The sequence below is a fragment of the Seriola dumerili genome, unplaced genomic scaffold (genome assembly GCF_002260705.1).
Source record: "Seriola dumerili isolate Sdu_G_001 unplaced genomic scaffold, Sdu_1.0 BDQW01000425.1, whole genome shotgun sequence".
NCBI lineage: Eukaryota > Metazoa > Chordata > Actinopteri > Carangiformes > Carangidae > Seriola > Seriola dumerili.
The window spans coordinates 632778-776956 of record NW_019174680.1 but is presented as its reverse complement, the minus strand read 5'-3'; the positions used below and the strand labels follow the sequence as shown (position 1 = coordinate 776956).

Genomic DNA, 144179 nt, shown 5'->3' with positions numbered 1-144179 from the left:
AAATGAAGCACATGGGCATTTGGGAGAGGTGTAACAAAGAGACACCACAGAGTTATGTTACAGGAAGTGCAGGAAATATTGACGAAGATGCCATTACTTTGTGAATAAAGTTGAACACAGAGGGAGACTGTCTGGAGCCAAAATCTGCTTGTCAGATTAATCTTCAAGCTTTTGATCAATAGTTGCAACCACTGACATTACTCATCCCAAACTGACAGGAATCGGAACTGTTATCTTCAAATCACTGAAGGATGAACAGAGTCGCTTCATGAAAGACCTGGCCTTGTCTCAGGAACTTCTACTCTATAGGTGAATGAATATGTGAATAAAAACATGTGGATGTGGTGGGCGAGAACAGCTGAAATCAAGCAGCCGTGTGCAGCAGTTGTGTGGGGTGGGGGTGTGGGGTGGGGGGGGTGCATTTTTGTCTGCAGCAAGCGTGGATTACAGTGCACACACACCCAAGAGTTCGCACACTGACAGACTGCTTGGCATACACTCTCTCTCACAACACAGACACACACTTTCCTGTGACCACCCACCCTCTGCACTGGCTCGCGTGGTTGTGAAAGCCTCAGACGTCGGCTCTTATACACAGTCATTAGTGTTGTGAATGCAGCAGAGGTCAATGAGTGGATGGACAGTTGACACATCAGTCAATAGAGTCTTAAATGAAAATTCTGGCTCGTTATTCTCATTGTTTTGGCCGCCGTTTGATGATTAGGGTGAAGGTTCTCCTGAAAGAAGGAGAACATCAATTGCAGGAATGTGATGCGAAGCAAACACACGCAAAAGTTGGATGCCTTTCAAACCCATTCACCACCGTGACGTCCACACCCTTTACTGCTCACTTCACCAACACAGAAGACACACGAGTGTCGGTGTTCAACAGCGCTTCATCAAATCTGAATACAGTATCAAATCCATTTATCATATCTGAATCCTTTCAAATTCCTTATTAAATCTCATTATGGTTTGGATTTCATCATTCGCAGGGAGCTGACATTCTAAATAACTACAGGAGGAGATTAAATGTTCGAAAATCTACGTGTTTGTCGGAGCTTCACAAATCAAACACCATGCTACTTCCTGCTTCAGCACTGAATGTTTTTACTGGACACAAACCCTGAGGTGTGGAAACCCCTGAGGATTGATCCAACATGAGATCTTTGTGAAGATTCTCAGTCAGGAGCCCACACACCACCTATTTCCAGTACAACATAGGGTTTACAGCATGGCTGTGCTATGGGCTCACCAGTATCTCCCACTGGCAACTACACGGAAGAAGTAAAAGCAGGGTCCTAAAGTCTTTCAGAGGAACAGCACCGAGACACTGTTTTAGATATGTGGACGACACATGGGTTAAAATTTTTTGGACTGTGCATTCTGCCTGAATTATCTAAACAGCGTTTGTATAGGGACGATTCTTTCCAAAGCTTTTTGATCCACATAATTGGTCGGCCACTGTAACCATGATCACTATAAGCGGTTCCATTGTATATGAGAATTTACATTATTCAACTTTTTCTACACACAAAACCATACCAACATCTATCACCTAATGTATCAGGGGCAGAAAATGAAGCAGCACATTCCCTTATGTTGACTAATGCAATGGTAACTGTCTCCCTCTGCTAATGAAGTGTTAGTGACTGGAAGTGAGAGAGCAGGCTGGTGGTGATCAGGGGAGAAGACCCATTGATTAACAATCAACAACTGTAAAGGAATCCATTGGAACGTCAGCGTGTTGGATGCCTAATCAATATGACACGATTTTCATTTGTGTCCCTAAGCCACTGTTATCAATGGATCTGTGCCACAGCAGTGTGTTGGCTCCTAGGCAACCATACGGTAGACATTACCCTCCTCCCAATGTCTATGACAAATTACCATTTATTTGACATTTAGTCATCCAAGATCATTGATCAGTGCTGAGAGGATTGTGGATCCATGAAGACGTTATCATGGGTGAACAGCAGTGAATGTCTTCAGCCAGACTCATCGATCAAGAAAACAAACCAGTGAAGTGTTTAAAGTGAAAAAGATTATTGAGTCGTCCAAAGACGTAGAGAAAACTGACCATTTAAAGAAGAATCAATTTAAGGCAGAGCGAAAAAACCGTGACAATCTATGAAACGTTAAAGTGTCACTGGTGATTCACAAAAATATAGTTTATTCTGTTACAAGCTGAAAATCTTTGTGTCTAAAAAGACACAAAGCTAAATGTTGATCCCCTTGCGATGAAAATCAATCATTTGGTGGTGGGTTTTTTTTCACTTTTTATGTGGGAAAACCATGTTAAACCAAATATGAATCATATAAATGTATTTTTTTACATAGTTTAAAACATGTCTGGAGAGGAACTTTAAGGTTTGTGGCATGGATGATACAGTCATTTGGTCCACCATTTTTAGTTCAAACTGATTGTCATGAAACTTTGTACAAGCGATCGTGTTCCTCAGAAGATGAATTCTACTGTTTTTGTGATCCCCCTGACTTTTCCTCTAGCACTACCAGCAGCAGACTTTTGATGTAGCATTACCAGTAAGTTCCCCTTCTTCATCAGTTTTTTATTTTTGACAATTGTTGGATGGATTGCCATGAAAATTTGATGTACTTTAGTAATTTTGGTTATCCTCCGACTTTTCCTCTAGCACCATCATCAAACAATAATGCAATAATCCAGCCTAGAAGTTAAAAAAGCATGGACTAGTTTTTCTGCATATTTTAGAAACAGCATGTGCCTGAGTTTTGCAATGTTACATAGGTGAGAAAAAGGCAGTTCTTGTAGTTTGTTTTATGTGGGAGACATATCCAATCATAACTCTGAGATTCCTGGAGGCCAGGGCAGCGCCATGTAGAGTAAATATATCATTAAATAAAGTGTTTGAGGGATTGGGTGCCAAGTACAATAATCGCAGGTCATCCAGGTCTTTATTAAAGAATGCTTGAACTTAACTGATCTGGCTTCATTGATAGATATATACTAGATATTGGGTATCATCTGCATGAAACAATGAACAATGAAAGTTTATGGAGTTGTTATTTCAACACACCAATATAGAATAACCGGTGCAGTTGCATTAATCTCATCCACACCTGACGCCACTTTTTGTGGCTATTTTTCTGGTCCTCTTTTCATGGAATGTTGCTAGGTAGTGAGCTAGCTAGCTATGTAGGAAGATGATGTTCACATTCTTAATCTACCACACAAAGGTCTGGTTTGTCAATTGTCTCTTAAACTGGGGTCTGTAGCAATCAATGAGCACAACATCTGATTTGGCAGAACCAGGCTCACCTGGAAGTGGAGGAAAATCACGGCTCATCAATGTGATGTATCATTTATTTATTGTAAAAACAGTTAGCATAAACTGCAGCTGATCATGTTACTGCTAATCTAAAACTCCTATCGTCAACAGCACACTTATGAAACCAAACAACGAAATTCATGGAAGTATCAAGGAAACAGCATTCGACAAAATGGAACCGCCCACAGGCAGCTGACTGTAGGAGGCATTGGCAGCACCTGGTGGCCTCGCTTCGTTCAGTCTGACTGTACAGTCAGGACTGTGTAGGCGTGTACAGACGGTGCTGGACTGGCATCTCTCTCACTGGCCTGTTAGTTTTGGTGCACCTGTTAGAGTGAAACTGATTACACCTTTCTGATTTTTAACGGGCACAGATCAAAACCCATTGGAAACAGTGGTTGTTTGTTCTGTATGGGAGGAGCATGTACAGCAAAGGTAGATGCATTCAAATTCAAAAGTTAATGCAGTGTCTTTGCTAACACTCGAAAGCTATTCAGCATGCAGGTTGGCGACATCCAAATTGGCTAAGGTAACAGCTGCAGTTGTTCTATCTTGGAGACTATGGAAACTTAAAGTATTTTGGGAACTTTAGATTCATGCCAAAATAAAATGAGTGAACGTCCATGAAAACTACCTTTTTTGTTTTTCCACTCAGAATATTTTTGAGAACAAAGACTTGTAATGCCCCGTCAACATGGTTCAACATGCCTTGAACACTAACACATGGAGCTTGTAATATTCTGATTATAAACGGATTAAAAGCCTGAACAGAATAAGAGTGTTCAGAGTAAAATAGGACCAAACCAACTGTAACTGCAGCCAAACCTACTGAGCTCATCACCTCTCATTAAACTCTGAAGAGACTAAAGAGCTTCTGTCTAAACCATTGGCTGCTCTTCATGATTATGAGGCTAAAAAACCTGTGAGCTGTGAAATAAGGTCCTATCACATAATTCACCCAATTCTTCATATAAATACACGTCTCGTGAATATGAATAATGAATATCACACCATTGGCACTTCACTTTCAGGTTTCCCTGTAGGTGGTTATGTTTGCCTTGTTTTCCTTTTCTTGTTTAACTGATACTATGTGATTTTAAATTCTTGTTGTTTTCATTATTGCTGTTCTTGTGTGGACCCCAGGGCGACTAGTGACCACTGCACTGAAGCTAATAGGGATCAAAATAAAGAATAAAGAATAAAAGTTTCTTCAGGCATCTAACTAACCCTTGGTCAGTGCTGTGCATGAACGCGCTCATTTTTTGGCGAATAGTGAACGGGCCAGAAGGTGGTGGTAATGCACCAAAAAGTTCCAATCCCCAAAGAACATGAGAAGAAGAAGAACTGTGTTTTATGGTGGCACCTGAGGATTTTCAGCATCGGGCATGTGTCAGCTACATCAGCAACAAATTTGAAATGACATGATGAGTTGCAACATCTGATCAGTCTTTTGAAATATCTGCAAATTAACGATGATCACAAGAAATTATTATGAAAGGTTCAGATCATGAGGAAACCACTGCATTGCTCCTCCACCTCAGTCAAACTCACAGCATAAACACACTGGTTATCCTTGGCTTTTACAAATAATCTCTGTCTGTGACTCTGTAGTAGTAAACAGTAATTAATGAGATTGTCAAATGGCAGTGGGCTGAGGAAGGATGGGTAGGAGGAGTACTGAAAAAGATTTTTTTTAACTTTGAGCCAGCTCTTGTAAAGTGTGAACTTATGCAACATTGCCCTTAGTAATGTGACAACATAAGATTTCCACATTGCCAGAGACATCAAAAGTACTCTATGTGTCTTAATCATAGTTAAATTGTGCAGGGCTAAAACATTATGGATTTAAACCAACAAAAAACAAAACTACCTGCTGTCGTTGGTAAACTGAAAGTAGAACTTAATTTCTCAAAACTACCACAGATAATTGATTCTCTTTTTAGGAATTAACTTGAATAATATTTCAAAGTATTTGAAACACATGAAGCACCAATTTCATATGTCGATAAAAGCGTTAAACCATCTGCAAAGAGCAATGACGCTAACTGTGCAGAACAGCTGTGTGGTTGAACTGTTGTAGCCGAGTGTCTGGAGGCTGCAGTGATCGTGATGAGAGCAGTGCTGTGACTCTCTCTGACCATCCATCCTCTCTAAGTGCTGTTAGTCAGTGGGAGATGACACCGCAGCAGACAAACTGGTCAGGGAAGAGGCAGCCTGCTGGGCCGTGAGTCACGTCAATCTGGACTGCAGCGAGACTCCATCACTCTGCGGCAAAGCAGAATGAGCATCCAGACAGCAGGATGATAAAATAGCCCATCACGCAGAGAGAGACACAGCCGGTACGCCAGGCATGTCTGACTGAATCACACGTCGTCACCGCGCACGCAGACGCACACTCCTAACGAGCTTGGAGCAGTAATGATTGGACTGGAGCTGGTGATGGATGTTACTTTCTTCTCAAAGAGATTCGACAAAATGACAACAGCGTTCCACCCGAAGTGTTCCTGACAGAAACAAGTCTACAAACTGTGATCTGTACATCACCATCCCATTGTTTATTAACAAGTCAATAACCCCGTGTTGACACACATTTGATCCAAAAACACTGAAGTGTGGAAAGAGCTGATGGGAAGATACCCCAGAGAAGAGTGAGGAGAGTATACCCTGTCACCACCTGGATGTGTGGCATTTTGAATGGACAGAGAGGGAATGCCGATGAGAGACCGGTAGTGACAGAGTGGAAAGGGTTTTGAAGGAACATCTACTGGCGTGACATGACAGCAGCTTATATAGAAAATTCTCTGTATACTAAGTACATATGAAATAAGCACATCACCTTAAAAGATTGTGATACATGTCGTCACCATGGCGCATCATTGTCTAACTTTATTTTTCTATGTTGAACTTTTCTTTGACGTTGTAATATTTAATGTGAACTTTTGCACACATTGCTCAAGTCAACATTCAATCCCACACATACACACAGCGCCCTGCTGCTGAAAATGGTCACTAGAGCACAAATGTGGATAAATCCGCCGCTGAAAATAGGCCACAATAAAGGCACTCTGACTAGGCAGAGTAAGTTATTTTACATCATTGCTCTGGTTACATGCCGCTACAGTTATAGTAAATTATTGAGCCTTTTCTACTTTATCTATTTGTGAGCCATTTAGCATTTAGGGGTCTTTCAATCAAAACAACAACAAAAGATGGCATTTGGTGACGTTGTGAAGTAGCATGGGATCATAGGATTATTGTCTCCACCACCATTGCTGTCGAGTGTCAGTTGTTCAGGGAGGTTTTTACCTGGAGCTGAATTATCCACAGAGGTCTCCTCCTCTCCATAACAAACTGACCAGGGGATTAAAACCGGTAGAAACATGCAAAAAGCAGTTTCATGTTAAAAAACAGCGATTCTCTGACGCAGTTGAGCAGCCACGTCTCGGAGCGGCTGGGAGCTGAGCTGTCTAACATTTGCTTGGCTTTTAAGATCCAGACGTCTGATAACTTCATCTGGTTAAAATACATAGTTGAAAAAACCCAAGGTGTCTCAACCAAGAAGTCTTAGAAAAGTGGCTTAAAACTGGATAAAAAGTCAATTTTTATGCTTCTGGCAAACAACAGCAATGCTGAAACATGTGCATAGGGAATTTGACGTCCCTGACCAAATGAAATGGACCATTACCATGATTAAATTCACATAATTGTCCAGGTTTGAAAAGTGCTACAAACATCTGGGATAATCTAGGTCTAGTTGTTTTTAGACATTTTAATGTGGAAAAGTTACAGATTATAACTTTAACTTTCCAAAATTAAATTAAAATATAAATCACCTGAAAACAATACATACAGTACTGATGTAATTATTGATTTAAACAGTATTTTGAAGGCCACCCTTTATACCTATATACAGCAAAACATTATTATTTGTATTGTTGCTGTGGTTACATGCAGTCTAATATATGCTGATTAATGTCTTAACTGGAATATGCATGAGGTATCCTGGTATGCAATTTTATATGACACCTGCCAGCCAATTAGAAAGAAGTATTCTCCACTCTGACTTTGTACTGCTGGGAGATTTATTATGCTGCTGCAAAGCCAAAATAAATCTGAGTCGACTCTGACACAGAAACAGAGTCAGTGTGGTAGACAGCCGTGCTGACCGAACCCCAGCACACAGACAATGAAAGGGCAGGTGGTGATTGGCCCGTCCCAGGTTCTCAACATAATAATGAGGCATTGTGAACGTCGTTGGCATGGCTGCCGCTGCTTTCCTCTGCCTTCTGTCTTCCTCTGAGGGCAGCGCGATGATGAGTTATTTTTCTGCAGCTTGGCACAGCATGACACATTCAGCTCCCCAGATGGTCCTCACCGTGATTCAGTTAGCCGCCTTGTCTGTTGCTGGGCAGCATGTGCGGGCCAATGAAACATCACACACACTTCGGAGCTTAGCTTCACGTGGCGAAAACCAGCAGCCACCAACACAGGACATGATTTTTTTTTTTTCTCCCCAAGGATTCTCATGAATTAGTTTTCAGGCCTGTAACGTCTGCCATTCAAAGCAGTGGCGCCGGGGAGTTCAGGGTAGGGGCATTGGACTAATGATCAATGGAAATTTTGCCTCCTATTCCTGTCATTACAGCTTTAAATTTAATAGATTATTAATGTCTGTGAACAGAGTTTCTGGGGCCAAAAATGAAGTTTAAATTCTACAAAAGTCAACAGACCACTGGGCTCAACATGACTGAATGAAAAATACACACAAATGAGAAGTGGCAGTGTATCCTGCATAAGGTTTGCCTGAGTGTTCAAACGTTGGATTTGAGCCTCAGACAACTTAGACAGTGTTTCCGCAGTAAAATAACGGTCACACATAAAGATGCCATTACCAAACCAGTGGGAGATAGTTTATATAAATCTATGTCAAACAAGTGTGACATGATGAAAACATGACCTACACAAAGGGGTAATACATCATGTCACAGATCAAATATTTAGGGGGAGCTGCAGTCATACCCAGGTTGACAGATATCGAGTCTGAACTAGAATTGATGGTCAAACAGAAGGACAAAATTGCATCCAAATTATAGAAAATGACGAATAAAACATCGGGAGAAAATATGAATGCAGTTCAAAGAAATTGGGAAACCTACTTAGGGATGTCCTAAGATAAACTGAAGAAGGGGGTCATGTCCGGAAAACACTTCTAAATTGGTGAAGAATAAAATGATCAATCATAATTTTGCACAGAGAATATATTTCACTCCTGTTCGATGACATAAGATGGGTGTGTCCGATTCTGATCTTCGTTGGCACTGCAAACAAGATAACCCTTTTCATCATATGGTATGGGCTTGCACTAAAGTTCAAAACTTCTAGGAAAATGTTACACAATCCTTGGGAAACATAAGTGGCTATACTGTCCATTGTGATCCAGCAATGAGCCTTTTGAGCTACACTGTCAAAGGAACCTGGTTCAAACTCAACAAACACAATTTAACAACCGGATGCATGGCAGCTAAAAGACAATCACTGCAACACATCGGAAGGATGCAGATCAGCTGAAAGAAGGACTGTGACTTCAGACATGCGTTGAGACGATCTCCACGGAAGGAGCTGCATCTAATCTTTCTGAAGTTTAGAATGAGGAACAACAATTGTGGACGGTCATATTGGACATTGTTAGTAAAATACCTTCAGTATCGTCCCCTGAATCTTGAGTCATACTCCTAAAATAACATAAACAACACATTCTTCTTTTTGTATCTTTATGTATTACTGTATTGTATAGAGAGCTTGAACTATACTTTACGTTTAGCTTATTGTCTAGACCCTCATCTCACTACGAAACATACAATCCCTCTAGTTTTTTTTTTTCACCATGTGTAAGTATTTCCATTGTATATTCCATTGTATGTAGCTAAAATGTTTTGCCTCATTTTTTCTATCTGTTAGAAAAACAGATAAAAGTTCAAGTAAAAAAAAAAGAAAATCATAGATGGCCCAGATTTCTTCCTCATTCACTACGTGGAGTGCTGAGGAGCCCTCAGTGCTGCCAGTGGTGGCTGGAATCAATGTCATGCTTCCATTTCAGTCACTGGGAGTTAGTTTGGTAATATACTGTATAAAGGCTGAGTAGGTAGGAGGCTCAGGCCAGTCAGACGGCTCTTGGCACTGTCATACACTTCCATGGCTTCGAGTAACACGACTATGGTTACGACCGCCAATTATTCTTTGCATCTCCCCATGGTGGAGGTTGGCGGCATGGTGGAGGCATGCGTCACTGCCTGCCTGGTAGATATCTCAGAGTGGAAGTTATGGCACCACATACTGCTGAACCTGGACACTTTCCTTCATGTGGCAGGGATGCACTACCAGTTATTGATGATATCTAGCTCTTGTTCTTCCATCTGTCAGACGAATGTGAAGTAATTTCATGCTAGGTAAACCATATAAGGATTGTTGAGTCATTGTCTGCCATCACTGTAGGAGGAGCTTGTTGTCTGAAAGGAGTTATTAATGCCTACCTCACACCCAGTGACTTTTCAAGCGATTTCACTGTCACGGACAGAGAGTTTTTCTAGAGACGTGGTGCACTCTCGTCATCTGGTTCTCTTGACAACAAGCCAATGGGCTTTTGGATTATTGCAGAAAATAAACTGCGACAGTTTGTGATACTAATGATTCATGTTTTGTTAAGCAGGATCATCTTCACTAATGAACACCACTTTATAATTTTTGAAGCCTAAAAACAAACGAGAGGGTGACAGACTTTAGTCTTTTAAAAGTCCTCTAGTGTGTGGCTGGCATTAAGACAGCAGCCCCACCGACAGAAACTTAAATTCATTAAAAGAAAAACACATCATGAACCTGTTTTAACTGTAGTGATGTCAGATGGGAGGAGCAGTGAAGAAACATCACCAAAGAGAGAGGTTAAATAAAGGCCAAAATAATAACACCAGCTTCATGGTATCCTGTTCAGGGGCAAACAAAAGACTGCAGGATGTGAGCAAACTGGACTACACCACTGGATAATAACCCTCTCCGACTGAGCTGATGGAGTCTCTAAACATCTCTAACAGATCACCTCAGGCCTTCGCAGGCTGCCGCTCCTGCATGTTTTTGTGATTAGCACATGTGCCGTCACCATGGAGAAGCTGTAAACTGTAGCTGGCCTGGATAATATTCCACCTGGTCGTGTTAACCTGACTCCATACGCCACACATTACTCTTCCTGGAATAGTTTCAATTAGAGCTCCAGACTTGTGACTCAGTACATTAGTCACACTGTGTACAGTGCTACCTCTCTGCACATGAAAATAAGACCAAAAATGACAGCACCTGTTTATTCAGCTAAAGAAAAAAGCTGCGTGCTGTATAAATGAATAATGAATACATGAGGGAACACGGCCCTGGATTGCTCGTGACTTTACGGCCTTGTTTTAATCAAAACCAATACCAAATGTTCCCAAGTAATCCTACACGCCAGACTGCTCTTACTTCTCACAACAAGAACATTTCCTTCTCTGAGAAGCTGAGTAAGAACGCTGGAGTTCTTCACCTCTTCTGCCAGGGTTCAAAGGTCATTTAATCATCTTTTAGATTGTCCTAACCCTTACACTTAAACCTGCAGTGTGGAACTTTTCTCTCGCCCCTCTCCCCCGCCAATCCCGGCTGACAGTGAGCGAAGGTTGGGTACACCCTGGACAGGTCGCCAATCTATCACAATTCACTATTAGCCTGACAAGTGCGCTATGGCTGAAACATACCAGCGGGTGATGGGAGACTTTTTACTTTAACAAGCATAACTGTTGTCATTAGCTGCATTTCCATTAACCTGCTTAATGCGCAATTTGAAATTGCAAACTTAAAACAAGTAATGGAAACATTTTGAAAAAACTCATTACCCAAATTGCGTTGGTTAATTTTACTATTTACTTCCTAACTGTGTGTTGTTTCAGTTGTAATTAAGCAATTTCCCTGCAGGGATCAATAACCTAAGTTGCCTAAATTTGGATTTTCTGGACAATGGGTGAAGAGTAATCTGTCCTATTAGTAGGTTCTCAACAGTTCATTAGTATCTGAAGGTGAGAGAGCATGAGAGTGGTGGATGGATCATTATTACCGAGTGTCTTCAGCAGGTTTAGGTACTGAACTGCTCTGTCTTTTTCAGCTTTGTCTACAGCAGTCTTCCTCGAGAATGAGCTCCTCAGTCTTTAAGGGAGAGATGGCTTTCTTCGCCTCCTCCCAGAAGATTTCTGATTCATTGTTTTCAGTGATCAGTCCTACCACTGTGTCGTCACAACTTAGCACACATCGCCCACACATCTGAGGTGTGCATGGCCATTCATTCATAAGAAAAGAGGCAGTGGATCAGCAGAGGACTGGGCACGCTGCCCTGTGGGGGCCTGTGTTCTCGATGTGAGTGGAACAAGTGTGACTTCCAGTTCTCGCTGCCCGGTGCCTGTCCATCACAAGGCTTATGATCCGATTGCAGGTGCTCATTGCCAGAGAGCTCATAAGGAATAGTATTAGGTATTGAGAGAAAGTCAACAAACAACATTCCTTGGATAGATTGAGCTTTTTTTTCCCCCCCTGCATCCTCTGAGGCACAGGCAGTTTGATATGGGTCGCACCACTTCAGACTGACAGGTGTGAGAGCTACAATACGAGGCAGTTAGAGGGATAATGGTGGTGATCTTCAGACAGGTGGGGATTACAGCCTGAGCCAGGGCGAGCTGAACATGTCAGAGCAGACATCTGCCAGTTGACTGGAACAAGCTCGGAGAACCAGGCCGGGGTTGGCATCTGGGCCGACAGCCTTTTGCACATTCACTTGCAATAGAGACTTTGTTGGGCCAGCTGTCAGCATCTCTGTCAGGTAGTGAGGGACTCCCTCCTATCTGCCAAAACAAGGGTAAAACCTATTTTACTCATCAAGAAGGGCTTTGTCAGTCACTGGCCTGGTCTTGTGAGGCTGAAGACTTCTATTTCACTTGTAATGAAAATGCGGTATCGAGCAAGGTGTGGACCTTCCCATCTCTCCAGTTTTGGGCACGATTTCTATCAGTTCTTGTATAATTACATTTTAGTTAGAAATTAACCAGATTATCTACACCACTTCTGTTCCAACTGAAAATGAAATGTCCAAGACTCAAAATGACAGTAATAATCCCTCATTGCTGAGAAAAACTGCTACACACACAGCTATGGTAAAATGGTCTGTACGTTCTCTTTCAAATTTCTTTTTTGTTGGGCTATGTTGGGGTGTTTGCTTGGTGTGGTTGCTAAGCCACTGATAGTGTGGTAGCCAATCCCGTCAGGAGGAGACAGGGTCTGATGACTGACTAACTGCACAGCAAATGAAGCAAAGGGGATGTGGAGGGGGAGTAGTTGACCCTCCCCTCACAGCTGTGACACCATTCCCGCCTTGTAGCCCCTGCCTCCAGCCCTCCTCCTCCCTGCACGACATGCCCAGCTCATGCCCACCCTCCCCTTGGCTCTGTGAGCGGCTGTCTAGGACAGATTACGCTGGCAGGCGCCCAGGCCGATGCCAGGCCCTTGTCAACAGAGCGGCCTTTGTGCTGAGATGACAAACCACAAAGTCAAGCCAACATCTGCAGGATAAAGAGGCGGAGGGGTGGGAAGGTCAGCTGAGGGGAGGAAAGGCCAGAGTGGAACAGAAGGGCAGGAGACAAGAGGGGGAAAACTCTGTGGAAGTCATCCTGCAGGGGCTTTGATGAACTGCCCCTGAACTGGACATATTGACCTTGTGGATAACAACAGTTCAACTTTTTAAAATAAAAAAGAGCAAAAGTGATAACTCGATTTACTTGATGTCTTTGATTTTGCACAGTAAGAGGTCACCACAGCAACTTCACCACCGTCTGACATCATTTCCACTGATTATCCTGCTTGCTCCATAATTTACTTACTCGAACTTGCAATGTTATTCATACAGTGACACCTCTGTGATCAGGCTCTCTTTGTAACCAAATGTAAGTCCTGTTAAAGGCAAGATCTTGATGTCACTGATTCAAACTCATCATACTAATCATCTTCTAAGTTGCACTTATCAATATTTTTTAGACCAGAAATGGATCAAATATGTAAAATATGAAGAGAGTTTACTGTGGTGGCCAACCCACAGAAAACTATCTCCCACCCTGCAGTTCGCCTCAGCTCTACTGAACCTCTGTTAGATTGATGTTTTGGTTTTCCTGTGTCCTATGCCTCCACGCCAGCAAGAGCCAGAGGCAGTATGTTTTCGGGTTGTCCGAACATCCGTTCAACATTCGCTTGGACTCAAGGATGAACTGATTAGATATTAGTGATCAAAGGTCAAAGGTCACTGTGAATTCACAAAACACATTGTGGGCGATAAGTCACAAATTCATTCGATAATTATGACACAATTCAACACAAAAATATCTAATAGGATAAAATGATGAAGTGCTGACATTTTATATCCAAGTGGTCAAAGATCAACTTCATCATGACATCATAATGTTCTGCAAAAACACTTTGAGGCAGTAATTTTAGTTCACCCTGTTGTCAGCAACAATTATCTTAAAAAAGGCAACTGTCCACTGTACAACTGCACTAGCTGGTGAACATAGTGGAGCATTTAGCAGCTAAGAGCCAGAATATTTCTCAGGAGTTAATGAGAAGTTTGGACTCATCAGACAGACAGAAACACAACTGAGTGAATGCAAATGTTGCTCTGTGTCAGCTGGATGTGTAAAAAGGCAACATGTTCACCATAACAACTTAATAACTCTGCATGTCAGATGTTGTGTTTTCAGCTGGTTCCTCTGCCCCTAAGTGGCAAAAAAAAAAAAACAGCTTTAAGTGAGAAATGAGCACAGGGCTAATTTGGGAAAAACTGATCGAGTCTGGTGCAGGGGGACGTGGAGATGTGTAGCCATCATTGGTAAGTTCAACCTTCCCTCGACAGCTGCTTCTTTAATTTGTTTGCATAGATGGTTTCTCACCAGTTTTTAGACTGCCACCGAACCTGTGTTTCATATCTGCTGCACATTGACTGGCTGTGCTGATTAGTGCAGACGATGCTCTGTCACTGTCACTCTGTTTAACTTCTACAGCCTCGGGAGGGTTTTTCTGAAAGAAATGAACTCCTCCTTCTTCTTCTTCTGTCACCACTGTGTCTCCTGTCAGATATTCGAACCAGAGAGCTTCTGCTCCAGTAACGAGCCGGTTCGTCTTGCTGTGCCTCACAGAGCCCAGTGTGAATCTGCCTGAAGAGTGTCCACTCAAAGCACCGGCACCACAGCTCAGAAGCCTCCGTCTTCGCTGTCAAGTCATCAAAATGTGGTTGGCCAAGGGTTTACTCTCGACATCAATCTATTTCTGTTCATTGGCTGACTGTCAGATAAGCACGAAAGCAAACACATTATACTGCATTATTCAATACTGTAAGCCGCTGCTTCACATTCTTCGTTTAGTGGCATCAGATATCTTCCCATAAAATAACACAGTACAACTGCAGTGCAATCAGTATCTGTAGTGTTTGTTCTGCTTCAGAATTTTACCAATGATATCAATCACAGTCAAATCACAAAATCTCACACCAGATTTCATTTGTGGTCATTAAGTTTAATAATTATGCAGAATGTAAAAAAATTTGAATACTCATATGGACATTTACCTTTAAATATGGGGGAAGCTTGAAAAACACTTTCTGCTAAAATGCATCATTGTGGTTGTGACTTTACAAAAGTGTTAGAAAATGCACATATGGATCATAATTTAGGATTTAAATAATTTCCTCCTTTCTTGCATTCACAGAAACAGGTTCCAGTAAAATGGTAATTCAGTCGACTGCCAGCTCCACTTGTTATGCCCTTGAGCAGGACTCTTAAAAATAGAAAAAATTAAACAAAAACAACTCTTGGGTTGCACTATGGTTTGCTTTGATGAGGATGTAAAAGCAGTTCAAAAATCTTTGGAAAAGGTTTTGGAGACTCTTCAGTGGTCAGTGGTTCTACAAGCGGGGTCTGAAGAGTTTTCTTTTATCAGTGCCTTCATCAAATTAGGAGCAACTCACCGTGTTTTGCAGCTCCTACAAACTGAGATGTAAAGGTAACTGGTGGGGAAGTTTCTCCACACAGGATACAGATAAACAGCGGTGGCAAAACAGATTCATTTCCTTATTTGATCTCCAGTCACCAATGAATGAAGAATAAAATGAAACTTGGGTCATTTGTTTCTGCATGGTAAAACAGATCATTCTGAATGTTCTGCCCCAGCTGGGGCAGGTTTAAAAAACTCTGACATTAACCCTGAATTCTGACTTGACTAACCCTGAAATTGGTTTTTGGTTTCATAACAGCTGATCAGAGTTCAATCATGTGATGAATTAAAAAAAAAGTCATCATCAATGGAGCTAGAAAACTACGATTCACCCTTGCAACTGGTGACAAGGAACTGAAAGTGATTGACAACCAGACAACTGCTCTAATTTCCACAGAGTCACAGTTTTATGAAGGACAAAGTACAATTTTTTTCTGAGCTGATGAGCCCAGGGTGTGTAATATTTGAATGTAAGGATAGAGGTGGCCAGATGGTCTTCTAAGGTTATTCTGGGTGGTTGCTAGGTGCACTTAATGGTTGCTAGGGTGTCTTATGGAGTCATGAAATGGGAGGAGCCATAAATAAAAATGCCGCTCACTGTTTCTGTGTTACGTAGCAATAAAGATATTGCTTAAAGGAAAAGTTTAAGTGAAACTAGCGTTGTAGCACGGTTTATTTAGGATCTATGAGTGGAAAACATTTCTCTGCCCTGACTCAACGAAGAGTGTTCACAGATGAAGCTCGACTCTATGTGGTTGTGACGCATTTGTCTGCTCCACTCATGAGTGGGTGTGGTCCTCTGAGCTCATGGCCTCACGGTGGAAGCCAGCTAGTTGAACCTTGGAAACATATACTGCAGGAACTGATCAGCAGGGGGACGTCAACAGGAGTGACATCCTGCTTCATGATGATTAATAGCATGCCGAAATGATGAAGCCAAGAAAACTGGTGTACGTCACATCGAGAGTTGTTATTCAGAGTGCAGTGCTGGGCTGACTGTGCAGCAGCTATGAAAACTGAAAAGTAAACACACACACATATATCTGTATTGTGTGCTCATAGGCCTCAGATTCTCACCACTATTACAGTGGCCTTGCCCTAGAAGTGACTAAAAACCACTGAGCAGGTCAAACAAGGTCACTTGAAAAAAAAGGTACTGCCAATGTCAACATTTCAGTGTCAGTCAGTTGGAGACATTAAATTCTTGTGGTTCTACAAGCCATTTAACTGATTTTGTACACTTCTAGTACAAACTGCTGTACGTGCTCATGAAATGATGTGATTCAATTCATGATGTACTGAATGTTATGGTGAGTTTACTCTTACAACCAACAATGTAATTCAAGCTGCCTGAGTGACGCAAAACCAACCTTGTTAAATCACAGAAATATAGTGTCTTCTCCAAAGACTGCATGGAATGATCCATACAATAAAATATCTGGTTATTGTACTAGATAGATAACAGTTACTGCCCAGTAAGAGCAGTGAGCAGCGTGTACTTTTGCACACTGAAAAGTGCAAGCTGATTACTGCAGCTAAAATTACCCTCAATTTGCAATTAGATAATATAAAAAAACTGATTCTTCTAATGTTTTATTTGAAGTGCTGAAATCCAAAAGAAGATATATTTGTGATTTTAAGAACCGAAAACCATCTCTATACAGTTTCACATCTCCTCTCTCAGGATTCAACAGGATGTTGACATTTTTGATTCATTGTAAAATGTCTCTGCAACTGTTGGATGGATTGTCATGATTTTGGTTTACGCGGCAATACCTGAAAAATAATGTTAGGATGCTAATGCTAAAATAGCATAGTTAAACTTCACCTTCTAAACATCAGTCAGTCCTAACGATGACATGCACATTCAGTTTGCTGATGTTCACATTTAGCTCAAACTAACGTGCCTAGCAGCAGCCTCACAGGAGCCTGGGCCCGATATTCGAGAATATCAAATATCATGACAATATGAACTACTAAAACTTTTAATATTAAAGGCAAAGGTGGACTTAAACTCAGTCATTGTAGAGAGGGAAACGACATTCCAATATGGAGATACTAGCCGTCGCTAAAAACCAATATGCAGCATTTACTGTCACAAGAACAGCATCCAGTTCTATTAGCAAGACACAGGGATTTAATGGGATGTTCAACCTCTCATAACACATGAAATCTATCAGCCTGCTAAATGAATTCCTGTCAGTGCTATAAATTGCCACAATATACACAGCATATCGCTGGCTATTTCAAAGCACACTCCATCAAAGCCACCGCAGGTTAAAGTCCACTTTAGCCCCATTTGTATTCATTAGTACAGACTCCCACCACCTCATCAGTATGGAAGGACACTCAAAGTGGACTCTAAATGGAGCCCATTGACTGAGTCCACTGATCTTCCAGCTTATGAGTTTCCTGAGACCAGCTGACCACTGTACGTCATTAAGTATTCCAGTAATTAGCAAGAGTTGGTGCAAATCCAAGACCCAACATGTTGCTAGTTATCAGAGCCAGTGAGGACCAGTCTCAACAAACCTGTATTATGCTTTCATTTCTCTGCATTGCACCAGAGACTGAAACAAGAAGCGGCTGTATGTGAAAGGCAAAGCAGGGACAAGATGACACTTCCTGTTTTTCCTTGTAAAGCAGACAGCAGGCCACGCTGGACAACACTGAGCTGATACCACAACAGTATCTGTCAGGGAGGTTTAATAACTGTTCATTTTTTTTCAATTAGCAGGTTCTGTTAGAGAAACATGTGTCAGTGCAGTACCGTCAGCCTCAACCATCTGCTGCGTGACAGAACTACAAAATGTGAGACAACACAGAGAACGTGAGGGGAAAGAAACTGGGGTCACTCTCACTCTCTACACATGCAGGACTGTGCTCAGGTCCTAGGAACTAAAACTAAAGTAAGGATGCTTTTAAAAAATAAAGAATAGTGAAATGATTAGTTTTTTTATTTATCAGCAAACTTCATCCAAACTGCAGTAAAGAGGAAAAAACCTAAAGCAGATCAACATTTACGATGACCAGTTTTTGTCTTTACAACAGCCCCAGTTCTCCTTGTACACCTGCACACAGTTTTTCAGGTACTTGGCAGGTAAGTTGTTGCAAACATCTTGGAGAACCGGCCACAGTTCCTCTGTGGATTTAGTGGCTCTTCATGTGATCCCAGACTGAGTCCATGATGCTGAGATCAGGGCTCTGTGGAGACCGGACCATCTGCTGCATGACTCCTTATTCTTCATGACTTTGGCTGTAAGTTTTAGTTCGTTGTCGTGATGTAGAAGGAATTTGGCAGCGGTCAGATTCATTCCTTCCTGACGCCACCTCGCGATGGATAACAATCTAAACATAAAACTTTTGCACAGCGCTGAATGTGTGTGTTCCTGGGTGTGTCTGAGCACACTCCCTGAGTAAACCTTTGAGCCTGCTTGATGTGAAATGGAAATGCTGGTATTATTAATATTTTGTTTTGTTACTTAGATGGAATATGGTTGCCTTTCCCCCATGTCGTCAGTGTCCACATGGTTGGTCTTCAAATATAAACTGTGACAACTACATGGACCATAATTTAATCATGTGTAGTCTGATTCCATCACAGAGCTCCAGGGTTTCATTTCTGGGAATAGTCGTACCCCATGGTTGGTTGGTTCCACATTTTTAAAGAGCTCAAAGTACTCTATAACCCCACAAGAACACTATGCTCCCTGAATGCAGGCTTACTTGTGGTTCCTAGAGTCTCCTCTAGTAGAATTGGAGGCAGAGCCTTCAGCTATCAGGCTCCTCTCCTGTGGAACCAGCTCCAAGCTTGGGTCCAGGACTCAGACACCCTCTCCACATTTAAGATTAGGCTTTAAACTGTACTCTTTTATAAAGCTTATAGTTAGAGCTGGCTCAGTCTTGACTAAACCATCCTTTAGTTATGCTGCTATAGGCCTAAACTGCCAGGGAACTTCCCATGATGTACTGAGCTCCTCTCTCCCCCTCTACCTCTCTGTCTGTACACGTTCATATCCCATTAATACATGTGACTAAATTGGCTTCTTCTCTCTCCTGTTGTTTTGCATTTTCTCGCCTCTCTCCTTCAGTTGCTCTCTGCAGAGCTTTGAAGTCTGGATCTGTGACTGCAAACCACCTACTGCCCTAGTGATCCTGCTCAACACCCACTGCCACTATTATTGTAAGTCTCATTGTCTCTTATAAGTCTCTTTATTATTATTAGTTTTATTATTAGTCTTATTATTATTACTATTTGTTCTGTATTAGCATTATTAGTGCTCAAACTGGATGACATGTTGTTCCTTGAACACAAGAAATGCACATAAAGGCACACATTTCTTTAAAAAAAAAAAAAAAACATAATAAAATAAATGAAAATTCACTGTACAAGTGCAGTGCAGTGACATGCCACAGGTCAGAGAGCAAGGCAGATCCACTGGCAAAAACAGTTCAAACAGCAGCTGTATGAATTTATTTACTATCGTGTCAGTAGACTGACCATAAGAACACAAACGTTATGCACGTAACGTGCATGGTTAAAGCTAGATTTCATTCACTTGGATAACAACACGAAACGAACCGGACACCTTGTATCAAACAGCACTGCAGAAATACATGTACTGTTACATTCCTAATATATCACGGCCAATGATGGTTTACAGGTGCACAAGGCAAATAAATGAATGATAATATGTGTGCAGCAGGTATCCACGGACATTCAGTATGATTGTATATAAAACTGCAGTCTCCCAAAAATAGGCACCATACAAGTTTACTTGTGCACGTCCAGCTGATATTTCCTGATGGGTCAGTAATGAATGTACAGTGTATTTTCATTTTCACATGCATGACAAATCTGCACAGACAGAGATTGACACACAGAGAAATGATCACAGCTGACATCTCGAGAATATCTCCCATGACACCACAGCCGTCCTGTGCATATGCACACACAAACACACACACACACACACAAATGTACACAAACACACTTCATACATTATGGACACAGCCCATCCTCCTCAGCTGTTTTCTCTGAGCCAGCACCAATCTAGCTGGTGCGTGACTACAGCAGTGGGATATTGTGTTACTATGCGAGTGTTGGTGTGTGAGAATGAGTATGGGATGGCAGGATTTAGCCCCATAAGCTTCACAGGGTTTGGGGTATCTATGGCAAGCGGCTTCCCCGAACCTAAGCCCCTCTTCCTGAGTAGTATACGGATGCCACACCTGTCCCCGCTGACATATGCCATATCACTTTCCCTGGCTCACATACAAACTCAGGAGAGAGTGCAATGGTATGTGAATTGTATGTGTGAGTGTGTGAGTGTGTGAGTGTGTGTGTGTGTGTGCTTAAGCCACGGTGTAACCCCATCCAAGTAAATATTAAACATTTAATTAATTCACTTTTTGCCATGTGGTGTACTGATTATTGACAGTCAGGACAGTCATTGAAAGTAAATGTGTGTGTAATTTAGTGTGGGAAAGAAAAAGAAAAAAAAAGAAGAAAAAGTTGTGTAGCTTGACATCAGGCAAGACTAAGACTAAGGCTGCGGTCAAAAAGTCTAAATCTCCTTTCCCTGCTACCTCTCCTCAACCTCGATGGAAAACATCATGAGGTGAAGGAAAGATGTGAAGGAGAATTCACAAAGACTTGGAAAAAGACAACCGAGGTGCAGAGAGAATCCGACTGCATTTACACTAGGATTTATTTAGAACACATGGAGGATAAATACTCTTTTCCTAATTACAATAAGAAAACAATCAGGACTGAAATGTTGAAATAAGATAATATGACAGAAACATACAAGTAAAAAGTAGAGTTGGGCCATTAAAATAATTATTAAATAAAAAAAGGAAGAAGCCAAAATAAATTATATTCAGACATAAGTATATAGAGTTTCCTGACCTGGGCAGTTTTGACATTTGTTAAAGATGCTATATGTTAGGTTTTGCTATCACTACATAGCTAATGTTAGCATGAACAGCTGTTTACTTACCAGTGTAGAGGAAACTTGGCAAGTTCAAACTTCAACTCAAGAGTTGCTTCCAGCGCAGAAACTAATGCCAATGTTGACTCTTAGTATGATTCTATTTCTATCACTTTTTTTCTTCTACTGAATTGAGCATGCTAACCTGCTAGCCCCTGGCCCGCCAAACTGTCTCATCACTTTCTGAGAGCTAAACCATGTCTGGAGGTAAAACTGAGAGAAATCATGTGCTAAAAGTTTCTAACAATCCCTCACTGTTCCCGGTCTAAAACAAGTACTCAAGATAAAATCTGAACGACGTCTGGGTCCAGACCCGGCCCTTGGCCAGCCTATTGATGACCTCTGCTCTAAACTGATGAATATAAGTTGTATGAAACTACAATTACCCTTAAAGTGATTTGTGTGACAAGTAGTTAACCCCATCACTTCCATCAATGACACATGCATTTGTACCATGAAGTTTGCTGTCATAATGTATGTGTACAAATAACACTGATCAACAGTGCTGACATGGCTTTGTCCACAGCTGTTATATATGTTATAGTAATATTTCACTGAGTTTATCCAAACTCAAATTTCACATTGTCCATCATCTCTTTGTGTGTCTCGTGGCAAAACCCACAACAAAAGACAGGCTACCTGGCTGATCACAAAGCACATTCACATGTAAGCCACTGAATGTTTCCTTTCTTTGCTCTTATTCAATGAACTTACACACCTTGCCTCATTCTTTTGTCACAGAGGGTTGAAGGATTAGGCAAGGTTTTAAATTTTTGTAAAGCTACATACAAACATACAGTATTCCTTACATTAATAATACTCAGTGCGTGAATAATGAATCTAACATTGGCACATGTCAAGGACTGGGATACAGAGTGCCGCAGGAATGAGTCCTAAAACCTGAAAAAAATGTTAGCACTTCTGGTTCCCTCATCCTGAAGTCCGTCTTTTAAATGTGTTTTGGGTTAGACACCTGAAATAAGATTTGTGGTTAACACAAGCTCAAAACATTCTCAGGTTTTATTCTACGACATAAATTACGTCTGGAAATACCGCAGTCATGACTGCTTTAAGCTTTGACGCTGATAGCTAACAAGTGGCTAAATGAGACTACAGAGGTTGTCAGGGGCGTTAAACGTCATTGACATTGAAGTCATGTCACCGTGGTGTAGTTCCTTTCTAGCCTAACATTAGCTTTTTACTTCTGGTGACTGTATTTTGTTTTAAAAATCATAAAGTGGTGTTCATTTTTGAAGATTACCCTGCTGAACAAAACCTGTAAGTATCATAAACTTTTGTTTGTCACGGATCTTATTTTCTGCAGTAATCCAAAAGACAATGTAAAAATCCCATTGGCTTTTTATCAAAGGAACCAGAGTGATGCTAACATCCGGGCTGGACTACAAAAATACGTCATCCCTGCGGCATTGTATAACATTCGGTTCTCATTGTCAGAGGTCTCTAGTAGGGATGGCTCAGTGGGTTGGAGCTGTTTTGGAAGCACATGGACCAACAGCAGGAAGGTGGCAATGATGACTTTCTATTCTAAGACTATTCCAGAGTCTTTACTGATGTCTTCCTTATGGTAGGCCAGTGGTTCTCAACCTTTTGAGCCACGAGCACCCCAAAAATTGAAGTTGTCCCTCTGGACTCAACCTTGAAACACACTGCAGTGACCCGCTTCACCCACTTCACAGGCACCATGCCCTGTTGGCTCTGCTGTTTATACACACACACACACACACACACACACACACACACACACACACACACACACACACACACACACACACACACACACAGAGTTTGACGCGTATTTACACATGGAACACAGACTTGGGGGGATGGTATGTGGGAGGTTTGTTTATAAACCATTCAGCTGACAGTATTAAAAAGTCCTCTTAGTGCTGGAGTGGTGGCGTGGTTGTTGTGTCCCCACCAATGGTGAGACCAAACCTACGCCCTTGGTTGAAATGCAGGCAAACAGAAGAACCAGGGCAGCAACAGTCACTCAAGACTGGAGGCCATCACCCCTCCCCAGTTATAACCTAATGGTATGATCTCTGCCATCAGACGGGATTGATATCATGCACACACACAATGTTCAGTCAGTGCACGTAGCTGAGCAGCGTGGAAAGAAATTTCCAGCACAGGAGAAAGAGAGAAGAAGAGAGAAAGAGAAAAGGTGAAGCTGAGCTCATCAGAAGGAGAAAAGACCTGGAGGAATTTGCAGCTAAATGCTACAAAATGACAAATATGTTCACAAGCCCGGTTAGTTTCAGAAAACATGCTAGCAGTGCCCCCCACAGCACACCATAATATCACAATTACCCTTCATGAGTTGATTCTGCCTAAAAATCTCATAATCAGCACTTAATCGTGCTATGTAGGAAATGGAAATAATATAGAATAAAAAAGAGCAGTGTGATCTTTTTCTTCAGTTTAGTCTCAATATGTACTCAGTCTGCTTTTTATGTTGTGGACAGAGCGTATGGAAAGACAGAGAATGGATTGTTGTTGGACAGTTCTGTCTGTTATTCCAACCCGCTCTGTTGAAATGTCCCCCCTCCCAGGTTCAGCTGGAGCGAAGCATATATCTACAGTATGTGATTACACTGTCTCCTCTACCTTTAACTGTGTGCACTGACTTCATTTTTGTTGGATGTGAGACGTCGCTCTCAGGGGTACCGAGGAATGCCGGATGAAAAGATGGATATTATGCTTAAAGGAAACAGTACCTGGTCTCACGCTCCTGCCCTCCACAGCAATTTCCATTGGGTTTGCCGGTCAAACGAGACCCCATGCTTTGCCTGAAAAGCAAAGAGGTGTGAGAAAATGGGTTTGAGACAGAGCTGGGAGCGGTACTGTGTGTGGAGGGAGGCAGAATCTTTTAGAAAGAATAAGATGTATTAGAGTGTTTTTATACTATCAAATCTAGTGGGACATAAATGTTTGAATATCTGCAGGATTTAAGAGTCAGGATACTTCAAACACTTTGCTTGAAGGTTATTGAACAGCATCTGAAACCCCCTACCCCCCAAACCTTTCTGCGTCAGAAAATTCTCATACACCTTCACACAGCTACGCCGTGAACGCCCAGGGATACTGACTGTAATCTAAAACACAGGTATTGGCAATGGTCAGCAGTAGGTATTGTGTATTTTCATTGTATAACTATCTCCATTATCACCATCTCGCATTGATTTTCTCATGTTCTGTCTCTCTGGCCACTGGACATTCCTCCTGCACCGTCACACCCAGGGTGGAGGTGTCTGCTTTGGCTGACATTGTGGCAGATGTTTCAAGGAAGATATGAGAAGCCCTGATCACAGACTACATGCCAGCTCCCACAACATAGGACCGGGAGGTGAAACTTTCCACAACTGCCCGGGTGCCACTAAACACTGGATTGATGTACACACCTACAGGAGCACAGTCTGTGTTGTGCTGCTGTTACAGCCTGTGTGTTGTTGATATCAGTTCCTAGGGCAGGTCCAGTGATGGTGGGACCTGATCTACTCCGTATCTGGCCAGACATTCATTGATGGAAATCTCGGCCTGTCTCAGCCTCATGACAGGGCCCCTGGGACCTCAGCCCCATGTGTTTGCGGCTGATGAGATCTTTAGTTCATGCATGATGCAGTGAGGACCAGCTGACTGCTGTTCTGTTGCCATTCTGGTAAAAACACAAGATAAAACTTTAACTAAATCACTAGAGGGCAGGAACATACACTCAGGAGTTAGATCATCTGCTGTTTTGTCTGTGACTGTAAAAAATGGACACACACATTTTGTGTGGATTTTCATATCTCATTGATTTCTACTGTATATTTAATACATAAGGTTTGGAGCCAGTAGACTGGCTGAGAGGCTCTCTGTAGAAATCTATGGCAGCACGAAGATCTACTTCAGGTTTTTCCCTTTACTTTTACGGCAGCCAACAGTGTTACTCCTTCACAGACAAAAAGACGGTGAGACACGTGAAGAGTGAGACAGAGCGGGTTAAAGATTGACACATGAAGTTGATCCTGCAGCTACTACAAAGTTCCCATCAAATAAACCAACTCATTAAACCGGCCCTGCACACTCTCATCTTTTAATTGAACTTCCATATTTCATGAAAATCTTTGAACGTGGGTGAATGTGGCCCATCCTCTGTATGTTTCATGTTTTGGGACTAATCAATACAAGCGTGATTAAAACTAATGTGCTATATGGAAATCTAGCTTTCAGGGCATGGCAGTCTCGTTATCTCTTACTCCTTCTATACATTTATGCATATGAATTCAGAGCGGGATCAAAGATCTCAAGTCAACCAGAAGACAGGATTACGATGCTGATGTCTTCAGCAATCTTATCAGTAAACTGTCTCCTAATCCCACTGGGACTGAAAAGAAACACCCATCCCTTTTCACACCACTGCTCCTGCCATCAGATGCATGCGCCTTGTTACGCTAAAAGGAGAGTGAAATGTCTCAACACAGACGCAGCCTAAAAGGCATCAAAAGAAAGTCACAAATGATTTCCAAAGACCACAAAATTATCTCTGAAAAGCATGCTCTTTGAATTTTCAGTCACTGTGGAAACAGCTCTTTTTTAATCCTGTGAAAACTCATCTTTGCTATTATTCTCAACAAACAACACAGATAACAGTCCCCCATCCATCTCAACCAACAGGAAGCGCTGCTCAACTTTGACCATAATGCATTTCACACATGCTTAGTTCTCTCAAGGTGGGGAAAATGAGGTGATTTTTCTACTTTCTTATCCTTGCCTGGGCTTCTTGCAAAACCAGACTTGAAATGTCAGCTTCACTTTTGAGGAAATGCTTCAAGACCAACACCATCATACAAATAAATTATATCTGTGTGCTGGTCGTTTGCAAAGCCGTCATCTTGTCCAGTTTTCTTTGGAGGAAGCAACCTCAGAATGAAGTGTGTGAGGCCTGGAGCCAGGATCCAGCACACAGTTTGGCTCTGGGAGGTGGATTGTCAGGACGGACTGAGGAAAGGCGTGGGATGGCAGTCATTGCCAACAGTGATGTCATCTCATGTTCTAATTTTTCACTCTTAGTACCAAAGAGTTTGCACTATGGGAGATGCACTCCACCAAAACACTGAGTGCTGTTGGGAAACATACTTGAAGAATGTAATCATTTACCCTTTAAATATCACTGATTGAAAAAGCAATCAAAAGAAATTACTTGTTATATTAATCTCCATTACTCAGCACCATCAGAGGATGTGCTCCACCACTGGAACCTCCACACCCTTACTTGCACTGAATGTCGCTTGGACATAAACTGTGAATGCAGTTCCCAGTAGTCCTGGGTTGTTCGGACTGAGCAAACTGGATCAGCAGAATTTAAGATGCAGTTGAAAGCTAGTGAGCCGACTTTGAGTTAAGATTATTTTTTATAGCTTTATCATTTCTTAAATATCTCCTACTTGGAGGATTAAAAAGGTTAAAAAAAAATAAAATAAAAAAAACCTCTCATACACAAAGCTTAATTTGTGCTGTATCCTGCCGGAACAGGATCTGGGACCTCCCACCCATCTGATTACATCTGGCATGTCTGTAAAATAAAATTGTGTGAAATAATTCATGTTATCTGTTCCATCATCCTTTTATTTCCCATTGAAATTACTCCTGAATTGTCACAGTTAGCCCCATAGAAAGGGTGTTCATTGTCCTTCGCAGTGTGTATGATCGGAAAAAGGTATGATAAATCCAAGGTTGTTGCAACTTTCAAGGACATTTTGCATGTTATATCTACACATTTTAAGCTTTTCTTTAAGTCATTTAATGCCATCTAGTCCCATGTGACAAGGTTTAAAGATTTCAGGACCCAAACGCAGAAAAATGAAGTTCAGGCAGGAAAACTACAACTACAGGCAAAACTCTGAACAAAAACATGAACAAGAGCACGTGGAAACACCAGGGGAACTGAACAGGTACAAAATAGACGAACTGACCAAGAGTGAGGGGAAAACACAGACACTAAATACTGTAGTGAGGGGAAGACAACGAGACACAGGTGAAACTAATTAGGGCGGGGCAGACAATCAACCAAAGCGGGAAAACAAACAAGGGCAGGAAGAAAGTCCACCATAAACACGACAGGTATGAAATTACAAAATAAAACAGTGATGATGGATTGACTATTGATTAAATATTTAATTTAAAATGTTGATTAGCTACTGGGCAATATGGATGCACATCTTTCATTAAATAATAAGCAGAATCGATAACGGCATTGGTATCAGTAACATCTTATCATTTCCCATCCCTAGTAAATAATAGGCTACTACTGTGGTAAACAAATCTTGCCAACAGTCTTCTACACTTCTACCATTTTCCCCTTTTTTGTTATGCCTCCGTGCCGGCAACAGCCAGGACAACGTGGCAGCTGCCGTCGCTGAGCTGCTAAGGAGAAGCACTCGTGTGGCAAATGTTGACTTGGACACAATAACGGACTGATCAGATTTTGGTGGTCAAAGGTCACAGTCACTGTGACCTCACAAAACACGGTTTTGGACTTGTTAACATGATATGTCAGTAAAGCTTTGAGGGAATTTTTTCAAATTCTTGGACACTGCTGAAATTCTGGTAGTCAAAGGTCAAGGTCACTGTGACATCATAATGTTCTGCAGAAACACCTCTGGCTATCATTTGATGCTGTAACTCAGGGGGGAGAGATTGTGACTATATTCCTGCAACTTGGATGGCTGGTGGAGGCATAAAACCAGGAGGCAGAAATTCTAGTTTATACTGTTATTCTCACACTGCATTATGTTTAAAAGTGAAACACTGAAGTATACATTTTATTTGTATTTAAATGATAAAATCCTTTTGTTGAACAATTACAAACTAAAATGTTAAAGTCTCATCACACCCAGTCTCCTGTAGAGGAAACAGAAGGGGTTCAGAGCTGGTTTTGGAACCACGGATTACGTGGGTTCCCCCAAGTGCCTAAGAGAGGCCTACTTTTTGAAGGAGAGGTATATGGGATTGGGACACGCGGGGGTGTTTTCTTTAAATGTGTAATTTTATTTTATTTTTTTGCCTTTGAAACCCAGTCTCAGAGGCTTTGTGCGGCTGTCACATAATGGGGTTTCCTGTCACAAGGCTGTCTGATGCCATTAATTTGCTTCTCCCACAACGTTCTCTGGGGCTACTGCCTATACGCCAAACGGAAAGCTTTTCAATGCCACCACGTCTTGTCTCTCTCTCTCTCTCTCTCTCTCTCACTCCCTCTCTCACTCCCTCTCTCACAAGCACCATCTTTTCAAAAAGCTGTGGCGCTGCTGGAGAGCCTTTTAAGAAACTAGAGCAATGTGGGGGGTGAACGGAGGGTTTCAACCTGCATGGTCTTTCCAAACATACAAGGGGAACGAGGCCTGAGCATGAATAAATACAGCACAGCCCGAGCTGCTTTCTGAAGAAACTCACCCCTCAGACCTGTCTTGGAAAGAACAAGAAAAAAAGAAAAAAAATAGAACTTGGGAAGAAAGACAGAGAGGAGAAATAAAGAGAAAGGAGGTATTAGGAGCGCCCCCCGTCAGACACCTGGAGTTCCTGCAGCCTCTGAGTGCATTCCAAGGATCATAAAAACGAGGGATAGGGGGGTGGAAGAAAAGGAGGGGGTTTTTAGAAAGCATGAGGCCCAGGAGATACAGTCAACCCCCTGCTGGTCCTGCTCTTTTCACTGAATACACAAGACAACAGGGACGGCCTCTCCATCTGAAACAACCCCTGGAGGGCCATGGAGGAGCTCTCCTCTCTTCTTCACAGGCAGGCCTGGAGGAGATTGGGAGAGCAGCTCCACAGACAGAGAGAAACAAAAACAGCGCTCTGACTGAAACAAGATCGGGAGAAAAGAAACAGTCAGTCAAAGACCTGAGAGGCTGCACATGAACAGGATATAGGAGGAGAGGGGCTTTCAGGCCGATGAGACGAGGGTGAGCGGGGGGGGCAAATGTCACTCATCATATCGGCTTGACCTTTGTCTTCGTCGCCACGTCGCAAAAACACACAATACACCACGTACGTACAAAAGAGTCCAGTCAAACAGCCTGCACTGCCACACTGTGCTGTGTGACTGCAGCCCACTCAACAAACTTCAACCAGGAAATTAATGTGGGTAATTTATGAGACATGATTGTCTGGCAGAAATCATTTAGTGTGACTGATTCAGCAGAGAAATAACAGATTTTTCCTGTAACAACAGAAATAAAAATGAAAGTTACTGCAGGTGCATTAGTACGGAGTGGGTACATTCTTTTTCTCATAAAACTACCTCCTGTTTTTAAAAAGGACCAAACCAACAATGAATGTATCTACTGACAAGTACTGGCCCCTGTCTGAACCTGAGGTCCAGTCCAGAGACTCCGAGGCTACGTCCACACTTCAACGTTTTTCATTTTAAAATGAAAACGACCAGACGGCTGTTTTAGCCCCATATCAGAAATAATCTCCATCCATATTATCACACCTGAAAAAGCATATCACATCACCATTCACGTACACTGGGTATGTGCAAGATGGTATAAACAGGAAGCTGATTGTCTTCTCTGCAGTTGATTAGTTGCAGAAAATACTATTAACAAGGAACAGCAAGGACAGCTGTAGCATTAAAACACAGAATTTAATTCACAACAGCTACTAGCAAAGACAACAAGGTCAGCAACGCTTGTAATTCGTTTTCCATGTTTCACTCACCACTGGTAGTTGAGGCTGATAAGACCCAATCAAGGAGCGTCAGTTTTTGCCCATCCAGATGGTCCACAACCCTGGAGTTTTCAAACTGAAACGGGTCCAGCAGTATTAACAAAAGTCTCAGTTTTAGGTGGTCGTAAACTGCGAAAACTGAAAGTGATCGCCGTTATTGGCCCGTTCAGCTGTTTGAAAGTAGACTACGGTGACCATATTCCTTGTAATAAAGAAACATGTCACCCAATGCACCAGTGAGCTCTGATGACTCAGGAGAAAAAGCTAAATCAGGTTTTGGATGTTCACGCTATACTTGTTAAAAGAAACATTAAAGACCTCCTCTGATGAAAATCAAGTGTTAACGTATCCATATGGTGTTTTTATATAATGAGCAAAATAATCAGTCAACACCATGGCTGAGTATTTCCACCTTGGAACTGCAGTGAATCAATGACAGCCAGGGTTTCATACGTCACAAACTAAAGGATCAAATCCTGTCAATTTGCAGGGACAGGGAAAAATAAACGTGAAACCTTGTCAGTACAGAGAGCAAGAGAACACTGTGAACACTGTGTCAGCCACTGTCAGTTACAAACTAACAAACAACATAAGAAAAAGATGCTAACTACACTAACCATTATGATACGTCTACGTCGCTGATTTTGATTCACAACAGACTCCTCATCTGAGTGTGGGTCTGACTGAGGCTCAAACATGTGGCTGAGTCTCTCTGATGTTTCCTCCTCTCACCACCTTGATGCTCTCTGCTCTTTCACCTGTCCACCTGGAGCAAGCAGGTGGTGGGCGGGCACAAGTCCTGATCCAGATTTCTCATTGAAGAGGTAAGTGTAGATGTGCTTCCAGCCCCGGTTTTCACATTTTTTTCCTCATTTTATGCGGGAAAACCACATTAAATAAAATATTAATCATAGCAGATTTTTACATAGTTTAAAACATGTCTGGAGAGGAACTTGAAACTTGAAAAAGATGCCATGGACAGTCAGCCTACCCTCTAAAGCCCCTGATTAATATTTTAATCAGACAGGGGGAAAGCTCAAACACACATACACACATACACACAAACACACGTGTCATCTGCATGTCATTTCAACAAGTGTATAAAACCTACAAAGGCTTGTATGGGTCTACAAATGCTACGTATATGTGTTTGTGTGTTTGCATGTGCTCACATAGCCACTTCATTTCAAGTACACTCTTACATGCCCATGCACTGCTGGAGGACCCTCTCACACACTCACACACACACACACACTCATACACACACCAGCCTATACAAACCCCTGCTCCTTTTTTTTTGTCTGAATGGTCTAAGTCCCCTTGCAGAGCTATACAATCCCCTCCATATGTTTGCATGCAAGCCTCCTCCAACTGCATTGCATGCGCACGCACACACACACACACACACACATTACGTCACAGAGGAGGTATTCCAGTTGGACCTGTGGGGATTAAGAAGTGGAGAGAGCTGAAACTTCTCCAGTAAAACCTCTGCACATCCCAGCTTTGAATCCAGCTATTTTCACTCCCCCCTCCTCATCCCTGCACCTGCTTCTAGTTATTACCATCCCACCCCACCCCACCTCCTCTCTTCACCACTGGGAAGCAGAGCCTGAGCTTTTCAAACTTCCTATTCAGTAGGTACAGCATTGGAAAAACAGCTTTCTACCTTTGCAGCAATGTGAGGCTGAGAGCCGCCTCACTTTGTGCCATTGTGTGCTTTCATGTTTTGACTCGGTCAGGGTTTGTGTCTTTGAGTGTGGTCTCAGAGACAGCAGAGGCTCTGCTTACTGGTTTACCTCATGGCCCAGATATATCACCTCACTGCAAGAGCTGTCTTTGCTTCACTGAGACCACCTAGAGGAGCAAAGGCTCCCACTAAGCTACTGAGAGTGAAAAGCAAACAACAGTGTGTACACACACACTCTGAATGGTAGTTAATCCACCTGTGGCTGTACTGTGGTGGCTGTCAGGTTCATCATCCTCATAACAGTGAGCAGTGTGGTAATGACTTCAGTATTTCTTCCAGGACTGTGGGGGTTTCAGTGACCTCAGGGGAGTTTTTTTCTGCAGCAAAACACATACACATTTTTTTTTTTTTCAATATTTTCAGGTCCAGTATTGTACCAGCAGGAAAACATATTTCTTGGCAATGCGCAGAGAGTTTTGGGCATTTCTACCTTCATGCGGGAAAATGAAATGATAATGTTTAATTTTACAGACACTGTAGTTTCCAGGGAAACGATCTAAAAGTATGTACAATGGAAACAGAGACAAAGTGGTGAGACTGTTATTTTAGTAAAAGTTTAATTTGTTGTGTTCACACACAGTTGTTGATTTTTAGATTAATTTAAATTTTTACTTGAAAGAGTCAAATGAAATGTGCACAAAATATGCCATATTATTTTATCTGACATTTTATGACATATTATATTATCTGACATCACAATTAATTGTCACTGCTGTGAATCAAAATGGGCTACAGCTGCTGTTGTCCATGAAAAGCCTGGTTCCAGATGTCATTTCCTGTTTATAGCTCTGGTGTTTTCTGAAATTTAAGAATGGGGTCATCTTCCTACTTCTTAGCTAGCTGCTGAGGTATATCCAAGAAAGATAGCATCAGAAAAGTGGCCACAAAAGTGGCATCCATCCATCCATTATCCATACTGCTTATCCTTATAGGGCTGTGGGGGGCTGGAGCCAATCCCAGCTAACCACTGCAGTACTGTGTCGGCCAGTGTGGATGAGATGGGAGCATCTGCCTAGGTTGTTGTAAGTCAGTTACAGAAACTCTTTGTTGACTGTCACAAAAAACTTTAGCATTAACTGCTCCTAAAAGATGCCACTGCAGCTTTCTTGTCAATCTAAAATGACATTGGATATATAAGGCCAAATTCAGACATTTTCCCTGTGTTAAAACCATGCAAGGGGACTTTGTCTAGGCGAGTGTGTTGTTCAGGTACCAGTGAGACAGTGAAATATGATCCAGGAAGTCCAGTAAGAGGAACAGGTTTGCGTATTTGTAACTTGCCGGATGAAGCTACATTGCATTGGAGCAAATGTTAAACCTGGTTAAACATTTCTGTTGTACAACGCAGTGTCATTATTGATGACGCGGCAGGCTTGAGCTGATATTTGGTCTGGACTGTATCGAGACATAAGATTTTGGATATCCCCCAACCCTAGCCAAAATGTCCCTTGGGCAAGACACTGAACCCCAGGTTGCTCCTGATGGAAGGCAAGTTGCATGGCAGCTCTGCCGGCATTGGTGTGTTTATTTCGATAGAACTAGAAAAGTGCAATATGAATATAAATGTAGTCCATTTACTGTTGTCACTGCAACGACCGTGGGTGTTCACCAGCAGCAGGTCATCTCAGCTCAAATGTCAGAACACTTCCAGGTATTTAGATGTGTGAACGACAAGTGCAAGATGCCACAAGGACAAGCAAGAAAGTAGATTGACAAAGGTCTATTGATTATCTTAATTCTGTCTTTTTCATCAGTGACAAAACACAGTAGTGAAATTCTTTTTTTTTTTGCATTTCAGTGTCACAAGGACAAGCATTCACGTTTGATACCAAGGCTTGCACAATGGCATGTCCTTACTACTAGTGTCGTACAAGCTAGGTCTTCATCCCTAATTGAAACTCTAGTAAAAGAAAAAATATATAAATTCACAGCATAATACCAAGCAACGAATGTCACTTCACTTTCTCTTTGCAAATCAATATTGCTAAGCAACGTGAGTCAATCAAAATTGTCCCTCTGGCCACAGCAGGGGAGTTAAACTCTGGACCTCCTTGAAGACCTCACACCGATAGGCCTGTCTCCCTTTCTTCTGCCCTCTATTCTTCATTATCTAATTCAAGTGTCAATTTTCAGCCGGCGCCTGAGTTGACCCTTTCTTCTGCCATTGTTTCTGCTCGGTGGGGCGGGATGCCTCCCACTTAATCGTTGATCCAATTAATTTGGGAAACCTTTCTCGGCTTCTTTACAAGAATGAAGGCCTTTGAATAAAAAACGTGCAACAAAAGAAGTAAGTTAACACAGGGCAGTGTCATTGATTGACACCGGTGCCAAAATGCCTGTGTGTTGCCATTATCCCAGATCGAGTTATGGAACCTTCACAGAGAAAGGTGGCCTTGATGAAAGAGATGAACATGTCTAATTAACTTGTGTCAAATAAAAGTTTCCAGCTCCACACAAGTGACTCAACCACCCCACGGCTTTTTATGGTTTTGCCTCCTGGTAGGGCTTTTTAAAATGGCAGGAGCTTATTAAACTGATGTCATTTTATCTTTTCTCTGCAGCACACACCTGGCATCTCTATGCACCATTTTCTATCGTGCGCACAGGGAGACACTGGGCTGTGCTACAGTAGGTTTCAAACTGCCACACACCACAGGGGGGCGGGGTGGTAATAAACTCTGCAAGAAAAGGTATTCCAACACTTGTCAAAATGTAACTATGCACTTCTTTGTTAAACTTGGATTGACTTAACCTTTTTTGCCTAATTGGTCATATTCCCAATGGTTCATAAAATGCACGCACTGCGAGTAGCTGTTGTGAAAAGACAAAATCCATAATAATTAGGGTAAGCCCATCATTAGCTGGCTGTAAAGTTAAACAGCTGTATACAAAGAATGGTGGAGTGGAGAATCACAGACAGAGCATTCTCTCTGTAATTCCCGGCTTCATTATTTGATCGAGCTGGCTAATTGGGCGCCGAGATCGAACCCCTCGCAGGGGCAGAAACACATATGAGCAGACTAGACTGAAACGGTGGAGGGCCACATCTTTCAGTTCTTCTAAGGGATTAACAAATTGTGTGGGTTTTAATAAATCATGCGTCTGGACATGAATAAATCACTGGGCCTTGAGCCTCGGGGGAGATGCCTTCAAATCAGTCAAAGAGGAATCAGGACCGAGATGACATGACGCTCACATGGATGCAGGTGGTACCAATGGGAGGAAAGAAATGCATATATGATGAAGTGAGGGTGAATGTGATTCTGTTTGTGAATGTGAATGATGGGAAATCAGATTTTATATTATTCCTCTGTCCTTTTAACTGACACAACCCCAGATTCATGGGAAAAATCACGACTTCCAGCAACTAACTAACTTCCCCCGATATGACATGATCAAAACATCCTGGAATGTTTCTGAATATCTGGCGTGTAAGTAGGTACCATGTATTATTGTGCATGTGTGTAGTACTGCTGTAGGGATGAACAGGATTATGATGTCACGGTAGCGTGTGAGGGTGCCATGTGTATGTCTTGATTTCACTGAAACAATTTTAAAGGTGCCATGTTGTATAAAGTAAGATTTCCATGTCTGTTTTGATTGTAAAGCAGGTCTAGGTTCTACATTAATACTGTGAAAGTATCAAAGAGCTCAAAGAAATGCATACAGCCTGTATTCAGAAACTGAGCCTTAAAAGAGCCATCAGGACTTGTGTAACTTCTGATGTCTGATGTCACAACAAAGTCTGCTATATTTTTATTCAATCGCTCAGCTAACAGTAAGCCAATCAGAACAGAGGTTCATTGGCTTACTGACCTCTTGTTACTAGAGCCCCAGAGAGAAGCCTGAAAAACTAACTATGTTGAGATGGTTTTTGGTACTTAAATCGACAAATATATCTTTTTGCATGACATAACTTCAAATACAACACTGGAAAAGTGTCAAATATGGGACCTTTGACATATGTATTGAATTTGTAGCTATGCTTGCAATGTAGCTCAAGGGATGGCAATGTTGCTGGGTCAGTTTGTTGGCCCACCACTTTGGTCCAGACTGAAATATCTCAGCAACTATTGGATGGATTGCCATGACATTTCAGACATTCATGGTACTCAGAGGATGAGTCATGCTCACTGGATCCCTACATTTTCTATCGCACCATCAGCAGGTTGACACTGTAGGTTCAGAGTGAAATAGCCATAACTTTTGGATTGAGAGATATTCATGGTTCAGATGCACAGGCGAAAAATCATGGCAACTGAAGCAAATGGAGCCATACGATTATACTAATTCTGTTACAATTTACTATATGTACAGTCACTATAAAGACGTCTCTTTACAGCTTTTTGTACCCCCTTGTACACTGTCCGCCTGTAGTGTTGCTACAGAAATGCAGTGGTTTGAAATTACTGTATGAGCCTGCGGCTTGAAGTCACACAAGCCAAACGTTTGTAAGTATTGGTGTACCCACCTGCTCTGTTGTAATATGAAATCTTATTTTTCATAGAGTGCCCCAGGGAGTCTGGAGGCGACTCTGTCAGCAGTGAATGTGGCCACTTACACCCACATTCATGAAAACTCCTTTGTCCCAAGTTAATTTGAATTTGTGGATTAATGGGCATTTTTCAAGCCAAGTTAATTCATTGGTTTCCATTTTGACAACAAGTGTCCTGCCCTCAACTGATTGGAGGTAGTGTATGTTGTGAGAGAGGGAGAGCAGCTGACTAAAGCAGTAGCAATTCGGCTCAAGTTTCACACCAACAGCAAGAGTGAAAACTTCATGAAAACTTCTTTGTATGTGACACGCAGGAGTTCTATGTTCATTTGAATCAGTGAATTAATGGGCGTTCAGATGTAGGTTATCTGAATCTATAAATGGTATTATTGTAGCTTTAACCAACCGTTATCTGAGCTCTGTTAGGGTCTCAAATAGAATGAGGAACCAGTGGTGCTCCAGCCTGTATGCAAATATCTGATCATTGTTTTCTACTTTTTTCTGTTTAAAGATATTGAGTATTTAGTATTTTAGGGCACATTGTATTTTATTGTTGATTGGTTGTTGTTTCTATTGTTGTATCTTTAAATAAAGTTTGCACTGAAATGCATATCTTCAAAAATGCTCTTAATGGGGAAGGAATGGGGAGTCAAATTGAAAACATGCTTCCATTTGAAGAACTGCATCAATTTTCTAATTTACCTTACTTACAGATGTGTCTAAAGCAATAGGAATGATATAATTGGCCAAAGCAGGGATTAAATATTTGTTTATGAATTATATCCGTAATATAAATCCACCGTCTATTATGGAGAAGACCACCATCATCACTGGGTAAAGGGATGTCAACTGGTTTGTACTAGCTGAGCAGGGGAGTTAATTTTTCATAGACTGCCCCAGGGAGTCTGGAGGCGACTCTGTCAGCAGTGAATGTGGCCACTTACACCCACATTCATGAAAACTCCTTTGTCCCAAGTTAATTTGAATTTGTGGATTAATGGGCATTTTTCAAGCCAAGTTAATTCATTGGTTTCCATTTTGACAACAAGTGTCCTGCCCTCAACTGATTGGAGGTAGTGTATGTTGTGAGAGAGGGAGAGCAGCTGACTAAAGCAGTAGCAATTCGGCTCAAGTTTCACACCAACAGCAAGAGTTTAGCAACATTTCTTTTACCTGGTAAGGAACAAAATTACATAAAGTACTAAAAATAATAATTTTTTATTCTTCACCTTGGGGAGAGTAAAATAATTCAAGCACGACTAACTAGCTTTTTTTTTTTTTTTAGCTTTTCAATCTCAAGACCTCATCACAGTCTTCAATTCAGTTCAGTTTATTGTCATCATACAGAGCAGAGCAACGTACACCAGTGAAGTAATTAAAACAGTTACATTACTTGTTTCATTTTTAAGGGGTAATTAGTAATCTGTAACCTAATACATTTCGACACTCGGTATCAAACATTTTATTTTCAGTGTTATAACAGCCTCTTTGCTCGGTTGTCGTACTATGGGAACTGCTGTAATATACCACATATGCCTATATGGTGTATTTGCATACATTACAATGCAGCAGTCGAAAGTATGATTGCAAGTATTTTAGCGCGAGACATGCAATGGTGAAATTCAGAGGAAAACAGAGGATTTATCTAATAACAAGTACAGCCTCTCTTCCCTCTCCCAGTCATGTGTCCCTGTGGCTTCTCTCTAAGTGGCTGCAGGTGAGTGTTCACAATTACTCCCATCTTTGCCATTTTGGGGTGAGTGGGCGGATAAACAAGCAGCGTACAGCGCGACTAATTGTTCCATTACATGAAATGGAAAGTGCAGGAGGGGTAATCAAGCAGCTTTGTTGCAAATAACATGCCTCTGTTCTGCCTGATGATGTTTTGAATTTTGACGACTGAAAGCCTGCCACCCCACCGGCGGTCCACCTGCGCTCTTTGAAACAGAAAAACATGGATGACGCTCATACCAGAGGATAACATGTACATACATGCAGCAAGTTATTTCACTGTATTGAGGGAGTCTGCTGGACATACCAAAGTCTCCTTGCTTATAGAGTTGCTGCTGATCCTGTTTGTTGCGCGATAGCTTATTTTTTGGTTACATGTAAACTACATGGTACGGTGACATCAAACTCTACAATACTACACAAAAAATATATCAGATTCAAGATTTCCAGACTAAATTCTTGAGCATAAAGTACGTATTTAAATTCAAACCACAAATTCCATGTTGTATTTTCATACATATATGCATTATCATGCTGATTAGACAGCTAACCTCCACTGTCAATCACTGACAAATCCACTGGTTTAATTGGTTAAATTACGTGTAAGGCAAAGGGGCATTATCATCATCATTAATATTTGTATTTTTTGGGATATTTCCAATACATTTATTCAGATAAAGGATGAGGCTGGTGTTATATTATCTTTCTCTACGCCAGCAGCAAGACTCTAGAAATGGGAGTGTCAGTTGGTCAGAAATATCACTTATTGGATGGATTGTCATGGAATTAGTTACAGATATTTATGGTTCCCACAGGATGAATTTGAATGACTTTGCGGTTCCAGCAACCTTTTGTATAAAGCCACTAGTACAGTGGTGGGAAACTGCTGGCCCGCGAGCCAAAACCGGAATCACTTTCTCTTTAGCGATATTGCCTATACAAAACAAAAGTGCAAGAAGCCAATGTGAGCTTTTATTCTGAAATGTTCTGACAGGAAGTTCCCATGGTTCTGCTGCTTGCATGACAAACATCTGAAATAGCGATGTGTGATTTGAAAAACAGCACTGTGGGCCACGGCACTACATGCGAACAGTGACAAAGCAAATTCCAGTTACATTTTTATCAATCAATTTCTTAAATTAGCCTTTGATTATGTTCTGGTGCGTCATTTAATGGATTAGAAAACTTATTTGCTGACCCCTGCACTAGTAGGTCAAATACCTACACAACTTATAACATTCACATCAGCCTCAAATGTTCTCTGTGTAGAGATGTTGCAGACTACTCGACTTAATATCGACTTTTCAAAGTATCATGGCAAGATGTTTTCACCATGAGATAAACTATAAAATAAATGAATGAATGAATGAATGAATATTGTTTAGTATCCTGCACCCGTCGTACTTGTATCAGAGACGAGTTGAGATTTCGATCACAATCTGTTACAGTATTTAAGTGTGTTCAATAAAGTGTGTGAAAGCTTTAATAATGTGTCATACCATATGGAAATGCCCCAATATCAAGAGTGATATTGCCATACAGTGGAGACTCTAGACTTTTGGACCCCACTATATGCTTCCTGCTCAGCACACAATGACACACAATGTTAGCAACTAGCTGGTGAACAAAATGGAACATTTAGCGGCTAGAGCCAGATATTTCTCAGGAGTTGGTAAAGACCAAACCAGAGCTGATAGAGAGTTTAATTGGACTTGACTTAAGGAGGGTAAAATACTTCAGCTAGTGCCTGTGGTAATTATAGGAGCAAAGGTAAGTCAGGTGAAGTAGTATATAGAGTGACAAAGTTGATGTTAGAAGGAGGTTGGGGCCAATGGGGCAACAAATCACAGGACTTTTACACAGGAGACTTTTATCCATGACCAAAAAAAGCTAGAATTTGAAAAACAATCTGCTGTAGCTTAATGCATTTCATGAAGCGTATGTCATGCACTTCATACACACACGCAAAACAAGTAACACAGCAACAACCACCTGGCTATAGTTAGCAGAAGACTAAACTGTAAGCAACATTCAACATAGCCACTCATCTGCATTCATGGTACATTTAGCTACACAACCAACCACTCCAACACATTTACAGAACAAAGAAGTTAGCAGCCTGTCCTGGAGAAACACAGTAAGTTCTCTCCTTTTTCTGAAACACTCCACCCATATACCTACACATCAGTGTAGCATCAATAATAGCATTTAGCTCAAAGCAGTAAAGCACCATATAGACAGAAGACAGAAGTAGTCAAGGTTCAGCAGCTGGGTTGTGGCCATGAGATAAAGCAGCTGCTTTCTGGAGAATGTGGTGTGAGGTGAGGCAGTGCTGGAAAATATAAGTATCCTGATGTGTTACATAAAATGTACTTCAAGATGTCAACAGTGTGCAGGCTTATATAGAAAACAGTGCACATTCACAAGAGCTGAAGCCACCTTCTTCAGACTTTAGACCATACATGCATTGATCAAAATTACAGAGGATGCCACCCAGTGTGTGTGGATGGCACTGACCTTCAATGGCACAGAAGAATTACGATAATCATGAGAACATACAATACTCAACTTGACTTTAGACTTGAGGGTAAAACACTAAGAAAACCTGACTTGGTGGCCAACTGTTAAGGCAAGTGTAGGGTTGCCAACTGTTCCGTTACATACAGACTCATCCCCTAATTGGAAACAAAAAATATGATAATTAATTCACGATTTGTCTGAGATAGAAAGAAACTCTGTTGTTCTCCCTCAGTCTGACTGGTTAAATTATGGTGGGTCTAAAGGTGTGGCTAACCCATACAGCGGTGTGGCTCAAATCAGTGTCTGATGTCAATGAATTTCAATGTGAATGTATACCCAATAGAATAGCACCCTTCCCCACAATTAAACACACACACACACACACACACACACACACACACAGCCAGAGATCAGAGGCTACAGCAGATACAGTCAGCGATGAGACCAATATAAGATCAGAATGGACCAATAAGGTAAACTTTGACACAGATCACCCAGTTCAACACCGTACATTTCTCTGATGCTGACTACCCAGACCACAACAGCCACAACAGAGTCAACAAACATCACCAACACATCAAATCAAATATGCTAATTGGGCAACCAAGACCGCAGCGAGAGAGAGCATGAAGCAGACAACATACATAAAAGCAATAACAAAGTCAGCACAGTTTCCAAAAGTAATAAAAAACTATATCCACTCACCAGTGAAGTTTTCAAAGGAGCACAACCCGCCGGTTGTTGTGATTGAAGGCAAACGTGTCAATGATGCGCATGAAAAGCATTACAGCGAAAAAATCCCACCGTGTCCTTCACTTCATATCCCTGTAGATTCTTTTCTCTCTCCAACAGACGCTGAACTTGGTGTAGATCTGCTGTCAGGTTTTGCTCAGTCAGTCCACAGAACTGCGCCATGGGCTGCAGACATTTCTTGTCTTGGAAAGACGGGTGTTTGGGGATAAGCGCCGAGACTGCCTGTTTAAACACCTCCGGCCTCGGCTGAGAACCGTCTTCTCATTTCACATACAAGTCTGTCAATTACTGGGTAGAAACAATGTGTGCACAGCGCATCTGGGGATGTTACAGGTGTGCGTTTAATTGGGGCATCAACAACAAACTCTTGTAGAGTTCAAGGAGGCTGTGCCTGTCTCCTCTCCGGTGTCCCGTCCTGGCTCACACCGGCTTTGGTGCAAAGGTATACCAGTATAACGTCAGGACAAAACCACAGCCCTCGTGTATTCCCTGTCTTCCTGCACGGTTTCTGAATGACCCGCATCCATCATATTTCCTTATCTCTAGCCATTTGTCGCTGCCAGTTTGAATTCAGCCCATGCCTCCATGGCGAACTTGTGTACCGCACTCTCGTTGTGTCTTTTAAAAGCCGCTGTTGCTTTATTTCACCCAAAAATGTCCGCAGCAAAAAGTTGCGTCCATTTAAACCAAATATTCAAGCCAGCAGGCAGCATTAACAGACCTCTAATGCTTACTTATTAGCCTTGAAAGGTAATTTTTTTCCTGATTGGGCGTCGAGGTCCATCTCCAGGTCGTTGGCTAATGTCAGTGGTAGCATTAGCATCATGGCTAGTAGCCGCTATCACTGGTGGTGGCTGGAGGTGCCAGCCCCTTCCCTGCTCTTCCTGCTGCTGCTTTATCTCCTCTTCTCTTGGCTCGTCTTCGTCTGCCCGAGCCTGGCAGGTTAGAGAAGCGGGACCCGGACGGTCCTCTTCCCCGCTGATGTCAATGAAGTGTCGGACTCCGTGACTTTATTCAGACGCCAGCCGCGGCCGCCACCGGCATCTCTTCTTCCGTCCAAAGGCGTTTTAAAATACATTTATTCATGACACAATTTCCCAGCTTAGTTACGATAACTGCATACGAGTATAAGCTACTTGCTGCAACAGTCAGATAGCTTGTAGCCTCTAGCATATGCTACTGGCAAAGGCTCACAAGAGTGATGTACGAACTTCACGAATGACTAGTTCCCCACTGTCACTGATCTCAGGACAGTGAGTGAACAGTGTCAGCCTACAATGATTAATAATGGGGATGCAGGAGGTGAACTTAATGAACCCAGAGCAGTGTAGTGTGATGTTGACAGTTGTCACCGCCTCATGCCGTTGCAACATAGACTCTACTTTTCATGGTTGTCCTTCAGTCAGACTAACACAATTCTGGATGGGGCTATGGCCCAACCAAGCCGCACCCTGGCGCCACCCATGGGGGCTGAGCCTTTTAAACCCACCTGGTCGCTGGAGACCAATTCAAAGCTTATGCAAAGCGCCATAGCAACACACATAAAGAAAGAAATGCTTAAACGTTTGTCAACATGGACATGCAACACATAGGTAGCTGGGATATCCACATTTCAACTGTTCACTTCGTTCGACAGTAACCATGAGTGCAAATATGTAATATAAATCATTCAGATAAATAATTCAGTTATGCGGACATCATAAACCAGCAAATTGACAGTGACACCCTACCTTTGCCGGTTATTTATATTTCTTTAGTCCATAATGGTCCACAAATAAAAAGAATCAAAAGGGCTTTTCATAAAAGTATTCCACATTGTGAATATTGTCATGTGAAGTCTGCTGCAGACTGTCAGGCAACTTTATCTTAGCTTCCTGCAACATGAATACAATTTTTTCAACTTCCAGCTGGGGGCTTCAGGTATGCTTCTTATGCCCACAACCTGGAAGTGTCCTCAAAATGTTCTCTGCCCTTGCACCTGATTTTAAGAACTTGGTTTTATTGTGGGTTTATAGCAGATAGGGGAACTGTGCTTGACAGGATGATGGGCTTGAGACAGGGAGCAGAGCAGACAGGGCTGCTGAAAGAGAACAGCTTAAGTGAGGAGTACCAGAGAAAACTGGATCTTAGAATGTCTTGGTGACAAACTGATTGAACAGATACTACAATCTGGTATTTTTAGACGTCTTGATTACAGGATGGGATGCAGCAGGTGTGGCACTGCTCTCACTCCAGCACACCTATTTCGACTCAGACACTCACACTAACACACATACGGAGAGAGAGAGACTGAAAATATGCGTTGGATGTTTTTTTCAAACAGTTGGAACACCTGACATTTGGCTTGCCCTGCCGTATAGAATCAGGCCTCTTTAATAGTAGCATGCTGGTCCTGCTGGTCCTGTCTCCTCTGGCAGTGCAGTCCTCAAACTGAGAGAAAGTGGAGAGAGTCTTGTCCAGGTGAAGTCCCCGGAAATCATTAAGTACAGAGGTACAGATTCTGGAGCCTCGCAGTACAGAGTGAATGATGCAAGACGTGATTGCTGGGTTAGGGAGTAAACAATCTGGATTATTTGCAAGAACTCCCTGCAAATGTAGTATGGAGGTAGTCGTGTGGTCCAGTTCAATGTCGGGACCGTCTGAAAGCTGCCAATGGTAGTGATGGGATCAGCTGTATCTTCCTGTTGCTGTGAAACACCTCCACAATGTTTAATGATGTATAAAAAAATGGCATGCTGCATTTTTGCACCATTAAACATATTTACATAGTTTAGCCATTGTGCTACAGTAATTGGCATATTCAGCACTGACAGATTAGTCACTGTTTGACGAAGCTGCTTTTGATTTGCTCAAGTGGACTTTACCTAACAGCTCTGATGCCAAAGGCTACAGCTTTACAGCGCACATTTAGCCTAAAGCAGACCTACATTGTAATTAGTAAAGCAGATAAAATTTAGATATTTTAAACAGCTGAATGCCTCTCTGATAAAGTACATTGATCGGGCGTCATATAACAGTATGGTGTATAAAAACAGCTGAGGCGCCCTGGTGGCTCACCTGATAGAGTTTACCATTTCAGCTTAGTCCTTACCACAGTGGCCTGGGTTTGAGTTCGGCCTGTGGCCCTTTGCTTCATGTCATACCCTCTCTCTCCCCAACTTCCCTGTCTCTCTCCTCTATGACTATAATAAAGGCAAAAAAAGCCCAGAAACTAAGGGCTGAGTTAAACCTCAGTGACATCTATGTACTGTATGCATTTGTTTCCAGCATTGGTTTTTGCAAGCAGTGTGATTGAGGTAGTACTAAATGCTCTTCCCTGCGTGAGCTGAGATGTTCAATTTATCAGGCATTGTAGGTGAAGGGGCGTGATAGCAACAAATCCCGGGACTTGTCTTCTCTTTCTGCTGCCCTCTTATTTGCTGGAGACATTCAGTCCCACTCATGTCATTAGGAAAAATTACAACAGTGTATTGTCAGTGACATGAACAGGCACAGGGCAAATCCACCTAATCTAAATTTATCCTGCAAAATCATACATTTACTCCCTCTTTGCTTGCACTTCAGCCCAGGCACACAAGGCTCTCTCACCTAGTCTAGCACCTCATTTACTTAATGCACACCCCTGGAAAATGCGATTATATTAGCTAGCAAGGTATTGTGGTGTAGGTGTTGACAAGGCAGAAAATGACAAGAATAAGATCCTGGGTGCAATTTGGAAATTATATAATCTTGATGAAGGCTGTCGGGTGCTACAGAAAAAATAGGCTTCTTCTTTTCACAGCCCTGATTGTGAACTAGTTTTCTCCTCCATGTTTCCTTGTGTCTCCCTGTGTGTGTTTATGTGCAGTAGGCGGGGCTTACCTCTCCTGGCTCCTGGCAATTCTCCACACCTATGTGCAATCAGCCTCACTCATCGCCAGATTGTCAGCCTGCCTACGTGGACTCTGGTGCCCAACCGACTCCATTTTCCCTTCAGCCACTGCCTGCCAACCATCTCCACGTTCCTTTCTCTCTAGCCAGCCTGCCCCTGCCTCAGCCCCAATCTCTCCAGCCTGCCGTCACCTACCCCAGCCCCGAACTGTCCAGCCAGTCCGCCCCTGCCTTTGCCCCTACCTCTGCAGTCTGCCTTCTCCTGCCTCAGCCCCATCCTCTCTATTCATCTCCCCACAACCCTTTTCACTATTAAAATACCTTTTACACCGCCACTGAGTTTGTGTCTGCTCCTGGGTCCAAATTTTTAAGACAAATGTTTCACATCTGACTGTTATTATCTTTAACTCCCTCAAAAAGTTGCATTACCCTTGATGTTGAAGTTAAGTGTGTCATGTGGCTTTAAGCTCATATTTTTTTCAGAACCTGGACATATCTGAGTTTTACCATTTTTTGATATGTCTGAGTTTTTTCGTGCTCTTGCTAGTTAGATAAGTTTTCAGTGCTTTTGATTTAAAGGTAGCTTGACCACCAAATCACGTGAAATTCATTAAAGTCATAAACTCTGATGACTGCTATACTAAGAGCTACTAGGCTAGCTGCCTTTAGTAGGAGTTTAGCCTAATTTTTGTCCTCCATAATGAACTGATTTAGTTGCTGGCTTATTCAATTATGTGGAAAAACACTGAATAACCAAAATTTCCATTCATCAAAATGGATATGTTGGTGGAAATGAATGAAAGGGAATAACTACAAGGATAGCTCCAGGGACCGTGAATACAAAACTTAGATGAAACATTGCATGTTTCTCGTCAGTCTGGCCAGTAGTTGACCATAAAACTCCTCTAGGCCAAAGTGTTGGACTGGCCAACAGAAAAACTTGACAGTCAGCCTTCAGACAGTCTATCTATAGTGTACAGAGTTGTTTACTGTACCCATTCTAGTACGCTGAAGCAGACTGAGGACAGCAGGACAGAGTCAGCAGGCTGTGGAGACAGGAAAGAACATCTCCTGATCCTTCAGGGGGCCCATTACTACTCAGTATGATGAGTAGACAGAGTGAAAGGAGAAGTAATTGGGGATGTGCGGATGGAGAAAGGTTAGAGATCTTCCTTCTGGGACCACAGAACAGCAGGAGTGAAGCATTACATCCCTCTGTCTTCCTCTACACCAAGCTGAGATGTAGCTCAGATCATTTGACCTCCCAGCTTGGGTTAAGCAGTAGCTAATTAGCAGTAGTCTGTCTGTCTCTCTTTGAATCTCCCTGACATGAATCATAACTTGAACTTAATTGAGTCTGGAGTGGTGAAATAGATTTTAGTGTATTTATAAGTATGATCAGAGAGAAGTGTAAATGCACCCATGGTGTATTTATATACATATAACATATTGATTCAAATCTGACTGCTTTCGCATTTACTGTGGTGCTACACCGAACCGAACCGGGGTCATAGAGTTAGAATGTCGGGGATGATCTAGATGTCAGCAAAGTGCATCATGGGAGGTGTAGGATCCAGTGTCATATCATTGACTAAATAGCTGGTTAGTCACATCACACTAGAAATCATCAAACCATCTTTTAAAAACAAAATGTAACTTATCTAAAAAAAAAGAATCCAGAGAAATGCAAAGTCCTTTTGTCATGTTGAGTCTTTTATCAGTGTTGGTCAAGTCTCTAGTCCTCAAATTTGTGACTTAAGTCTGACTTCAGTCAAGTCCCCCACCTTTGCCTAACAGTAGAAATATACAGATTAGAGAATGAGAATCCATTGCACAATGCATTTGAGATCAGAGCTGCCACACAGCCTATGATTTGTTGTCAAGTTAGGAACACAGACCTCAAGGCATCATGGGATTGCTTGTACTGTAGATGGCTAACAAGTGTTTGGCACTATGTCCATAAGTGTTTGGTGCTATGTGTGTCTTTGAATGTGCGTTTTTGTATAGCTTGGCTGCAAAAAGTCTCACTGTAAGGGACAATAAAGATACTTGGATACAAAGAAAGAACAAAGTAAGAGGAGGAGGAGGAAAATAGCATGAGTGTACAGAAAAGACGACAGAGTTGATGGAGTCAGATGAACAGGTAGAGTTGGACACACCAGGGTGTGTTAGCGCAGGCACATTATGTATTTATGGAAAGATAAACTACACACATTAGCCTCTGTAATACAGAGCCCCATTCTGAGCTCAAATTGCAGAATATTAGCTTTTGATTATGCACCGTTTCACAAGCGACTCATCATCTCACGAGGGGGCTCACTCGTGACAGAAACTGATTGGCTTTATTGACCCAGAAAACGGGGATTGAATAATTAGAAAAAAAGCTTTTACAATCCAATATTACTCGTGTCTGCATGTCACCCACTCATAATAAAACCAGCCAAAGACGACACATTAAGCTGGAGGGAAGGAAAAAAAATGAAAACCAACAAGAGCACACTCGCCCACCACCAATTTTCGGGTGTCATGCTTGCAGTTCTTTGATGTCTCGAGTTTGGCAAACAAACATTCTGTCTGTTCACTCTTTCAAATCACTTCTGTCTGCAGCATGGAGAAAAGGGTTGGAGGAGTCTACCACGCTGCTGCTGCTGCTCAGCTCTGCAGCTGAATGTTCTGTTAAAGCTCCGTGTTAGTGCCTTCAACTGAGATTTATTCAACAATCCCTTTGACCCGACATGAAAAGGGCATGGAACATTTCCATTTTGTGCTATTCTGAGTTAAAAATACAAGTCTTTCAGCAGAGTCGAACTCCAGGTCCTTGCTGTATGTTCCAAGAAAAATGACAAATTCTCTGAAAGGGGCAAAATGCTACATAATTTCCCAATTTCCAGTGTCAGCTCGCCAAAACATGTAATTACACCTGCAGACACCCGATTTCCCTGCTTTTACCATGACAGGGCAGTCAGGACCAAAATAAGACATTCACTTTTTTTGAGTTAAAAAAAAAAATAATTTGCTCAGGTTAAAATTGGAACATATAACTAAAAAACAACAAACAACAACTGCCATCAGTGGGCCATGTTTGGTGCAGATGGGATATAGAAATTTGATCTACACCAATATCAGGTGTTTTTTACAGCGGCCCTGAGAGCTCAACACACTGCAACTTAAGAAAAACATTTAAATAGACAAAACACAAGCAAATACAGAAACATGCTGCAAGTAACACTGAGGACAACGGAAGCGTTTCCAGGGGACACAAAAAAGTGATGAGCCTGACTGCAACAACTTGTGCAAAGTATTTAATTTCAAAAGTCAAACGAGATGACTCAGTTACTATTTCAGCTTTATGCAAATCATCAGTTCTTGATCTTCAGTCTTCTGAGAAATTTTTGTGAGGCCTGATTCACATCAGACGTTTCTTGTGAACAGCAAAGTGTCTCTAACCCACACCTTCGATCTAGTTTCATTGGACTCCAGGTGTGATAACCCCTGGCTCCACTTAGCTGATGGTGATGTCAAGAGGTTGGCATACCTTCTCCAGACCTATACTGTGAATGTTTAAATGTTGTTTTCAATACGGACAAGAACAACATGACAAATAGATTATGTTTGTTCACAATTGTAACTTGGATGAAGATCTGATCATGTTTTAAGACAAATTTATACATAAATGGAGTTGTTTCCAAAGGGTTCACTTTTTCTTGCCACTGTATGTGGGACTGAGTCAAAATAAACTGCAATGCAACAGTGTGGCTCACTGATGTGTTTTAATAGTTTAGACAACAATGGAGCTCTGTGGCTGAGAGGATAATACACCCTCTGATCAGCATCACTTCTTCAGGGCAGACTGGACGCTGAAGTGACGAGGTGGCCGAGCCAGATGAGGGCTAGCTGGTTAGCATGCTTACTTCAGTGGATGGAAAAGAAGTTGATGGGAATTGAAGCAAAACAAGACTTAACCTTAGCGTTGTTTGCCTGCTCTGGAGACAGCTCTGATGTTGAACTCTAGACTGGTAAATAAACAGCTGTTAACACTGATGTTATGTTAAGCATTTCAGATTTCATAAAGGCAGTCTTTGCAGTATTTCCGTACTGCATTTAATTTTATGGGTGTTTCTGTTATTTTTTCCACTCCATGAACTGTGAGAGGTTGTTCACTACTAGTCATGCCAAAGAGAAAATATCAGTCTCTCACCATGGACATTGTTCGTTATAGTCGCACAGCACATTTACCCTTTTGTCTACATCTGGATCACAGATTGGTCCTCAAACTTGACACGAGGAGCTACTGTATATAATGAAGAGGAGGCCACGGTTTGGCCTGCACAGGTCATCCAGGATGTGCCTCTGTCTGACCAACAACAGGGACGCAGCAATCTTTAATAAAATTAGCCATGCATTTACTGCAGCATGTGCAAGGTCTCCTCATCCTCAGCCATCTGAAGAGCCATAAAACCCACGCAGGGAAGAGGGCAGTGTGGAGGGAACCACACTGGGGCTGCAAAGTGTTTTAAGTGGTATAGAAAATACCATGGCCCATTAATTTTCAAATTAAGCACTGCCTGCCAGCACCCATTTTGTCCTTAGTCATAAAAGGATTGACGTGGAGGTTATTGCCGCCTGTCTCCGCCTGTGTCCACCCCTTCAGGGCTTGTCTTAGTCTGCTCCCTCAGGCTGCTTTTGTCTGTGAGTCCTGGTGCTCCAGCCAATTAGCATGCCATGTTACCGAGCAAGCTCCATGCAGGGCTGAATTTGCCCAAACCTGCCTCTCCTTTGATTTTGGTAATTGCACTGTGGCCTCATTATCTCATCTAGCTAAGCAAGTGCTTGCGCAAAAAGCAGTGTGGATTGTTATGTGTGTGTGTGTGTGTGCATGCCGGTGTTCATGCTTGTTTTTGCTTATGCTGTACATTTAATTACATCAGCTGGTGAAGTCACTGCTGCTGCTCTGCGGGGAGTACAGTTTCCCGGGAAGTACTCTGACCCTCCGTTCAGCAAAATCCGAGAGTTTGTTTGCAGCGCTGAGTGCGAACCGGCTGGCAGGAGCATGCTTATGATTCATCCGAGATGCAAAGAGGTGGGCAAATGGCACTGATTGTCTCTTAGCGGTTCATTAAACAGCAATAAGGTTGAGCATTAGCCCCTAGCCATATGATTTTCATGGCTGCTGATACCACTTAGGCCAGCATCTGCTTCTGCTGCTCATGTCAGAGTTGATCATTAAACAAGCCAAATCAATATGCCAAAGATAATCACATAGCAGTAGGATCATCATCTGACAGCAGGCTGAGACACTCTGTGTGAGCCTTACATACCAAGACACCAACCTAAAGGTTGCTGTAGGTAAATGTTAGGTTTACTTAATCCACATATACTGTAGGTATATGTAAACATTCCTACAGGAGGCCTGCCAAGCCTATAGAACAAGTCAGGAATATCAGACCGCATGTCATCATTAAATCATTAGAAGAACTGGCTAAGAGAAAAAAGAGATGAATAGATGAATCATGAGAGCAGTGAGTTAGAGAGTATGCATATAACAAGGACGTAGGTTTGCATGTGGAATATGTGTGAATATTTGAGTGGACTCGTTCACATATGTTTGGAGTGAAGTTATATAAGATCATTCCAATGTGCCCTCCAAAAGGCTATGTCTCCAAGACAGCCAATTTAGGCATGCTAGCATTTGATTGCCTGAATGGGCGGGGTCTAACTCACGTCATGTGAGAATATCACAGTGGTACCTAACGTCACCAGAAAAGTGTCAATTGATGTTATTTTACCAAGTGACCTAATGTTTATCAGCAAGCTAACCCTGGCTTCTGTCCTATATAAGCTAGCAGTCAGGCTGCTAGCAGGAGTAAACCTAAAATTGTGGATATATCAAAGTATGAGTTGAATTTCTGTCGAGGAATCCCATGATAATGTCACCATGAATACTTTTTTATGCCTTTTATCACGTTTTTATGCCTTACTATACTACGATGTTTTTATGCCTTACTATAGTAGGACGTTTTTATGATGTTTAATGACTTAGTATGACATTATTGTGGTTTATGTCTTACTGTAAATATGTTTTTTGACATTTTTATGACTTACTATACTGTGGTGTTTTTTAAGACTACTGTACTATGATTTAAGATTTATTTTTGGAGCCAGACTCTAGTGGTCATTCGAGGAACTGCAGAGGTTGACGCTTGTTGTGACACCCTTCAATTTTAAAACAGCATACACATACAAACACCAATATATTGTATATATAAATAAAATAAACAATTAAATGACAATAAACAATAATATTAATAATAGTAATCAAAAATTAGCTTCTTAATGAGAGGCTGATTTTCTCCAATCCCAAAGAGGTTAATACATGGGTAACCCAGCATGTGACAGCAGATCATTCACTATAGCCTCGTGCTGGGACCCAGACAGGAGAGTCAACCACTACAACTACAAACAAGGCGACATATGGAGGACTAAATATTTGCTTTTACATTCTATCCCTGCAATTCTTCAGCCTTTGAGCACTGACTTTAATTGTTTGGTTGTCGTTGACATGATACCATGTGCTGATGTACACAACCAAAAATTAAGAAGGTGATGGGATGTGGTTGAGTTCGTACAAGGAAAAACCAACAAAAGACAAAAGCATTTAAGCTGGAATGCATTTTCGAGTGCAGGGCCCTTTCACCTCATTGACTGTGAAATTGAATCCTAAACTCTGATGGGAGGAAATGTGCTCTTGAAACACAGAGAAAAAAAAAGAAGTAAGACAGAGACGTGGAGAGAGAGAACACACTCCATTAAATCAATTAAGTCTGCATGCTGCAGGAGCCTGGGCAGGAGGATAATTACTTAGGGAGAGTGATCAGAGACTAATCTAATGATGATGCCCTTTGCTACTCACTACCAGACTTGATGAAGCAGCACTCCTGTGGGACTGGGCCCTGGCTGTGAAAGAAGGGAACACACACACACACACACACACACACACACACACACACACACACACACACACACACACACACCAAACACACACGCACGCACGCAAGCACACACACACACGAGCAGATGGGAGACATGCAAATGTTTGTTTACAAGAGAGAAGTCCATGAAGAACAATGATGATCTTAAAGGTGACACCAATATTCTTTGACTGTTGCCAGTCTCGTGTTAATATTCCTAAATTTTAAGGCAAAAAATTGTGTTCTTGCTTTGAGCATCTGAAACTACATTTGTACTTATCAATGACTTCTTGTATCAGGGATTATTAAGATGAACAAATTGGTGTTGTGAGGTTCACAAACTCTGAGAGAGAAAGAATATTTACAGTTAGTTACTTCTGTTATACGCTTGATACATGATTGGCTGAAACAGGTGAAGTCAGTCTTTTCATTCCCATGCAAGGTTAGGCTAAAACATTTAACACTTAAATGCAGCTTGTTAATTATTTATTAGTTAATTACATTATCTGAGATTTCAAGAAACCATTCAAATTGATAGATCGGGTTATTTGACGTGGGGTTGTGTGAGGTATGTGTCTATAGTCAGTGTGTTACCTGCAGTAGCTTCGGATCAGCACGCTGCCAGTTTAGAGAAGCAGCAGGCGCACTGGCACAGAAGCTGTATTATAATATTTCCACTGCTTTATCCTGGGATCAAGAGGCAAAAGCAGAGACAGTGGTGTAGATGGCAGTGGTCTGTGGGGTCACTGAATACATTGCACAACTTCTCGCTTAAACTATTGGCTACAGTGCTTCCCGTTTGCGTCCATATGCATAAACTTTCAGGTAAATCCCCAAATACGTACGAAATGAACACAGAGTACAGACAGAAGGTTCAGTCTGTATCTGTATACATATCAAATGTTGAGCATGAATGAGCCGGAAAGCACATCCCACTGGGACACAGTGTCCAACCTTGAAGGATTGGAGTGTTTAGCTGAAATCTGCTATATTTTTATTTGATCACTCAGAAAACAGACAGCCAATCAGAAGAGAGGCTCAGAGCCTCTCTTCTGATTGAGAGGCTCTGAGCCTCTCTTCTGATTGGCTCACTGACTTGTTGTTACCAGAGCGACAGAAGCCGAGAGAGGAGATGTAAAACTACATTGAGATGATCTTAAGTGTAAAAAATCACAAATATATATTCTCATGGAAAAATGTAAAATATGGGACATTTAACGTGAGAGGAATGCAATGCAAATGATCCAATTCAGAATGACCACGTCTTCCACCACTTGAACAGATTGCACTACATTCCTGCCTGACATTTTGTCAGTCTGTGATACCTCGAACAACATTGCATCCACCTCAGTCCATTTGTATCCTTTTATTGACTTTGCCTGCCTGTGAGCTGCCTCGTTGTTTATTCTCCTCCTGTCTGGCGGATGGCTAAATACTCCCTCTCTCCTCTCTCTCCTGTTACTCTTCCTCTCCTCTCTCTCCGTCCCTTTCAGCCGGCAAGGCGAGGATTATCCCTCCAGTGGATTTCCTCTTGAGAGAGAGTGGGCTGCTTTTGAACTTTCACTGACTGAAGCCTCTTCTCACTCCCAAGCTGTTCATGAGGCGCGAGTGGCTCAGACATATGGGGTGAGCTGCAAACAGGGTGATGTCAGAGATAGATAAAAGAAGAAGAAGTGGAGCGAGAGAAAGCTCAGGGAGTGAGGGAGGAGATAAACAAGACAAGGGCTTCTGCTTTGGAGGCAGTAAACTGGTCCACTCAAATCAGTGAGATTCGAAGGAAATGAAATGCGAGATGCTGTAGATATTTACTTCATTTCTTCCTTCCCATTCATGACATTTCCAGAAACGGCCCAGCCCTTCACTCAAGGGAGACCTCACTAGCAGCAGGAAGTAGCATCACAGATGTGGATGAGCAGTACTTCTATGAACATGAACGCATCATCTCCACACTGTTGTCAGATGTACCAACAGACATCAGTGTGGTTACAGTCATTCTTTTTTCTGCTATTTATCGGACACTGGCTCAAATTTGCAATGAAAGCAGGACCTAGATATAAAGCAGGATTTAATCCCAACACAGTGGATTCTTGTGTGTAATTAAAGTCCAGGCCATAAATATTTTGACAGTTACTCTTCTGGCTCTGTGTTTAAGTGCATTCAGTTTGAAATAAAAAAATAAGGGTTTGTAAATCATCACCTATAGGAATTGTTTGCATTAATTGTCAAGGCTTCATATACTTCTGTTGCTGCAGGAAAGATGTAAATTGGCACTTAAGATGTTTAGCATCTGATCCCTCAAACGTCTCATTGGTCCCACCCAAATTCATTCTGCAGCAGGTCAACAAGACCAAACATACAGCCAGAGACATAAAGAGCAACCCTCAGAGGCAAAAAGAACAAAGGATGTTCCTTGCAACAGGTGGTCTGGCTGGGAGCTGTGGGAAAGATTCACATCAGAATCGCGATTCTATCTCTACCAATTCAAAATCGATTCGGAAATTCCAAAAAATCAATTCATATTTTTCAGCCTTGCTCTGATTTACATTTTTTCCTGACATGAGTTTAGCTCACCATTCCTATAGATGGCAGTGTGTCGGTTTCCGTGCAGATGCTCCTCCTTGGCGTGAGCAAGAACAAAGTGCAGTGTGAGCAATGGAAAACGTAAAGGAAAAAGTAATTCAACCTGCTCCGTCTTCATTGAAGGCACTGGTTTGGCTTCATTAGCCTCTACTTTCTTAGTCTCACTAAACAGAAGTCCATATAAACACAAGAGGCTCCATCTTTTTCTTTCCTGCAAGTTCAAAAGGCTGCTGTTGAGAATGTTAATTATTACCTTTTCCTTTATTCTCTCCCCCTATGCTTTAGTTGCTGTCTGTACTTATTGTGTGTATTGACTGCATGTGTGTGCGTGTATGTGTGTTTGTGTGTGTGTTTGTGCGGGTGCACGTGTGAAGCGCTAATGAGGAGATGAAGCTCCATGTGTGTATCACATAGTTTGTTGCTTCCAGCCAAGTGAATGAAGATTTCCTCTCTATCTTTATTTTCTTTTATTTCCTTCCTTGATGATAATCTTTACATCCACTCACAACCTCACAAACACACACAAGATCATATATACTGTATATATACATATATATAGATATATATAGATATATCTATGTACATTAATTAACATTCTCAGCAGCGGGCAGTCGAGTCTTTTTGAACTTGAAGCACAGGAGAGAGAGACAGAGAAGGAACCTTTCGTGTCTTTAATGGAACTCCATGAAATATTGAACAGGCTGCGATCCTGAGCACAGTAATTGTCTGAGGCATACTGACGGGGAGGAGGAACAGGTGGAGGAAGAGGAGGCTGAGGAGGAGGGCTAGGAGTGTTGAGGTTAAAAAAAATAATTAACCTGCCAGCAGGTATGTACAGTAGCATTTAAAAGACATTAATGACATGGATCAAACAGCCTGCAAGCCCTCAGCATACTGCCGCTGCTACCTCTGCTAGGACAGCTCTTCTACAGTCACTGCTCTCACTTATGTGATATAGATACGACCTGTGAAGTTGATGTCATCTTTCAGAAGAATAATCCAGGAATTTTATTTTAAATAAAGTTAGAAATAATTTTGATGACATAGGTTTTTGTTTGTAATGGGAACATTCTGGGCTGCACGGTGGTGCAGTGGTTAGCGCTGTCGCCTCACAGCAAGAAGGTTCCAGGTTCAAGTCCTGGCTCGGTCGTGGGATTTTTCTGTTTGGAGTTTGCATGTTCTCCCCGTGCCTGTGTGAGTTCTCTCCGGGTACTCCGGCTTCCTCCCACAGTCCAAAGACATGCAAATGGGGACTAGGCTAATTGGATACTCTAAATTGACCGTAGGTGTGGCTGTGAGTGTGAATGGTTGTCTGTCTATATGTGTTTGCCCTGCGATGGACTGGCGACCTGTCCAGGGTGTACCCCGCCTCTCGCCCAAAAAGATGCTGGGATAGGCTCCAGCCCCCCGCGACCCTGCTAGAGGACAAGCGGAAGAAAATGGATGGATGGATGGAGAACATTCTCGTGAAAACTTTGAGGATGTTAAAGTTAGAAATGTTTAAATTTTATTTTTTAAAGTTGCTCTCAGTAGCTTTCAAAAAGGAAAATTTGATTTAAATTAATACAACAATCTGAGTGAAGATTAAAATTACAATTTGTATTAAGACACTGTGTAAAATATGTATTTGATTACATGGCATCTTTCAAATTATTTTGATGGTACATTATAAAAATGAAATCATTTTGTTTAAAATTGATGCAGTCTGTGCACTGTTCAGTTTCATGGACAATGGCTCAATTTAAAAAAGTAACAGAACACCTTGTTGAAAATCAAAAATCAGAATGTTGCTCCAAAACTACTCTTTTTAGTAGAAAGTTCCCTGATGTGTTACGAACTCTCTGCTGCAGCTTGGTAAGGAAACACTAGAGGGAGTTTGGTATTCAAAAAAAATGCATACAAAAATGACTTCATCAAGACAGGACTGTTTCATAGCCAAGTGGACAGGAGAAGTTAATACAGTGAACATTTACCAGCAATGGCCAGGATTGGAACTGTCCAGCTGTGATTCTAGAGTCCGTTGGGGCCCTGGGCAAAAAATTGGCGGGGGGCTCCTCCTATCAGCATTCATTATGTAATAAATAATCTAACACCAACGAAAAATGTACAAAATCTAAGCTTTTTATTTTCTATTCCAAATGTTTCAAATTTACGAAATATAATTGTAAAGAACATGAAAAACCTTTTAATTTTCAAAATATGTATTATAAAGAACATTAAAAACGTAAATAAATGATTTTTGTAAATATCCCACATTACAAGGCCAGTGCTCATCAACACATAAAGCCTTTTAGGGAGGTTTCCTGCTGAGTGGTGTTGGCAACTTAACAATTTTCTCACAAGATTTGGCAACTTTTAATACCGACTTTAAAAAAAAAAAACAGGCTATTTGGACAGACCTTATCTCCTCTTCTTCTGAGTGAATGCGCTCTGTTGTGGCTCTATGGACTGACAGTGTTCAGTTGGTGGGACAGAGCAGCAGCAACTTCAGTTGATCAAGACAGACAGAGATGTGAATGAGCTGTGAAGGGGCGTACCCAACGACCAATCATTTTTATATTTTTATATTTTCATATAATCATTTTTACATCCAAAATTTTAAATGATTTAACTTTACAATCTAAGTTTGATTTTGTTTTGTCAAAATAGACAGAGTTAATAGTGAATGTCTTCCAGTGATCTACTCATGACACTTCAGTTACACAGTCTATGCAACAACCTGCATAAAACAGCTTTTGTTAATTTTAGAGTGTTAGATTTAGATGCACACTGAGGAGCTGCTTGAAAAAAATAACTAATTATATTACAGTCAGTTCTTGTATGTATGTGCAGGCTTTACTGAAAATAGTTGCCAACGGTAGAGATAGTGTTGCAAGTTGTGCAGGGAATGATATGGGGCCCCTTTAGGGAGGTTTCTTACTGTTAGATCATTGCAAATCGTCCATTGGTTGTTTAAGGGGTCGGACCACCTTCAACTAAACATCTCTAAGACTGAGATCTTAATCAGCCACTCAGTCCCTCCATCACAATATCAATATCAAAATTGTGTCTTCATCTCTTTCCCTAGAACAACCTACCAAATGCTATCAGAGCAGCGGCGTCCCTCTCTATATTCAAGAATTTCTTGAAGACTCATCTCTTTTGAGAGCACCTCCTCTCCTAACACCTCTAACACCCTAACATGTCTAAGTACCACTTACTATGCACTTCTTTACCTGATCTCCTTGTATTTATTGAAGAGGTGTTGTACTTAGTACTTACACCAAGGTCTCCTACTACACTGAAGCTTCAATGATCTCCCTCCCTTGTAACTTGCCTTGGATAAAAGCATCTGACAAATGAGTAAGTGTAAAATGTAAATCTGTTTTAGTAATGAAGATAGTCTGCAGTGCAATCAATCAGTCAACTGTATTTACAAAATGTGACAAAGTAAAATGACAAGACACACAGTAAATCATCAATAATCAGAAATTATGAATAAGAAATCAGCCCTCCACAACTGAACCCCAGCAGGAAAAAGGAGCTGTGATTCGACTGAAAAATCTTCCAATCCTCTGCAGCAATTTTTTGGGATGACCAGAGGAGGATGAGGCTGTTGCAGTGGAGTCTGTTGGCTTTGCTCCATCGGAAGACCAGGCAGCAGGATCTTCATCAAATGCAAGGGAATCTAGTCCTCCATCAGAAGACCAGGCAGCTGGATCTTCATCACGTGCGAGAGAATCTAGTCCTCCATTAGAAATCCAGGCAGCTGGATCTTCATCACATGCGAGAGAATCTAGTCCTCCATTAGAAATCCAGGCAGCTGGATCTTCATCACATGCGAGAGAATCTAGTCCTCCATTAGAAATCCAGGCAGCTGGATCTTCATCACATGCGAGAGAATCTAGTCCTCCATTAGAAATCCAGGCAGCTGGATCTTCATCACGTGCGAGAGAATATAGTTCTCCATCAGAATACCAAGCAGGTGGATCTTCTTCATAGGAGGAAGCAACTGGAACTCCATCAGATGACCCAGTGAAGGGACCATCGTCATAGGAGACAGTGGCTTTGGTTCCATCAAATGACCTGGTGGCCTCACCTTTGGAGCCACAGGTGTTTACCCTGTTTGAGTCCTCCATTGGGCAGATGCTCATCATAATTTGGGAGGTGGTCAGACTGGAAGAAGCATGACAATCAATTAGTGAATGAGTTAGTCAATTAATAAAGCCATCAGTCCATCAAACCTCATGTGTTTTCTACTACCAGTGTGAACAGACATGTGGTCACTTACTAGGCTCTGTTCTCAATGTACCCTGTCAGGTGGGTCATTGTGATGAACGATTGCTGTAGAGCTTGACAGGGAGAGATTCTCTGATCCCCGTCTAGATGCAGCAACATTTTCATGAAGTCTACAAAAGCCCTCCGGTCCTCAAATTCAGTTGCCTCCCTTTCTGGGTAGATCTGAATTTGGAAACAGATTCAGGTAAACTGATCCAGCTGCTATTTCCCAGAGACAGATAAATAACTGGTACTGATTCAGCCATTACTTGCTCAACACAACAGAGAGTACCTACATTAACCAGGTCATCCAGAGAGCTGGGCAGTGCGATGAAGGTGTGCCGCTCTTCTGGTTTCACATTGTTGGCAGCTGTATATTCTTCTGGTGTCTGAATGAACAAAATATATATGAGAAAAGTTTTAAAAGAGCTCAATTAAATTGATGAACCAGGTGGAACAAAGAAGAACAAGGTTATGCTACCATCAGCCTCCATGTTGAGATGCCAGCAGCCTCCTCCTCACTGAAATAGTACTGGGTATATATCCCAGCACGGAGCTGGTGGTCCTCCGGCTGACCCAGAAACTCAACCATGCACTTCATCTGGAGACAGAATATACAAAATCACATCAGCTGACATTCTGCATGAAGTCTCCACTTGGTTCTGAACTGAGGTAGATGACCTACCATCTGATAGTCACAGTCAACAGGAAAGAGGTTTTGAGCGAGGTAGAGGAAGGCCAGGACACAGCCGACTCCCCACACATCTATAGCCTCAGTGAAGGGAAAGCCAAGGGATATCTCAGGAGCCCTGAGGAGGCAAGACATGAGCCAAAGGTGAGAAATTTGTTGGAAAGCTGAATAATGTGACTGTCAGAAATAATGACACCAGCTGAGGTGTGTAGCTCTGCTACCCACCTGTAACCGGTCGGCTGAAGCTCCAGCCCGAGTCGGACTTTGGAGGCTGGAATGGCTTCACCGAAGTCTATTAATTTGACCCTGAGGGGCTGGTCCTTCTTGTCAACAAACATAATGTTGTCCGGTTTGATATCGGTGTGCAGAATACCAAGACCCTTCAGGGCATCCAAGGCCACCAACAGCTGCAGGACAAAAGAAGAAAAGACATGTTTGATATTAAGATTTCCATGTGCTGCTGTTTGAGGTTTGGTTTTGGGCTAGGGTTTCCTTCACAGATGAGTATTAAATATGTCAAATAAAAGATGATTGGTTCAATATGGTTACATACCTGCTTTGCGATTGGTCGGATCTCCCTCAAAGACAGAGGCTTCCAGTTTTGTACTTGGAACAGATCATAGAGACTCACATCCAGCATTTCAAATGCTAGACAGTCCTGTCCCATATATTCAAATCGCTCGAAGAACTTAACCACATTAATGTGGTCTGGATTCAGGACACTGATGACCTTTAATATGGACACCTGGAGGGAAAAGCAGAGGAAAGACATCAACAGCTTGTGATACATAATCTGATAGAGCAGACAAAACCTGAGCACAGGAATATAATCAAAGGGAGCAAAAAGATCTACCTCTTTCTCAGCGTCCTGAATAAAATAAAGGTCCTGCTTAAGGATCTTAACAGCCACCATCTCTTTTGTTGCCAGATTCTGGCACATGGCCACTTTACCAAAGCAGCCTTCACCAATAAACTCTAGGACGGAGTAACCAGAGGAGCTGCTGAACAGAGTCTGACCTGCTTGAACCTCAGGTGCTGTCAGTGTGACTGTAGAGACAGAAGGTGAACATGGAGACAAAATATGTGAAGTCAGTGTATTCAGTGTGTGTGGGTCATTCAGTCAACACAACATGAACAAACACACAGCTGCACCATGAGTCCTGTCCTTGTACTTCTGTGGTTGTCATTTTACGACCATGAGAAGAATAAAAATGGATCAAAATTCAATGGATGTATTTTTTTTAAGAAAACAGATCCTGGTGTTGTACACCATCGTGCTCTGTCCTGTTTTACATTAAAGGTTTTAAACTTGTTGTTTGAGAACACAATGGTGTCCCGACTGTGTTTTCATAACAGATATATTCAGCATAAATTTTGTCTGTTAGTTTAGTCTGTCTTACCTGATGCACCAGGGGTGTCAGAGCTCGGCCACGATGACATTTTTTCAAAGTCAGATCTTCTCAGTTTAGGCTGAGTGTGAACTTTCAGTCTTCTTAAATTCAGAACGTGTGTATGTCTTCTACAAATGACTCTCAAATGTGTGTGTCTCTCTCTCAGTGCTCATAAAGAAATGACCAAGAAACTCACCAAAAATCTGCTTCTACACCTGTACATCTTATGACATCATAACACCATGTAGAACTCACTATTGTGTCGAGTTCTGTTCTATTTAGAACTCAGTGACACACGAGTTAAAACACAGCGGCTACTGCCCAAGAAACATGTTTTCATTCCTACAGAAATCTTTCCCTGCACTTCAACACTTTTTACAGACTATTACTACTACAACACAGACATCATATTTAGTGTTTTTGTAAATTGTATTCTGATGCTTTGCTAAACTTGTTTCTCTCGTTGCCAATAAATCACCTTTGAATTGAATTGAATTGAATTGAAGTGAGAGAGAAGTAGAATTCCCCCACAGGAGTCCCATCTGTCAGCTGGTCCTGAGACTATAACTGATCAAACAGTACTGTTCAACCTCAGACCAGCACTGCTTTGCAACCACGAATAAGAGTAAACCAAATGATCAAGTTAACAAAGGTTGTCTATCTGGAACACTGGATGAATCAAACCAAAACTCAAATCAAACTGTTGTCTGGCCCCTAAACCATAACTGCAAACTCTTTACTGTCAAAGCTGAGACAGATGCTCAGCTGAAAAAAAATGGTTTGTGCTTTAGTTTGTGTGTTATTATCTATCTATTTATTTTTTTTATTTATTATTTGTTTGTGTTTTTTCCAACTATTGGTTGGACAGAGTTTTACGAACTTAATCCTTTGAATAATCATCAAAATAATAAGCTGATTGATCCATTATGAAAGTAATAATTATTCAAATACAGAAGCTATCACATAAGTTTGCATGAGTACTTGTTTCACTTATTTATGATGACTGATACATTTTCCTGATCATACTCACATACTTTAAGTTGAGTAACATTTTCAGTGCAGTACTTTGACTTGCAATGGAGACCTGTTGATACCAGAGCTCCAGAGAGGAACCTGAGAAAGGAGGTGTAAAACTACATTAAGATGGTTTTTGGTTCTTAAAACCACAAATATCTCTTCTTATGGATCAACGCTTCAAATAAAATAGTGGAAAAGTGTCAAGTATGGGAGCTTTAAAATCCCGTAACGTGCAGTTAATCCTGTTGTGAATCTCAGACTATTATCATTTCTATTGGCTAAGATTGCCAATGATTACTATGGAGTCATAGTGGGAAATTTTTTTCTGAACTTTTGCGTTCCTTCACATTAAGTTTTGCGTTCCCCCTGATCCAGTCATATTCTCATACACTGCCAGTTTAAGGAAGTGCTCTGCAGGTACTTCAGACAGAAGAGATGATGTGATGCTCTACACGATGCATTTATTGCTCATTACTCCAAAAAAGTTGAACTTTGTTGCCTCTGGCTGTGAGCAAAGCTGCAGCTGCTCTGCTTGGCTGTGCTGGCTGAAGCTGCGGCTGTGCATGTGGTTTCTGCTGCTGTGGTTCAATCTACATCCGTGATTTCTACACATTTTGTTGTGGATATTCGCTCCTGAAGGATAAATCCAAATATTTTTGGTGAATTCTTCGTTTCTTTCTCTTGGTGCCACCATTTACAATTTCAGCATCATGATCTTTTTTGTTCTTGTCATGATTTTAGTGGCCTTTAGTGGGAACTACACATGCTTTAGACTTTTATTGCTGCTCTAAATCTAGCCTTGCTCCAGGCTCCAGGCACAGGTGCAGTATGCAGCGTTCAGGTGAAATGGTAAATGATATAATCAATTTGTTCGGCTTATGTTGTTATCACTAGCTGGCTGTTAGCTGCTAACTGTCAGCATTGCTGTGGAGCATATCACGGCAATGCTAGCATGGGCTGAGGGTTGTGGCTAGATTATTGTACATGGTAACCTTGTTCAGTTGTGCTTCTTGCTGTGTGTTTCGTGTTTACCTTCACTGGGCTTCATTACACCTTGCTGACTGAGAACATGAAGGGAGGCCGGAGGTGTGGCGGAGAAGCATTTGTTTTGGTCTGAGTTGCTGGTGATTTAGTGCAAAATCTAGTGGCAGCGATGATCGTTTACAGAACCTTTAATGGTCTGATGTTCCCATGTGGCCATTATCAAAAAGGTCTGCGTCAGTTACATTGGATACAGGTTCAGTAAGAAAAGCCACGTTGCCCTTAGGCTACCATGACACACACACACACTTACTTCCTAAGTTCTAAAAATGTACTTTCCTGGTCCCCAGTACCTTAGTATTTGTTCCTAAAATTGTTTTCTGCTGTTTTAATGTCCTCCTCCTCCACATCCTGTTCACAAACCAGCCCACTGGCTCCAAACTCCACAAGGAGCTGTGGTATCCCTGTGCTGCGAGGCCCTACCCTCCACAACTAATTGAGATGTCTGTGAATCCTGATAGAGTCACATCTTCCCCCCAAAACTCATGGGATCCCTGAGTGAAATCCTATAAGTGTATCACAGAAACCGAGCAGCCTTTTAAGTTAAGTTAAGTAAAGACTAACAGAGCCGGTGGCACTCTAGGCATTTTCTTGATTTTCGTAGCAGCCAGCCGCAGGCTCTCACGGCAATTGGCCCTGTAAAATTCTCTGGTATCCCTGAAATAAGCCCCTCAGGGAGAGGGAGAGAGAGAGAGAGAGAGAGAGAGAGAGAGAGAGAGAGAGAGAGGGGAGAGAGAGGGGGGGAGAGGGAGAGAGAAGCAAATGATGACAAAAAAAGAGGATTTAAAGTGATTTAGCCAGCAGGACAAACTCTACACAGACATATCCCATTGCAAAGTTGTCCTTTAAACAATATGTGCCATTTGAATGGGCGCAAGCTTTCATAAAAACTGTCTGTGGATTCAGGGTTTGATAGCAACCACAGCACTTTTGAAATGAGTGTAGATTTGCCAACTGACAGGGATTTTGATGTATAAACAGCTGACTTCAAAACATGACATTTCCAAACAGTTAACACACGGAGCACAAGGAAGAACTTGAAAAACATATTTCACTGCCTTGAATACATTTACATCAGCTAAACTTGACTACAAAATAAATGTTTTACAGGAAAACAAGAAATGATGTAAAGAAAATACAGAATGAGCTATATTAAAGCAAAGAACGGGGGTGATTGAATCCAGCCGCCTGTGTATGAGTCAGTGTGAGTGTGACTAAAGGGCTTGCTGCCATATGCACCACTATCTCCCCTCAGCGTCCAGGTAGCTGGAGGTGGCAGCTCCTCCGCCCCCGAGCGCCAGGCCGTCTGATCAGCTTCCAGACTCCCACTCGCCCTCCAGGAGCGACGAGTCAGCCTCCGCCACCGGGCCCGATTTAACCACCGCTACCGCTAACGTGGTGGGGGAGAGCAGCAGGTCCTCTGGAGCTTTCACAGGCTCTCTCCATCAAAGGCTGGATGACAACCTGAAAGCCACTAAGTGAAGGCAGAGAAAGAGAGAGACAGAGAGACAGAGAGAGAGAGAGAGAGAGAGAGAGAGAGAGTGTGTGTTGGTGGTGGGAGAGGAGTAATGTAAGTATGAGTGGAAGAGAGGGAGATGGAAATGTGGAGGACAAGAGACAGGAAGTGGAGGAAAGCGGGCGAGAGAGACAGACAGAGATAGTGAGATTGCCTCTGCCATTACGAGAACAAAAGTTTGACTAATACAGGTTTTTAAAGGCAGACGAGACAAGCTGTTTTTGCCAGAGCTGTGTTGCTGTTGGGTAGGACAGCCTCTGAAGCGGCATTCAGACACTAAATCTCTTGGTTGGAAGCCAAACAGGATTGGTTTTAGGTTGGCAGCTTCTGTAAGATACTCTAATGCAATTAGAGATTTTCAAGGTGTGATGACACATTCCAGGAGACATTTATGTTCTGTACTTATGAAATACTTTGTGCTTAAATGAATCATCCTCCTGCCTCTTTAACACCTACTTTAAGGTTTTCTCCGTGCTCTTTTAGAAGCTCCACAAAAATGAATTTCACTTTGTTGCGGAACCATGAAGGACTCAAGAAAGATGACCTTGCACTTTGGTTATTATTGGAACAAAGTCATCACTGTTAAACCCAGTTGTAACTGCAGCAGAAACACCTGGATATCAGGATGACTCCGTTGGGCCAGTACCAAATGCTATCAGAGCAGCAGCATCCGTCTCTATCTTCAAGAATCTTTTGAAGGAGACTGTCCTGTAAAAATTGAGCCCATAGGTCGTCATAGTTACGTTTTGTTGTGAAGCGACATCTGGTGGCCATAGTAACTATGACAGGAGCAAAGGGAAAAGTGCAGTGACTTAGTATGAAGAGCGACAAAGTCCCTGTCAGGAGGAGGTTGTGGTGGATGGATGCGTCACAGGAGAGCGGAGTTCAATGTGAAAGAAGCTGTTTTTGTTCTTGTTTCGACCATTAACTAACACATACTATGTACTTCTGGAGCGCTTCTTGACCTGATCTCCTAGCACTTATTGAATAGCTGTAGTACTTAATGCTTATACATCAAGGTCTCCTACTGCACTGAAGCTTTAGTGATGTCCCTCACCTGTAGTTGCTTTGGAAAGAAGCATCATAGATGAGTAAAGTAAAAGTATAGTAGGTCAAAGCTGAAGTTGGATGGAGCTTTGCAATATTCAAAAGACATCAAGAACAGAGGTTTGAATAAGGAGTCTAACATTCCCCTTCATTTTTACTTCCTTATAGCTAAGTGCTTGAGATAAGATGGCTGAAGTGGATTTACTATTGGGAAAATCAATCCTACCCTCACTAAACTACAATGATGCATACAGCCAACATTTCTGTCTAGGTTCTGTTGAAATCCCTCTGGCAAACTTGACAAGAGAGACACAGACAATACCATTTTAGCCCGAGTACATCCTGCTCTGTGAGAAGTGTTCACAACAGAATGGGGCCAAAAACAGGATTAAAGTCAGGCAGCTATACAGCAGCCATGTCTGAACAGCTAAAAGAAGATGGCATTACAGACATACTGGCATGAGTGGTATTTTGTAAAAGGATGTTGTCACTGCCTTTTAGTCACCAACAAACATGACTAGAGCGTAGGAGCACACAGGTTGGCAGACAATCAAACCAGGGTCCTTTCTCTCCTGACATGTACATTTGTTCCCCACCTCTCATGGATTTAGAAGCATTGAATCAGTTTGAGTGTGGGCTTGTTTGAGAGCGATGCACCAATCCACTGATTTTTTTTCAATTCATAATGAACGGACTGAGGGGATTGTGTCAGGTATCCAAATCAGATGGTTGTGTCATTTTGCTGTGTAAATCCAAAGCTGGCACGGAATATCATCACCTACGAGGGTGTCTGGATAGCGGTTTCTGTGATGTCCTTGGCTTTCTTCAGCAGGCTGGCAGACCATGTTGGAAAGACATCAGACATTTGGATGCCAGCTGATATCTGCAGGACCCTGCTCCTTGGTTTGGAGAAACTCATAACCAATGCATTCAAAGTGCACCTACAACTACTGCTTATTGGATTGTCTGGGTTTGCCACAGTTTAGCTCTTATTTTTGATAATATCGTTTTCACCAACATAATTGCTGAGATTTGGATCCTGCAGCATGTCTGATGATCAGACAGATTGTAAACAAGCCAACAGCAGCCAAATGATCAAAATCACTTTGCTTGGAATGAAACCTCAAACTCAGCACACCCCAAATCTCTTTAATAATCTCCAACTTTAGAGGAGAACTGTGTTTGTCCTGAACTACAGAAAAGTATAGAAGGAGACAGATATTACAGAGCAGGAAAAGCTCATCCTCAAGCACAAAAGTTATCTATTAATAGTAAATTTAAATTGATCCAATATAATTGCCTTATAACGACATACATAAATTCAATTCCAATATCCCAGACAGTCGTATGAGATGTAGAACAGAGAAAAAATGTCCATGGCATGTGAAGGTGTAAATACATACAGGACTTTTGGAAAGGAATAACTGACACAATTTCTAACATTATCCACAAAGACATCCCTGTATGCCCAGAGATTTGTATAGTCTTCTCCCAAAAACATTCTCCCTAAGAACTCATGAAAGTAAATTGGTCCGCCTCTGCCTGTTACAAGTGAAACGTCTCATTGCTAGAAATTGGAAAAGTGTTTGTGGTTCATATGCAAACCTTTGGATCAATGAACTTTCTTCTTACGTATCATTTGAAAGGTACAGAGGCCCCGAAAGGCAAGTGAATTTTTATTTCTTATTTTGCCAGGGTATATATATTTTGTCATTTGAGGAACTGCAGTTTTTGGCACGTCTGTGTTCTCATCGTGTGACCAAAGTTTAATTCTTAGGTTCACAATAACTGATTAAAAACTCCTGATTGGTGAAAAAACTGTTTATAAGTGTTTAGTGTGTACAAGTGTTTTTTATAAAAGCTAGTAAGTGGACCTTGAGTCAGGATTATTCTGTCAAACAATGGTCAAGGCTAGAGGACCTTTCTCACTCAAGACCTGACTTTTAACACACTGGATTTATCCTTCAACAATACAAGAAAACAAGCCAAAGTGATTTAAAGTAATTTAAACAACTCCAACGTTGGTTTTCTTAAAAGTATAAAACCTCAGTTGACTGTGTGAAATTTTAATGTTTCCTCTGGTTTTCTTCCTCGCATTGTTCATCTTAAAGTCCTTCAGGCTGTTTCACAAGGGGTTTCACAATGGTGCAATTAATATTTTCCAAGAGAAATGTATTCAGATATCATGAGAGCGAATGTGATTTTCTATTTAAGAAACTCAGACTCTTTCACTGAAACAAGAAAACCACAGCTTATCGTGTGCAGAGGTTACCAGGTTGTGTTGTGTGCCAAGCAGCTTCTCTTTTGTCCGTCACCTGTTGTCTTCTCTTCCTCTGTCTGCAGTTGTGCTTCAGTCCTGGATGACCTCCAAGATGTCACCTCCCTTCACCATCTCTCATGCGCCACCTGCCATATACAAACAGATTTCAATGTCTAATCAAGACTATTCACTTTCTCCCCCCATGCCTTATGCTAAAAAAAAACCCTGTTTCTATACCGACTGTGGATTTTCATACAACTCCACACATTCATTAACAGCCCTTGAGTGCAAGCTGGAAACTCAGCAGATCGGGTCAAAGCATTTGGAGCAGAGAAGACAGCTCTCCCTTGCTCGCTCGCATTGGTTTCCATTCATGGCGCCCTCAAGGTTAGCAGATTAGCATACAACATCAGATGTGGGCATTCACAGGCGTCCAGGAGACCACTCAGGTCCCAGCTCATGCATACACTGTGTGTGCTATTAGCATGCACGCCAGTTATCTGCCTGACAAAATGGGTCATATTGTGTCATGTAATGTCATGTCATGTCATGTTGCGGTATGAAGTTATCACATCATCACAATCATGATACATTGTGTAGCTGTCAGTGAGAATCACAGCCTGTGTCTTGTCATGTCACTCTGCATCATGAAGAAACATTTTTAGACTTTTTCCAGAGGATTTATAAACACGATGAAGCTGAGGGAAAACCTGGACCACACAAATCTTTTCGGTTTTGAATCACATCGTTAGTCTTCAAAGCGGAGTGAACTGAATTTTTTGGGTATCTTTTCAGATCAAGGTTGCTGTACTTCTCCTGCTGCTGAAAATCAATATCAATGCTGGGACCCAATCCTCTCTTCACAGAACTTGGCAACATAGCGTTTGAAAAGCTGTGCAAAAGGTTGTCAAACTGACATCACCATGTATTAAAGAGTTTGAATATTTCTGTCTTTTGTCACTGGATATTTCTACAGTATTAATGTAACTTTCAGTGTCAGATCCTGACACCACTTCAAGACAGAAATGTGCTGATTGTGACCCTCAGAGAAAAGGGAGTGATTTTTGTGTTAAACTGTGTCAAGTGGGAAACCAGGAAAATGTGAATTTTCTGTTCAGAGCATGTTACCTGTGCAAATGTGTCAGACTGTCCTCCTGTAAAAAATGAACCCATAGGTCGTCTGTGCAGCAGGTAATTATGACACAGAGTTACGTTTTATTGCTAAGTGACATCGAGTGACTGTAGTTATTATAACAGGAGCAAAGGGAAAAGTTCGGTGATGTAGTATATAGAGCGAGAAAGTCCTCCGTCAGGATGAGGTTGTGGTGGATGGATGCGTCAACAAAACATAAGAATATGACACAGGAGAGCAGTGTTTCCCATGTGAAACCACAGGTTGATGTTGTAACCATGACAACAAAGATAGTTAAATCTTAAGGAGGTCTTTAACCCAAATCACTATCTTTTCCTAAACCTAACCAAGTAGTTTTTGTGGTTAAACCTAACCAAGCCATGACCGCCATGTTTATTGTTGTAACCATGACAACCATGAGGTCGGGTACACCTGCCGCCCTAGGGTGCTATTTCAGGAGAAACTCCCATGGTTCATATCAAAGGGTTGGAAAAGGACTGGTTGAAATGGGAATAATGTATTTGTGTTCAGGTAAAACAGTTTCGTACTTTATAAAAAAAAAAAAGCAGGTGTGCGCAGGAAAACCAAACAATGGCAAAAGACCAACAGCAAGTCAAGAACACTCTCCAGGGTGTAGGTGGTCAGTTTCCTTGTCAATGAACAAGAGAAGACTTCATGAGCAGAACCTGAGAGGATTCACCACAAGATACAAACCCCTGGTCAAACTCAAAATCAGAAAGACTGGAGTTCACAAACACACACAATAAGAAACCAGTAGAGCTGCGGAACAAAATTGTATGGACTCATGGAACAAAAATCAACATCTATCAAAATGATGGAAGGAGGAAAGGAACAGCTCGTGACCCAAAGCCTCCACCTCATCTGTCAAACATAGTGGGTATATGGCTCCACTGGAACTGACACACTGGTATTTAATGATGATTTCACTGGTGATGGATGATTTCAGAGGTCCACAGGAGCAGTCTGTGCCTCAGATCCAAACAAATGAATAAAAACTCATTGGACGACATTTCATCATTCAGCAGGACAATGATCTAAAACATACAGCAGGAGAAACCAAAGAATATTTCAGGGAGAAGAGGTGGAATATCCTAGACTGGCTGAATCAGTCACCAGATCTCAGTCCACCTGCTGAGGACCAGACTATAGACACAACACAAACCCAAAGCTTCTGTCTTTGTTTAGGTTCATGCAAAGTGTCCAAATCAAAGCAATAATATCCTCAATATCATGCTACACCATGAGATTAATGCAGCTGCAGTCAGGAGAAAGGATGACTCCCAGGGGTCATCACAGCAGTGTCATTATCTCACAGAATCACTCTCATGTCCTGTTCCTTTCATATGGAATGCAAACTGATTATTCAGACAAACTTCATCATATCTGTATCATACAGGAACAGGCCAACACTGGCAAATATCCAGGATATAATGAAAGGCCACTACCAGCCTGGCAAGCACCTCAGTCTCTGCACACTCCTCAAAATAAGCCAACAGAAATGAAGTAAGATTGAGAAGAGTCCAGAGTTCATAAACCTGCCAACCATCAGCAAGTTTATCATGAGCATCGAGCAGAGGAGCACAGGTGCAGCAGACATTAGGAATCATAATAAGCAATGATGATCAGCCTGGAGGAGGGGGAGGAGGCTGTGAAACAATGGGGACAGAAGAAATGAGAGGGAAGATCAATAACCAGGGCAGGGGGGGTCTCCTTGCTGACAGCAGTCATTACCGTGAAGCGCCAACAGATGCCACGGCTGCCGGAAGCCTAATCTGGGCAATTTACACCCTTGTCAGGTCCTTGCAGGTTCCAACGAATCAGGCGGTGCAGAACTACCCACCTGACACCTTCCATGTACACATGTGGCCATTACAACACAGCGTAGCTCATACACAGAGGAATATACACTGCATTAACATACTGCTGGCAGTCATTCAAACTCTGTACATCACTGTATCGCCCATATGGGCATACAGCACATGCATATGCATACCCACAATGCACAATATCCATACCCCTGATAGAACATAACCTCCGCGGGGAATGAACTGTTTGCTAAAAAAAGGGTTCACTCATTCATTCATCCATCCATGTGTGGATGAGGCCTATACCAGCATGCATTGGGCAAACATCATCATTTCTTAATAAAAGTTCCTCAAAAGAACAATGTGATTTTGTGTAGGTTATACAAAAGATTTTTTCTCCTTTTGACTCTTGTCATATGAGAACATATGAGTCATAAAGCCTCGCAATTGCCCAGAATTAATTTGTGTCTATTTGTGCACAGCTGTGTCTTTTCATTGACTTTGGATGCAGTAGCAATGTGTCTTTGCTCTCTGTCTGAGAGTCTTATGACTGTGAGGGCCAGATCACATGATTTATATCGTTTTCATCCTCACCAAACCACTCATACATGTATTGAAGAATCTGTATTTATGTTTTTTTCCTCATTTATTCTGGTTTATTGTCCTATAATTTGTCTGTAGTTATTTTATGGCTGTGAGTAGAGTGGATCATATTCATCGACTGTATATAAAGAAGGTCGTAGTCTCCATGACATCACCCATAGGTTTCTGAAGAGCAGTTCTGAAGCTCAGAGTGGGCTGCTCCGCTGTCGCCATCTTGGCAGTGCCTGACTCTGCCTAACTCCTGGTTAATGGAAAATTGGTTAAAGATGTGGGGTGTGTGTGGAGAAGAGACTTCGGTACATGCCGGATTGTGGCAAGCATACGCTCACCCACCTGTCACTCAAAGCTGCCACGCCCTCAATTATGCATCATTTTAAGCCTTAATGAAATTCAAACAAGTGAGTTCGAAAAAAATTTCCCCCTGTACAATTATCATGAAGTGTCTGCGTAATTTTTCAGGTGGAGGTTGGTGTTTGATCATATAGATAAATGAAAATATAGTATTGTCTCCCTCAGTCTAATCATATTCTATCACCATCAGTTCATCCACAACCTGCCAAACAGATGTCACATCAGTGTACATCCAGAGCCCCACTCCTTCTTCCTTCTCCGTAACCCACTGCCCTGGTGTCCGCCAGGGACCTCACCTATCAGCATTAGATTCTATAGAAACCTATAGCTGTCCCTGGACATGGAGGCCAATGCATAGTGGGCCTACCTAATGCATCCAGGCACTCTGATATCTGATCCCAGCTCCTCCTCTCCCTCCTCCACCTCGCAGTCACTATTCACACTTTCAACCTTCCCTTAGGACCATCAATAATGCAACATGGAGCTCCTCACGCAGCGTATGCACACACATAAAGCATATAAAGACACACAAATAGGCCCAAACACACATTCTTGAAAATACGTACACACACACACATAAAAGGTTCCGTTCGCTCTGTGTCCCCTGTGTGATTTATAGACGGGGACTGTAAGGAGCTCCTCCAGTGGAGGCCATTATCAAGCAGGCAGGCACATCTGCGGACATCAATAAGTAAGGCAGGGGGTCGAGGGGTTCCCAGGGTCACCCCCGTAGGGTGCCCCTGGTGTCAGCAGGATCCCCTTTAGACTGTCACAGCCTTTCACAAGGGGCTCCAACACCAAACAGCGCCTACTTGTTGTTGTTCCACCGCGGCTGTCAGTCAGTCTGTTGGCGGTTGAGGAAAAGAGCAAGGGGCCTCTATAGGACATGTGTATTAACAGGAGAGAGGCCAAAGAGCAGTAAGACATATGCACAGAGGGTAACTCCTATAGAAGAGAGCTGAGAACTGAGGTTTCCTGCCACATGATCACAAGATTACAACTCTAAACCCCCAAAAAGATAAGCTGAAAAGCAGACGTTTCATGGTTCTTCATGCTTCATGTTTGCCAGTGGAATAACTATAGACAACTGTAAAAGATGATTTGACAAAACAATCTCAACTTTAGGTCCAATTACTTGCTTTCAATATATGTAGTCTCCATCATCAGTTCATGATGTTCAAGTTGAGCATGAAAGCTGAGAACACTGGAAAGCTTGAACATCTACAATTCTGAGCAAACTCAATGTGACACAGTCAGAAACCAAGGTTTGAGCAAGATGAAATGAGATTATTTGTTAATTGCTATTTTAAACAACCAGTCCTCCAACCTGGAAAACCACACAGGTCGTTTTTCCAACCCTTTGATACAACCCATATAGGAGTGCCCCTAGGGCAGCAGGCATACTGGTCCTTGGTTGTCACGGTTACAATAATAAACACGCAGACTTGTTCTTGGCTTGTTTTTATAATGGAGGACAGTTTGGAAGACCAGCGGTGTTGTAGCATTTTATATATATGATATAAGAACTTATGGAAGATAAACTTTGATCACATTAAGTCACAATTTAATATTTGTTACTGTGAAACTAGTTTGTCCAAAGTTAAAGGTAAAGTTCTTATCTTTATGGCTCATGTTCAAGAGAAAATAATCAAGTATCATAACAACAGTCGGTGTGGTGCATGATACTGGATTTTGTCTGACTGTAAATCTGTTATTGTATAACAGTCAGGATGTTGTTAGCCTAGCTTAGCATAAAGACTTGAAGCAGATGGAAACAGCAAGCCAGGCTACACCTTTAAAGCTAACTGATTTAACATGTTTTATCTTCTTTGTTTAATTTGCAAACAAACCGGAGATGTAAAAAAATCCATCACAGTGAAGTTGCCGGGCAACCAGCAGGTTTTCTCTCCAATATGTATTGATTAAAAGTCCACACAAAACAGTGGATGACCTCAGGTGGGATTATCAATTACAATTTGGGCTAGAGGAAGGAAAGATGAATAAGGTTCTTTAACCATTGGCTTTTAGGCAAAGTGACCACTAAAGGACTTCAGGGGTCCAGTCTGTTCCTGGTGTTCTAGGCCACAACTAGGATCATTTTCTGAGGAAAGTGAACATTTACTCTGCAGGAAAAGGACATTAGTTGCTGCTCTTTATTGGGGGGGAGATCATGCTGCTGCCAGGATTTTTTTCTTCCAACTACTTTTGTCACATTTTGTATAACTTCAGTAATGCTTTTGAGAAAATATTGTCCTGAAGTGTGCGCCATTATTTCCATTTGTACAATTCATGGTGTCCCGCTGCTCACTGCGAGGGCAGTGCTTTCACTCCAGCCTTTGACCGTAGTTGTTTGGAACAGCTATAAAATCGTGTGCCTTCACATGTGGTTGTTCAGACTAGTTTGTTTCAAACGTACCTTTCAGTCTCCAGCCTTGGATTTTAGCCCCAGTGTTGAAAAAGCACACACTCTGCTGAAATGTCCTTGAACAAATCCCTGAATCCCTACACGCCTCAGAACTGCTGCCCTCTGACCTCCCTGTGGAGGAGAACTACAGCCCCATATTATCATTATCTGGCGAAGATCCAACACAGAACATTCTAATATTATTTATTTTAATCTAAAAATGTTATTCTGAGGTCACCAAGAAGTGAAATCCAAACTACATGTCCATTAAGAAGTTTGGAGTCAAAGAGAGTCTATTGAAAACCTTCCCTGAATGACTAAGTGAGAGCTGTACTTCAGTAAGACTGCTGAAGTCTGCACATCATTTGTACGGTACATGAACGATGTGTGTGTTTGTGTCTATGTGTGTATGTGTGTGTGTGTGTGTGTGTGTGTGTGTGTTCACATCTATGACTGCTCCGGTGTTAAACAGAGTAAAAACGAATGCCGAGGAAAGAAGGAGAAGAAGAAAGAGAATGAGCCAGCACGCGAGAAAATGAATGAAGGAGGGAGAAGAGACGGATACGGTGACAGTGCCGGTGGGGGGGGTGAAATGAAAGAGACTGTCAAAGTCAAACAAATTCAGAGGGATCAATGTGCAGACTTCGCCTGGCATATCCAAGGGAGCGCCAGACTCAAAGCTCTTCAAGCCTGCAGTTCAAAGTGGTGACACGTCCATTAGAATTTCTAATTCTGATCGCATCGACAGGCCCACGGCTACGGCACAAGCAGAGACCGGGCTGAGAGGAATCTAGGCCACTGCTCAGAGAGAGAGAGAGAGAGAGAGAGAGAGAGAGAGACAGAGATAGACAGACAGAGAGAGAGAGAGATTACTGTATACTGTTCTTTTTTATTCCTGTATTATTCAAAAGTCTACATACTGTATCGTTTTTACATGAGTCCTAAAAAGTTCAAGCATACCCTGGATGTTATTGAGAGGAAGAGATACTTCCTCTCTTTAATTGTACATCACTTATTTATTCATTCACATCTTAATTCAAACAACATACACAAGGCAGAAGGAGGCTTTCAAGCTTTAGAGTTACATTTATGCTGATTTTCAAACTCTTTATTGGACTATTCTAATTTCAAAACATCTTAAAATAACACAGGAACTGAATGTTTCTCACAAAATATTATTACTTATTGTACAGTGGAAACTTTCATCTGTGACCAGTGCTATAGATGATAATGATAGCATGCAGAATTTCAGATAATGAATATGATATTAATATGTTAATAACGTTAACAATACAAGAAGGAGTTTACATGTTCCATCAAGTGCCCCAATAAAACCATGACAGTGAGGCAGGAGGCACAACACTGGGACCCTGCAACCAATGGTGGAAAATAACTGAGTGCAATTACTCCAGTACTGTACTTAAGTGCTCTTGTACTTTACTTGAGTATTTCCATTCTATGCTACTTTATACTCATACTCCACTATACTTCAGAGGGAAATATTGTTCCTTTTATTGCACTACAGTCATTTGAGCGCTCTACAGATTCAACTTGTATTCTAACTAAAGGCACATACAGTATGATGAGCTTTTAAACTGCATTGTCAAAGTATAAACTAATGGTTCCCAACATTTTTGGCTTGTGATCCCTTATAATAAAAGCAGCTAAAGGATGTTTAGGATCTATGATATGTTTTATCATTTAAACCAAAGCCATGAATTCTCTTTAAACTACTCAGATAATTCAGGTGTGAAACCATTTCCACTTCTGAAACATTGTTTAGGTCAACTGTTGTAAAACAACACGAACACATTTAACTGCAGGTAACAAAATCAACAGTGGTCGTCTCGAAAATGTCCTGACACGGAAAATAATGGAGTCAGCAGAAGAAAAAAAAAAAGCCATTTTGTGACCTGTGTTCTTTCCCTCCACCTCTTTCATTATTACCATGCACTGTATTAGGGCTGCATTCAGATCCATAATAGCAAATTGGCTTTCCTTCATGTCCTGCCTTCAATGGGCTCCCTTGTAATGAAATTTTCTTTCATACAAGGAGTCCATCTGGTCCTCAGCAAGGGAACAAGAGCGAGAGATGAACGGAAATTTAAACCATCCACAAAACCAGTTTCTGCCTGATATAACCTGGGTCCAAATGTCACTCAGTTTAACAGTTTCATCAGGAATGTCAGGGATTCTTGTTCTGATTTAGTGGAGAAAATCCACAGGCAAAGATTTTGATTTGTAATTATATGTCTATAATATCTATAAATATAGAGTCATGTTGGTTGACCACATGATCTAAAAAAAAAAAAAGCCTTAAATGCCCCGTCCTCATATCTGTATTCATATACATTCGTAAAAGCATTTAATTGTGGAAGAGAGACAGTGTGTTTGCTGGTGTGGGGATGGGATGGTGGGGCTACAGAGGCGGGGGTTGGGGGGCAGGAAATCTGTGGGATATAAAGCCTAATCTGCTTAGGCACTTCCCTGTCGGCCGAGCTGCAGACTGTGGCTGAGAGGAGTACGTGCTAGCTTAGTGCAGCTGTCAGGAGCTGCCTGCCACCAAATCAATACCGGTCTTTTTCTCCTCCACCTCTCTGCGTCTCTCTCATGCCTCCACCCCCTGTCGTCTCAGCCTCAGCCGTCAGCTTCTCCTGCCGGTGCTAAATCAATGACTCCTGAAGCTGATTAGCAGGTTCAAGTGCAGGTCATTTCACACAACCACACAGGACAGTTTTACCAATGAACACGTTCACAGTGACTGCAATGACTGCGTGCATGACAGAGGTGAAGTTTTTCTTGCCTTCCACTATTTTGAAAAGTTCAGCTGCTGGTTTTGACAGCGTTGCCTGAAAACCTTCCTCCACACACTGAACAGAGCAGCTGCTGTTGACTGCTTCCTCAGCGTAGTCTTCCTCAGAGTGACAGAGGGACCTTAAAGTCGCAGTGGAACAGAAGTTAGAGCATCTGTATCTTCAGTAATGTGACGTGTTTCCATGTGAAACGGAAAATGCAAGTGGGGTTTAGTTACCAGAGGGATTTAAGTCAAATCCTTCAGATGTGATTGGATCAATGTGGCCGGGGTTTTAAAGAATACAACGGAGTGAGAAAGACTGACGAAGTGCAAGTTTTTCAAAAACATCGAATTTTGCTGAAAGGTGACAAGTTTGCAAAGTTTGCAGCTTTGAGACGGGAGATGAAGAGCTGCAGAGGACTCACCTCCCTCACCTGTGCTGTCAGAGCAGGAGGAGCTGGTGTGGTTCAATTAGACCTCATTCCTCATTCAGCCACATGCTCGGTTTCTACAGGTCTATCAGCTGAAATCCAAACACACAACTTCCACTGTGGTACTGCTCTTCTAGCTACAGTTGTTAACTGTCAGGTTCGGTTTTGTGCAATGGGGTTAGACAGTCATTACAGTCACATTTGATTGAATAGATTCATGTGACCACTGGGATTGGTCATTGTCAAAAATATTTAGATGTTTTAAAGGAGGAAAGATGCTTTTTGTTCTAAAAAAAAAAATATTACAAAAAAGATTTTTGTGACATATTTAGATGTGACAAAAGAATCACTAACACAGGGAGACAGGATCTGCCTTAGCGCCCTGATCTTTTTATTTAATACTAAGCTTTAGTGATGCAAACTGATTTTAAATCAATCAAATTACAACAAACAAACTGACATATGAATCTGGGGCCTTTGGGGCCCTTGAGGGTGGGACCCTCACAGTCGCCTGCTTTGCCTGGTTGTTCACTCGAGGTTGGAGCTCAGCTTTCATCTTATTCACAACAGCATCACTGGTGCCAACAGCTACTGAGTTATATCAGCACGACAGCAGCCTTTAACTCACACATTGTGTTCAGCAAACTTATTAACCAAGTCTAATACTGAAGGCATGTACATCCATTGTGAGTTCATATATACAGCATGATCAGTGAAGTGACCGAGAGACAAGCCCTCCTGAGCTCCACGCCAATAGAAATCCAATAGCGCCTCCAAGTGGTCACACAGGTGCATAACAAGCTGTGAACTGAGAGGTGACATGTGCAGAGCATCCATCCATTAACTTATTATCATCTTACCGCTTATCCTGACAGGGTCGCGGGGGCTGGAGTCAATCCCAGCTGATGTTGGGCAAGGGCCAGGATCACCCTGGACAGGTCGCCAGTCTATCACAGGGCTGACATTTAAAAACAAACAACCATTCACATTCACACTTTGGGCACTTTAAAATCAACCTAATGTGCATGTCTTTGGACTGGTGGAGGAAGCCGGAGTACCCAGTGGGAACCCACACAGGCACAGGGAGAACATGCAAACTCCACACAGAAAGGCCCCGGGCTCGGGTTCGAACCAAGAGCATTCTTGCTGTGAGGCTAACCGGCTAACCACCTCACCACCTCACCACCTCACCACCTCACCACCTCACAACCTCACCACTTCACGGAGCATGATGTTGTTACTCATTAACTATTTTGCATCAACAAATTATTGTGTTCCAGCCTGGAATATACAAGATGTCCAAGAGTGTATATACACACAGAAACATGTATGTTTACATGTGGTAAATAATCTCTGCACAGTGTGTAAAGATGCTGCATTACACAGTCATCAGATCAGCTTTGAGGTTTTGTTTACTACATTTCTGGAAAATAGTTCATGAGCACATTTGGGATATCGAGGGATTTATTTGGAAAATACAAGCAAGTAGAAGCTGTTATAAGACTATCATAGCTCTAGGAGATGTATGTGTTTTAGTCGGGAGTGGGACATCGATATCTGACAGGATACAAAAACACTCAACAATAAACAAATCAGAGTGGTTAGTATTTGCAGTTTGAAGCTCTACGTCCCTTGGTTTGTGGCCTAATCTGTGTAGCTGCCTGCTAGTGGATAATGTGTTCTTCTGGAAGAGTACAAAACATACTGGACGACCACACAACACGTGGCAGTCACTACGGAAACACAGGAAGCTGGTGTGTTGGATGGAGCAGGACGGAGGCTCTCAGCTTATCTTATCAAAAGCTAATATGTAAACTTTCCCTCTAGGCTTTGCTCTTCTCAGAGCAGTCCTGCTCTGCGCTCTCCCCTCCGCTGCCAAACCTCCGGCTCAGCTCTGCCGTCAACAACGAGCAGCACGACTTCTGTGGAAGACGAGAAGAAAACAGTCAGGAACAAACTCAGTGCATGATGTGATCACACTGTGTGAGACTCTTCCCTACCTTGCCATCCTTAGCTTGGTTGTGCGCCCTGGACACGAGCTCCAGCAGGGCCAGCAGCAGCCCGACACTCAGTCCTAGGCCGAGGAGGAGGAAGAGGCCCCTCAGGTCGTTGGGCTGCAGGGCCTCGGAGGTGTGGTCCCCGTCGTCCCCCATGCAGCTGCTGGCCCACCACTTGTCCCGCAGGTACGTGAGTTCACCGGACTCGCTGAGCTGGAGGATGGCCACGGTTAGGTTTTTGACCAGCGGGGAACCTAGTGGTAAAACAAAGAGGCTGTTGAACATCTCCATGAACATTAAGTTGCTTTAGTGCGGTCCATCGCTGATGTTGGCTGATCACACCTGGCTCACACTCAGGTCTGGTGTTGGATGGGCCTGAGGTCTTCCACACAAAGCTGGGACAATCATTCCTCTCATCTGAGTCTCCTGCTCATCACATTTAAGCTTTACAAGCAGTAGTGAGCAATTTACACACTTTTATTGCCCTGGATTTTGCCTCTCAGGCAACATAGAATCTGCCCCTACCTCCTTCACCTGAAAAAAAAAGACAGACCTGCATTTTTCTTTAAAAATAAGAATAATAGTTTAACTATTTTTATAAGTTTTATTTTATACTACAGCAAAATATAACAATATGACGTACAGAAACATCAGCTTTCATCAGGACAAGAGAAAACATCCTGACAGGATGACAGAGGTCTCACCCAGAGGTGCTGCAATGGAGTAGGCCCTCATAGCGATGACTTCCTGCGATCGGGTCAATTTACAGTAGCGAGCCGCTGCCAAGTCCAAGGACACTGCTTCACCGATGAAGGCAAAATTTCCCTCTTGGGCGCGGCGAACACCTTCCTCCATGCTGGACACGTAGCTCTTCTTACGCTCCATGTGCTGGGAGATACGCCGGTACACAGCGTTGTTGGAGTTCTGTGAAAGAAAAGAATGAAAAATACAACATTTAAATCCTCCCATGTTTTAATTGTGTTAGCCGGACTCAGACCGGCTGTAATGACTATAAACATTTAGTTAGTCAGGAGCTGCTGTGCCTTAAAGAACTGCATGGTGGATCCAGCCTCGACTGTGCCATAATCAATCACATCCTGGTTGGCGAGGTCCTCAAAGCTCTTGATGGAGACGTGTTTGCTGTTGGAGTGCAGCATGGCATTGAAGTTGCCAAAATAGCAGGCCAGCAGCATCACAGCAAAGAGCCACCAGATGGCGCTGACCAGACGGCCAGACAGGGCTTTAGGGTGAGGGCCAGCACCTGAGAGGACACAGACAGCAGTCAAGTGGCCAGCTGAGGCTTGGCTGGACACACACTCCTTTTAAAGATAAAACGTAATATTCATGAAATAAATTTACAATCATTACAGTTCAGTTTGCCAAAACCTTAAAGGTCCCAATTTGTATAAAGTGAGATTTCCATGTTTTTTAAATGAAATGATAAAGCAGGTTTAGGTTTTATATTAATACTGTGAAAATATCAAAGAGCTCAGTCTGCAGAGAAATGCAGACAGTCTGTATTCAGAAACTGAGCCTTAAAACCCCTCAGGACTTCTGTAACTTTGTGATGTCACAACAAAACAGTCGACACTCTCAGACATGCCCCAAGCTCCGCACCATCCAGCCTTGCAGGATTTGGTTTCTCTGAGTGTTTACCTGAAATCTGCAATATTTTATTGGATCACTCAGAAAACAGTCAGCCAACCGACCTGCTGTTACTAGAGCTCCAGAGAGAAGCCTGAGAGAGGAGATGTGAAACCACACTGAGATGGTTTTTGGTTCTTAAAACCACAAATATATCTTCTTGTGGATCAACACTTCAAATAAAACACAGTAGAAGTGAAAAATATGGGACCTTTAACACACAATACAGGAAGGAGGTCATACATGATGCAGCATGTTTATCGAAGCATCGCACCGTGTTCGTCTAACAATGCTGTCACTGCTGTTTCCTCTACAATTATAGAACTGGGAATAAAAAAATAGGTAAATAAATTGTAGGTAATTGATTGTAAATACAGATAATATAGCTTACACCACACTACTGTAAATCCTAATTATAGAAGATGGAATGATTGATGGGGCTGTACTTCATATAATTGATCTACTTCTTCTGTTCTGTATCTACTGCAACCTTTGAGTTTTTATTCATAACCTCGAGCCGCCACACTGAACATTTCAACCAGTTGTACATGTTGCAGAGTCACTGAAGTTGTGTTGTGAAACATTTGCCAACGCCATTATAACACACTGTCCAATCATGAGGTTGCAGCGCAGCACAGTATAGAGAGAGAGAGAGGGGCAGGCGGCAGCAGTGACTGTGGCTCCGTTCAGCTGACTGCTGGCTCACCTTGCAGGGTGAGAGCTCCTGTGATGTACCAGAAGCTGTGCAGCAGTGTGAAGCTGTGCTCGTCTGCGTCCGGCTCGGCCCATTCAGTGGGACTGATCCTGCAGGGAAATACTAAAGATCTCACAGCAGCAAGAGACATACGTATGTACACGTCCCGAGTCAGGGGAGGCGCTGGCAGGAAATCACTGCCAAGGCCACACAGTCTTCTACACTTGCTGTTATAAGTTATGATAATAGAATTGCATTTAACATCAGGATGTGGAAAGATGGATGTGTGACCAGATACTGTATGGAAAACCCCCACACCCCTCCTACATAGGAGCAATATAATATTATTTACTGTATTATATAGTCATTTTATATTATTTTACATCTCTTTGTAGTTATTTTGTAGCTGTTTCGATTGACTCTCTAACAGAAAACGTCATCTGCATACAGAGGATCAATTTGGGGGCCAACTACTGTATCTACCACCTTCTGACTCGGGTGGGGAGGGGCACCAGGGTTGGTCAATCAGATTCTGAGAAGGGGTGCTGAAATTTTGAATTTAAATACCTCCTCATGCTCTGATAATCGACACATTCCCACAAGCAGTGCTGAGGACACGGGCCTCTGTGTCCCAGCAGCTACGGCAGATGGAGACATAGCATCAGCCAACTGTTTGTGGGGACGTTTTGAAGCCTGCACTCACCTGCCCACCAGGAAGATGCAGAGACCTGTCAGCAGGAACGCGATGAGGATGCCGACCCACATGTCGGTGGAGAAGGGTGACAGCAGGCTGAAGGTGCTCTCCTGAAAAGCCAAGTCTTTTCGCAGGATGAAGCCGATTCCTGTTTGCATGAAGGGGGTGGTCATGTCCACATACTGCTCTCTGACAGCAGTGAGGGTCAGTGGGGCCACAGCCAGGTCAGCCTCCTAATGGACGGTACATGCAAAGGAAATTATGATCTATTCTATGTATGATCTAATGATTTTAGTTGATTTGAGTAGAGAACTGTTACAAGGGAGAAATGTACATTTACTTCTCGTGTCTGTAAAGACAAGACAGTGAGACCTTTTCTGCTCATGACCGAGACCTTGGTGTTTGGAACGCCTTACCTCACCTTAAGTAGACACAGGTCATGTGGTTACACAGTCAAAGGTGTTGATAGAATTTGTTAGTACCTGATTTGGTGCCTTTTCATTCTCTTTTTACCATTTGCACGCCGTATACTGTAGACCACAGGTCCTCAGCCTTTTCCAACTCATGTCCCACTTGAAAATCTCAAAAATGTTGGCGATCCACATCTGACCCCATAACAATACGGAGGCCAAATAACGCATTCTCAGAGCACTTTTTTATTTTCGGGATTGAACTGAAAGTAGTGGAATCCCTTGTTGATTAAATTACTATGAATTAGAAATTTTTTCTTTGAGGTCTGGTGTATTTTGTTTGACATTGGTGGAGGTCCGTGCTCTGAGTGTCCTTCTAGTGTAATATTATATATAGATGATATAGTATTTTTATATTTGTACTTTGAGTTGAGCTTTAATAATTTATTTAAATATTTAAGTATGTATTGGTTCATTTATAAATGAAACTCCATTTTCAACATGTTTCTTTATTTAAAAAACTTTTGTTTCTTTATTGGTTTTCAACTCTCTGGGTCTCTACACATAGACACACAGTTTCAGATATCAGGTTTACTGATCTCTCCTTCGACATTTTAAAACAGAATGGGATCCCACATGGCCCCATATGCAGACCTAGGGGTATACATTCAACCAACGCAGATGTGCAGATATGCTTTAAGAATATAAATGTAAGTGTAAGTGATCTGCTTATTGTTGCGTGGTCTCTGACTTACCCCTCTGATGATCTCACCAATCATGCCGTTCCAGTTGCCGCTGGAGTCCAGGGCTCCGTAGCGATTGTCCTTGACCAGGTGCAGTTTGTAGTTGAAGCCCAGCTTCTTGGACAGCTCAGAGATCAGATCGATGCAGTAGCCCTCCAGCTCAGAGCCTTTGCTCATGGTGTACGGGTCTTGCTGAGGAAACAAAACAAACAACCTCAGCTTTAATGTGGAGTGTGAGGGATCACTGTGGGTGATTTGAAGATGTGCAGGACATATATTATAAAAAGGAGCATATCCACCGTGAAGTTGTGAAGTAAAATCTTATAACTTGAATTTTCGTAGCTTTTAATTTGTTCACTCTTTGATTTAGTAAAAAGAAAATCTCAGGATGTGAAAGATTAATTAAACGTTACACTGCAACTCATGTATATTTAAATAATTCTGTCTTTTTCTTGAAGCAGTGGTTTTTAGGATTATAGACAGAAAGGACTTGATAATCATTCTGAAGATATTTTTTGAAGTGTACAGCTTAGTTTAGTCCAGTTCATTATTCCCACCGACGTTGAGATGTGGGAACAGTCAGACAGGTTGTAAACAAACCACCAGTCTATTCAGATTATCTCAACTACTTCATGTGAATGTTAAACTGAAAGTGAACACACCTAATATATTGGTGATAATGGTAAAGGCTTGTACAGTAGGTGAGCTCGGGATGTACTTGCTTTTTACCAACACGTGTGTAGACGAGAAGCTGCTGTTTGTAAACTAAAGCGTGCGCTACGTGCTTTTTACTAGGAGGAATGAACAGTTTCTCCACCAGGCGGCAGATCAGGGTGTGAGATCTGACGTGCAGAGGCGCAGCTTGTGAACAGGCAAAGACGGAAAAATAGTTTGGGGACGCAGGCTGTTAGGGGGCTGTTCGTTGGTGTCAGATTTATTACTTAATGTTGATGAACCCTGATTGGAGGGGCCTCGCCTTGGGCCCCAAAAGACTCTAGAATCGCCACAGCTCACGAGGTTCCTATAACATTGGTATTCAGGTGAGGACAGGGCCAGTGTCGACAGTGACAAGCCTCTGTTAGTTTCTCATTAAAACTTTCTATCATTGTTGTGGTTTGTTCAGAATCTGCTGCTGATCTCGCCTCATATCCTGATACACTGCCCCCATGTACTTAATCGAATCTGTTGAACAAGTGACAGTAATTTCTAAAGACGCACAAGCAACAACCCCCGGACGAACGTATTATTGACCTCAGCCATCATGTGCAAATGAACAAGTAGTTACAAACAGTCAGAGGTTTAAACTGTGATAAATGTTTTCAAAGGAAAATCTGGTTAAAAAGTTCATCGGTGCAATTTTATTTGTTCCACAGAAAAATGATGACAAGACTACAAAAGCCAGACCCTCTGGGTAATAAACAAGAACTACGTTTCACAGCTGCATGAGGCCACTGCTTCCTTGGCATGTTGGTCTACAGAGTAGCACAAAGAAACAATACCTTTATAGTGGTGATGGATAACTCCTTGGCATCTAGAATGGAAAGAAAAACAAGCAGCACAATAAATTCTGAATTCCTGTAATGAAGCGAGTCAATAACATCGAGCATCAGCACAAAGATTAGAGGATTTAGTCTGAGCCATTTCTTTGGTTTCACATCTTCATGCTTATGTGCAGAGCGACTTCTGAAAGCTTAATGAGGCATATTGTTGCTTTGACTCTCCTGCATGTGTTTTTCTCTGAGGCAGTGAAGCCAAACAGCCACTGGGACAATGACCGTCTTGTTGTCGGCTGTTTTTCAGGAGATCTGAGAAAAGGGCTTCAGACTGAGAGAGGACATTTGCAAGGTACAATATTGGGGGGAGGGGGCGGACTGGGCCCCTGTGGGTGGATCAAAGTGGGGACCCGTCTTTAAGGATGTGTTTTTCTGCCCCACACACCCAGAGTTGCTGTAGTAATGACCAATGGCATTCGCAGCGTGACCAGCAGGCCCTAACATGCCCTGCCAGGGTCAATCAGAGGAAGGAGGGGGGATAAGCGGAGGTGCCAGTGGTGAAAGTTCTTCATAATTGCATGCAATAACAAAAGCGGGCCCGGTTGGGTCATATAAAGCCCATGACACCCTGTCAGCCTCCTCTAGAGAAGATGGCAGGACATATGATCTGCGGAGATGCCTGTCAGTTCACCGCCTGCCTGCAGAGTCCTCCCCCAACATGGTTAATTGATTTATCACAGTGCTTTCTGGACCGCAGCAAGGCGGTAGCCCCTCCACTGGTGAGAAATGGGACGCTGCCACAGTGGATGATGCCCCTTCTGTGCTTTGATAGGACTCCAACCATCCAACAGGGCCAGCGGGGGAAAGAGTCAAGTGTGAGGAATGATTTGGGAGCGAGACCCCGCATCGTAGGTCAGCCAGAGATCGCTGGCACAGAGCTGAGCATCAGCTCCACAGACTGCGCACAGAGGCGGGGCTGCTCTGGAGCAGGGGAGGATGTCATTGGTGTAGTGAAACCTTAATGGGGGGAGCTTTTCAGAATGTGAGCTGGTAAAAATGTCTGACATAAACAGAATTAAAGTTAAAAAAAAAAGTATAAATGTGCAGCTTCTGTCAACCATGTGGTTCTTTGACAGGAGATAGACTCAACAGTGGCGCCGGATGTAAATCAGGAGATGCTGAATCCTGCACTTTGAACTCCAAGGGGTGCTGGGCTGAGATTATCAGACCCTTCGCCCCTTCTGAACCAGTTACTTTACAGACTACAAACTAGATGCCAGTATGCCACTCAATGTGATGCTGACAGACAAAGTGGTGCCACAAAGCAACATGCAACCAAAATGAAAGATCAAGCTACAGACTTTTGGACAGCAGTACAATGACGACAGCAACAGCTCAGAGAGAAATGGGGGAAAAAAGATTATCAGACCCTTCGCCCCTTCTGAACCAGTTACTTTACAGACTACAAACTAGATGCCAGTATGCCACTCAATGTGATGCTGACAGACAAAGTGGTGCCACAAAGCAACATGCAACCAAAATGAAAGATCAAGCTACAGACTTTTGGACAGCAGTACAATGACGACAGCAACAGCTCAGAGAGAAATGGGGGAAAAAAAACAACAACAAAAAAACAGATCAATAAATGCTAAATAAATTATTTCCAAACTCTGTTTCTAATGTTTGTTTTTTTTCTGTTTTAACTGCCTTTTACTTATTTGGGACAGGGCACAATAATACATATTAGAACCCTGAGTCTGTTGCTGTGGTCTCACAGGTTGGAGCAGACCACCCTATCATTTCCTCTCAGGATCAACTCACAGGTTGATGCTATTCTCAGGTATGGTATTGCAGTGGAATAGGGCCACATTGTTCTCCGCTCACTGAGACTGAAGTCACCGACATTGTTTTTGCCAACGTCGCAGTCGTGCTTCCAAGAAAAGTTTTTCAGAACTAAGATAACAAAAAACAGAGGCTGCTGTGTTTGTTCCCAAAGAGGGAACAAAGGCAACACAGAGCCAGTCTGTTTCCTCTGATATTCTTTTTCTGACATCTCCAAGAGGGGTTAAAATAGTTTAACTTTTTTTTTTTTTTTTTTTGATATCAAACACAACCCTGAGTGTTCTAGCAGAAGTGCTGTTTTGCCCTGATGAGCAAGTGACGTGCTGCTGGTTGGGTTTTCATCCGTCACATCATGTCTCAGTGCAGCAGGTAGAGGCTGATAAATGAAGACTACGCTCTGCGACAAAAACATGAATCTTGACAACCCATCACCCTGATCTAAACGAACCATGTTCCACCATGTGTTGCAGTGGCAGGTTGTGTGTGTGTGTGTGTGTGTGTGTGTGTGTGTGTGTGTGTGTGAGTCTTACCTGCAGTGACCACCCATAAAGTCACGGCTGCCACACAGGAGACCAGAGCAGTGAAGCCTCTCATGTTGCCACGACCTGAAAATGACACTGATTAACACATTTTTTTTGAAAAACACAATTGATTTCAGATGTCGTCTTAACAAGAGCAGATAACATTTACAAAAACAATATATCGATTTTGAAAAATAGTATGAGGTGAAAAATTCTATACCAGAGTTTCCTTACCTCAGTTATGTCAGTTACGGTGTGGATTAAAACCTTGGAGGGACGACTCCAGGAAAGTGTTTAAGAATTTCACAACAACTGTTGCAAACGGCCAGTGGGGAGGGTTATGAGCAGCAGGACGTGGTGGGGTCTTATATGGGGGAGCACAGGGAGGGAGGAGATTAGGATCTCAAAGGGAGAATTACTCTGTGATTGTGGGGGCAGAGGTTTTGGCAGAATCAAGTCTGAAGAGAGATGATTTCAATTTATTGGATCCACATGTATTTTAGTGTTGAATTATTCTAGCATGAACAAGTAAAACAAACCATGTTCTTCTTCTTCTTCCCATAATCCAACTGATTAACAAGAAATAATACACACTGAATGAACTACAGTAACTACAGTCTTCGTTATTGTTGTGGACGTCTGGGGGACAATATGCCTGTTTTTAGGCCACTTCCAGACTGAAATGTAATTACCCTCACAGTTAACACACTTGTTTTTGTAAGGTTACATAACAGGATCTTAAGGGAGGTGGGGGGGGGTGGAGGGTTTAGACAGGGGGATGGGGTGGATGCAATGACCTTACAGATGGATGGATTGCTTGTCCCAGGGAGTCAGAGGAAGAGATGATGTTGTTTTGGAGCAGTTTCTCTCCCTGCTGACGAACCCTGAGGGACTCCCCGGCATAGGCTCAGACTTTCCTGTAATACAGTAGTGTTAATGTAAAGAAGCCGTCATACAGCTAGAGCAACACCTCTTGCTTCTGTTGTGACTCCTCCCACCCCCACATTCATTAATATATGGTATATATTTAAAAAGTAATTAAAAGTAGTGACCACAAAAATCTTGTTTCTATAGATTTTTAGCAGAAATGCATAAACTAAATTGATTTATCTTCACAAAACCTTCAAAAACAGGCAGTGATTGAAAGGAGAAAGGACAGACTGAATCACTCTTTGAGACAAAAACATTCTCTCAGGCCTGAAGTGCTAGACAGGGCTTGGAGGTTTTAGTTGAGAGGCCAAACCGTGCCAAATTGTCTGGATAAATACAGCTTCAAAAAGGGACTTGGTGGTTTTCTTGGAATCCTAATGAAGCCGTCTTTTGTGTTTGTGTGCTGGCCGAAGTGCAGAAGAGTCTGTGGCGCTAAAATGAGCATGTCGTGCTTCACAAAGTCTTACAGAGCCGAGGAAGAGGCCTGGCCGTGTCTGACAGCTCGCCAGAGGTGGCTGTCAGCTTTGGAAACCACAGACTAAACAATGGACAAACATTTGACTGACAAATCAGCGTCCATGGAGGGGGCTGCGTGGATCCTTAGGTCTGACTTAGGGTTTGGTTTTCGAAGTCCAAAGGAATCTGAAGTTTAGGTCAATTTGACCCAGTCATCCACATTGAAATGTTTATTTCAGAATTGATCCAGTGTTGTCAAAAGGTCCGGCTGAATCCATTACTGATGTTGTCATTAGGTTTCAATGGGCCATTTGTGTCCCATGCTGTTAAAGAACCCATGTTTTACACTTTTTCAGTGATTTATTTTAAGTTTTGATCTCCATATGATATATTTGTGGTTTTAAAGGTCCCATATTGTATAAAGTGAGATTTCCATGTCTTTTTTGATTATAAAGCAGGTCTAGGTTCTACATTAATACTGTGGAAGCATCAAAGTGCTCAATCCACAGAGAAATGCACACAGCCTGTATTCAGAAACTGAATGAACCGCCAGGACTTCTGTAACTTTGTGATGTCACAACAAAGCAGTCACCGCTCTCAGCCATGCCCCTTTGTGACACAAAGTTGCAGAAGTCTTCACGGCTCGTTTTAAGGCTCAGTTTCTTTGTGTGCTTTGATACTTTCACAGTATTAATATGGAACCTAGACCTGCTTTACAATGGGAATCTCACCTTATACAATATGGGATCTTTAAAGGAGTTTCAAGTTTGCAATTTTGCAAGAAAAGTTCAGAAGATAACACTGAAGTATAACCGAATTGTATTCCCTAGACGGTGCCACATTTTAGGGTATAAAAAAAGTCTGAGTAAATAGTTTGGTGGCCTAAAAAAATCTGATCTTGGGTGGTGAGCAATACTAAAAAGATGTTTTTCTCTCCTTTAATGACTGATTGAGCTTGTCGTCTTTGTTCAGGAGCATTCTCCCTTCCTGCAGGGGGTTTGGGTCTTTTTTATTTTTTTAGCAAGAGAGGTTGAGAGAGGTGAGGGCTGGTAAACACAGACCCAAGCAGAGTCCATAATTAGAGCAGCAAGCAGACCATGCCAAAACAAAGGCCAGAGCCTTTTACATGTCAGCTTGTATAAGGCTCAGTTTAACTGCTCTGTTAATGACTCTGTTTGTCTGTGAACTGACACAGCTGTTGATAGAATAAGAGTAAATAAAATAAATGAGCTGTGAAACTTTCAATCATATTCAGTTGAGATTTATTTAGGTCATTATTACACATTGCTTGAATTAAATATCATCCCTAAAACTTTGCACAAAGAACTGGCATGGCAGTGCAAACAATACAGCAGGTCGACAAATAAACGTGCTTCCATACAGATCATTTCCATCTTGTTTTAGTACTACGGACTGATGTGAACACAGGGTTTCAGACATGATGCTCTTGTGACCACCATCAGACAATCCAAAAAAGGAGTTTAGGATATTAACAAATCTTCATAAAAAAAGTCTTTGTAAAATAAAGCACAGCCTTAGAATAAACATTACAGTGCATAAAAGACATGCAGTCAACTAAAAAAAAAAAGGGCTAAACTTGGTACGGAGGAGGCTACCACTGCTTTAAAGTACAGGATCTCAGTGCTGTGACATGCCACAGGTCGGGGAGGTTCGCAACATATTGGCAGCTTGGTCAAATTACGATGTAACCACTTCACAAAGAATACTAAAAAATGAAGAGCTTTCGTCCTGCATTTCCATTTTTTTTTTCAAAGACACAAGAGACAAGCCTCAAACTGTACATCACCTTCAATATGATACCATGCCAGCATTTTCAAAATATTGCGAGTGGATGGATGGGCTGATAATAACGCTTTGACATTAAGTATTCATTTTAGTTAAAGTACATCATTACAGTTCAAGTAAATAAAAAGAATGGATTGTTTAAAATCGCCTCTAGTTGTGATCTATTGCTACTGTCTGCTCATGTAAAGTTTCAGAAAAATCCTCAAACATGAGAGTAGATCACAGTCAACATAAACAGCCATATAAAAACTCCTGGTTATTTTTCACTAAATACATTCTGGCAATTATCTAACATTTGGTGCAAACAGATGACAGTGCTGCAGTGGTTGCTTTTAAAAGAAGCTTGGAGACAATGTGTTCTGAACGCACAGGTTATAAAACGGATCTTGCACAAACTCAAGATGAAGAAGTGATTGTTCGTGGGACAGTTTTCTGTGAGACAACTGTTGAAATAATCTGCTTTATGAACCAGTTGCCTGTGAGAAATTCTGCAAGATATGCAACTTTTTCTAAAAAAAAAAAAAGAAAAAAAAGAAGAGATTTCTACTTGAGATAAAACTGGACTTAATTCCAAACAAGTTTCTAGCTGTGTCTCTCACGCTCAGTTCCAAGTCAGCCAGTTCTTAGAGTTTGAGCATGAAAAAGACTTCACTGTTTTCAGGGTCTGGAGAGGACTGGGACTGTCTGGGAGAGGAGGATCCTAGGGGGGTGAGCTGACTCAGCAGGTCCAGGCTGGTGCAGGGACTGCGTGCCACGCAACACGCCCCTTCGGGGTTTCCTCGCTCTTCAATGGGGCTAGCGCTACTTCCCCTGCCAATGCTACCACCAAGGCTAAAGCTTGCACTCCTGCCCTGGACCAGACCCTGGAGCCTCTGCCTTTCCTGGGCCTTCTTGGCCCTGTTTGCAATGTACCGCACCCTGCTTTGGCTCCTTGAGGAGGTTCTTCGCATTAGGGTCTCATCCACAGACTCTTCCTGTGACTGTCCAGGCCTGTTTTCTGGGGCAAAGTCGCTCGCAGTCAGGGGCTCCACATCAGTCAACTTCCGGAGTTGCTCTGTCAGGTTACTGGGTGGCTGAGACTTCTGTGGGCTGCCCCTGCGCAGCTGGTCCCTGGTCGGCCTAACGATGAAGCTGCGGCTGATGCTGCGGTACTTGCTGTCAAAGTTACAGGAAATGTCATCAGAGGTCAAATCCCCGAGGCTTTTGGACATAGAAGCTGTAGCTGTTGGGGTTTTAGCTGCGGGGGGCGGCCTGCTGGCTGCTGACTGCTTAAGCCCTTCCATGTAGAGTCGGCTCCAGGTGTGCCTCCTTTGAGTCAGTCTGCTGGGTGAGTCCACAGAGGCTACATGGGGGGGCTGCAGGGGTCGGGGCTTGAGCTCGTCTTCGGGGCTTTCACTTTGCTGAAGGTTGGGGTTGGACTTGCTCTTGCTGACACGCAGGGTGTCGTAGGAGACTAACGCTGAGTGACGGCAGTTGACCCAGGGAGGGTTGCAGGTGCTGCTGGCCGAGGGCAGACTGGTGAGGCTCTTCCTGGCCAGGTTAGGTAGGGACAGGTCGATGACGGTGTCACTGGAAGAGATGCTAGAGGAGGAGGACATGCTGTCTCGGTGGCTGCTTGGCTCCAGCTTGCTCCAAAGGCGGTCGTTCATGGTAGCATCAGTGCAGACCTCTGGTACGGCTGACTGGGCCTGTCCAGCTGAGGCTACAGCCACCCGGACATGGCCCTCACTTTTTGTTCTTCTCACTGGTGTGTGTGATGCCAGATTGCTAAAAAGTGCCCTCCTGGCCTGGGCTGTCTGAGCTGCAGGGGCTGCAGGGGTTCCTGTAGCCCCTGCTGCAGGGGGAGGCTCCGCTCGGTGGTCAGACTTTGACTCTGCCGGATCAGATTTCTTTTCTGTCAGAGTGTCTTGGTTTTCCCTCTGGTTTGGTGTGTTTTCCATGAATGAATGAGTGCTTCTGTTGGTCTGGGTGTCTTGGCTGCACTGTGACGGGACAGTTTTCTCAGCAGGGTTCGTCAGACGGAGTGAAATGGTTTTGGAATGGGTAGGAGGTTTCTTAGGATCTCCGCTCATCTTGATGGGACTGTCCACACCTCCATTTGGAGGATAAGTCAATGGGGAGTCTGCATTTATTGCTGTGGATGGCGAGTGCAGTGGTGTAGAGAAGGAGTGATGTGAGAACAGACTCTCTTCTGGAGCGGGGACAGAGCAGGTGAAACTTGTGTTCCTGGCGTCTTCAGAGTTCAGCACAGTAAATGGAGGAGGGGGAGCTGGTCTCTGCACTGTGAAACAGTCTGTGGAGAGAGAAAGAAAAAAAAGAAATTCATCACCATCATCAATGTCCTCTGTGGTCACAGAAAGCCTTTTGGATGTAAAACTGTATATGCATGAAAACGCACGCCTAACTGGAGAGATGTGAATGGCGGATGTTGGTGTATGAACATCACTTGAAGTTAAGAATCTGATGTGAGGTTCAGCCTTAAGTTACCACTGACAAAGAAGAATCACAGAGAGGCTGAGTGATAAACTTACTGGCCATTACCTGAGCTTTCAACTGCATCTCATGGCAGTTCTGCTCTGTGGTCTGTCTGACTACATTTGCTGATGAAGGCTCTGAGACGCCCTTTAAAAATCCAGAAAAAGGTCAGTAAACCCGCCTCCAGTTGCTGTTCCTAAGTTTTTTTTTCGCTCACACCATAAATGATCATCCCAGTTTATTATGACTTAGATTTTATCTTTCCCTGTGACTGCAGGTTCTTGGTGTGTTATTGTATATATGTTATTTGCTCTCTCATCATGAGACTTTCTGAATAGATAAGGATGAACTAACAAGTTAACCATCATTTGTGTCTTATCATCAACATGTTACCAGGGAAAATAAAAAGCCTCAGCGGATGTCTGTGGGTCGAAGACAAAAAATATTAGATATGATGACCCTAAACTTTTGGCTCAGTTTTAACTGTTCCAAGCTCATGGGCTAAAGTGCATTTAGGGCGTGTCCATATCCATTCTGCTATTTCAATGGCAGAAAACATAACACAATGAAAATTGATTCTTTGCACACTTCAAACTTTCATGTGTTTTCCACTTGCTCGCAGTGAGTCTCTGTCCGGACCTGCAGCTGTATTCACTGATGTGAACAGACAAAGCTGGCATGGTGCTCTCATTATTTCCACTGTTGTCATTTTGAGTTAGTGCATTTCAAGAAAATGTGAAAAATGAATGAAAATATGGATTTCAAACCCCAACCCACCCCCACAGGTGTGACATATGGGTCATGAGAGAAACAGGCTGGTGAGACAGAAGCCCCTTTTACACAGAGATCCTGTCATGTTGCTGTTAAAAAAGACCCCCCATTACACCGCCCTTGCTTGTTTTCACTGAACCAAACAAAGCCGTCATGATGCCGACCCAGTGTGTGATTTTAGAAAGCATGTTCAGGAATTAGAGGTGTGACGTGTAACACAACAGCGTCGGCATCTGTCTCATTTACACAGACATCGATCTGGCTCTGTGACTGTGTCCAGTGTCGCCATAAAGGTGGAACAACACATACAGATACAGAACCGGGAGCCGCAATAAAGGTGCAACATTCACCCCTTAAATACGCTGTGTAAAAGGGGCTAGAGAGACTGATGGGTGAAGTGCAGGTGAAGGTGTCAGGGATGTAATTTAAGGTTTCATTCATGCATTCAGCATTTTACCTGGCTCTGGTCATCCCCTCAATTCTGCACTAGGAACAGAGAAAGCATGCAAAAGGGACAGAGAGGAAAAAAGGAGTTTAGCAAAACTGGAAAGAAAAGGGTGAATGAAGGCAAGGAAACAGTTTACAGGACAGAGAAAGCATCTTATCCATCTCCAAATCGACAAACACACAGCATCTGTTTTACATTGAAAAGAAAGACGAGAGGTAAAGCTGCTGACACAGAGATGTATCTCATGACTTACCAACAAGTACACTATCTGCAAGCATCAGATGACTAACAGATGTAAATTCAACTCGTAAAACATACTTGATTTTCCCTGTGAGATTCATTTTGATTGTAAAAACACTGATGGCCTTCATGGACTGAGAGGCTGGAGAGGAGGGGGTCAGTGTGGAACAGCTGGTGTTCAGCAGGAACTCCCCAGAAATTTGTCATGTGAAGGAGGAGGAGGGGGTCGTCACCTGGACGCACCACAGACGTCAGAACATTGTAACTTGCAGAGCTCAGCCAGTTGTTGTAGGTCACGGAGGTTTAAGACTCAAAGTGGATGTAAACTAACCCTAACGCTTATGGACGTAACTGGAGTTTGTTCGAGGCTGCAGTTTGTGATGGCGGACTGGACTGCATTATATAAGTTTAAGATTTGACAAAATATTAGAATCGCTTAGTACAATGCAGCAACTGAGGCAGTGTATATCCTGGCAAGTGTGTACAAACTGTAATATTGCCGTTAATACTCGAAGAAATATTTGAGAATTGTGACTTTATTTTAAGAATAAAGAAAAAAGAAAAAGTCATATTTAAGAATATGCTGCTCCTCTGTCACTCTCTGTTTAGACACTCAGATCTACTATCTACTTATTAATCGAAGGTGGCAGAAAACCGTGCTGGATTGTTCCAGTCCACTTTAACCGCTGTGTATTTGTATGTCTTCATGGGTCACAGCCACTTGTCTATACTATTCTATTTTAATCTTGTTGATGAACAGTTAATGGTCGGTTCGGCTAGCTGTAGGCTGGTGAAGTGGACTACATGAGGGAACATATCATAGTTCGTTAATTTCAGGTTAAAACTTACCACTTCTCTCATCTGCCCAGCCGGTGGGTAGTGTCAGGTTCAGTATTTTAAGGCAAAGAAAGGCAAGATTGGAATCAATCAACTGAAACAGGAATCAGTGACAAGACTTAAATAAAATTGACAAAACCTAGGACTGAACTCTACATTGGTGACGACGCAAAGAAACAAGTCGGGATTTCAGTTAGACCTCAAACTATCAGGGACACATGGGATGTCAAGGTGCTAGTCTCGGCCTGTACGGAGGCTAACTGGAAGTCTACAGTAGGTGCACTACAGCCACGACACAGCAGCTACTGGGTTACTGCTAAGGCTGCCTCAGATACATCTTACCAGCGAAGAACATGGGGGACTTATGGCGCAACTCTTCCATTTTCTGAGCAAACAGGGCGTTCATCTCGCGCTGCAGGGTGCCTACAGCCCGTTTGCGGCTGTCAAGGACAGAACATGGAGGAAGCATAGGAGGCGACTCCAGGCCGCTCAGACTGTCACAGCTGCTGCTGTCACTCAGCGAGAGACCTTCAGGTGCATTACTGTTTGTGAATGGGGTGAGCATTGAGCCACAAACAGCGCCGTAGTTGGGGGGTGTTGCCTGCTGCCAACGGAGGTTGGTCCTGCAGTCTGGTGTGAGGCTCGGCGCTGGTGTTACAGAGTTGGGGGAGAGTCTACGGGGAACACTGCAGGACCGAGGGCTCCTCTGTGATGCGTGAGGCTGAGGTCGGACATGCTGGGTACCCAGAGTTTGCCTGGCTTTGGACCTGTGGAAGGGAATGGGCTGGCGGAGAGCCTGGGGCAAGAGCTGAAACTGGTCCTCGGTGCAGGACTTGAGTTTGGGAGGAGACTGCTGTAAGTCTGGCTGGGCAGCTAGGGGCTGGGGCTTGGCTACAGGCTCTGGCTGAACTTGTCTCTTGGTTGAAGAGGAGCGACTACTTCTCTCCCGTCTCTCCCCATCTGCCATTTTAGACTTGCATTCCTGCCTTTCCTCAACCTGAACCTTTCTTTCAGCCTCTGGACTCTCCTTGGAGCCGATCACACATGTGATGCAGTTGGAGGACATCCCCACCCTACCTGAGCTGTTAAGCGCGACGCGGGCAAACACACCTGGCTTCATGTCCAGTGGGTCGTGAAAGCGGAGCCGACTGGCCCGTTTCAGAGGCTCGCTCATGGGTCGTTGCTTAGCAAAAAGCGAGCTCTTACCTTTACCCTCCTCAGGGTGAAAAGCCCCATTGGTGTCAGGACGCTCCCAGGGCCCCTTGGCTTGGTGGGATGCCCCCAGTGAATCCCTGGTGCGGTGTTGTGGTGGTGTGGGCTGGTGAGAGGTGGCAGCAGAGGCCTTGTCCCTGTCTTCAGACTCTCGGTCCTCACTAGCACCCTCTGAGCTGTAGTCTTTGGTGTCGATGGTGATCTCTGGGAAGCCCTTTTTGATTTTGGGCTGGCTTTTGGTGGGTGCACTAGCGGTGCGGCGCAGGAGGTGGGCACCGAATGGGTGCTTACGGCTGTGCTGTGCAGCAGCATGGCTGTCCAGGGAAGCCTGCTTTGGGTTTCTGTGAAACAGCCCTTTTATGCCGCTGGCTGCTCTGGCCTGACAAGAACACAAGAGAAGATCATTGTCAAACAAACAATGAATCGTAACAAACCGCAACGAATAAATCAAATGGAGATCGTGCAAGAAAAATATTTGTCATAGACACTGGACACAAGTTTTTGTACAGTGAGCATGCTTCAAAAGGAACAAACAAATTCCATCAATATACCCAAGAACTTTCTGTTACTGTAACACCAGGTGTGAATGATCACTCAGTCTTTAACATGATCATTCTGCTGTAATCCATGCTGAAGCTTTGAATTCCATGTGGATTCAAAGTGTTTGCCTCCACATCTGTACACAGCAGCTGTCGCCCCAGCGGTTAAATATTAGTCAGACAAACATGTGCTTGAAGCTACCTGTCAAAGTTAAACGCACAGAGCACCTCAGGCTGTGTTCGCCTCTACACCTAAACACAGTGACCCGAATGACTGTTTGCAGGAACTAGGGATGTCACGATACCAGAATTTTGGTAGTCGGTACCAATACCATTGAAATTCCACGATTCTGGAAACCAAATTCAATATGACAGCAAAAAACAGAAAACAACAGAGACTGCATGTGCGTGCACTCACTGCTCCATGAGGTCAGTGTACTGCAGCAGTTTGAACTGCCACACAAGGTGACAGACCAATGGTGTAAAAATATTCACTTCAAAAGTCAGTTATATTTTAACAGACTGAACAGTGATGACTGTAGCCTGCTAATGTTGTAAGCTGTTGCTACGATAGTCTAAACAAGCTAACGTTAGCTTAAACAAACTAACGTGCTGCCCCTTCATTTGCTCCTGTCATTCCACATGGTATTGTTTACTGTGCCTACGGTACCAGTGCTACTGTGGAAAAACAAGTACCGTTACATTTTCAGAATTTTGGCATCGACTTGGTACCGAAGTATCAGTTCACGTGACATCCCTAGCAGGAACCCAAAATTTTAAATTTTCCCTGTTGGTAGAACCACAACTTACAACTACAACACTGCAGTAATGGTTTAGAAGTAGTACATAGGCTGCACTGATATTGATATAAATTAAATAGTAGCTTTCAGATGAAGGGAAAATCCAGATTCCAACAAATTTCTTTTTATGTAGAACCCATATAAAGAGGTAATATTCAGATTACACAGACAAATGTAGTGCTGAATCGACCTTTGCTGTGCGTTTACGTGCTGCATGATAAAAGGTCACAACAAATGGGGCAAAAATGATACGAACAACAATGAAGACATTCAGACAACGACACTGATGACTGTTACACTCACTTTGACAGAAATGCCAAATGGAGCTTTAGTGGGACAAGGCATCATATTATATCCCTACAACCACTGCTATTATTTGTTTGAACAATGTGGAAGAAGTAGATCCAAATAGTCTGACCACTGTGGTGACTGAACATCTGGCAAGGGGGAAAGTAACAATACAGACAAAAAGACAAGACGATAAAGAAAAGAGTCTCTGGCTGAGTGAAAAAAGAGGAAATGTGGGCTGAACTGCACATGATGACCGTAAAGCTGCCAGGAAGTGAAGCTCAGTAAGTCATGCTCTGCTGCCTGAGCTGCCTTTGGCCTGTGAAACCTTCCACCTTTAAGCAGCTCTCAACACTATGGGAAATGCCCGTTTGCAGTCTAACCCAGAGGCACACGAGAAACTCAGTATTATTATTATACCTTTGTTCACCTGGTAATCAAGCTCAAAAACGGGAAGCTCCAATACATGTTTCAACAGCTCCAGTGAATAATAATAATAATAATAATAATAGGGAATTGATTCTGGATTTAAATGGTGGACCAGGAGACTGATGGGTCTCCATATCTAAAGTTAGGTACATGACGTGATGCAATAATATGATGTGTAAAAATACGAAAGAGAAAAAAAGGCTCTGGAGCTGTATACCCCTGCAGTGCAGCACACTGAAAAACTCCTGAGTTAAGTGGAAAAAATGCTCTCTGCAAAAAAAATCAGCAGAGAGACGTCACTGCAGCCTGGCAGAGTCCCTGGCTTCCATCTCTCTCCAGCTCTTTAACAGAGCCGGCCGATGACATTGGATCTACTTTGGGGGGGGGGGGGGGGGTCAATGAGGATGCAGGTAAGTCAAGCCATCATAACTCATGTGAGACATGAGTTGGTCTTATCATTTTTAATGCTTACAGTTGGCTGACAAGAGGGGTGTGTGCAGAGGGGTAGTGGGGGGTCACTTAGGTGGCAAAGAGGGTGGAGCGTGTGGCTCATGCAAGATGCCGACTGGGTCTCACTACACCTGTGTTTTGAGCGGCAGCTTCAGGGCTCCTAAAAATTTCTTGCCTTTAAATGGAGCGTTTGGAAAAAGAGGGGTCCACTGAAATCACAAACAGACACAGGAAGAGAGTGAAAATCAGAAAGGGGGGGAGGATGAAAGAAAGAAAAAAATGGGTGGGGGATAAGAGAGAATCACAACAGGAGGCACAGAGCAGCAGCTGAGAAACAGGAAGTTCAAAGCAAGGACAATGAAGAACAGAGCGGTCATCTACACCATGTCTGGAGACAGCTGAGTGAAACTAAAGGATCAAAGACACAAAACCAAAGCTTGTGTGGTGATAGCGACAACTGCATTAGTTATGAGCACAAATAACATTTTGAAATAGAAACTGCAATAATACACACAGTCAATACAGGGTAATGTTCTTATGAACAATAACTACGTCAGCACCATTATCATTTTCCTGAGTAATTGAAATTCATGAAGAAGCCTATTTTCCAATGACGCTTTGGGCATTCATGTATTGTAACTGCATGAATATAATAGAAGAGAATGTTGGGCTGCAAGGTCTCACAGTCAGAGTTCCTTTGCATCCCAGAGATGCTAGTTGGGGTCGAGGTCTTCCACAATGAAGTGAGAAAAACCATTCTCAGTCCTATGCAGTAGCTTTTCTTTGGAAAAAATTATCACTATTCTACTGCAGCCACCAGTGAACAGATCACACAACTTGTCTACTGATCATTCCTGAACTATTCTGAATTATTTATTATGCTTATTATTATCATGCTATTTCTAAGCTTTCCTTTGATTGATCTGCACAGTGCTGAGCCCAACCGATAAATATTTCAGAAATATTATTATTATAGGAACAATGTCTCTAATACATAGTTTTTTTTCTGAGATCAAATATGTTCATGTTTAAAAATGTTTATTGCTTGATATATCAATATGTATTGGACATGGATAAGTACAGATATAACATGAATAATATGGCATCAAAAATTCAGTATCGATTGAGCTTTAATTAACACAGATTATGATTGTATTATAATTTTACACAGTCTCATAAACTGGACACTTTAAATTCAACTTCATAACAGGGACAAGAGATTTTTCAGCTGGCGGCCACTGTAGTACCTACCTTACCAGTGATGTCATTCACAGCTACATGAACAAAGATGGAAGCCTCCTCCATACCTTCCAAGTACACGTGGCGATAACCTGCACACAAACACATTATAGACAGAGCTACATTATCAGTGACTCAAACGTAACAGTGCACATAGATAAATATGTGTTGTATCAATCAGAAGTGAAACAAAGGCCTATCCACACCTTTTTCTATGGTTGATGTTCTACTTCTAGCCACTGACTCTCACTCCTCACCAGCACCATCAATCAGATCATTTTACTGGATCATTAAAGAAAAAAAAAAAAAAACTACACTGGCGTCCATGATGTAGCACTCTAGCAGTACAGATCCGATCCTAAAACATCCTCAGTCCTGACGACTGTTTTAGCTCTGCATCAGAAACAATCTCTCTACTCACACACCTGAAAACGCACATCGCATGACTATTAATGTACACTGGGCAAGTGCGTGCTGGTGCAAAGGAACAGCATTTAGAATTTATCTGCACAAAAGCTGCCAGCAAAGACAACAAAGTCGACAATGCTTGGAATATGTTATCCATGGTGCATTCACCACTGGTAGTCCAGGCTGATAAGAGCCAATCTGGGAGCGACTGTGAGTATCTATTTGCTAACTTTGGACTGAGGTAGCTGTTTCCCTCCCTGCCTCCAGTCTCTATGCTAAGCTAGGCTAACCACATCCTAAATCCAGCAGTGTACTTGACATACGTGAGACTAATAACCATCTTCTCATCTCATTCTCTAAAAGAATAAAACAAGCACATTTTTCAAAGTGCTGATCTATTCTATTAATAAACTGCTGAAGTCATAATTATACCAATAATTAATAATTAGTCATATTAGGACCAAACACTCCGGGTCTCAGAGTCATTCCAAAGGAGTTTCTGAGATTCAACCAGAGTAGCACTGATCAATTTCAAAATAAATATATTGTTTCAAAAAGCATCATAATAATCACATTAGACTCTTATTCTCAGTAAACTAAATTTTCATAGCTATGCAAATCATATCACTGAAAACGGGAGAAACAAAAAACAAAAACAAGGCTTTTAGAGGTCACCAGAGAAACATGATCTGTATCAGTTCCATGTAAAAGCAGGTGATTCAGAATGTCTTACCTGGCATCATGCTGTTGAAAGCAATGGTGCGCTGGCCGATGAAGTCTTGGCCAATGGGGTCATGATCCCACACGAGGAAACGCACCAGGGCCAGCTCCGGCATGTGGACCGTAAACACCAGAGTCTCCTCCCACATTGGGTTGAAACCTACAGGACCGTCCCGAGAGATGTCGGACGCAGGGGAGGAGGAAGAGGATGGAGGGAAGGGGGCCAAGGGAGGAGGAGGCAGAGGAAGAGGGAAAAATGAGAGGAGGCATGAGAAAGAGTGGGACAAGCAAATAATGAAAAGAGAGTAGAGAGGGACAGAGACAGAGGACAGAGAGAGTGGACGGTCCAGGACAAAGTTAGAGAGCGAGCTCAGCACTCATCAATTATTCAGTGTGTGTCTGTGTGTGTGCTGACTGAGAGGTGCTAGCTGTGCACGTCTCCTCAAGCTGAGCTCATCAATTATAGATCAGAAACCATACAGACAGCACGCACGCGCACACACACACATGCATGCACACACAAACACAAACACAAACACAAACACACACACACACACACACACACACACACACACACACACACACACACACACACACACACCCACACTCACACACACACACACACACACACACACACCCACACTCACACACACACACACACACACACACACACCCACACTCACACACACACACACACACACACACACACCCACACTCACACACACACACACACACACACACACACACAATGCATTGCTCCGATCAGCACATACATACACTAATCACATGTCAAAGCTAAACCACGACAGACCACAGCAAACACCAGGACATCATATGTGAGAAAACAGCAGTGAGGAGCAGTCAGCAGTCATAGTCCAGTCACACCATAAACTGATTTATTCACATTCATCCCTGTGGCCTGTAGGTCTGCCTTGGTGAAGTAAGTCCATAAATAGCTTTATTTGTATCGGAAGTTTATGAAGACAGATGAGCCAGAGTAAAACACCTCTCCATCAACTCACCATTGTCATCCACCACTCTGGTCTGCTCCTTGCAGCAGTCCACTGGGAGGCCAATGATCTCCACCTCCACGAAGGGATCAATGATCTGACAGAGAGACATTACACAGAACTGAGGTGACACAGCAAGTTCCAAGACACTTTCAATGATCACACTTCATTACTTCCTGGTTTGTGGAATAATCTGATTTGCACTAGAGTTTTGCTGAAATATCACCATCACCATTCAGTGAAGTTGACACACTGCTATGTTCCCGTGAAAACACTTTGTAAAACTCTCGGGTATAGAAGGGTCGAACTGAGGGAAACTGGACTTGGCTTTATATCTTTATATACTTGAAGACATTTCACCTCTCATCCCAGAGGCTTCTTCACAGTCCGCTGCCGGGTAACCCGCAACAAAGGTGTGTAACGGGTCAAAAATATATTTATATAAATTCATGCGTATGGGCATGACAAAAATGTTTATTCAGCATTTTTAACATCTATGAGCTAATATTAAGCCTAATATGCTTCCAGGTTTTTTATTTTTATTTTGATAGCCTACGACACAAATTCACTTTCAGTCCAATCATGGGACACCGACAGATCTGCTAGCTAGTTCAACAAAAATGTATGACATAACAGAAAAAAATCATCGAAGGCCAAGTCAGATGTTTGTGAGAAATTTGGTGTAACCAGAGGCTGTGAGAATAACACTATCAGCACAAAGAGGCCGTAACGCAGTTAGCGGTACACTTTGTGTGCCGGGACATGAGATTATTTGACACCGTGTGTGGTGATGGATTCAGTGAACTGGCACGGGGCCCATTTTTGTGGCTGGTAACAAGCATCAACCATCAGTTCAACCAGTGTTAGTAGCAGCTAATGTATCCTATAGCCTGCAGCAGAGATGGGGAGCGGGCTGCAGAGCTCAGCTCAATCCTTTCTAACTCCACACTCCCAGATTTTATTACTTTTCAAACTTGTAGTGAACCAACGCTGACTCAGGACATTTATCAGACTTCACACAGCTCCTCCGGAGACACTAAAGGCTTTGTTCAAATATTTTTTTTTTACATAGTGTCGCTGTTGGGCAGAAACCTTGTATGTCTAAAACTGTTACTTTTCAGGAAATGACATAAACAAAACGAAACCTGTTCTAAAAATAACTGAACACCACAGGATTAAGTCAAAAGCTCTTTATAATAGTTTTCATTGATTAAATATTTTTAAAACCCACATAATTTTTGAAAAAACTGGATGTATGTGTCGTACCTCTCCCCGGTCCCCTAACATTGAGTCTTTGGGTTTGGGCAGCTGTTGTCCACTGATGATCTTCAGCACCAGCTGTTTCTTCATCTGACCTGGCAGCGGGTCCTCCAGGTTGGGGTTAAAGGCACCTGCAGTGGGTAAAAAAGGAAGTACAATGGTTATTTGTGATCCCTTACTTACAAAATTAAATAGTACATTTATTTTTATTGTAACCTTTTACACTGCAAATCAGTGTAATCTTTTTTGAAAGTCAAGTATTATCACAAGTCTTACATGTTTACCTGGAATGTCTAATTTGCAGAAACAACATTTAAAAGGTCCCATATTGTATGAAGTGAGATTTCCATGTCTGTTTTTTAATCATAAAGCAGGTTTGGGTTCTATATTCATACGGTGAAAGTATCAAAGCACTCAATCTACAAATAATGCACACAGCCATTATTCAGACACTGAGCCTTAAAACGAGCCGTCAGGATGTCAGTAACTTTGTGATGTCACAACAAAAGATCAATAAGACATTTAAAAAACTACAAATTACAGAAGCTGTAAATCACAAAATGCCTATAGCATTTTCTACCAATATTAAAACATTTCTAATGATTAATTATGACAATACTGACATTGATATCTTGCCTGACATAATCATGCCTGCCAGTGCAAAGTGGAAATTACAAAATGAAAATAATCCCGAGGTCTATGCTGAAAATAAACTCCATATTTTCTACTAAATGAATTGAATGAATATTTTTTCACGTGCTGACCTTCACACATGCAGGCAGGTTTCAGCATGTAGCCACAGTTGCCGTTACTGTAGAACTTGGCTCTGTTGAGCTGCAGGACCCGGCCCTCTGACTGGTAGTTGAGTGCAACTGAAATCAAAGCAGAGGAGCGAAATGGTCAGCAACACTGTAGCGGACTGACAGATCTGACCATTTTGAATGCAGTGGGTAGGGCTAAGCTCATACCGAGCTGGCAGCCAGCATTCCAAAAGGGCTGGGGATTGAAGTTGGAGGAGTCCACGCGGTAAGAGGAAGGGTAGATGCGGGAGAGCTGTCGCTGGTTGAACTGGATGAAGGACGTAGCTTTCTGCTGCATCACCTGATGGGCTTTGGTCTCACTGAGCGACGACACCTGCCAGCCGCAGTTGGCTGCCGGGAACAACACAAAAGAATCTTTTATTTCTGCATCAGGCTCATGAACTTCCATTCCACGGATAGATAATAGTTAAGGTAAATATCATCAATATGGTCTCATTCAATGGCAAAAGAGTTCCCTTCAGAATATACTGTTTGTGGATGATCTGTTCAATGGAAACACAGTATTCGTAAAATGAATAAGTAAACAAGACTAAGAATCTGACCGAGCATCTGATGTTGACTGTTCATATTTTAGTCTACACGTTCTTCATCATAGAATCACTCTCAGTTGTAAGTTACCAGCAAAGCGAGGTATTGCACATTCCCTATTAAGTATTGAGCATCAGGTTTAGCAGTGAGTAAAGCTAACACCTGTACAGCGTGAACAGAAGAGCTCACCTTGTGCCTCGATGTCATAGAGACCCACAGACCGCGTGTATTTGACCAGATCAGACAGAGCTCTGGATAACTTCATGGTCTTCTTCTTTCTGTAAGGTCATTAAAGGTCAAGGTTACAGAAGTGCCCACATTATATACTTGAGTATGTTGATTAGACAGATAATATATAAAGTATGACAGTGCGTATATACAGATATTTACGACAAAAATTATGTTACAGATAAAACAGTGTATGTTTTATAAAAGATAATATGCAGTGGAGTGGAGTGGAAATATCTATATCAAAGCTAATGACAGCTTACTTTTGTAATTAGTTAAGAATACTGTCCTAGAAGGGTGTGTGTGACTTTATGAGTGTGTAGCATACTTGCTGTGGTGCAGGGGGGCACGGGAGGTGCTACTTGTGCTCTCTTGATCTGTATCTGTGTCCTCAAAGCTCGACGTCTTCTTCAGCTTGGTCGATTTTTTCTGCAGAGGAAAGAAGTGAGGGACCAAAGAATATTGGTGAGAGTTGTGTAACATGTGGAACGGACTTTAAGAGATTATTAACATTTTGAAAATGTGCCCTGCATGCCTCTGAAAAGTCTGTAGCACTAAAATTTGAAACCCAAATCTGGTGGCTATTTGTTGAGTGCTACTTCATTCTGATTGTCCAGTGACATGCTTAGATAGTTTGTCAGTAACAGCATCCTGCCTGTACTTGGTAAGTTAATGGGGTTTGATCCAGGTTTAATGCAGATGACCAATCAGTGGTAGAGTTACATAGATGGGAACAAAGTGACTGCCACTTTAAATGAACTGAGATTAATATTGTTCTTCTGTTTTACCTGCCAACCCATTTCAATTGCTCTATTATAATGTTTTGTACATGTTTGAGTTAGGTCCAATTTTATTGTTGAATGAAAGAGTGATGCAACAACCCATTGTGTCACATACTAACACATCATCAACAGTTAAGAAGTCGTGTCTCTGGTCTGTATACTGGAAACCATTTTTCACTGTCTCCAGTATGTTCCCATCACAAAAAAATGGAAGCTTGAGTAGAAATACTCAAATACACAAAACTGATTTTTAAAAAGTGAGAGTGAAGCAGAGAGAGCAGAAATAAAAGAGCAAACCTTGCGTTTAGAGAAGTTCCCCATGAAGGAGCGGCCTGTGTGCTTGTTGCTGCTGGGATTAGCCTCGTCTGCTGTGTCCGTCCCGTCCTCACTTTTACCCTAACAACAGAGGAGGAGAAACTCAGCGTGTTTTGTAAAGAAACATTTTCAAGATTTTTAACTGAAAATTAGAAAAAAAAAAAATACTGATCAAAAATCAAGTACGTGCCACATGTCCATCACTTATTGGACTGAAATGTTGTTTTATTTTGTTTTATATGGGATGATTTAAACAATTAAATTCAAAGTGGCTGCTCTTAGAAAGAAATCACTACACCATAACGGTTAAATGTGTAAACTGTCTTTGCTTCTCCACTCAACATGAATTAAAAACAAGAAAACTGAGAAGAGTCATCAACAGCAGAATTTCACAAGACTCCGAGGCAATAACAGAAATAAATTATTCTAATTACACGTCAAAGATTGTATTTCATAGAAGTCATTTATATGCTAATAGGCTGAGAGAGTGGACTTGGAGAGCTGATTTAAAGAGAAACACTTCATTAGGTGCCACATTTATTGAGGGAAAGTCAAGAAGCACAGGCTCCACTCTCTTCCCCAGTGGTGCCCTACCTCACATTCACAGCAACTCACACATTCACACCACAAACGTTTATGTAACATTGATTTTAACAACACAGGTTTAAAAGGGATTGACTTATGTAAAAGTGGGCATTTTTACAGCAGAGCACCAATGGAGAAAGCCACCTGGCAATGTTGGTGAGTTTTGCGAAAGAAAGAAAGAAAGAAAGAAAGAAAGAAAGAAAGAAAGAAAGAAAGAAAGAAAGGAAGTCCAGATGTAACTTGCATCGGTTAAGAGTCGAATATGTGTTTTTATCCAAGTAATGTATTCATATTCACTTCTGGCTCTGTTTGAGTAGTTGTCGTTGTTGGAGAGAGGGTTACTAATCCATTACTCATACACACTGTCACAGCTCTGTCAGGGATTTGAACTGGCATCTGTCCAGTCCAGATCCCGTCCCTATCACCTCTGCATAGTTGATTTCAGAAGAGAGTGGAGGAGTGTGTAAATAAGGAACCGTCAGTTCAATGTCTGGCTTGTTTAAAGGATGATGGCTGACTTTCACCGTTTCCAGCATTAAGGCAGAAAAGAACCAAAACATAAAATATTTTGACATTAAAATGTCCTTTTTTAAGCATTTGTTTACACTTCATTTGAATTAAAGTAAACAGTATCTTTCCTCCAGCTACAACTGAAAATACTGCTGAAGTTTACTAACAGCTTTGTGTCTATTCCTCTCCGAAACACATCAAAACCATAAATCACTAATCTCAAACTTCATTATTTCTGTGTTTTGTCTCCATCTTTGTGCTCAGTACTCATTGCTCTGTGTTTTTGAATTGAACTTGTAGAATTAAAGGTGGAGTAACCTATTCTAATCCAATACACTTCATCAGATTCAGTTAACATCTCCTCATGGTCTGCTAGCTGTCTTTTACGTGTGCTGAAAAAAATTTGGTGTTCCTACACAGCCCTGGCTCTGTCAATGGGAAATGAAAATTAAAGTGACTCGCACCAAGCCATTTCGGCCAATCAGCAACAGGGGAAAGAAACAGAGGGGACATGGGGGACATGCCAACGGATAGTGCCAATTTTAGAATTACGAGGGGATGAAGAAGGACCAGTCTACCCTATGTCACGTGTGGAGTTTTCAATGGGATTGATTTGAGCTGGAAACAAGAGACGTGAAGGCGAGGGCATGGAAGAAATGTCTACTGGTGGTGGCGTGACGGTGGAATATACTCCACAACATAATCACACTGTCAAGGAGAAATGGTTGAGGAACAGCCAAAGAGGAAAACGCCAGAGGAACAGAAATTTAAATAGAAGTACTATGATAAGGACAGGGAAAAGAGCTGTGTAAACATTGGTTACAATGGTGGAAACTGCACAGTGTGATTAGGAAAGAAATTCAGCCCTGGATTTATCCACTGAAACTGGCCAGCACCCTGAATGACAGGCACAAAGAGAGGCCAGGACAGAGACAGAGAAAACTTGAAGAACTTGAATGTTGAATGTTTTGATGGCACACCAGCTGACCTATGCTGCAGCACACTTAACACCGACAAACTAAAACCATTATTACAAACAAGTATTAATATCATTAACCATCGCCAAAGAAAACATATTACTGAACTGGAAAGACAGAACTTAGGTATCCATAACACATTGGCTCAATTTTCTAATCAGATCATTCAAATCTAGAAAAACTTACAACTTCTCTAAAAAACATCAAATCATACCACAAAACCCATTCCCATGACAGTATTTCAGAAAGTTCAGGTGAGATCTTGACTCACTAGGACTCCCTGTCTTCCTGTCTGTGTTTACCTTGGAGCCAGTTTTGCCTGTGGGCTTCCCAGCAGGGGGGAGGGCTGCAATAGTGAAGCTGTCTGGATCCTCTCGGTCTCGGATCTTGGACTCCTTCATCAGGTTGTCCAGCTTTTTTTTGGCCATGTTCTCCACCTGCTTTCTGTTGGCTGACGTCTGGAAGAGGAATAGTTACAGAGAGTGATGATGATTGTGATCATACATGATACATGAGATGAGGCTGACGTTCAACAGTTCCTGGGAGTTATTACTCATTTTCCATGTCATAAATGTGACACGTTTTACAGAGAGGATAGTTTATTTAGTAGGCCACTGCAACAATTTTGATTATCTGTTAATCATTTAAGTCATTGTCAAGCAAAAGTGCCAAATGTTCTCTGTTTTAGTTTAGAGAATTTGCTGCTTTTCTCTGTTTTGAAATAATTGTAAATTATCATCTTTGAGTTGTGAACTGTTGTTTGGACAAAACAAGTGATCTGAGGACATCACTTTGGACTTTAGGAGATTGTGACAGCCATTTTTGTACTATTTACTGACGTTTGAGAAAAATAACCAACAGATGGATTGATAATGAAACAAATTTTTAGTTGAAGCCATAAAATATTAACTTTTAAAAATAATTCTTACAAGAACAGACAGTGAATATCTCAGTGTTTAAAGTTAGGAAAGTAGGATTTTATCTGAGGTTGTACTGTAGAAGACACTTTGGAAAAGTCTGAAAAGGTAAAGAAAGAAAACACATGAAGCAAGATCCATGACGCAATAATTTAAGTTACATAAACCTCCCACACCATTTGACAAATGGATGCCTCAGTCATGTAATCATTCCAGATGTGAGAGTATGACAGTAAATGATAGTATATGGTAGTATGTAAGGTGTTCAAATAATATGTTATGTTTTGTCTTGCCAAATAATGACTCAGTTCACCTGCATCACAACTAATGGCATCAATGATTTTCACAGGAAATATTACATCAATAAAAAGTATTTCCAATGAAAACTGTAGCAGTAACAATGTCTCTGGAAAGAACTGTATTGAGGTGGAAGGAGAAATCTCAGAGACAGAAGAACTACTAGAAGTAGTAAAGAAAACATGCTTTTATAATCTAGGTAAACTGATCCCTTAGAGTCAACTGGTTTTATCTGAAGTCCTACAGGAGAAAGCTTTGGTAATCATCTTACTCTGGTCTGAGCACACTGAGATTAATAACACATCATGCAGGATCCACCAGAACTCACATTTCATAAGGAGAAAAGATGAAGCAACACATTATGTTACATGAAGCAGAGCCTCCCTGGGCGGTTGATGAATGGACCCTTCACATATGTAAGCATTTCCAGATGTGAAAGCATGACGGAGAATGGCAGTGAGACATCCTTTATACAGATGCAGTGGAGTAAATGAAAGATGTCCTTACTGAGAGGTCACTGCTCAATGCCTCGCACATGCTCAATTCAGCCACGTGGTGGCAGAGTGTATCCAGAAACCTGCTCTGTCTGTCCGTCATCAGACCACAGGCACATGCACCATGAAGAGTGAATGTCTAAATGTCGAGTGCAGATATAAAGGACTAGTATTGAGCTTTTATTAATGAAGAGTGTGGTCCAATCAGTGCTGTCTAAACATTATTCTGACAAACCTTTAACCTGAGCAAAGCCTTCTTCTGATCACATGGCACACAATATACTGTGTGTTGTAATTCTTATTCTTCTGGGTGTTTCAGAGGTTTCTCCACTGACAGAAATACAGCACTGTGCAAACGTTTTAGGCGCTAAAAGCAAAGTGAGGATACTTTCAAAAATAATCAAATTAATGTTTTTACTTATCACTTAACCTCATACAATGACCAGTAAAGAGAAAAAAGATCAGGTCAGTTTTTGCTGTGACCAGCGTTTGTCTTTAAAACAGCACCAGTTCTCCTCAGTACACCTGCTCGCAGTTCTTCAGGTACTTAGCACGTAGGTTGTTCCAGCATCTTGCCACAGTTCTTAAATAATAAAAACTGCAACAACATTAGCCTTTCATAGCATTGTTGGTCCTGGTGCGTTACCCAGCAGCCCCGTTGGTCTAGCCTAAAATTTTGTCTTCTCAAAAGACATTATAAATTTTCAACCTAAAATTAAAACTTCATGTAATAATTCCCAGATAGTCACATGTTTGAGACTATCCAATTAAAACATTAGCTGTGTCTCAGTTTACATACTTCCATACTCACACTTGTTTTGAGTTCATAAGTGTGTTCACATTGACAAGTATGGTAATAAGCAGTGCACTACAAGTACTCGGATGGTTCAGTCAAAAGAGGTCAGAAAATTGAGTCTAAAGCGATGGACACTTCTCACCCTCAATGGTCGCCATCTTGGAATGTAGCAGAAGGGGAGGGACCACCAACCTATTTTCAAACTTGTGAAAAGGGCGACCAGTGAAGGAAGACACATTGTCAGCACTGATGGCAACTTAATTTCCATGTCACATAACACATGGGGCACACAGTTTGATTTGAGACAACACTACCCTGTTGAAATTCATGCACTACACCAGTGAGTAGACTGTGTACACAGTGTACTACTTGTGAGTGTACAGACTGAAGTATCTGATCTGAGACAGAGCAATTGTCCAGCCTGTACCTGCCAGCCAACACCTGCCATCTAAACCTTAGCAGAACTCTGACCAATCCCAGGACCAACATGCTGTTAATTTACTGCTTATTCAACCCTTCTAGGAAACTGCAAGTCACCTATCCTCGTTCGGTTTCAGATGAAGAATCCTGCATGGAGCATCTTAAAAATGTAATATTGTCTGGTGTTTTTGGGGCCTATCACTTCACACATTCACAGGCAGGATGAGAAAATATGGCACATGACTGGGTGAGATTTCTGAGGTAGTTGAGGATGAGCTTTTTATACAGTACCTTCCACTTTGAAAGAAGCAAGCAACAGTTGAAGAGAAGAGGAAGAAGAAGGGACAAATAGGAAGAAAGAAGAGCAGGAAATGAGAACAAATAGCCACAGAGAGAGACAGAAGCAAACAGCAGAGATACAGATGATCAATAACAGAAACAATGACAAGGCAGGAGAGGAGAAGACTCCAACACCACTGCTTACTTTAAACATGAACCATCAGGAACAGGAAATAGACACACGATTCACTTTTCATCTACTGCACACAAGGATGCAAAACCTGCATGTAACTCTGGCAGATAGAGGAAATAAATGTGGTGAAGTGGAGGAAAAGACCAATCAGGGAACATACATCTCCGTTCATCAGCTTGCAGTCGTCCTCCATCTCATCGGCGCTGTCCTCGTCCGACACGTCCCCCTCCTCTGCGTTCTCGTCGATGTTGGGAGGAAGTTTCTTCCCCTGGTGGAGAAAAGAACAAGTCAGTGGAACAAACAGCTGAACCCTTCATTTAATCTATTTGTCCAGTCAGGGACCGTCCTCTCAGTCATCTCTCCACTGCACTGTATACAAGCCAAAAAACATTAGGGAACTAAGTGAACTAAGTTGAACTTTGTGCCTCGCTGCTCTCTCTGGGGGATGGCTGTATTTGCACATTAAGTGTTTGCAATCTGCATGCTCTACTGGATGGTGGTGTGTCAGGTGAATTGTGGTACTTCCTGTCTTTGCTGCCACAGGTTTTTCAGTTTAGTTAATATCACCGATCTGTTTCATGGTGGACTTTAAAGTCAATCAATAAATCAATCGAGCAATCACTTCATTTATCCCCAGTGGGGCAATTGGGTATGCAGCAGTGGGATATATGCACTGAGCACACATAAAAACATAAAAACACAGGGTATATAAATACAAAACCAAGACCAAAAGATAAAGGACAATTAGTTGATAAAAGCAAAACAGAGACAGTAAGTTAGTTAAGTTAAAATCTACCTTTTCCTCCCAGGATTTAGGATGGGGATGGCACCTGGTTTAAAAGAGCGTTTGAATCTGTTTCTTTTGGCTAAAGGGAGTCTGAGGGCGGAACCAGATGGTAGAAACTAAAACAGCTGATGTAAAGGGTGGGAACAATCTGACAAGATGGATTTAACCTTCTTAAGGACCTGTTTGTTGTAAAGATCCTGCAGACTATCCTGGGTGGGACCAGCTATTTTACTACAGACATCTACCACCTGATTTAGTATATTACAGTCCCATGTTTATATAACTTTATTTTGATAAATGAGCTGTCTGTTACTATGAGGAATGTCATATGATCTCTTATGTCATTTATTTGAATGTATATTGTCAAGCAATTCATATCAAAGTGTCTCATATAATCCCCCTTTTTTACGGTTATCTTTGTCTAGAAATCTCTCCTGAAAACCGGCACGGCAAAATCTTACAGAGGATTTAGTGGCTGATAAAGCTGTGCTCAGACCCTGTCCATCTCTGTATTTTGCACTTTCTATTATTCTCATTGACAGGCCTCAGTGGGAAAGATATAAAAGCGACTGGACAGTGAAGGATGTACAGGTTCAGCTGGAACAGATGGGCCCCACCCTCACTGCCTGAGCCATGGATTTTTCATTAACAAGCGAGGTAGTTTGTCCTGTGGTTAGCAATCATTCTCAATCACAGTGTCATGGAGGTGGTGGTCTGCAGCAGCACCATGTGGTTGACAATAGTCTGACCCACAGTGAGGCTGCACAGTACGAGTGTTGCAGGGCAGTGGGGAAGCCGAAGTGCTGCATATCAGAGCTCACACACTGGTGCGTACACACAGGTAGTGGCGCTGGAGCAACTGCTGGCAGAGCGCTTCTCATCGGTGCCAGGTATTGGCGAGGTGCCTCCTCTTTACTGAAAGCATCTGGTGTCAATAAAGCCTCATTAACCTCAATACTGATCCCTCCCCTGCTAACAGAGGCTGCTGCTCATCAACATGCTGCCCTGCTGCTGCTGCTGCTGCTGCTGGTTAAAGCTGTGTATGAAACTAACTGTGCTTTAACAGTTTACATACATTACAATGAAAACATGAGATGCTGAAGCTGTGGTTCTTCTGATAGTTACATATGACTTAACCTATACATTCAGTCCTGTGCTGCCTTAGTGTTCATTGATTTTCAACTGGACTGTATTGAATATCTCAATACAGTCCAGTCCAGTACAGTCAATACAGTCCAGTTTGAAATATTGCAATATACAATATTATCGTGGAGACGGAGGTGTTTTTTTTCTTGTTATAAAGTAATTATATTGTTGTATTGTTTATATGTTTCAGCTGTTTTTTTAATGATACATTATTATTTTATGTTTCAGGTGTTTTTTATAATATATAATTACATTAATGTATTTCTTTTATCTTTTTTATTATTATATTTTTGCAAGGTACAATGTACAGTAATCAAAGTAGTGCAATGAGGTTGGACTTGGCAGCAGAAAAAAGAAAATGATCTAATCCATACTTAAATTGTCCTATCGTCACCCGGAGCTCTGTCGCATGTCATACCTCTCTCAGTATCCAATAACAAAGGCAAGGAAAAAAAAAAAAAAAAAAAAAATCACAGTGTGTACAGTGGAGCAGAGTGGTTTGAAGCGCTGGACACTGCTTTGCAGACATTTGCATAAACGCTAATTGACCACTAAGCCACCACCACAAAATCAAACCAAAAAAATAAATAAATAAATGTCATCGTCAGTCCGAGCAGTTCAGTTATAATTTGTGAGGAGGGGTCACCCTCGTCCAGTGAGGTTGGGGGGCTGGGTATAGGTGGGGTGGATTCAACAGACCACATTTCCTCAGTAGAATGTAATTCCAATCAAAACTGTCGGCATCGTGTTCTGTTGATGCGGATTGTCCAGAGTAACAACAGCACTGAAACAGACGCAGCTAAACTATATTCACACCCATTGCAGCGGCGAAGTCTCAGTTGTTGCCTCGATATTTATTTATGAAATGAGTTGGTACATTTTTTTTCATTCAGTTTTTCAGTGTTACTGCATTTCAGCAAAACTCACTGTAATAATCGTAATAATCGTGTTGCTCGTTGGAGCGGCGGACTACCCATCGACATGATTCAAAAGAATTCAAGAGGCCCGGCCAGCCAGGTGCTCGGGGGCGGCTGAGTTAGACGCTTGCCCCGGCACCTTATGTCTTTTGTAAACTTTGGTAAACTTTATGAATAGTTTTTTGTGAATTGAGGTACTAGTTTATATTGAAGGGAACTGGGCTAGACTGGTTGCTGTTTCTTGTGTACTTGTTTTGAGGAGAGCGCAGAAAGGTTTTGCTTCTCATTTAATTTCTTAGCTTAAAGTAAAATTGCCAATTCATGTTTAGTGTGAGTCCTCTTTTTGTTGTAGATTTTTTTTTGATTTAAGCAGCATCCACTTGTCCTCTTCCCCTCTTTGTTTACCTTTGTTACCCTCCTTACTACCTAATTAATTTTGCTTAACCAATTCCAACCGGAAATGTTGCCTCCCTCTTCCCCAATTGTCAGCCGGGTTGTAACAAGGACTTTGTGATTTCCCAGAGGAAACAATACAGATCATTCATTTTCAGACCCCTTCAGTTTTTTCAGCTTCATGCTGAATAAAAAAAAAATCCCTTTTTCCCTCATCAATCTACTCTCAATCACCCATAATGACAAATAGAACAGAATTGTTGTCCACCTGTGGTAAACTCAGCTTATTGGACATGATGTGGAAAGACACAAACCTGTATATAATTAGCTGACAACGCTCATCAGAGCAAAAACCATGAGGAGGAAAGAACTGCCTGCACAGCTCAGCGACAGGATTGTTTTAGGCTACAAAAACACGAGGCGACCAAGAACCTGATGGTGACTCTGGCTGAGCTCCAGTGATCCTGTGTGTATACTTCTGACGAAGGTCTAGAGGGACTGAAACATTAGTATGATTAATAAATTGTGATGCTGAGCAACAGCAGTGACACTTTCCAACACACCGGGACCTGAGATAGTTGGATTTGTGAATATTTCTCTTGTGTGAAGCACAAAAACATCATAGCGTCGTTAAATGTTCAGATTATGAGGTTAAAGGCTGTTAATTTCCTGCTGTAGAGTCTCATGTGGCCTGAGAGGCTAAATCCACAACAACCTGAGCACCTGCCACATCTAAAAGAGTTGGCTATAAATGCACTAAATCAATTGAGGGTGACATCGAAGAGTACATCACCATTTTTATCGTCTGGGAATTCCCATCAGCTGTGAAGTGAAGCTTACTACCTGGACCTGCTACTGACCTGCAGCCACCAACTCATTTCACCAATTATCTGTGGTCAGCTGGACTCAGGATGTCGCTCTTTGATGATGATAAAATAGAGCAGTGCACTGTTAATATGCACAGTCCATAAACATTTCATTTTTATTCTTTCCTACAGTCAGGTTGCGTTTTTCCTTCTTTTCTACTGATCATGTCATATTCAAACACTTCCATCAAACGCATCCCTGACCACTGTCGCCTGCCTTTGAAGTCTGCTCTGTGAGCTTCAAACTCCAGATGATAAAATGGTGAGCTGAGCTAATTGCCTGAGGACTGACTCCTGTCACTGAGGAAAAACAGTCACTTTTCAAACATCCAGACTGTGCACCACCCGCTCCGACTTCACCTTAACGAGGATCTTGCCCTTGAGTGTTTCTGGCGACGGGAGACGTCCAGACTCATCGGCTTTGATGTTGGAAAGGTCCAGTTTGTCCCCCAGGATCTCAATCAGGTACTGAGCCATCTTCTTCTGCTGAGGAACACTGCAGTGGTTCTCTATGGACAGGATGACTGGATAGCTGAGAGATAATCACACAGAACAGATTGGAGTTACAGGACGACGATGACATTTAACGTCCCCGACAACCCCTGTAGTCTCATTAAGCCACCGGTTAGCAACCGGCCTTTTTTATCAAACATAAAAGCTTAAAAGACATTGTGACGCATTTACTGATGTATTTTATGTCGTAGAATAAAATGTGAGAATGTATTGAGCTTGTGTTAACCAAAGACCTTTTTAAAGTCATCCAACAAAAACCATAAATGCTAAACTGCTAATATATTTCTGGGTTTTAGGAGCCATTTGTGCAGCACTCTATTCCTGCAGAAGTAATCCCATTCCCATCAGTCTCATCTGGACTTTTTGTCTCGTGCTAATTTGCCTGCTAAACCTAAAGACAGTGAACATAGTAAACATCAACATGCTTATTATTGAAAGCATTCTTATGCTAGCATTTAGCTCAAGTTCAGCCTCACAGAACCATAGCTGTAGACTGTTAGCCAATTAGAAGCTACTTTCAGTCTTAGGGCTTTCAATCTGGACTAACAGTAGATTCATTCCTGCCTGACTGTATATCTGTCTGCCGGATATACAGACAATCAATATTTACATTTACACAGTATTTATTTCATTTATTTATTTAGTTTTTTGTACGTATTTGTGTAGCAGTGACACTAAAACAAACAGTTATTTTTAAAAGCATACCACTCTTTAAAGCTTTTATTCTGGCAGATTTTCATGTCAGTATGGTATCAATAAACCTAATTTTCTTGTGACATGGTTTCAAAAAAGTCTTTGGTTTAGAGCCACTTAAAAAATGCAAATGTCCTCTGCAGATTGCTCGGACAGATATTGATCATATGAAGTTTATTATCACTTGTAAAATGACTCCAACATGAATTCTCTTTTATCTGTAGTTCAACATTCAACCAATGAGCACATCTGCACAACATTTTAATCATTATTTTCAATTTGCATGAAGCATATGAGGTCTAACATGTGAAACAAGTCTTAAAAAGCAGCTTCATCCAACAGCAGACCCCTCATTCACAACATGTTGACTGTGTTGATTCCCAGTCTCTGTCAGATGTTTGTCCCTGTCAGCTCTCTGCACAGCCTGTTTTTATTCAGTGTCCTGGAAACTCTGATCGCTCTTTGATGTTGAATGCAGCCTTTCACCCTGCTCCTTTTTCAGCCAATTATCTGTGGAATATGTTGTCCACAATTATATTTTCAAAATCACACACTGAGGGCGAACGTGCGCACAAAGCGAGTGTTTCTCCTTCTTTTTACTGGAAGAGACGGGATCTAAAAATAGAGATTTTCTCTGCATCCTCTAGACTGTGTGCATGTCGATGGGATTATCACCCTCTGATGCTGTGAGGAGGAGGAGGGTGTCTGTGTGCATGCTTTCTTTTCTGTGTGTGTGTGTGTGTGTGTGTGTGTTGTTATGTTTCTGTATCTGCACATGTTGAGTTATGGTCTGTACGTACAAATTAAAAGGAAATACATAAATAAATGAGTCAAGAAACATAACAAGTGCAGTTTAAGGGCGAACTATATGGTTTGATTAGGATGGAGATGATGTGAAACACATGCTGTGACCTTCGCTGTTACCAGATCTCAACCCAACTCACCAACTATGAGAAATTTTGGGATGATGTGTCAGGGATCGTTCACGCATGCAGACTTAAAAGCTGGGACAGTCATAGGCTGCTATTAATTTTTAATGGGACATGGCATTTCAGTGCCGTGACGCAAGCTGAGCTAGAGAGTTTTAAATAAAAAAAAATAAAAAAAAGGGGAAAGTTGAGGAAAGCTCAAGTTAATGCAAATTTCGTATGATTCAATGTGAGTAACAACCAGGGAGAGACACTTTATTCCACTCGCTTCCAATGCACATACAGGACCACAATACCAGCCAGTCTTACCAGCCTCAGTGCCACTGTTGTATTACATCAATTTCAGCAATGCATATTGTATTAAAAAAAATACAAAACAAAGCTATTGCGTACTCTCGAAACAAACTGTGCAACAGGAGAAGATCAAATATGAAAGACTAACAGCAAACTAATGAGACGGAAGATCTACAATTAACATGAGCATGTGTGACAGTCACACTTTAACCTGTGAATACTCAGCCCTCAGAAAAGCTCACTGCACCTCTGACATCAACCCTGTCTCTGTCTCCATATGCTTTTATTCTAACCTCGTCTAACCCATTCTAACCTGTCAGGGAACGCCTGTACAACCAGACATAATATGTTTCAAATGTAAAGAAGCTTTTAAATATATTCAACCCTCCCGACTGGGCGATCTTATTCCAAGCCTCATTTCTTCCATTTTTCTCCATGTTTTACAATCCAGCAGCCTGTGTAATGCAACCCTGCCGTGTGACTGACAGCATACATGTCCACACTGCTGCAGTTATTTTCCACATGCTTGTTAAAGCTGCACACACACACACGCACACACGTACACACGCCTGTCTTATGGTTTGTCAGTTGCAATCGAAACAGAAACGTGACACTAAAACATGAAAGTCGTTTTTGGAAGCTGATTGAATATGTGAGCATGAGAGCCAGTGAATAAAATAAATGAATGGAAAAGTAAGAAAATTCTAACAGATGCTAGAGTGTGTGTGTGTGTGTGTGTGTGTGTGTGTGTGTGTGTGTGTGTGTGTGTGTGTGTGTGTGTGTGTGTGTGTGTGTGTGTGTATGTGTATGTGTGTGTGTGATTGTTTTTGTGTGTAAACATACTCGTTCTTGACGAAGGCGTACTTGTTGATGGTCTCGATAACGTCTTTGAAGAGAATCTTGGAAGTGAGGGTGTAGCCGTGGTGGACGATGGGTTCGCCGTCCTGACCGTCCCAACAGTCCACTGTGGACAGGAGAGAAGAAGAAAAGACAGAATGACCAAGAAGCTAAACCCTAAAAACGTCAGAGTTACTGTCAGAACTGTCCTGACCTATAGAGCTCCATTCGGCCCTACAGAGGCAAAACACAGACCATATCTGGTTTGTATCCGACATCAGTTTTACTACATAAAAAAATATAATGCTATAGAATAAGACTTACAAGAGGAATGATACGTTTTCATAGTTTTTGGTTTATATATCACTGATTGACATTGACTGACTGTATTTGTGAAAGATCCACCAATGAAAACTAAGACATTATTACGGATTTTATAGATTTAAGTTTATTGAACAATTTTCTCAAGGACGTATATCGATTGGTTTTACAGTAAGAAACTATAGAGGTATGCTTAGAATGAACTAGAATTAACGCTTTGCGGTTCTCCACCTCCACCACACGGACTACTTTCAGTTTCTGTTGTCAGAGTCGCTCTCCGTTGTGGTGTATATCAGGGATTCAAACAAAACTGAGAAAAAACAAACAGTAAAAAGATTTTAGTAAAAATATTTTCCTGTTATAAAAATAATTTGTGTGCAATATATAATTCTTCCTGTAGCTCGTTGACATAAAATTTCATTTTGAATGTACCATGAGGTCTGAGCGTGCAGCTTTTACCAAACCTTGAGTCTAGCTGACCTTCATCAGAGCAAGTGCATGTATGTTTACGAGACACTTGCATGGACCTCAGTCAGCTTTGATTTCTGCTGCCTTCAGTCCTCAGGCAGTGCAGTGGGTAGTGACCTTTTTACAGTAGATAATGCCAGGCATCCCCGACCGTGTCCGCCTCCCCTCTTGGTTCACCCCAACAAACATGTTTCTAAATTGTATTGCAAGCAGAGACAGGTTTAAACCGTAACTAATCAAGTACTTATTTAATATTTATTTCTTCAGGGCGACTGGTTCAGGCCATGGTTATCTCTCGCTCAGTGAAACCATTACAGATGGTCCAGAATGTAGCAGCCCGTCTGGTCTCCGATCAGCCTAAAAGCGCTCATGTCACTCTGCTACTCCTCGACCTCCCACTGCACTGAAGCTTTAATGATGTCCCCCACTTGTAAGTCACTTTGGATAAAAGCATCTGCCAAATGAGTAAATGTAATGTAAATATAATGTTATTCTGTCACTCAGTATTTTAAATTGTGGCAGTTTTTTTCCACAACTTCACTATCTTCACATTTCAACGAATAAAGTACCTGAAAAGATTCAATATGGGATTTGAAAGAATTGAGAATCAATAAAGGGGACCCAACCCCAATTTCTAATGCAGAGGGAAAGAAGATGATTTGCTTTTCAACAGCAGTCTCAACCCAAAAAATATCTGCACTGCTACTTTTAAAAGCAACATTAATTTTGAATCCTATGTTAAATTGTGCCTATGTACTGGAGGTGTATGTCAGGTATGTGTGTGTGTTCCACATGTGTGTGCTGACCTTCTACACAGCGACAGCCGGCCTGCAGCACCCAGGCGTACATGTCCACCCTGGACTGTGACATCAGCTGATCGCCCATCAGGTACGTGTTGTGTGAGGAGGCAATGAAGTAGTTGCACAGCGGCTGGTTCATGTCCTGGTTCACACTGTAGTGGTCTGGGTTGAAGATGTCCCCTGCTGGGCTGCGCATGTAATTCGTAAAACCTGAAAGAAAGTTGAACAAACAGATTTTTACTGCAGGTTTATCCGACAAAAGTTTTACTCTGAAATCTCTTCTGACGTCTAGCATGAAGTGATCGAGAGTGAACGGCTCGTTTTTAGAGAAAAAGTTGAGTATGAAAGAGGAATGAAACAATTTAAAGCCAACAGTGATTCAATCGTCACTCTCTACAAAGATCCCACATTTATCCACATTTGTTCATTTATTGAAGTGTAATTTATTATATTAAAACACATAAATACCACACTGAGTTAGTAATATATTTATTTGCAATGGCTTGAATCAACACAAAGATGTAAAATGTTTCTTTAGAAAAGTATTTCTTATCTGATTCAACAGCAGGTAGCACTTTATCAATTTATCCTGACATTATTTCAGTCAGTTAGTCAGAGGACTTGCACTGCGACTGCGACTGCGCATCCATTTGGTAGAACACATGCTGAATCTTTTCAAAGACACTGGCGTGAAACTGAACAAGCTCTTGTTGCGAGTAAAGGCAGGAATTGAAATATCTTCAGAAAAATAAAAAAATCTGGTTTTGATCAGTTCAGGTCAAAAGACACAACAGAACAAAACAGGGGCTGCAACTTCTTCACCTGGCAAAACTCTGACCTTTCAAACAAACTCCACTGTAATTCAGAACTAAAGAGAAATTCTTTGGATGAACACTAACAATGTTCAGTGAGTTCCACACACAACAGAGCCTGATGAAAAAGTGAAAACAAAGTGGACTTACCATCAATCCCCACAACTCCTTCCTTCTGGTTCTCAGAACACGGCTCAAACTTGTTGATAATCTCCAGACAGTGGTCCTTGGTCACCTTGGTCATCTACAAAGTATAAACTTGTGTCAAAAGACAATATGATGCACGTGCTAAACACAGAATAATGACACACATATTCCTTGTCAGGAAAAAAATCAACATGTGTATGAGGAGCTCCATACGTGTCATGTCTCTCTCCATCCTGCCTGCCTGAATCCAACAGTTTCTCTGGTAGCCGCTCTGTGAGGCTATCTGATTGGTCAATCAGATTCCCATCTCTGTTAATCATTTAAAGGGGGTGTGGCCATACCAGGCCTCAGCCCTCAGCTGAGACTCTCACACCCTGTGTCCCAGTGTATTTGTGACGGTTTAAACCATGTGAGAGAGCGAGGCTTTAGCGAGATGACCTGGTGACACGCTATCTCCATTTTGGAGTTTGGTTTTCCTCCCCACTTCTGAAGCACTAAGCAGGGTGAGTGTCTAAATTTGTGGTAAAGTGAGTACACATGAGAATGAGAGTGCTGTGCCGAGATTAAATCCAGACATTCTCAGCCCATAACCATTGTTACTGAGGACTGAGCAGCAGAGCTCACAGGCTGCTGTCAGCTCAACTCTGACACACTCACACTCTTTGTATAGTTATGAGAACACATATCTGTTCAGCTTTAAAAACAGATTATACAGTCCAGACCATCAGTATGTTCGTCAAGCTCTTTGCTTCAGCACATTTCTTTTGAAATCAAACAATGGAGACTAAATTGAAGTGCCAAGGCTGAGCTTTCGTTTGAGAAGTTTTACATCAATACAGAAAGAAATGTGTGAGAGATGCCGTCATTTTTATTACGAAGAGCCAAAAGTTTAGTGGTTCAAAAGTAAGTGAACAGACACACATGAAGTCAAATTAAATCTTCATATTAAGTCCCATATTTCAAACTTTTCTTGTGTTTTATTCAGAGTGTTGATATCCATAAGAAGGTATATTTGTGGTTTTAAGAACCAAAAACAGACACTTGAACACACAAATGGGAGTGTTACACATCATCTTATTTCTTTTTTAGGCACAAAGAAACAGATGCCAAAAAAGTGTGTACTTCTGGAGACCAGCAAAGGTAACTCTGCAGCATCATTTCAAACAAATGGCCTCATGAAACTGCTGCAACCACTTTCCAATGACAGGAGGAGTAAAGCACTGGCCATAATTAGAGAAAAACAGAGCATCCGAGTGGAGCTGACGTCCAGCCACCCAAACAGAGCCTCTGCTTTTAAAATGACTGGATCTGCACATTCAAATAGTTGGGAGTGCAAATTAGCTGAAGAGACAAAACGAGTTGGTACACACATTAGCTGTTTGTTTTTTTTTTTCTTTTTCAGATAATGGTACCATTAGCGAGGAGATGAGCTTCGTCTCAAGTGCTATGATGGTAGTAATGCTAACATCGCTCTCGGGCCCTCATACATTAAGGAACACCTCAGGGGTGCGATGGCTACTCAGTTCAGCTTCTGACCTCCCATCTCGCAGGAGCTAAAAGCATGGAGCAGTGACAGAGCAGGAAGAGATAAAAAAGTTCTGCCTAAGTTTCTGTAGCAGCTCATGAGGGTCTTTTAAATTTGATGGGTACAGTATTCAGAAAGCGCTTTTTTTAGGACCTTTGGCAGTAAATGGCTTCTGATTGGCCACTACTGAATTGATAAATTCAGTAAATCTGGATGATAGCGTTGGGAATATCCATGCTCGGGTGGATGATGTCAGTTTAGTCTTGAACAGAGAAATATTTCAAAGGAGCAACTGTTTTGTAGACTATGAATTCATAATTAGTCAAGATCACTTTCTATAGAGTTTTATTTGAAGTGCTGATCCATAAGAAGATATATTTGTGGTTTTAAGAACCAAAAACCATCTCAATGTAGTTTTACATCTCCTCTCTCAGACTTCGGATGGACAGCCCTGGCTGTTGCTGGTGTGGAGGCATAAAAAGATGTTTGGAAATAATCCAAACACCTACAGATCTACATCATCCTGTTGACATGGACCATAAACAGTGTTTCTACATTCAGTGGAAACCAGTCACCACCACAGTGACATGAGAATGGAGCCTCAAAGCTCTGACAGACAGGAGGAGAGACGAGAATGTGATATGTTGATATAACAAAGGAAACACAAAACTCTGCATCAAAAATCACATTCATTTCCTGTGTTAACTTCACAATTTCCCAAGTTTGGGAAAGAAAATGCAGAGTTGGATGATCACTCCACAGCCCAGTGAATATCATTGTTACAGCGATCTGATCCAGCTGTGGCTGCTACCACCAGTCTAGTATTATCTACTAAATGCAGGTAAAACTTGTTTACACCATCCTGAAGTGGTTAATAATGTTCAACAGATTTAGCACCTGACCTCAGAGGCCTCAGGATCCAAATAAACTATTTATAGGCGGCAAAATGATGTATCACGAGTGTGTTACTGCAGAAATATTGTGGCTTCTGTTTTAATAATCAAGCATGCAGAATGCAGATCATGTGGGTTATGCCACAGGATGGTGTTACAGTACACACGGTGCTGCCTCACTCACTGATTACCATGTCAGTGATGTCTCTGTGGGTGATGGTATGATTCCTCAGATCACACTGGCATCTCTGTTGTTTTACATTTGACTTTTTCAGTGAGAGTTGACGATGGTAATTTGTTGAATCTGAGGCATCGGGCACAGTTGATGGGCTTCTGCTCTACGACCAGTCTGAAGGTCGTTAAATATAACTGATGGCTCCACTCACTGAGTAGCACTGGGTCAAGTAGAGTAGAATGATGAATATGCTCGTGGACGAGGACTTTGGGCCGGTGGGAAACGGAACATAAAGGTGAACTCCACCAATTTTACGCATCCCAGGTTACAGGTTCTTCAGGAGTTGTACTGTATGTGTCTCCAGAGGGAGCCAAGTCAAATCTGATAATGTCAGTTGGGGCTGAGGACAACAAAGCCCCTTTTCCACTGGTCAAAAAACCTGCTGAGACCCACTAACATGGGGCTTTTGTCGGCAATGGAAAACAGTAAAATCGGCATTCACAAATTACTCTGCAGTAGATGCCGGTATTTTTCGACTCCGGCTCCAATCGGCAGTGATGTTAAGACAACACCCGGCTGAACAAGCTTATTTTCAGAGCACAAACACTGTAAACAGACCTGTCACCTGCCCAACACAGTGCTGTTAAAGCAGAAACACAGCAGCTACACTGCACTTGGAGATGAGAGGGTAAGCTGCAGCCTCAAAATAAGTTTTAAAAACACACAACTACAGATTGAAGCGTCTCACATGGAGGCTCCAAAACTGAAAACTTTCTCCTATGCGCCTGCATCTGTGTGTGTGTGTGTTTGTGTGTGTGTGCGCGCTCTATAACTGCAGGTGGTGACATGTGTGTCCTCTCCGGCAAACACGTATGGTTTGAATAAAAGGAATCAATCGTTTTTAGCGGGTTCACCCACATTTAAAGAACCTGCTTATAGCTGCTAATTATGGTGTAAAAAGTGTAAAAGACAAAAACAGGTGTGGAGTTAGATGGAAGTGAGCTCACCAGGGTAATCATTACTGGCTTAACACACCCATATCTCAGACCAAACTGTTGGCAGTCAAGTTGAATTATGGGTAATAAAGGCAACAGGAAGACAAATGTGTGAAACCAAAGATGATATCTCTGTTTCTGCTATCCATCCTGAATCTGACAGTTTGGCGGAAGTGCAATGTTACATCAGTGTCATGTTTTACTGTCAGTCTTAGACACACAATCAGACACAGTGTGTACCTTTTGCTCCGTCTCCATGAAGCGGGCCAGGTCGTCCGTGTCGAGGTGGTCTTTGTGATTGCTGTAGGTGAGCATGAGGAGATACAGGTCCCTGCGGGTCGACATCATCTTGTAGAAGGAGCAGAACTCCTCAAAGCCCAGCGTCCCCTGGTTGTCATCTGTGTCCGCCTCCTACACATCAGGAACAAGCAAACGTTTTGGTTTGATTTGTTTTTTTTTTTTCCTGACAAATCTAAAATTAACCAAAACTCCAACAACTCAAATGTCTGTTTTTTTTCACTACATTTGTTCTTAAAGCTTCTAAACCCACAGACAGGGTATTTAATATTCTGCTGTATTGTACTGCCCGTCTGTAAAATGTCCTTAACTTTCTTATAAATCATCAGGAACAAACAGTACGTACTCTGTGTCTGTGATGTTCAATGACAACTGAGCTGTATGAGCTTGTTTCATTTTTTCCACTCCATGAGAGGTTTAGTCATAATTAGTTCAGTTTGTATTTAAAACTAAAACTCTGTAAAACTGATGTTTTAGATGACAAAAACACAACATGTTAGTCTTATTTTAGTCATAGGTAAATTAACTGACAAAAACCATATGAGCAAATTAGGTTTTGTTAAGACCAAGTTTTCAAACCTCAACTTACAGGTGACATCAAAATCCATCAAGACTAGTTTAGTCTGAAAGAGCTGCTCCTGTCTACTCGCAGAGATAAACATGCTCTGAATGCTAACAAGAAAATATACTGAACAAAAATATAAACGCAACACTTTTGTTTTTACTCACATTTATCACGAGTTCAACTAAATCTTAAAAATCTTAAATTTTGTTCACAAATGTGTTTAAATCAGTGTTAACGAGCACTGGTCATCTGCCACGATCATCCATCCACCTGACAGGTGTGGCATATTACACAGCATGATTCACAATAAAAGAATATTTAAGAGAAATAAACCCTGTGTCTGTGTAGAAAAAAATCTTAGATCTTTTATTTAAAAAAAAAAATAGGAGTAAAAACAAAAGTGTGTTCAGTATATATCATAATAATATATTATTCAGAAAAGAAATGCCTGATCACAACCACTGAAAAAGTAAAGCCTTCAGATGTATGAAACAAAACAAGGGCATCAAAGACAATAAAAACCACAACGTGGGTCATTAAAAACCCCCAAAAAACGACTGTTTTATTCCACAAACTGAATCTCTATGAACCGTTTTATTTTTTTGTTTAAAACCCCAGTGCTGCTATCATTTATGTTGTTCTGACACCTTCCTTCTTGGTGAAGAGGCCGCAGGGTGCAGCTAAGCTCCAGCACTGCAGGTGGGGTTCTGGGAAGATAACCGAGGCGTGCAGGAAAAAGAAATCATGGATTAACGCCATTGTTTGAGAGGAAAAAAAGACTATGTGATGTTTTCTTTATATTATAGGTTTATTTTTACTTTACATTTCAGTCTATCCTTATTTCTCAAAATCTTCATTGACACGAGTCTGGAGATGACATCTTCAGTCATGATCACATTTACATTTACCGCTCACCCACAGTAACTGTTTGCAGCTCGTGTTATAACAACAGGTTTGGTTTTCTGGGAGAAACGAGCCGGAAAGTTACTGAGTCAGCTTATAAAAGGGCTGCAGCTATGGTTGTGTCCTGGAACAAGGTTAACCGGAGCTCTGCAGTGGGTCACACCATGACCTGTGTAATCCTTGCCTCGGTTTACTGCGGCAGTCTGTGACCGGCTCCATATGCCAAACAGCACTGGAGGCAACCATTCACTGTGGGGCGATGACGTCTGTGCTGGTTGGAGCTTGGCCTCTGAGCAGATCAGTGTATGATACACACACTGGGCTCAGATCAGTGTGTTAGAGAGTGAAACACTTCAGAGCGAGAGGATGTGATTCTACAGGCTTTTTATTATTTGACTGCACCAGATGCAAAAATAATTTCAGTGCGTTGAGAGAATACTTCAATAAAGAACTTCATATGAAAAAAAAATGTCTGAATTGCAGTTTAATTTTGTTTCATCATGCTTATGGGGAGGAGACATTTCCCAGAGTTCCCCTGCAAATGAAGTGTTGTACTGTTTGAAGAGCGACCCACCTTCCCCCTGCTGAAGAATTTCATTATAATGGCTTTAAATGAAGAGATTGGGCTGTAAACACTAAATCCTAGAGGCTTCGTCACAGAGAAGGACATGCATGAATAAACTGTATGAGTAATGGGTAATGGCACCAATACTAATCCAGTGGATTGGATCAGTGCATCTCTAGGCAAGAATCCAGAGTTTTTCTTAATCGCTTTGATGCAGTTCACACATCAGATGTCATTCTCAACACTCTTAATGCAGTTCTCATTACACTAACTCACCCCAGCAAAAGCCACTAAAACAATCAAAACCATGTTCACACGTGTCGAAATTCGCAAAGTCAATCTGTCACTTCAACATTGTCACCAGTGAATAAAACCCTCTCACCAGCGCTTTGCTGTAATTGCTGTAAAAACATACAAACTGTTCTCATGAGATGTCAGAGTGAGATAAGTAATCAACAAGATAAAACATCTTTAGTAGAGAAATATGTGCGGCCACAATGGAAGTTTGTATGAACAAACGTCTGTCCTGCAGTGTTGACTTTTGAAAACTAGAGCCAATCAAATCGCGGCACATCGTGGGAGGCTGTGGCTCAGGAAGCAGAGCGGGGTGACAGTAGTTCGATCCCCGGCTCCTCCAGTCGTCTGCATGTCGATGTTTCCTTGGGCAAGATACTGAACCACAAATTGCCCCTGATGGCATCAGTGTATGTGTGTGATGGGTGAAAGTGCCTTCCATTGTAAAGCGCTTTGAACGGTCAGTAAGATTAGAACAGTGTTATGTAAGTGCAGTCCATTTATCATTTATCATCTCAATGTGTGAGCCGCGGGATAAGATTAAGAATGCTGTGCAGTCCCACATAAAGCGGTGACACCTGGTCACCCAGAGAGAACATGTGCAGTTCGGTGCACAACTCAAAACTTCGCTACACTTTTGCAACACATTGCCTCCCAACTGCAACCACCAGCTACACACAGGAAGCAAAATGACTCAGAGACACAAGGCAAACACCGAACATCAACACTCTCAGCTGTTGGCTTTGCGTAAATGTCACTTAGTTGCCACTTAAGTTGTGACCAAGTGACACACGAGTGACAGGCACAGACAGTATTACTCATGAGACATGAGTTATTAGACACGGAGTCTCGCTCTGAGCAGCGGGGACTGGGCTGTGGCTGCAGTGATGCAGATCCAAGAATCACTGATGAGGTAAAGACATATGAAAAGCACAGCATCAGTTCACCTGCATTATTATTCTTTCTTTGAGGTGAAGGAATTATATTCAGAAGCGGTCCTCTTATTCAGGACACATCTTCGCCCCAGGAGGATAAAACACAGCAGCAGAGCTGGAGAACACCGTCTGAGAAAACATCAATCCAGCCTCATTCATTCCCATTCATTATGAATGAATCCGGGCTCTTAAGTTGTTAGCAGGCTTATGCTCTGCGTTTTAACTCTGCTAACACGATTTAATTCAGCAGTTAGAATTGCAGTTTCCTCTTCCTACAAAGCCTTTCCCTCCTCGTGTACATATGCACGTCTCTACTGTGATAAATCGCTGAGCAAAGCCTCTGCTGAAGAAGCCTGCTCTCATTTACAAGTGTGGTAATACCTTCATCTATCACATCCAACCAGCTTCCTGTGGCTCATGTGCACCAACAACACACCACACCTCTGCTCCGTCAACAAACTAGAAAAGGTCTTCAGGCCACTTCATGGAGTTCGCTGGAGGGCTTTTGTTATTACGTGGTAAGGAACTGGTGAAAAAACATTAACCTGATTTACTTTGAGATTAGGGGGAAATATCAGAGTGATGCTGAAGGATTCTGATGGATTGAGTCGTGCAATTTGCAATGAGCATTGGCACTGAAACATTCAAGATGAAAATATTAACAAGACTGCGCAAAACAACTTCAAGCCTGAAATTCTTCTGTTGTTTAACCACTAAAAGCAGGTGAAGTCAAAGGAAAACTGCAGTTTGTATTACAAATTGTGTTTTATTCTCGTAGTCGTGTCGTTCTATCAGTAATTAAATCATCATACTCACCAAAGTACCTGCCAAAATCTAAGAACGTGGAAACATCGCAAAAACAAAACAAAAAAAAAAGAAGTCTGATGTGGCAAGAAATATGAACAGTCAAACCAAGGTTGAATTACCAAGTGGGCAAAACAGGCAACTGCCCAGGGGCCCCAGACACCCAGGGTCCCCAAAAGTACCAGGTTGACTCCATATTATTTGGGTTTACATAATTCAAATAACTGTACATTTGTTAGAAATTGACTCTACTTTATTACATCAGCTGTGACCCTATGTTAAAATCTAGTTTCGTATTTTAGTTTACTTTGTCCTCCTTTGCTGTAAATGTGTGTTCTATCAAATTGTTTTACTGCAATGATTATTTTCATCATCAATTGGTCGATCAATTATTTTTTTTAATGATCAAGTGGAATGTGGTTTCTTGCTGGGAGCTGGCGGTGGTGACAACATTGGCGTTGCTTTCCACCGCTGGAGACAGCTGTTGGGGAGTCAATCAACTTATAACAAACTTACAAATAAAATCTATACTATTAGCATTGATAGATACAACTAGATTGTGTCTGCTGAATAACTCTGTGCAGTTTATTAATTTAGTGTTTTGTATTGCCATTTTACCTTGCTTCTCTACTGAAGTTCAGTTCACAGTTAAACAACAAAAACAACAACAACAACAACAACTACTTAGTCCTCCTTTCTGGCTTCCCCCACAGTTAATCACATCAGACCGGCATATACAGGCTGAAGTGTGTCTACTTGGCTTCCCATCAAAAGTAAATGCCTGGAGGAGTTGCTCTCTGCCCAGGCATTCAATGAAAAGCTAAATGAGCTTGTTTTAATGTGGAAAGTGCAGACATGGACCTTATGTGGGAAGAAGAGCAAAGTATTTTAGGTTTACTTAATTGCATTATTGACAAAACACACTAGACAGTTCCAACTGGGATCATTTTCTTCTCAGATATTTCATTTGACTGTTGAATTATGAAGTGGCCTGTCACACACTGGTTAAGATATAGAAGGGTTAAAGGTTCTCCTCAAACAGCTTCTGTTTCTGGGTTTCTCCTGTGTTATTCTAAGTCAGCTTCCTAACTAAGCCTCCTAGAGCACATATAGGAAAATCATAAAATCCTGTAAATGTACTCAAGACATATTGATGATAAAAACAACCGCAGATAATTTGGATTAAATGACACCCAAGACAATAGCACTGCAAGAAGAGTTAGTTTACATTTTTATAATTGGACAATTTTCAAAGCAAAAAGGTGAAGTGTTTATGCTTAATTATGGAAAAACTGGGAAAAAAAGAAAACCCATGGTGAGGCTACCTACTACAATAACAGCATCGAGACTGCTCTTCTTACAGTCGTGAATGTATTCCATTTAAATACAATGGGGAAGTTTCAGTCTTGGTATCATTGGATCTTAGTGCTGTAACAACACGGTGGATCACAACAGACTACTTTCTGGCACAGTGCTAAATCGAGTTGAGCCCTATTTAAATGACAGACACTAGTTTGTTTTGACTGATAATAACATATTGGAGCTTACAAAATGAATCAAAATCAGCCGACTGTCACCTTAAGAATATATCAATGGACTTACGTCTCCAAAGAACTTAGAAAAACTTGCCCATGTGTATCTTCAGTTGGCTCAACCACTGTAATGCTGTCTGTACAGGTATATTTACAAAGTCAATCTGACAGCTAAAGCTGATTTATACCACTGCTATTAGAGTCCTCTCTAAAACCAAGACCGTGGATCACATCAGTCTAGTTCTTAGATCTTAATACTGGCTTCCTGTTTGTCAGTGAATTGGCACGACATCTTTTTCAGAGCCAAGTGGTCCCATATGCTCGTGACGCACGTTAGGTAGGGGCCCCACCTCCCCCTCATGTCAAAGCCTGTGTCAATGTTTACAACTTTGACGGGAGGATGAAGCAAAGCCATCCGCCAGGTCACGAGAAGAGAGAAAAAATAAACATGAGAGTGAATTGCAGGATGAGCGATCAGGTAAACTAGAAAACTAAAACTAGTTAAAGAACTAACTAAATTAGTGGTAAAAACAAGCCTGTTGCGTATTTGTTACACAGTAATCACACATCATGCATCTATACATACTTGAGTTGCTAGTTTACTATGTCGACCGGGATAGAACTAATGCAGTCTAACACGACAGCGCTGCAATAGATCCTTCATCAGTTTCACTCTAATGTTTAATTTTTGCTGTTGATTGTTTATGGTCATATCAGAAGCTGCAGTTTGTGGTGTTTTTGAATTGCATTGTGTTACTATTATTTGTATACCCTAATTGACATGAATGTATTGGACAAAATATTAGAGAAATCTATAATTTGACATGATCAAGATCAAGGGCAGTAATTTACACGGATTATTATGCAGACAGCGTACCAGCACAGGCTCATAGGTCAACTTCCTCAGACTGGGAAAGGGGTCAAGTCCACAGGTTATTCCTCTTCACTGTAAGTAGGTTAAGCCAAGAAACTAGCCAAGAGCTTGTCCCCCCCACCCCCACCCCACCCCACCCCACACACACACACAAACAAACACACACACACACACAAACACACACACACTTAGCCAGATCGGTCCCTGGTGTATTTACCGTGCATTACACCAGAGGCCATCTGTGTCCCAGCAGCAACATATGGGTGACCGTCAACAGGCTGCTGGACTTAGTGATAGTAAGCCGGCTCGCTGCTCTGTAGGAGGAAGGCTAAAACTTAACCAGGCAGCCTGCTAATCCCTCTGCTGTGGAAGAGTCAGCGGCTGAGCCGTGTGTTATCTCACATCTGCAGCAATCGCAATCAGTCAAAGTGTCTTTACTGCTCATTCACAATCTGCCAGTTAGTAAGTACATACTGTCGTCTCAAGTGACCTGATAAGCCCATTTACTCTCTTAATGAACCGGCCTGCACTGTGCAGCACTGGTAATTAGCTGTACAGTTTTTTTATGATCGATCATTTCTTATTCATGTTAGGAGCTGTATGTTGGTGACAGCCTTCACTGTTGAGTCAGTGCCATGCTTAGTTAAGTGGATTAAATCCACTTGTAGCTGTTCCTGTGTTGCTCTAAAGATCTCACTGACCAAACTAAGTAACTAAATTTAAACATTTATGACCTTCAGCTTCAGGGTACGTTCACATTAAAGCCAGTTTGATTGGTAAACAGATCTTTTCTTCAGCCCTCTTTCTCTCCCCAGAACTGAGCTTTTCCAAAAGGGCCTCTGGAGTGTGTAACGAAAACAGCCAGAGGTTTTACAAAATGATGTGCAGGTCGTGGGCTGTGTGTCAGTAAAGTTAAGAAGTCAACAAAGTACAGTGACAGTGAGCACACAGAGCAGGAGTAAACTGAACAAAGGCAACGCTCGGCAGAATAACCAGCTCTGTGTGTTGCTGCCCAGTCGCCACAGGCTGAGTATACAGCCGATCACACAGCACAGCAGCTATCATTAACTTGCATTTATTTTGATTGACCCTGAAATAATGATTTGGTCAGCGAGGTTGACCACGTGTTGGCTGTGATGCAGTTTTGTTGTTTGCCAACTGAGAAAATGACGGAGCCAGCCATATATTAATAACATTGACCTGACCTACTTCAGAGCTGACGACATGTGGCTCCCATTTGACCAAGGATGACATATTACATAATCACACGAATGCAATACATATAAAGTTACATTAACTTGCCCCAGAGATGATTTAATAAAATAAATCATAATATCTCTCCATGAAGCCAATCACAAGTCAAATCAGGCCAACAGCTCGGTTAGTAATAACGCTTTAACGTTCGGTGAAAAAAAGAACTAGATTTCAACATGTTGCCTCAACCACAGACACATTTCAATTTCATGTTCAAATAACAGAAGCCAACTTCCTCAGCTGCAAGTAAACATCAGCTGTTTCATGGGCCATGCTGCACATTACACTGATGCACCAATACTGTGTTTTATCTGAAGGAACCATTGGTGACATTCGCTTTAAAATAATCAGTGTTTCTCCTACACTACAGTGTCGCTGCAAAACTGTTACCAGCAATTACCAGTTATCACCACCGCGGCAACGCTGTAGAGTTTCATTTATTTATTTGTTTTTTCAAAGATGATTTTTTTTTTTAGCACATCTAGAGATAGAGATAAACAGGAAAGTCAAGGGAGAGAGAGGGAATGACACACAGCAAAGGGCCCGGGCCGCTGCGGTAAGGACTCAGCTTAAGCACATGATACATGCTCTAGCTCATGAGCTCCAGGGTGCCCCAACAGAGTTTAGTTTTCAATGACAGATACAGTGGAGACACGTGGAAACACCCGACTGACACAAGAGGGTGGAAGAGAAGAGAGAGAAAGGTAGATTTAACTAGCTATCATTAAGTCACATAGATATTTATTACCTATTGATATTCACAAAGACCACTGACGTACTGTAATGTAATGTAAAAGCCTCTCTACACTGTCCTTGTAAAAAATAACTTAAAAAGAAAAAGTAGTTCACCTATCTGCCAGCAATAATAGTCCCCAGGCAACCTGGAACAATAGGGGATTTTGCATTTTATTTTATTTTGTGGCTTAACTTTTGTTTGTGTTGTGGCTTTTACATTCCCATCAAGGCCACCGTACAAAAACACAACGCCACTGAATGGCAAGTGTCAATGCAGCTGCCTGTATTATCTTCAATGTACAACTACCACACCGGCGGCAGGTCGCCACTTCACGCCACTGATCTATTTCCAGCCTCGCTGCCAATAAAAAGACACATTTCTTCTCCAAAGAAAAGGCTATTTTGAACTTGTACCTGGCTCCAGTGGCAGCTCGACTTCCATGTGTGTACAATGGATGAGGAGACACTATGTGTTGAGGTAGACATATAAAAGAGATATCTGACCCACAATCATGTTATTACAAAGCCTTAAGTAACACACAAGAAAACATTCCACCTTAAAAGTTGCTGATAGCTGCCAGTATCCTTATTTTTTCTATCTAGCTGTCGCTAACTAGTAAAGATGAAAAGCTAAACATCCTTTCATTCATCAATCACTCTTCTAATGGTTTCTTTATGTGTGATACATTTGCACTGGGACAGCTTGTGCTGCATCCACAGTGCTGCTGGAAATGAAAGCCTGTTTTTTTTCATAGAGTCAGTGTGACGTTGGATCGTGTGGTCAGTTATAGTTGATTAATTCATGTAAACTACCCGCCGCAGGAACAGCGGTTACAAAACCTTTGAAACAAAGCTCTGGTACAAATGGCACTACACTGGGAATAAATGGCCTTCTTCCCAAGAGTGCGGAAGTTATGCACAAATGATTCAGATTAAAGATGTCCGACTGTGGCCTCGCCTTCCCTTTTGCTACCAGCTCAATTGCTGGGCATCATCTCACGGTCATGGGCTTAACAGGCATTGGGAGAAAAGTATTCGCAATTGAATGCAGCCAGTGTAATTATAAGATCTTTAGATGTCCTTCATCAACATCTGAGCAATGTGGACTTTTCCCCATTTCCAATTATGAGAAAATACTAAACTGCAGCAAAGACACTGGAATAAAAACAGTGACTGCCCACTGAGTGTGCCTGTCCTGATGTGGCCTTGCTGTTTCCGTACCTTAAACATCTGTTTGACCTTCTGTCGGGGCAGGTTGACGTTGAGTTTGTGCAGGAGCTGCAGCACCTCGCTGATGCTTAAGCTGCCATCACCATTCTTATCAGCCTCAGCGAAGGTCTGCTTCAGCCATGTAATGACACAGTGGGTTAGGGAAAGTCAGCATGAAAATTCAGGACATTTACTCTTTTCATTGCTGCTGCTTTTGGTAGTTTGCACTCACAGAAGTGTCAGTATCATGGATAAACTCAGCCTGGTAAACTCTGATATGAACCCTGTCTCATGTTGATGCTTTTCTATATTATGCAATGGAGTTGCACCTTAAAATCACCAGTCCAATAAGTACGCGAGGTGCCTGTATAACAGTGTAAGTGAAGGATATTGGTCGCGGGTGCGCTGTCTCTTGGCCAGGCTGTCCTCATCACTGATGCCGGCCATCAGATATTTGAGGCCTGTGATCCAGGTTCGCGCCTCCTCTCCAGTGCCGGACACCAGGTCCAGGGACTCCACGTGCTCTCCGTAGTACAGGCTGAAGCAGCAGTTCGGGTCGAAGCTGCCCTCCGCGTAGCGCTGGAAGATTTCAGACTGCTTCCCCTCACACACCTCTCGGATGGAGTCAATGGAGACTGTTGGAGCAAACAGGAAGTCAACAAGTCAGGGATGGAGTATAGGATTTACTTAAAAGTGTCAATCTCAAAGATCGCTGTTTTGTTATCTTTGGCGACACCTATAGCGATAAATGGTAATTGTAGGTTTGTTTTTGAACCACACTTGTGTGTTATCGAAGTTTGATAACCCCTTTGGTGGCATTGCTCGTTTTACTTAAGTAAACTTTCTCAATAATTCTTCAACCAGTGGAGTGAGTAGACCTCCAGGTTTTCGAGTCTTGTGGAGTGTCAAAACCCCATTAAACCCAACTTATCCTCCTGCACTAGTATTCTAATCATTTTGAGAATTTCTTAAACAATAGTGACTTAATCACTGTGGAAAGTTTAATGAGAAGATTCTTATGTTGGATTTCAGGCTTCATGATACGGGCGATTAAAAATGCTCATCGAGCAGTGCCCAGAGAGCTCTGTTTATTAAGAGAATACATTTATGAGATGGTAATGACATTTTACTGGAAGACACTGCCTTGAGTCATTCATTATTTTTCCCCATGACAGCAAGCACATGGTAAGTAGTTCTGCTGCTCGTTCAGCTCATGTGCTAGTTTGGAAATTCTGCAGAGCAGGTTAATTCCCTAGTGCCTGACAATATCCAGAGGAGATATCCATAACACACACACACCCTCCTCTGCCTGCGTCTCTTTCTGGCCTCCAGTCATACAGTATACTACATGGATGAAACATTGTTTACATACACATTCATAATGCAGTGATGTACATGTAACCATTTTCCCTTATGGCCACATGCCGCACACACACCCTCCTCCGGGCTGTGTGGAAAAGAACCTGTGTATTACTGTGTGTATATATATATACTACTGGGTGTCCAAGATGCATCTGACATGACAGTGGACATGCTGGTGACGTGTTGTGTGTGATCCCACGTGGCTGTCAGTGTTCTCCACAAACCCTCCAGCTGGAGATGCTGTATGCGTACATGTGCTTTTCCTGATTGCAGCACTTTTATAAATCATGCAGAAGAATACTACACATCAGGTATCTGGTAGACAGGTAGTAGTAGAGTAACCACAAATACTGCCTGGAATATTTCATGTGCTGCTAGCAGCAGAGCTTGAGGTTGACGTTGTCTCTTGGTCAGTCCTCAGGGAACGATTCCTGTTGATGTTTTTTTTTCTTGTTATAGTGTCCCAACATGTGACAGTTTCCTCTTGCACACTTGAAATACCACAGTCTAATAAGCAGACTGCCACGACATGGATTTGCATGATGTGTGCTGTGGATATACAAGCTTCCAAGGTACAAATAAAATAATACCTTTACTTATGTAGCACTGTTCATAGACCTGATGTACACTATGTGATGCCATGTTTGAAAAGCTTGTGGTAGTTCATTTTTTGAACCTGCTCATGGACCATAACTTAGTGCTCCTGCTGGCCGAGTTCCCACTACAGGGGCTTTGGAAGATTTATTTTTCCTTTTCAGATTTTCTAGATAATACAACAGTATCTCCTCTGCCAGTGAGCGAAGGGTCTTGCTCCCTAGCTACAAATTATTATTCTTTTCTTTTTTTGACATAACTTATTCAATCATATTCACAGTTTTTCCTGCTGTTTTCTTACTTTTTTCATTCTCTGCTGTATCTGCATTCTTTATAAAGAATTTAAAAAAATTGTAAATACAAAAAACAAAAAAGTGAGTGGCATGAGTGTATGTATATGTGCAAGGAGGTGAGATGAAATGGGGAAGCAGTGATATACATTTATATAATTCAGATTATGAAGAGGGATTCAGATCACTTCACTGTATTAGTATGGCCTTCGAATAAAAACATCTTTTTGGAGTCTCAAGGAACATGTTACTCGTTTCATCTGGTAAATTTCCCACATCTTCTCAGTCCATATGCTAAGTGCTGCTTCAGAAATCTGTTTCACTTTTCAGTAGAATGTCTGATTCTGATGATTAGTTTTATCTCTTGGACTTGTGCTGAGGACGTGCAGTTGGTGTTATAACTCATGATTATTAGAAGCAGAGGTGTATCATCTCACTGATTTCATACATTACTTGGTCATTTTAGAAATGACTTCGGACAGGCTTGGTACTCGAGGCAAGGCGATTGAGGAGAGCTCAGTCTTTCAGGGTTTATGTGTGTATCCACAAACTGCACAAGCACTAGTGAGGTGTATCAGTATAATTCAGGTGTCAAGGTTATAACTGTTATTGCTGTACAGACTACTGGATTTGAACATTCATTCACTGAGTCACTGTCTCATTGGCCTTGAATTTCATGTCATGAAAAGAGTCTGATCATAAGTCATATTTACCTGGACTGAATGCTTAGAAGGTAAATCACTGCTTTTACTGGCAAAACTGCATTTTTAAAATGTGTGTTATGGTTGGTTTTCCAATCACTAATGTTACCTTAAGAAAAGTTAAAGATTAAGGAAATCTGTGACGAGACATTCAGTTTCCTTTTGGGTAGTGACTAAGAGAATGAGATTGTGAATATGAATATCCTAAAAGAGTTTCCTCCTTCAGGCGGCTGGGCTCACCCTCATGGCTCAGTCATCTGGAAGAAGCTGGGATTTGGAGCCACTACTCCTTTGCATTGAAAGGAGCTAGTTAAGGCGGTCTGATCAGGATGCCTAATGGGCACCTTTCACAGGAGGTTTCCCAGGCACGTCCAACTGGCAGGAGACCCCGGGGTAGATCCAGAACACACGAGAGAGATTTTATATCTCATCTGGTCTGGGAACGCTCCAGGATCCCCAGGAGGAGCTGGAAAGCGTTGCTGGGGAGAGGGACGTCTGGACTACCTTGCTTAACCTGCTGCCACTGCAACCTGATTCCGAATAAGCGGCAGAATGGATAGATGGATATTCCGATCTGTGTGTGTATGTATATCATTTTCATTTGGTGGCACGTGTGAAAAAGACACTGTTTGGGCAGATTAAAGCTGATGAATAATTAAGTCGATTTAAGAAGCTTATTAAATCCAGGGCTACAGAGGAGAAAGAGCAACAGGAAACTGAGCCCCTAAGCCCCCATGAGACGCCCAGCTATCCTGGGAGCTGCTGCTAAGAAGTCCCTTAGCCCTCTTTTATTCTAAAACACTGCAGGACACACTTTTGTTTGCTTGTTGCAGATACTGTGTGCGGAAAATAAATGTCCAGTTCTAAATAACAAAAACACTTCATGCCCTTAGGGAATGTATGGGGGTAAAAATTAAATCTAGCAGAACTAAAAGCCTGCCAAACATTATCTGATACACAGACCACCTGGGAGACAGGCACTGGAGAATAATGGTGGCATAATAAAGCCTCGTTTCCAAATGTACCCTATAAATATAGTAATTAACAGTAAAAGATACTGTAAATGATGCCCCAAGATTCTTGCTTTACTTTTGTGAATAAACGATTGATATGTGTATCTAACAGGCTCTTGGCAGTAGGACAAGTACACAAGACTCATAAAGTTTTAACTTCATGCATTGAACTTTATTTTCTTTATCATGGCTAAAGCTGTGAAGCAGAACAGATGGTGTACACGCTTTACTGCTTATATCATCTAATGTGGATGTAAACACCTTTAATTGAAGCTGAGAGTCTAAACTAAAGCTGGAGTGATTAATTAGTTTTAAATTATTTTCTGGATTTAACCATTGTTTGAAAATTGATAACACTAGCTATTAACACAAATTTGAACTGCACTTGTCTGGTTAATAATAGCTGGCACAGTCACTCAGTAACTGTTTACAAAAACAGCTGTGGCTCTTGTCTTTCTGACAAAGTGAAGTGCCAACAAGGACTCGGTTGAGTCTCTTGGAAGGATGACATTGAAAATTCAGAGTGAAAATAATGGGCTTATGGGATGCCTGGTAACATTCAATGAGCCCTTGCCTGTCACATAAAATATGGCGCAAATGGTTTTCCATAAGTTTGAATTTTGAACACAGATCTGAAATGTTGTTCCCTTGAGACTGTGAGAGAGATGGGAGGACACTTACTCTTGGCCTTTTCATTCTTGCGCGAGGGCCTCCAGCGGATGCAGGACTTGTGTTCATCCAGATAGAAGAACCGCACCAGTCCCTTGGAGCCGCCACGGAGCTTCACCATCTGGGTTCCCATCTGCATGGAGCTCATACATTTCTCCACTGAAGGCAAGAAAACAAGACAGACAGAAAAAAAAAATGATTGGATAGCTGTCAAAAAGAAAACTGCTGGAGTGTGCACTACAGCTGAAAGTGTGTGTGTGTGTGTGTGTTTCTGTCTTAAGCTACCTTTGGGGACAAATTTCAGGCTACAGACCAGTTAACTGAGGCTTGTCCAACTGTACACAATTGGGAAAAAGCTGTGTTTTGGGTCAGTGGCTAAGTTTAAGATTAGGTCAAGGTTAGGGTTAAGCTAAGCTAGGTAGGTTAAGGCTCCCGGAAATTAATGTAAGTCTATATAAAGTCCCCAAAAGTGTCTTGTGACAATGTGTGTGTGTGTGTGTGTGTGTGTGTGTGTGTGTGTGTGTATTTTCACAGTTATTTACTTATACACTTATACACTGTCAGGGTTTTGCTCGTCTCATGGGAGGAAGAGAAAGTGAGGGAAGATAGACGACAGCACGAGGCAATTTCTCCACGAAAAGCTCTTAAACAAGATCTCTACTGCACATGGATAAATATGACAGAACAACAACCAGATCAATCAATAAAACCAGGAGCTCTTTTTAGATGTGAAGATTCACATTGTTGCCTAAACTTAACAGAAGTCCTTCAACTCCTAGGAATAAAAGACACCCAGAGAATAAGATGGACTTCATTGAGACATGCCCACTAAAATACAGTTAAGCCTCTTTGTGACCTTGGCATTATTTTGGGGGAAAATTGGAAAGTTCCTCCACAGGAAGCTAATGGTGTGGCTATCAGGCCTGGTCTGGTTGATGTGGACTGCCACATGCCCCTGGGACGCAGTCACACCCTGTGTGGACATACTATCAATTATCAGCTCCATGTCACTTCCTATCAAACACCCACAACATGCAGGAAATTAGGCCAAGTCAGCACGCACACATTTCTAAATAAGGTTAGCAGTCACTGGTACACATGACATTCAACATGCCTGCTGTGTGACTAATGCTGCATTTGAGGCATTTTGGAAAATTCAATGTGGTAAATAAAGTACATTTTTGGACAAATGCTGTTATTCATATGATGCCATTTTAAATAATGCAGCATGAACAAGTAAAGGATGGTCACTATCAAAGCCGGGTAAACTGATGAGAATACTTCTGCCTGTGGTAATGTGGCGAATTCAGCCTCATGACCATTTCCACAGCATTAATGCCATCAGCTCAACAACAAGATTTTTTACATTAAATCCTACCAGGAAGTAATTTTAGTTTGAATAAGGTGCCTTAAATGTAGAGTTTCACTGATGGTAATAGAATAAAGCAAGACAAAATGACAAAGTGGAAGGGACAGGAAATAATAGTGAATATTAATGACAGCAGAATGATGAGCCATGATTCATGATTCTCTTGTTGTACTGATGGAATTACTGCTGACGTAATGTACATAATGTTGAATTTCTCCATAAAATAGGAAAAGATGGAGGGTGTTTTGAGCTTGATTTAATCTGAGACTTTGACATAAATAGATTTTATTTAATTTGAGAATTTACAGCACTGCCGATATTCTTGATGTGCCCTGATTTCATTGTGTTTCTAAATTAAGATTCTCAATTTTGACCTGACTCAGACATAAAAACACCAATCGAATGCCAGTTTAATCATGTTTGCTAAAGTTCACAGTAAAAACCAGCTCATACTTCAAAGACTGCGGATCACATTTTGTCCTATTTGACCTGAATGCAACACACATCCAAATTATCTACTGTGTGAGTAAGCAATGCAAACCAGCAGTGATGGATTGCTCTAAGTGAGCATTGATTGGACGTAGCTGTGCTCTCCCTGCAAAGAGCCCACCCCCAGGGCATTGTTAATGTAGTTCAGTCCTGTTCTCCTAACCTCTGCTATTGAATATCTGCTCAGGACCATATCAGCAAAATGCACAGCTCCACCACGCAACCGCCAGTGCAATCTCAGGCTAATAATACACACCGACACAAGACTGGTTCATTTCACTTTGCTCCCTGTGTAGCTTCCATGTATAGTTTAACATCAGCTCTTTGAAATCTTGGTAAAGGCAAGCATTGTGTCAGTGTGTAAATGGTTGACAACAACCAGATGACCAAAAGGTCTCAGTACAAAATGCTGAGATGAGTATGCGGACATTGTTATTAACTGGATGTGAATATTAAAACATTCTGCTCTGTGACTACAACAAGGTTTCTGACCAAGGTTTCCATCTTCAAAGACAGAGTTAAGACCAACAGCGGAGCGGAGAGTGTGCTAATCAGAACCTCTTTTCAGATGGTGGAACAGCTTTAGGGAACACTTTGACCTGGACCCAAAACAGAGAACACATAATCCTTCAAACAAAACAGACATAAAACAGAGAGCTTTCATGTTTAAATTCTTTTAAATTCCTTATTTACATTTTTGAGGCAAAATTCCAACTGTGAAAATGATGAAATGTAGAGATACTACACATCAGTGTCCATGGCAAATCGAGAGCATATTCCATGATCAACAGAAGTCTCTACACTACAGCTGTGTCTCAATTCAGGGACCACAATCTTCGATAGACACGATTTACGAAGCCACAGCCTCCTAGGACCGGGTAGATCAAGACAACAGAACCGAAATGAGACGGTCTGGTCTACAGAGGATTCCTTATTTTTCCTTGGCTGCTGTTTTGTTTGCGGAGAGATTCATCTGGATTCACCACTGGCGCTCAGTGACTCTTGGAATAGGTCCCTGGATCCTTCATTGCACAGGAAACGAAGGACACATTTGTCGGCTGCATTTGAAGGAGCGTTAGAAATTGGAAAGCCTAGTCATGCCGCTGTGACGCAATCAGCCTTCAAATGGTGCGTTCAAAAGGATGTGGCCCCTGAATCGAAACACAGCTTATCTCTCTTCACACAAACATTTCACTGAGCCCTGAAATACTAAGTTGTCACTAGGTCTTGATGTATCATCCTAACTGCTGCACACACTGTGTTGTGGAAAGAAAAACAAAGAGAACAAATGGCTGACAGGAGAAAATACATCATCACAATACATAATCTGCCGAGACAAGAAGTTCACAGATCCTCATAGTGACTGTGACAAACATTACAATTCTTAACTTTTTCTGCAGATACCTGGAAAAATCTTCTGTGTTCAGGATATAATGTTTTTTTGGATTTGTATTTCAGGTGACTGTTAGCAAATCCGCAAAAAAGATCAATGTGAGAGAGGGTAGATTTTAAAACACTATTGTTATTATTGTAAAAAAAAAAAAAAGTTTTATAAATGTGACATATTATTCTTCTATATTTTAACATCAAATGACTAGAGGTGTGACAGTATGTGCAGTTATCCTGAACCAGTTGCTACAGGACTAGTTCTATGCACACTGAAGAAAATCATTTCTACTGAATTAGCCTCACACAGGGGTTTTCAAAGTCTGACACTGTGGCCACCCCTTCAATCTTTCAGACAAATTGAAGACATTCTTCAGCGGATTTATGGACATTTATTTGAAATGATCATATCCTCAGAGAGAGACACACTGAAACAAAAACATGAGTGTACTCAGATTTGATAGTTATGACTCAGACATGGAGTATGATTTTTGGCAATCAGGGGCGCTTAAAGTTTTAAAGTACCGTAATATCCTCCACCGTCTGTGTGTCACAGCCACTACTGCTGACTGTGGTGATAAGCAGCCAAATCAGCTGCCTAATTACAGTAACTAACTCCCTGTTGTTTTCAGAGTACCTGCATGCACCTGTCCCTTTCATGGTTTGGTGTCATGGTTTGAAAACCTCTGATTGAATACACTCTCGTTAGGTGTTGGTCTTTTCTCATGCTGAAGCGAAATTCCAAAAGGCAAGTTGGTGCTGTTGTCCGGTGAAA

The 144179-nt window shown here is 42.0% G+C and overlaps 2 protein-coding genes across 2 annotated transcripts; both read right to left on the bottom strand.

Annotated features, from left to right (window-relative positions):
* Positions 1–78949: 78949 nt before the first annotated feature.
* LOC111233761 (probable glutamate receptor) lies at positions 78950–87921 on the bottom strand. Its single transcript, XM_022761646.1, has 10 exons — positions 87828–87921; positions 87603–87677; positions 85237–85268; positions 83750–83929; positions 82594–82817; positions 81903–82000; positions 80596–80813; positions 80257–80476; positions 79556–79806; positions 78950–79477 (listed from the first exon to the last, which is right to left on the bottom strand). The coding sequence occupies exons 2-10, from the start codon at positions 87664–87666 to the stop codon at positions 79379–79381; spliced, it is 1386 nt and encodes a 461-aa protein (XP_022617367.1). The 5' UTR covers positions 87667–87677; positions 87828–87921; the 3' UTR covers positions 78950–79378.
* Positions 87922–90255: 2334 nt separating this feature from the next.
* Positions 90256–140302, bottom strand: plch2 (phospholipase C eta 2). Its single transcript, XM_022761647.1, has 22 exons — positions 140173–140302; positions 135923–136166; positions 135544–135673; positions 125805–125975; positions 121980–122073; positions 121024–121227; positions 119435–119555; positions 116523–116694; positions 112214–112321; positions 111873–111878; positions 108960–109115; positions 106568–106666; positions 105817–105917; positions 105450–105538; positions 104880–105062; positions 104676–104783; positions 103918–104042; positions 102664–102748; positions 101655–101801; positions 100526–100605; positions 96763–97147; positions 90256–93078 (listed from the first exon to the last, which is right to left on the bottom strand). Exons 1-22 carry the CDS (start codon positions 140297–140299, stop codon positions 91409–91411), a joined length of 4605 nt encoding a protein of 1534 aa, XP_022617368.1. The 5' UTR covers positions 140300–140302; the 3' UTR covers positions 90256–91408.
* Between the last annotated feature and the right edge of the window lie 3877 nt (positions 140303–144179).

Excerpts from the sequence above, each read along its gene's own strand:
- LOC111233761 (XM_022761646.1), bottom strand. The coding sequence starts at position 87,666 with ATGAGAGGCTTCACTGCTCTGGTCTCCTGTGTGGCAGCCGTGACTTTA. Across the intron at positions 85,269-87,602 it reads TTTATGGGTGGTCACTGCAG|ATGCCAAGGAGTTATCCATC; the intron begins GTAAGACTCACA and ends TTTCCATTCTAG. Across the intron at positions 80,477-80,595 it reads CCACCATGCAGTTCTTTAAG|AACTCCAACAACGCTGTGTA; the intron begins GCACAGCAGCTC and ends TTTCTTTCACAG.
- plch2 (XM_022761647.1), bottom strand. The coding sequence starts at position 140,299 with ATGCAGATGGGAACCCAGATGGTGAAGCTCCGTGGCGGCTCCAAGGGA. Across the intron at positions 125,976-135,543 it reads AGGTCAAACAGATGTTTAAG|GAGGCGGACACAGATGACAA; the intron begins GTACGGAAACAG and ends CCTGATGTGTAG. Across the intron at positions 104,784-104,879 it reads GAATGCTGGCTGCCAGCTCG|TTGCACTCAACTACCAGTCA; the intron begins GTATGAGCTTAG and ends CTTTGATTTCAG.